Source organism: Prionailurus bengalensis, chromosome A3, assembly GCF_016509475.1.
Source record: "Prionailurus bengalensis isolate Pbe53 chromosome A3, Fcat_Pben_1.1_paternal_pri, whole genome shotgun sequence".
NCBI lineage: Eukaryota > Metazoa > Chordata > Mammalia > Carnivora > Felidae > Prionailurus > Prionailurus bengalensis.
The window spans coordinates 30,695,967-30,838,763 of record NC_057354.1 but is presented as its reverse complement, the minus strand read 5'-3'; the positions used below and the strand labels follow the sequence as shown (position 1 = coordinate 30,838,763).

At 49.7% G+C, this 142,797-nt stretch overlaps 2 protein-coding genes and 1 long non-coding RNA gene across 5 annotated transcripts; 1 reads left to right on the top strand and 2 right to left on the bottom strand.

The window, feature by feature from the left end:
* Positions 1–24,823: 24,823 nt before the first annotated feature.
* On the bottom strand, positions 24,824–55,166 carry LOC122496531. Its single transcript, XR_006300848.1, has 4 exons — positions 55,054–55,166; positions 44,930–44,989; positions 26,370–26,443; positions 24,824–25,741 (listed from the first exon to the last, which is right to left on the bottom strand). It is a non-coding gene; the product is annotated as an uncharacterized LOC122496531 (long non-coding RNA).
* Positions 55,167–64,885: 9,719 nt separating this feature from the next.
* ADRA1D (adrenoceptor alpha 1D) lies at positions 64,886–84,325 on the top strand. The gene is made up of 2 exons (XM_043602825.1): positions 64,886–66,194; positions 83,630–84,325. Exons 1-2 carry the CDS (start codon positions 65,069–65,071, stop codon positions 84,232–84,234), a joined length of 1,731 nt encoding a protein of 576 aa, XP_043458760.1. The 5' UTR covers positions 64,886–65,068; the 3' UTR covers positions 84,235–84,325.
* A 707-nt stretch (positions 84,326–85,032) lies between these two features.
* SMOX (spermine oxidase) lies at positions 85,033–142,361 on the bottom strand. Of its 3 annotated transcripts, XM_043602822.1 has the most exons (8): positions 142,154–142,346; positions 116,829–117,062; positions 113,064–113,290; positions 108,394–108,567; positions 107,471–108,230; positions 106,727–106,887; positions 104,774–104,863; positions 103,860–104,337 (listed from the first exon to the last, which is right to left on the bottom strand). In XM_043602822.1, exons 2-8 carry the CDS (start codon positions 117,034–117,036, stop codon positions 104,200–104,202), a joined length of 1,758 nt encoding a protein of 585 aa, XP_043458757.1. In that variant the 5' UTR covers positions 117,037–117,062; positions 142,154–142,346; the 3' UTR covers positions 103,860–104,199. The 3 variants fall into 3 exon arrangements, with proteins under 3 accessions (XP_043458759.1, XP_043458757.1, XP_043458758.1); XM_043602824.1 differs by lacking the exons at positions 103,860–104,337; positions 104,774–104,863 and adding an exon at positions 85,033–93,731 and having other exon boundaries at positions 142,154–142,361; XM_043602823.1 differs by lacking the exon at positions 104,774–104,863 and having other exon boundaries at positions 142,154–142,354.
* Positions 142,362–142,797: the final 436 nt, after the last annotated feature.

Below are 142,797 nucleotides of genomic sequence, written 5' to 3'. Positions count from 1 at the left end.
GGGCGTCTGACCCTGGGTAAGCCCTCAGGAACTGGAATTCTAGAGATTCTAAATATTTTGAAGTTTTCCATCAAAACTCCTTGGACTCCTGTACTCCACATTATAAATGCCAACACAAAAGATCCTAAACAAAAAGCATCAACTCACAGAACTGGAAGTGCAGAGGGAGGGTAAGCTCTGGCTCCGTTTCTTAGAGATTCTCTTAGCTCCGCCCTCCTCTGAGGGGAGCTTGTTCTCGGGCTCCCTTCTCACGGTGGCAAAATGGTGCCCAGCAGAAACAGGGGCAGTGCGTTGCTTTGTTCAAAATAGTGGAGAACACAATGAGCCTTTCATTTAACCTTAAAAGTCCTTCTCTTCAGCCTCATTTGACCCAGCTAGGTCATGTATCCGTGCCTGGACCAATAACAATGGTGAGGGAAATGCCAAGTGCTGATTGTTTCATTCATCAACGTTTATTGAGCATTTGTTGACTTCGGGGCATTATTCTAAGTTCTGTGATGACAGGAGCTTAAATATGGCCTCTGGAAATATATATTGAGAGAGGTGGGATGGGCTTTCCATAAGTGGCTTCGACCAGTCAGAACTGTCCCACCTCCTTCCGTCCTGGGCTGGGCTGAGATGTGCTTTCTTTACCTGCATGGATTGGGGGAGTGGGAGTAGGGGGCAGGCTCCCAGCACAATGTTGGGGTTCTGCCCGAGAATGGAAGAGGGAGTGGATATTGGGTAGACAACCAACTATGACTGCTCTAGTCCTTTTTCTGAAAAGATTTAGCTTGTGAAGCACATTAAGACCTAATTTTGCAGTAAAACAGGCTTCTGCATAAATTGCAAACAGAAATGTCAATAGTGCAAACTCTTTTGCAATATTTTCACAGTATGTAGGAAAAGCTATAAAAATTTTATATCTAAGGGATTTTATATTTAATGATTCCAAATCCCCAAATTTGTTAACCAGTTGCCATAGCTCTCCCCCCATCTCTCTCAGATCAAAGTCAAACTCCCCCCCGCCCTGTCACCCCTCCTCTCTTCCTTTCTGCCTTGTCCCTAAACAATCTCTTCAGATCTCCCAATTCCTTCAAGGTTTGGCCATGACACCAACCTCAAGATCCAGGGCTCTTGCCCTCATTTCCAAAGGGATCACTTAGTGACCCTAATTATTTCATTATGGAACTAATGCCCACTCATTATAGAAAATATGAAAAGATAGAACATTCTGGGCCCACGGGTAGCTCTGTTGGTTAAGCGTCCAACTCTTGATTTTGGCTCAGGTCATGATCTCCTGGTTTGTGGGACCAAGCCCTACATTGGGGTCCGCGCTGACAGTGTGGAGCCTGCTCGGGGTGCTCTCCCCCTCTCTCTCTCTGCCCCTCCCCAGCTCACCTGCATGTGTGCACACACGCTCCCTCTCTCTCCCTCATTATAAGTAAATAAACTTTAAAAAAAAAATACATAGAATAGTCAGATGGATAAAAATAATCGTCCACACCCAGAAAATATTTTGGCCTCTCTCCTTTCAGTCTTACTTTTATGCATTTTACGCAGTCGAGATCATGGTGCATCTATAACTTTATGTTTTGTCTTTTACTCCTATGCAACATTTATGCACTATAACATGCCCCATATTTACAAAATCTTTATAAAGATCTTAGAGTTTAATGATAATCTGTCCTCAGACAGCCTGTATGTAGTTCATTCAGTCTCCCTTTCCCTTGAGCATTTACTTTGTTTCCAGTTTGCTGCTACTATAAAGATTACGATCATTTCAAGCAAGAGCCTTTTACCAAATGGTCTCCTTGACATCGATTCCCAGACATGGAATGACTACATCATTAGATATAAAATTTTTACAGCTTTCCCCACGTGTTGCGAAAATGTCGCCAAAGAGGTCGCACTGTTGACATTCCTGTTTACAATGTATGCGAAAAGCTGTTTTACTGCAGGCATTAGCTTCCAGTAGCTTCCCGTTGCTGCTGTAACAAATTACCACACACTCAGGGGCTGAGAGAAACATAAATGTGTTCCTTTTTGGTTCTGGAGGCCAGAAGTCCAAAATCAGTTTCAATGGAATCAAGTCGAGGTGTCAGCGGGGCTGGAAGCTCTAAGGAAAAACCTGCTTCATTGCCTTTTCCAGCTTTACGAGGCCACTTACAGTCCATGGCTTGTGACCCCTTCCTTGAATTACAGTCCCTTGCCCCTATTATCACATCTCCCACTTCTCTTCTACAGACAACTCTTTCTGCTCCCATCTTATAAAGATACTTATGATTACCCTTAATTCCCACCTAGATAATCCAGGACAATTTCAAACTCCTTAGTTTAATGCAACATCCCTTTTGCTCTATAAAATAACGTTCAAGGCTTCCAGAGATTCGGGCATGGACATCTTTGGAGGTCACTCCTCAGCCTACACAGTACACTCTTGCCCACATCAGGTATTCCTGTTTTTCCTTTACTTTGGACTAATTTGATGTGTGGGACATTAAAATATCAATGATGAGTGAATTTACCTTTTATTATTTTAATAATTTAAATTTCCTCTCTTACGACTTGTCTGCTTCTTCATGTATCTGCTGAGATATTAAAACTATGCTTACCAAATTCAAAATTATTTTTACATATTAAGAACATCAACCTTTGGGGGCACCTGGGTGGCTCAGTCAGTTAAGCATCCGACTTTGGCTCAGGTCATGATCTTGCGGTTTGTGGGTTCGAGCCCCACATCGGGCTCTGTGCTGACAGCTCAGAGCCCAGAACCTGCTTCAGATTCTGTCTGTCTGTCTGTCTCTCTCTGCCCTTCTCTCGCTCATGCTCTGTCTCTCAAAAATAAATAATATGTTTAAAAAAGCTTCTTAATTAAAAAAAAGAGGGGCGCCTGGGTGGCTCAGTTGGTTGAGCGTCCGGCTTTGGCTCAGGTCATGATCTCACAGTTTGTGGGTTCGAGCCCCGCATCAGGCTCTGTGCTGACAGCTTAAAGCCTGGCGCCTGCTTCTGATTCTGTGTCTCCCTCTCTCTCTGCTCCTCCCCCACTCATGCTCTGTCTCTCTCTCTCTGTCCTTCAAAAATAGATAAAAACATTAAAAATTTTTTTTTAAAAAAAGAACATCAACCTTTGGTTTGGTGTGTGTATTGCCAGTACTTTAATGTTTGTATGTTTTCAGCAACTATTTTTTCTTTTATATCTCTTTTGCAATTTGTGTTTGATTTACAGAGAGGAAAGTTTTCTCGGGGGTGGGGGGGGGGTATAGTTCTATGAGTTTCAACAAACGCACAGAGTTAATTGAACTGCCCTCTCTCTTGATATTGGTAATATGTATACTTTTCTGTTACTATTTTGATTTCTGTTTAATTATGATGGGGTGGGAGCAGGAGGGACTACCGACAGAAATTTTTAATGTTATCTAATAAAATTTGTAACTTTTATGATTTCTTCCAACTTTTTAAACCTTATTAAGTATTCCGCATCTGGAGATTTCCTCATGCTTTTATAGTCTTTTTTATATTATAGTTGGTTCTTTAATCCATTGAAATTTATTTCGCTGTACAGTAAGATGAGACTCTAAATTGATTTTTTCCCCGAAGTTGTAAAGCTATTGTCCCAGTACCATTTATTGAATAATCCATTTCTTCCCTACTGTTCTATGAGTCTTCCCCAGGGAGTCATTTAAAGGCACAATTTGAGGAGGCTAAATAAACTCTTACAGTTTTTTTTAAGCCTGAATTTTCTTGCTCAGAAACACAAAAGAAATCTATGCTAAGTTTAAAAACTTTTATTATTAATTGTTAACACATCTTGGATTCCCAACCCAAAAATAAATTAAAAGTAGTTGTTGTTTTAAGTCATTAGTTTTGTCTTCAGCTCTATAGTGGAGCTAAAGTGAAAACTGACAGGTTTACCCAACCACCTAGTGGTTATCTGTGGGGTCTCAAAAAACTTCTACGTAAAATTTTGTACTTGGTACACACACTTGGTGTGTGTACGCACATGTGTGTGTGTCTGTGTGTGCCTGTGTATATAGTGTTTGTTTAAGCCCTTGCTCCCCAGACTTTGATTTCCCCAACCAGCAGCATCAACCTTACCTGACAGCTTTTAGCAAGTCAGGATCTCAGTTCCCGCCCCAACTTACTGAATGGGGATGTGCATTTAAAAAAAAAATTTTTTTAATGTTTATTATTTATTTTTGAGAGCGAGACAGAGACAGAGTGTGAGCGGGGGAGGGACAGAGACCGAGAAGGAGACACAGAACCTGAAGCAAGGCTCCAGGCTCTGAGCTGCCAGCACAGAGCCCAACACAGGGCTTGAACTCATGAACCACGAGATCATGACCTGAGCTGAAGTCAGACACTCAACCAACTGAGCCAGCCAGGTGCCCTGGGGATGTGCATTTTAACAAGATCCCCAGGTGACCCATGAGCAGGTTAAAGTCTGAGAAGCACGGGCTTCAGCATGTGCTCAATTACTGCTTGATTTGGCTAGGGCTTTCATTTTGATAAATTCTATCTGCAAAGCATGGTCTTTTAACCACAGCAAACGAACAGAGACCCACCCAGGTAACTCCGTTCAAGGGCACCAAGAAGCATCAAGGCAGCTCCACGGGCTGAGTTGTGTGGTTCTTCCCTCAACCTGAAGAGTTCCCTGGTCATCACTCCTGTTCTCTACCATGAATGTGACTCAGCCACTGGCCTATCTTCTTACTTCCCTCCCCCCCCCCCCCCGGATACATATTGGCTGGTTCTTTCTATAACTTCCAGATAAAATTCCATAAAGGGATTGTCTGATTGCCTAATGATTGGCTTTACTCCAGGAAGCAGAACGTTCATGCCAGGCTCTCTTATGGCCAGCCTGGGTATTATCTACCCTGGGGCCCCTTCCTGATCACCAAGGGTGATACGATTTCCCTTAGAAGGGCCCATGGGTGTGGAATGCCCAATATTGTCACACATGCTTCTCTTACACTTTAAAGAAGGAAGCACTGTGGTCCATCACAGTCTGAGATCTGAGCTCTGTGCCTGAAGATGAACGGAATTTGTTAAAACATTCGTAACTTCTCCGCAAGGCACTTCGTGTGTGATTGGGTAGAGACTTAACTGTCCCTAAAGTCAGGAGTTGCTATCCCACCCATATTTATTTTTGTATTTGAGTATAGTTGACACACAATGTTACATTAACTAACGTACAGGTGTACAACATAGTGATTCAACAAGTTTATACACTGTGCTATGTTCACCACAAACGTACCTACCGTCTATCCCAATACATTGCTATCATGATATCGTTGACTATATTCCTTGTGCTGTGTCTTTTATTCCCATAACTTATTCATTCCGTAACTGGAAGCCCCTATCTCCCATTGTTCTTCATCCATTTTGCCCAACCCTCACCCCCCTCCCCTCTGGTAACCATCGGTTGCCCGTAAATCAAGATCACAGTCTTGCCCACAACTTGCTCATCATTTGACCACTAAAACAAACCAGATATTAAGTTTTCATCCACTTCTTTTGCCCTGGTATTTCTCTCCTGGCCCGGTGTGTTTGGTTCTTAAGCCCAGTACCTGGGCTCTCCTATCTTCACCCCACATGTAGGTTAATGTCTCAACTACTCTGAGCTGCTTCCATATCAAGGACGCAAGAGCGAGCTTTCCAGGTGGCTGAGGAGGGCAGAAGCTGATACTTCCAAGGGCTCATCTCAGGCCTGGCCTCTCCATGCCAGCCTTCAGAAGTCATTTTGGCCAAATAGGACACAAGGGCTAGTGACCATTTACTGAGCACCTGCCAAGCTGAGGGAGAGACAGGAGGAGATCTAGTCCTTACCCTTGGAGAGCTCACCATCTGCTATGAAGGTAAACCAACTTACAGCAAAGAGAAAAGCAATTCGACAAAGAGGAGTTTTTACTCAAAAGTAGTAAGAGAGGAGAGGCCAGGTAGTCTGGCCAGAGTGTTCACCTTAACATCATAACACCCCCAAGTGTTCATTCATTCATTTTGTACACTAGCTCATTCATTCAGCAAACGTGTGGAGTGCTCGGTGTCATTTAAATCCTCATGCTCCTGAGAGGCAGACAGTATTATCAGCACTTTACCGATGAGGAAACTGAAGCCCAGAGAGGCAAAAGGGACTTGCCCAAGGCCACATGGCTCACAGGTGATAGGGCTGGGATTCACGCTGGGGGCTGCTGCCTGATTCCCGAGCTCCCACTCTCAGATGGTGTGCCGTTGGCTCCTTACCCGGGGCTGGGACTCAAAATAGCAGGGAAGGAGGGTGCTCCTGGAAGAGGGTGGTGTCAGGAAGCTTGCTGTTGGAAAAATGGGAGATGTATTCTCCAGATAGATTAAGAGGAGCATTTGCTGCCTCCTATACAAGAATCTGGAAGGTGATAGACATTGGGGCTACTCAGAGAGATCCAAAGGGTAAATGGCAACCAGAACAAGGACAGAGGAGCCAGAGGGCCTCAGAAAGACCTCAGAATCCTTGTCTTCCCCAGTATTACAAAGGCACATGAGCCTTTGCCCATACACCCCAATCCATGTAAGGAAGAAGAGGCAGGGTAGCTGAGGGTGGAAGCAATTTTATCCCGAAGATCCCAGGCATTAGTCAAAGGGAACTGGATAGGGGCGCCTGGGTGGCGCAGTCGGTTAAGCGTCCGACTTCAGCCAGGTCACGATCTCGCGGTCCGTGAGTTCGAGCCCTGCGTCAGGCTCTGGGCTGATGGCTCAGAGCCTGGAGCCTGTTTCCAATTCTGTGTCTCCCTCTCTCTCTGGCCCTCCCCTGTTCATGCTCTGTCTCTCTCTCTCCCAAAAAAATAAATGAATGTTGAAAAAAATAAAGGGAACTGGATAAGATATTGTATCATAGTAAGTTCTAAAACTGGGGGTGGGGAGGGGCACCTGAGTGGCTCAGTCAGTTAAGCGTCCAACTTCGGCTCAGGTCATATCTCATGGTTCCTGAGTACGAGCCCTGGCATCAGGCTTGCTGCTGTCAGCATGGAGCCTACTTGGGATCCTCTGTCTCCCTCTCTCTCTGCCCCTCCCTGCTCATGCTCTCTCTCTCTCTCAAAAATAAATAAACCCTTAAAAAGAAAAAGAGTAGGGGTGCCTGGGTGGCTCAGTTGGTTGACCGTCCAACTCCAACTCAGATCACGATCTCATGGTTTGTGGGTTCAAGCCCCGCGTCGGGCTCTGTGCTGACTGCTCAGAGCCTGGAGCCTGCTTTGGATTCTGTGCCTCCCTCTTCCTCTGCCGCCTCCCCACTCATGCTCTGTCTCTCTCTCTCTCTCTCAAAAATAAATAAACATTAAAAAATTTTTTTAATTAAAAATAAAACCGGGGGTGGGGAGACCAGCTCCCTTCGACCAATACTGAGTGGGTGGGGGTTCGGATAAGAAAACAGCCAAGAAACTAAAGACACCCCACATTTTCCCTGATAAGTGAGATGCTGGCAAGTATCTTATAAATCTGCCACACACACAGCGGGGTCACATCTGCGGAGGTTGGTCTCTAACATAAGGTAAAATCATATCCAGTGTTTTGAAATACCTTAAAAATCCCTTCAAAGGCCACCATCCTGGCAATCAGCCTGGTCAAACTCCGGAACATAAAGCTGATCGTACAATTGATCGCTGGGATGAAAATGCACATCTTGAAACCTCACGCTAACCGTCGAGCGGCTGGACCCTGGGAGGGGTCGTGAGGATCCGAAGGTCAGTGCAGCCCAGCAGAGCAAGGAGATAAGCCCAGAGGAACTGAGACAGCAGCCCACGGGCTGAGAAGCAAGTGTCCTTGCAAGGAAGCTTCTGCTCCTACGGACATTTATAAATAAGTTCAACAGCCATCTGCCTTAACTGCTTTGACCAACCTGCTGCCTGATCAAGAAGGCGGGAAACAAGAGGTCCAGCCTACGCTTCTCCAAGCCCACACGTCACAGCTAATTTCCACCTCCCACTGCAGCCATGCCAGTGTGCCTGCAGCACTGATTCCAGCAGTAGACATCGCCCGATGTCCTCCCCTGGAACTAAGGTGCTGGAGGCCCCCATCTGACACTTGAAAGGAAAGCGGAGCTGAAACATGATGACCGTCTTCCACAAATATGAGTCATGGCCTTCTCCCTTCATCCGTGTTTCTAATAAAGTCTTGCTGAAGGAAGAGCGAATTGTGGAAGGCATCAGGGAAAGGGAATCTGCCAGTGACTAATCAGACTCCTCAGTTCTACCTGTAGGGATTCTGGAAGCAGGATGGGCTCCACTGGACTGTGCAAATCCCTGGTGGCTCAGGTGTAATTCAGCCCAAAGAAAAATACTGGATTACCATTAATCTGAGTAGGTAAGGACTACGGATTAATTTAAATACTAACGATGCATGGTCTCACTTGTGCTCCCATACCAGGCAATAAATCTTGCCATCCTAATTCTCATTATACCATTGTGTTATTTCTGTAGATCAAGGCTCAGGAGCAGCCCTGGGAGCCCCACATTTTCTCAAGTTTGAAATTCATTCATCAACGTGGATGGAACTGGAGAGTGTTATGCTAAGTGAAGTAAGTCACACAGAGAAAGACAGATACCATATGTTTTCACTCTTAGGTGGATCCTGAGAAACTTAACAGAAGACCATGGGGAAGGGGAAGGGGAAAAAAAAAAAGAGAGGGAGGGAGACAAACCATAAGAGACTCTTAAAAACTGAGAACAATCTGAGGGTTGATGGGGGTGGGAAGGAGGGGAGGGTGGGTGATGGGCATTGAGGAGGGCACCTGTTGGGATGAGCACTGGGTGTTGTATGGAAACCAATTTGACAATAAATTTCATATTAAAAAAATAATAAAAAAAATAAAAAGTTCTTATTTGGAAAAAAAAAAAGAAATTCATTCACTTATTCAACAAATATTCTATGTATCTTATGTGCACCGGGGTTACAGTACCCAACAAAAACAACAAATCCCTCAATCTTAAGAAGTTGATATACTGTTAGGGGAAAATGATCAATAAACCAAATATTTTCAGTGTATATATATTTAATAGATCAAGTGGGTGAATAAGGCACTAGAGACTGCTAGTAGGGGATGCTACTTTATATGAATGGTCAAAGAAAGTCACTCCGAGTAAGGATCCCAAATAAATGAGGAATGAGTCAGGCTGAAATCTGAGGGAAAACATTCCAGGCAGAGGGAATAACAAGTCCAAAGGCCCTGAGGTGTGACCTTTCCTGGCAGGTTCAGAAAACAGCAAGAGGGGAGTGTGGCTGGATCAGAGTGAGCAAAGAGAAGAACAGTAGAAGCTCAGGTCCGAGTGGTGATGAATGCCTGCCTTGTTCATCATAGAAAGGCTCCATATTTTACTCTGAATGAGATAAGGAGCCTTCAGTAGCTTTTGAGCAAAGAAGAATTTACATACGGATGTGGAGTCACTGGAACTGGATAGGGGCGCCTGGGTGGCGCAGTCGGTTAAGCGTCCGACTTCAGCCAGGTCACGATCTCGCGGTCCGTGAGTTCGAGCCCTGCGTCAGGCTCTGGGCTGATGGCTCAGAGCCTGGAGCCTGTTTCCAATTCTGTGTCTCCCTCTCTCTCTGGCCCTCCCCTGTTCATGCTCTGTCTCTCTCTCTCCCAAAAAAATAAATGAATGTTGAAAAAAATAAAGGGAACTGGATAAGATATTGTATCATAGTAAGTTCTAAAACTGGGGGTGGGGAGGGGCACCTGAGTGGCTCAGTCAGTTAAGCGTCCAACTTCGGCTCAGGTCATATCTCATGGTTCCTGAGTACGAGCCCTGGCATCAGGCTTGCTGCTGTCAGCATGGAGCCTACTTGGGATCCTCTGTCTCCCTCTCTCTCTGCCCCTCCCTGCTCATGCTCTCTCTCTCTCTCAAAAATAAATAAACCCTTAAAAAGAAAAAGAGTAGGGGTGCCTGGGTGGCTCAGTTGGTTGACCGTCCAACTCCAACTCAGATCACGATCTCATGGTTTGTGGGTTCAAGCCCCGCGTCGGGCTCTGTGCTGACTGCTCAGAGCCTGGAGCCTGCTTTGGATTCTGTGCCTCCCTCTTCCTCTGCCGCCTCCCCACTCATGCTCTGTCTCTCTCTCTCTCTCTCAAAAATAAATAAACATTAAAAAATTTTTTTAATTAAAAATAAAACCGGGGGTGGGGAGACCAGCTCCCTTCGACCAATACTGAGTGGGTGGGGGTTCGGATAAGAAAACAGCCAAGAAACTAAAGACACCCCACATTTTCCCTGATAAGTGAGATGCTGGCAAGTATCTTATAAATCTGCCACACACACAGCGGGGTCACATCTGCGGAGGTTGGTCTCTAACATAAGGTAAAATCATATCCAGTGTTTTGAAATACCTTAAAAATCCCTTCAAAGGCCACCATCCTGGCAATCAGCCTGGTCAAACTCCGGAACATAAAGCTGATCGTACAATTGATCGCTGGGATGAAAATGCACATCTTGAAACCTCACGCTAACCGTCGAGCGGCTGGACCCTGGGAGGGGTCGTGAGGATCCGAAGGTCAGTGCAGCCCAGCAGAGCAAGGAGATAAGCCCAGAGGAACTGAGACAGCAGCCCACGGGCTGAGAAGCAAGTGTCCTTGCAAGGAAGCTTCTGCTCCTACGGACATTTATAAATAAGTTCAACAGCCATCTGCCTTAACTGCTTTGACCAACCTGCTGCCTGATCAAGAAGGCGGGAAACAAGAGGTCCAGCCTACGCTTCTCCAAGCCCACACGTCACAGCTAATTTCCACCTCCCACTGCAGCCATGCCAGTGTGCCTGCAGCACTGATTCCAGCAGTAGACATCGCCCGATGTCCTCCCCTGGAACTAAGGTGCTGGAGGCCCCCATCTGACACTTGAAAGGAAAGCGGAGCTGAAACATGATGACCGTCTTCCACAAATATGAGTCATGGCCTTCTCCCTTCATCCGTGTTTCTAATAAAGTCTTGCTGAAGGAAGAGCGAATTGTGGAAGGCATCAGGGAAAGGGAATCTGCCAGTGACTAATCAGACTCCTCAGTTCTACCTGTAGGGATTCTGGAAGCAGGATGGGCTCCACTGGACTGTGCAAATCCCTGGTGGCTCAGGTGTAATTCAGCCCAAAGAAAAATACTGGATTACCATTAATCTGAGTAGGTAAGGACTACGGATTAATTTAAATACTAACGATGCATGGTCTCACTTGTGCTCCCATACCAGGCAATAAATCTTGCCATCCTAATTCTCATTATACCATTGTGTTATTTCTGTAGATCAAGGCTCAGGAGCAGCCCTGGGAGCCCCACATTTTCTCAAGTTTGAAATTCATTCATCAACGTGGATGGAACTGGAGAGTGTTATGCTAAGTGAAGTAAGTCACACAGAGAAAGACAGATACCATATGTTTTCACTCTTAGGTGGATCCTGAGAAACTTAACAGAAGACCATGGGGAAGGGGAAGGGGAAAAAAAAAAAGAGAGGGAGGGAGACAAACCATAAGAGACTCTTAAAAACTGAGAACAATCTGAGGGTTGATGGGGGTGGGAAGGAGGGGAGGGTGGGTGATGGGCATTGAGGAGGGCACCTGTTGGGATGAGCACTGGGTGTTGTATGGAAACCAATTTGACAATAAATTTCATATTAAAAAAATAATAAAAAAAATAAAAAGTTCTTATTTGGAAAAAAAAAAGAAATTCATTCACTTATTCAACAAATATTCTATGTATCTTATGTGCACCGGGGTTACAGTACCCAACAAAAACAACAAATCCCTCAATCTTAAGAAGTTGATATACTGTTAGGGGAAAATGATCAATAAACCAAATATTTTCAGTGTATATATATTTAATAGATCAAGTGGGTGAATAAGGCACTAGAGACTGCTAGTAGGGGATGCTACTTTATATGAATGGTCAAAGAAAGTCACTCCGAGTAAGGATCCCAAATAAATGAGGAATGAGTCAGGCTGAAATCTGAGGGAAAACATTCCAGGCAGAGGGAATAACAAGTCCAAAGGCCCTGAGGTGTGACCTTTCCTGGCAGGTTCAGAAAACAGCAAGAGGGGAGTGTGGCTGGATCAGAGTGAGCAAAGAGAAGAACAGTAGAAGCTCAGGTCCGAGTGGTGATGAATGCCTGCCTTGTTCATCATAGAAAGGCTCCATATTTTACTCTGAATGAGATAAGGAGCCTTCAGTAGCTTTTGAGCAAAGAAGAATTTACATACGGATGTGACCTACACTTTTAGAAAGATAAATCTGCTTCTAGTATGGAAAATGAGGTTGGCAATAGTGAGACCTGTGGGAAAAGCAATTGCACTCATCAAGACCAGAGAAGACAGTAGTTCAAGCCAGGGTGGTGGCAGTGGAGAAAGTAAGAGCTGCTCAAATGTTGGAAATGTCATGAAAGTTGAGCCAATAAGTTTTGCCACCATGCTGGACTTGGAGGATCAGAGAAAGAGGGGGATCAAAGGTAACTTTAAGATCAATCTAGACTTCAGTTTTTAAGAATGGCCAATATTTATTTACTCCAATTTCCAAAGAGCTCTGGAGAAGGCTGGCCAGCCCAGCAAGCTTTCCAGCAGGAAAGAAACAATCAGAACCGAGCTTGGGCCAACGGCCTGGTGGTAGCACCCAATAAGAAGAGTCCTCTGGAGGGAGATAGAGCTCAAGAAGGTATGGCTTCAGCAGCATGGGACATGGTTGTGAGGTGAGAGACCTGGTCACTTTCATAGTTTTCCACACCTTCCCTAAAACTGCCAAACTATCAAAATGTGTGTGATAAGATTTCTGTGACTATGGGCTTTGTGCCCAGTCTGTTGTTGGGAATTTGAAGAAATTGGCAGGAAGTCTCTGGACTCTCAGGAGCCATAAAATTGGCGATTCCAGCCACTTATACCCAGATACCCCCATAGCAGGGCCCCTTCCCTGCCAACATCAGAATTCTAAAATATATTTATTCAAGTGTTTTACACGGGCAGCTTATCTCCTCACCAAAGTGGTCGGTCTCTTGAAGACAGAGATGACTTTAAACTATTTAGACCCTCAGAGACTTACTCAAGCTCCATACAGAGCCCTCAAACTGAACCTGATTGCATTAGATTAACTTGGATTCTATAATGCTCATAGAAACTTTGGCTTAAATTCTAGTTCCTTCATTATCTTAGTTTGGAGTCTCCCAAAAGCAGACCCTGAGACAAGAATTGCCATGGAAGTGGTTTATTTGGGAAGTGATGTCAGACAGCACCAAGAAAGGAGTGGGAAAGTAAGACAAAGCAGGGAAGGCTGCCCATGCAGGGGACATCATGAGCAGGTCACCACAGTGAAAAACTAGGAGCTCACTTCAGCTGGAGAATTCTTAGCGAGTGTATAGAGCACACATCAGAGTGTCCCACATAAGGGAAAGGAAGATAAAGTGTTTATCCACCAACTCTCATCTGCCATTAGTTCAGGACTACTCACAGGACTCCTAAGCTCCAGCATTCCAGCCTGCCTTATATAAGGCAATTCCAAAAACTGGGGAACATCCTCAAACAGTCTCAAGTGCTTATAGCAGGAAGCTTTAGGAGGGAAAGGGAATAGTGAGTGCCAAAGGGATAACATGGGGAGGGCATCAATAGCAATTGCAAAACTAATTTTCTTCCTCTTTTAAGTGATAAAGACAATGCTGGCTCACAGAAAAACTAAAAAGAATGGTTGCATCAATTTTCTCTCTCTCTCTCTCGCTCTCTCATATTTTCTCCCTGTTTCCATGTTGTTGGCTTTCTTTGGTATTGGCTTCACTCTGAGCATCTCTTCATGTCTTCGTGGGTCAATGGCAATAAGACCATAAGAACAACTCCAATCTAACATCATTTGATGTCATCCTCACATTCAGAAATCCCAGAAGAGATTTGCTTTCCCAAAGCCTTCAATAAACATCTCATTGGACCAGGCTGAGTCATTTGCCCATGCCTAAGAGGGGCCATAGGAATGAAATAAGGTCGTTTGAAAGTCCAGGACTGTGGACCCACCCAAGAGCCTTAGAGGTCCGATTTAACTCCACAATAACAACATAAACAATGTGAGGAATCAAAGGCCTATAAAGGGGTAGACATTTGTTCAAAATCACACAGCCACTATGGGCAATCAATAAGAGAATGACGGACCACCCAATAGAAAAATGGGCCAAAGTTTTGAACAGGCTTGTTTTGAACAAGCCCTTCAATAAAGAGGATAACCAAATGGTCAGTAAACATATGAGGTGCCCAAACCCATCAGTCATAAGGGAAATGAAAATTAAAACCATAATATCATATCATTACACAACCATTATAATGGCAAGGATGAAAAATACAAAAAGTACCAAGTATTAGCAAGAATACAGAGCAATTGGAAATCTCATACATTGCTAGTAAGAGTGAGGTTGCTGAAAACGTTTTGGAAAACTACTTTGTATTAGCTACGAATGCTAAATGCATGCCTATTCTATGGCCCAGCAATCCCATTTCTTGGAGCATGTGTAATAGAAATGCAAACATATATCCATCAAGACATGCACAAGAATGCCATAGCAGCTTTATTCATAGTAGCTAAAAACTGGAAATGAATCACACATCCTTCAAAGGCAGAATGAACAAATAAACCATGGTATACCATAAAATGAAATACAGTACAGCAATGGAAAAGAATGGCCTGTTGTTGCACACAATGTGGATAAATCTCACATACACAATGTTGAGGGGGAAATGACAGACGTAAAAGAATATGCACTGAATAATTCCATTCATATGAGTTTCAAGAACAAGCAAAATTAATCTACACTATTAAAAGTTAGGATAGGGGCACCTAGGTGGCTCAGCTGGCTTAGTGTCCAATTCTTGATTTTGGCTCAGATCATGATCTCATCCTTCATGGGATCGAGCCTTGCATTTGTCTCTGTGCTGACAGCATGGAGCCTGCTTGGTATTCTCTCTCTCCCTCTCTCTCCCTCTCTCTCTCTCTCTCTCTCTCTCTCTGCCCCTCCCCAACTCATGCATGCTCTTTCTCTCTCTCAAAGTAAATAAATAAACTTAAAAAAAAAAAGTCAGGGTAGTGGTTACCCTTGAAGAGGTAGTGACTGGGAAGAGAGCACAAGGTGGGGGGTTTGGAGGTGCTAATCATATTCTGTTTCTCTGAGTGCTGGTTACACGGGTGAGTTCAGTTTGTGAAAATTCATCAAGGAGCAGTACACTTTTGTCCACTCTTCAGAATGTATGATAGAATTCAATTTTCTTTAATTTCATGAAAGACAAAAAATTATCCATCTTGTTAATTAAAGAACTGCAATTAAAAAAACCAAGGCCTCTCTGTCCCAATCAGAAGGTTTTCTACCAAACAAATTCTTCAGCACACATTCAGGGTCCCCTTTAACCAGTTCCCAACAAAGCTGATTGTTTCTCTGTTTCACTTTATTGGAGAATGGAGTCCCGTTGCCTCTCTTATCCTTACCCATGTATGAAGGTAGCTTCCCAGCCTGGCCTGGATCTTTCCCTTGGCAGCTTGTACCACCCTCCCTGCTCTGGGTGGGAGGTAGCTGCCAGGATTCCAGCCTCCCTTTTCACCAGCTCTTTCTCTTCTGGAATTTCCTTGAGCCAAATGTTCTTTGAGTCTTTGGCTGGTCTTGCTGAGCTCTTTCCAACTCCTGTTTAATTCCTTCAATGGGTAAAAGTGTTCCAGATTCAGGATGAACAGATGGATGCATGAAAAATGAAATTCACATAGTCATGAAAGCCTTTGGTCCTCATTGCCAAGGTCAGATTATAGAATCCCCTAGAATTCAGGTCATAGTAGACCCTCTACCCCATAGGAAATTTGAGATCATGTGCCCTCAGGGCTCCAGCTGTGGGTGGGCTACACTCAGGGACCCACTCTGTCTTTGCTGGTCTCCTTGAGGTGATAGTATGTTTCTGGAACAATATGTGAAATTGGACTTACAAGTTAGTCTAATGGCCGGGGTGGGAAAAAGCAGTCTATGGCCAGTATAAGGTGTTCTCTGAGGCCAGGACTGGAGGTAAGTCTGAGATGGGTCAGAAGTCCATCCATAGCCCCAGGGGGTAGGTCATAACCACCAACTCAAGTTTCCCTCAGTGAGGAACAGATCAAGTTCTGTGTCAAGACAAAGGTATGCAGATGCCCTGGCAAAAGATACCCAAGCAGCCACCCTGACTCAGAAAGAAGATGTGGGTTTTGGCTGGCAATAATGGTACTTTCTCCCAATATCCAAACTACTTTGTAGTAAACTTTCAAGTCAAGGCACGTCTTTTGGCAATACTCAGGACTTAACAAGCTTCAGGGTCACCCCAAGTTCATTTCAATCTCTTTCCTCTTTAGCAAAGAGCTTACCCTGAGAAACCCTGCTTCCCAGGCCCACCTGACCCTTCCCTTGACCTCTGACCTACCTCCAAGTGCATCCCCTCAGGCCCTCAACACTCATTGTCTCCCAGCTCTCATCATGAGCACAGTGAACCCCAACAATCTCAGAAGGCTTCAGAGACCTTGTACCCACAGGTTCTCATGTCAAGGCCATCTACATAGTTTGGGTGACCCTGGACACACTCTCTGAAATAAGGATTCAAGTGCAAGTTTAATCTGGGAAGAAGTGACAGCAGGAAACACTCGCAGGAGAGTTCAGAACTGAAGAAAGAGAGAAAGAATCCCTCCAAATGGGTTATATTACCCAGCAAGTTACCACCATAGGCTTCTGGAGCTACTCCCATTGTGGAGGCATGGGAGGTCATGCAGAACACCCTTCAGAGTTACCTCAACTGAGGGTGAGGAAACTGTCGAGGTGTCTTTCCTGCTCTGTGGCTCTCAGACACTTCTTGATTGTCCTATACACAGGCCATATGCGTTCCCCAGCCAGAGAAGGAAGTCCTGGGGCAGAGTCACAATGTTCACCATAAGCAGCTTTTAGGGTGCAGAGTGAATGCTGCACGGATGTGGGCACCAGCAGCATCCGCTAAGGTCCTCATAATCATATTGCCAGCATCCCTCACGCCAGTGATCACAGAGGACTGATCAAGCACTTGGCCCTATGTATGGCTGTGCCATGGGGACAGAGAAGAAACTCGGGCCCCAGCCTTGGGCAGACAAAGTTCACACCTGCAGCAAGAGCCAACGTCTAACCAGATGGCCAACAGCCCCTGGCCTGACATATGACCTTTACGAACATGCGCTACGTAAGAACAAGTGTGGGAAGAAGAGGAAGAACAGGAGAAGGGATGCATCTACAAGTTGGCCTTGAGTAATGCACGGAACCGCACTGGCAGAAGGAGGAGAGTAGGCCTGCAGGGTCAGAAGGGGTGAGGGGGTGAGCAAGGCTGGGAGCGAGGGTACAGCTAGCTGTGCGTAGGGCTGGCAAGGTAGGTCCAAAGCAATTTAGTCCAGCAGCCAAATATCTGTTAGCTCCCTCTGTGCCCGTGGTGTGGAAAGCGGGAATGTTGGTTTGATTAATTATGCATTCTGCTGTGGTTATCATTATTTATGGATTAGAGGGTAAAGAATCATCAGGCAGTGCCAGAACAGCAAGAATTCAGGAAGTTAGCTCGGATGAAATAAGTGATAGGGATCCATGGAAGCTGGTTGGGCAGGGGAGTGGCCTGATGAAAGAGTTATTCACATTTGTGGCTGTGCCTTCACCAGGAGGAAAGCAGGTGTCTTCCGGGGCCTCTATATTCCTAGTAGAGCATCTCCTTCCGTCCTCCAGAGAGCACCCCCTTCAGCCCATCCTGCATGTCTACCTGAGGGCACTGTCTGATGGGGGAGGGGCTCCCCTGGGCACAGAGCATGCCAAAAGTGCCCCGGGGTTAGCTCCTCAGCGGCAGCCCTCACCCAGTGAGGGAAGGCATTGGGGAGCAGTGCTCCAGCCACCTCCCCCCTCAGGGGGATATTCGAACAGAAGCCCCCAGCAAGACAGGGTTTCCTGAGGGCCCCCACCAACCCGTTAATGCCCTCCACTGGTGTTTTCTCCCTTCCCTGTCTCACCGCCCCACTCCTCAGAGTGACTCCTGCCAGAGTCCCCCAAATAACCCCCAAACAACTATCTCAAATAACCCCCTTGGATCCAAATTGTTGTCTCAGGGTCAGGTCACAATACATAGCACGAGACAGAGAAAACATGTGTATGGCACTTACATATGAGAATTGCAAGTAGAAATGTTTAATAATCTTTCTCTGGATCTGAGGGGGCTGGCAGGGAACTTGAGAACAGGAGAAGGGGGTCTGAAGGCAGAGAACTCTGGGGGGTAAGTCAAATATTTTCTTTTCTCTTTTTGATGAAGCAACGGTGGTAAAATCAACTCAACAGTTATTCATAAACCACCATGTTAAGGGAAGAGCGTCTTAAACAGATCACTTAAATTGTCCAGGACACCCAACCAGCCTGCTCATTGAGGCAGAGCATAAGTGCCAGACGGAGATACAGCACCCGTCCGGGTTCCGTCTGTCCTCAGACTCCCATCCGGTCTCCTGGGCACCCATCCCCATTCATGCAGTCACTCAGCTCCCTAACCACGACGCCAGGGAAAGCGACACTAACAGTGTCCTATTGATAACCCCCACTTGCACTGCCACAGCCCACACCCAGCTGCTAGCACCCACCTTGTTCCCTGGCCACTGGAGTCCGCTGTGCTGCCTGTAGCACCGGCTAGACACGCCAAACGCCCCAGGATCGGCTCTCAGCCACGACTGGAGTTGGTGGCTGACGATGCAGCAATCCCCTCTGGCTGGGGTAACCTTGAGACATGCACTCTACCCTGCCTCCCAGGGCTTCCTATATTGCTGAGCCCCACTGCCCTCCACGGTAACAGACTGAAAACACCTCCTGCAGTGGGCTGCCTTCCCTTCTCTGTCTCACTTCCTGCTCCCTAGCCAGTGTTTCCTGGGATCACCTCCCAAGTAAGGTACTTGCACTCTCACGCTTGCCTGGCTCCTGCTTCTTGGGGAGCCCAGCTCAAGGTGAGAGCGGGCAGGTCCCCTCTTCCCTCTGAGTCTGTAGTCCAGGGAATAATATCTTCTGTCCTCTCAAATGAGGGTGCCTGGGACAAGATAGGTTCACTCAACACTTGAACACAGTAAGAGAACTGTCAACATTCACTTGATGATGACAAAAGTTCAAAGCTCACTAGGGGAACGTCATAGCTATCACTTTTCAAGTGCTTAATACAAGTCAGTTCGTCCCCTTTGAACTGGATGACCAGCCAGTGAGGTGGGATTTATTATCCCAATTCACAGATGAAGATATTGAGGTTCAGAGAGTTTTAGGAACTTGCTCAAGGTCACAGAGGAAGTGATGGTGCCAGGATTTAAATCCCATTTGACCCCAAACTCTGTTCTTATACCCCTATGCAAAACTCTTTCCAAATAAAAAAGCATCATCTTTATATCCGGTGTTGGTTGTATATTGAATTGGGGGGGGGGGAGGGGACTACCTCTTTTTACCTTGAAAACCCCTGTTTAACTTCAACATTCAGCTCAGGTTTCAATTCATCATGGAAGCGCTCTCTGCCCCCTTCCCCAGTAAGGCTGGGCTAAATGCTCAGGCCCCCACTGGACTCCATGCGCATGCCTCAAACCCTGCTGTGATTCTCCATTTACTTTGCTGCCTACACTCACCTCCCTGCCCAGCTTGAAATGGCTTCAGGAAAGTTCCCAACCGCATGTGCCCAAAGGCCTGGGGCCCCTCAGGATACCAAGAAGCAAGAGTAATAATAACAACAAAAACAACAACTCAATAAACAAAGAAGTGACTATCGTGAGGATACAATGTCTCCCTACACATCTCCGTCAAAAGAAAAAGAGAGTGTCATTTAGTCAACATGCCCCCTTAGCTTTTCTGGGGCTTGTTTTCCTCCTCTGGTCTCAGTGACCCCCACAGCCTTCCACTTCTGACAAGGGGTGCTTCTAGGGGTGTCCTAGGCCTGCTGGGCATCTCAGGCGAGACAAGGAGTCTAAGATCTCCTTCAGGAATTTATCCTAAAGCTCTTAGACATGGCCCAAATGACAGTATGGGCCCAGGTGCCAAATGGAACTGGGGGAAGTTAGAAAAAGTTAGAAAAAGAAGGAATCAGAGCCATGTCTCTGTCTTCCCCTGTGATGAGAATACCTGTGAATGGTCAGGGATGGGGTGGATACTGGCAGGGGGTGAGGAAGAGGGCCAGGCTAGGGTGTGAGATCAACCAAAGTGCCAGGGGGGTAACTTTGGATCAGTACTGCAGGAGGTCACATCAGGGACAGGGGAGCTGGGATATTGATACCTTTGTCAGTCATTAGTTAAAAGCTGCCCTCGGCGTGTAAATTTCCAACTTATTCGCAGTCACAAGGTAGGTTCCAGCATGAGGGAGCCTGGGAAATGTAGTTCTCTACAACCTAGAGCAGAGACCGGTGAAGGAAGAGAATTGAGTCTGTGAGCAAACCAATGAGAGGCGTGCCAGCTGACCTAGGGGACTCAGTCTGAGGCTCATAATGCTTGAAATGTTGTTCCCAATTTCTATTTCATGATTTCAAAAAGATAACTCAAAGCTGGCCAATGAATTCTCAGGATTTCCTGAATTTCAAGCCTGGTTATAAGATTCCAACACAAATGTCACCCTCCACAACAGGACAGCTAGCTCGGCCAGGTGGCATGCACCCGGGAACTTCCAGCCCTGGAATTTTCAGTTCTCTGAAGTCTCAAGGCCTGGCTTCTTGCCACTGGAAAGGAGACCAGGACGAGGTGTTTCGTGTGGAGACACAGCTAGAAGTTGTGGCTGATTATTGAAGAAAAACCAGGTTAGACTGCCTTTGTGGTGACAGAAAAGTGGGCCTTGCTAAAGCTTTTCTAAAAATGATTATAAGCAAAGACATGTCTGGGTTTCCCCTAAGATTTTTCGGAATATCAGTCTCCTAGGATGCAAAGCAACCCAGTGTCTACACACGAACAGCATGCTGGGATGAGAAGAGCTGAGGGGGAGAGGTCACACTGGAGAATGACAGCAGGACACCGGTGAAAGGCAGGGGCTCCCGGTACATCCACAGGATCTCTGATCATTCCCCCTGCAGGGATTCCCCCCCCCCCCCCACCACTGGTGTCTTCGAGCAAACAGAGACCCCCTTCATTCACCTCCAAACCTTGCTCAACCCGAAACGCCGGGCCAAATGTAGAGCATTTCCCCCACCTCCCATCAGGCCTCAGAGGTCCCAAAGCTGCCAAATTCTCTGCCACACATCCTCACCCAGTCCCATTCATTAAGAATTGACCCATTAAGAGTTGTGTCTCCCTCTCTCTCCGCCCCTCCCCCACTCATGTTCTCTCTCCCTCTCTTTCTCAAAAATAAACATTGAAAAAAACAACAACAAGAAGTGACCCAGACTCTAAGCACTCCTTCCATCCTCCTCACCATTAAAATATATTGGTCCAGGAGACAGTGACCTGTAAACTCTGTTACTAAGATGTTTCAGTTTCCTAGAGCTGCAGGACCAAAGCCAAAGCAACGATGCGGTAATGGCAAGACCTCAAGCATGTGATGAGCCAATGGGAGAGATCTGGGACGGGGAGCGGGGGAGAGGAAGCCTCTCTGGAATTATCAGTCACCAGGACCAGGGGTTCTAGGACTGGAAGAGCGTAGGAAGTACAGCTCCCTTTTTTTTTTTTTAATGTTTTTATTTATTTTTGAGACAGAGAGAGACAGAGCATGAGCAGGGGAGGGGCAGAGAGAGAGGGAGACACAGAATCCGAAGCAGACTCCAGGCTGTGAGCTGTCATCACAGAGCCTGACGGAGATCATGACCTGAGCCGAAGTCGGACGCCTAACCGACTGAGCCACCCAGGTGCCCCCAGCTCCCTTTTTAATCTCCCACAAGCTCTCTGGACCCAGCACAAATGTCCCCCGGGGCACCCAGACACATCAAGTTATAGATGCTGAATTAGAAGGCTCTGCAATAGGGAGAGATGGGATGGGGACCAGATGTCCAACATCAGTGCCAGCTGGTCAACCAGTAATTAGTGTGAAAATTCCCTTTCCTCAGTTCTTAGTGACTTTATTCAGATTAAAATCAAGTCAAGGCCCGATGCAAGAATATCTCTTTATAATCCCAGAGCAAGCAACTCCCTCTAAAGGAATAGCCAGAAAAAATGATTATCTTCATGTTCTGCTTGCAAGGCACATGAATGTCTGAGCTCTGAATGCTTCTTCACTGAACAAGCAAAGGGCACAGATAAACTGTACCTTGAACCACAAGCCATGGCTGTGAGAGTCCCTAGACTGGTTTGGGATGGCCCATATCAGTGCCCACACTATTACCAGCAGAGGCACCAACGTAGGGTATTTTCCTCAGCACCATCACCTCCACCCATCCTGATCGAGTCTTCTCGTCCATCGTCACCGCCTTGGTGAGCTTCACCATCTTCTTCCCCTTTATAATGACCAACATCAACACCAAGTCCAGTTCAGTGTCCTCTCCTCTGGGCAACTTTCCCAGCCATCTTTTCAGACACAATTGGTTGTTCCTTCCTCAGTGACCGCCCCCCCCAAGATGGCATACTCCTGTGAAGTACGACTTGTGGGTCAGTCTGTCCTATCAGCCTGTGAGCTTTTCAGACACTGAACTGATTTTCAGTCTTTGTTTCTCTAACATCCAGCAAGTGCCTAGAATACACAATAAAAGATTGAGAGGACATTTCAACAATAGGGTGCTTAGTTCTGCTTCCAACTTCCACTTGCCTGGTCTACACAGCTCTAAGTGAACTCATCCCTTCCTCCCTACAGCCCCCACTACAGCTGCGGGCCTCAGAAGAATCGTTGTGCTCATAGGTCCCCTCTTCTGCGTCTTCCCACGGCCCCCCTCCCCGGGCAAGTGGCCAGTTCAAGAGTTACTGGAGAAGAAAGAGCAGCCATCGGTGGTATTCGAGAATAAACACCAACAAGACTTGATAGGCATAGAAAATGGCAATGAGAGTGGAGCCAGATGATCTCAAACGAGGCTGCTGCCGCTGACCAAGAGGACAGTCCAAAAGAGACCTGAGGACAGGAGGGAGGGAGGGATGAATTCAGTGAAGGACAAGATGTCTATAGGAGGTCAGCAGTGTTTAGCATGAGATTCTGGAAGATCAATGGAAATACAGGACACAAACCTACGGGAAGTGGTGTACCTGAAGCTGGACATGGAAAATTTGGAGTTCCCCCACGCTGAGGTTGAAAACTAAGGGCGTACAAGATCATCCATCTGAGAGGTCCAAGGACAAGACAGGGTAAAGAGCAAAGAAGAACACTCAGCCCAAGGCTGGGCTTTGGACGCACTATCAGGTATTGAGGACAGGCCATGGGGTGAGGACTCCGGGAATAAGTTGGCCTAACAGGGCCATATTTGAGCCTGAAGCAAAAGGGAAAATCAGCCATGCTGATCCTGCCTTTATTTAACATTTTAATATTCTATTCATCGTGGATTTTTGTATTTCTGTTCTTTTAATATCTCACGAAAATGTTATCTTGAGAGATAGGATCGAATGGAGCCGTCCAGCAATGTCCTCCTCAAGGAAAAAAAAGAGACCTGTGGCAGCTGAGTCCCGTGGCCAGAGCCCAAGCACTGGATTCCACCGGCCAGGATCAAATCCTGGCTCTGACATCTCTTAGGTGCATGATCTCAGGCAAGGCACTTCTCTTCCCTATACTTGGCATCCTCACCTGAAAAAGAAAACCTTCCTCGTGAGGCTATCACAGTGCCTGCCTTACATAGTGATCCCTAAAGAGTTGTCTGCACCCCCGGTCCTTAAGGTGCTAAGGAGGGAAATGAATAGGCTGGACAATGGAGGAGATGCTAGGAGTGATGAGTCCAGGGAGGACAAAGAGGCAGTGCAGCCTGGAAACCAGGCGCCTTCTTCTCCACGTCTGACAGATGGACAGAGCCAGACAGAACTGGAACACTGCATCCACTGTCCACATTTTATATGTTGCATTACACTCTATTTTTTAATATCTGTGACTTCCTTCCATTTGTGTGGGGGATGGAGAATGAAAACCTTCCCACAAGGCAGGAAAGGCCCAGTGCTCAGAGCAAGCTGGCGCCTGGCCGCTATCTGACCCAGTCCGTTCTCCCTCCCCTGTCCTCCGGAAGCATTGTCACAGACCCTTTGATCAGTGCCCTCACGGTGACAATGCACAGCCGCTGTGTGGCTCCCGGAGGACTGGGGACAGTCTGGGGTGGGGAGGGGGCTCTGCCATAATTTCCTTCCCAAACCTTTTTTTTTTTTTTTTTTTTTTTTTTTCAGAAGCCTGTAACTCCCCAGCATGTTTTTCCCTGGTGGAAAATGTCCATGTTTGGTGTCTGCCCAAAGGAGAATCTCTATGGAAAGTTTGAGAAAGATTCCCTCTGGCTGGGAATGTGAAAAAAAGCCCGTGCCTTTCCCATTTGGAAAAAAAGGAAAGAACATACTTGAGACGTGGTTATTTTTGTCTCAGATTCAGAAGGAACTGACTTGGACAGTGCTCACTTGGCCTGCATTCCCATCGCTTTGTTGGTAAAGGCAGATAAACTAAGCCACACGGAGGTGATCCGACCCCCAAATGCTCATGTCTCTTCTCAAGAATCTTTTTTGTTTTGCCCTTTTATTAGATACAGCCCACAAATAACAAAGTGTGCAACTCTTAGGAATCGTACGTCTACAGCTTGATGAATTCTTACATGGGCGTATAACCGTATAACCACCGCCCAGATCAAGATATATAAAACATTTCATGGGGCGCCTGGGTGGTTCAGTGAGTTAAGCATCTGACTCTTGATTTCAGCTCAGGTCACGATCTCATAGCTGTGAGATTGAGCCCCGCGTTGGGCTCTGCACTGAGCCTGGAGCCTGCTTGGGGTTCTCTCTGTCCCTCTCTCTGCCTCTCTCTCGCGCGCGCGCGCTCTCAAAATAAATAAATAAACATTTTTTTGAAAGCTATAAAACATTTCCAGTACCCCAGAAGTCTCCTTCCAGCCACTTCCCAGTCAACATTCTCACCCTAAAGCTAAGCAGTTAGTTTCGCTTATTCTTAAATTCCATGGAAATGGAATCATCCAGTATGTATGCTTGACTTGTCATTTCATTCACTCAACATAACGTCTATGAGATTCATTCATGCAATCACATATCGTGTCAGTCTGCTAGGGCAGCCGTGACGAAATACCACAGACTCAAGGGCTTAAACAACAGAAATGTATTTTCTCACAGTTCTGGAGGCTGGAAGTCCAAGATCAAGGTGAGGCTTCTCTCCTTGGCTTGTAGACCGTGTCTTCTCCCTATGTCTTCACGCGGTCTTCCCTCTGTGCGTGTCTGTGTCCCAATTTCCTCTTCTTACAAGGACACCCGTCATACAGGTTTAGGGGCTATCCTGATGAGCGCATTTTACCTTAATTGCCTCTTTAAAGACCCAGTCTCCAAAGACAGTCACATGACATACCAGGGTATAGGACTTCAACATACAAATTTGGGGAGGGGAACACAGGTCAACCCATAACACATACTATACTGAATGCTTGGGGAGTTTCTTCTATTGCTGAATTAGATCCCACTGTGTGATTCTACCACAACTTATTTATTCATTCTTTTATATCAATAGATACTGGAATTATTTCCTGTTGGGGACTATTGCAAACACTGCTGCCATCGGCATCTCTAGTACATGTCTTTTAATGAACATAGGCACTCATGTCTGGTGCATATGTACCCGGGCGTTCAGTTGCTGCGTCATGAAGTATGGGTGTGAGTAGCTTCAGCAGACACTGCCAGACGGTTTTCCAGCGTGGTTATAAAAGGCTTCACAAATTTAAGAAACAAAACAGATGAACATAGGGGAAAGGAAGCAAAAATAGGATGAAAGCGAGGGAGGCAAACCTTAAAAGACTCTTAAGTGCAGAGACTAAACAGCGCTGCTAGATGGGGTGTTGGGTGGGTGAGGGGATGGGCTACATGGGTGACGGGCATTAAGGAGGGCACTTGCTGGGATGAGCACTGGGTGTTATATTTAAGTGTTGAATCACTAGATTCTACTCCTGAAATCATTATTGCACTGTATGTTAACCCATTTGGATTTAAATTTTAAAAAATAGAAATAAAGGGGCGCCTGAGTGGCTCAGCTGGTCGGGCATCTGACTTCAGCTCAGGTCATGATCCCTCGGTTTGTGAGTTCGAGCCCCGCATCAGGCTCTGTGCTGACAGCTCTGAGCCTGGAGCCGGCTTCGGATTCTGTGTCTCCCTCTCCCTCCACCCTTCCCCCACTGACACTCTGTCTCTCTCTTTCTTAAAAATAAACACACATTTAAAAAATTGGAATACAAATAAAATATAAATAAAATGAAAAAACTACATATTGTATGATTGCATGTATATGAAATGTCCAGAATAGACAAATACACAAAGCAAATTAATGGTTGTGGTAGCTTACCTAGGGCTGAGGGCAGGGGCTGGAGAGTGACTGATAATAGGTGCGGGGTTTCTTTTCGGAGTGATGAAAACATCCTAAAATTAGATGGCGATAGTTGCATAACTCTGTGAATGTACCAAATAAAAACTTCTCTTGTGTGCTTTAAGTTGTATAACATGTGAACTACATCTCAATAAAACTTGAGATGCAAAAAAAAAAAAAAAAAAAAAAAGCTCCACACCTTTGCCAACGCCGGTATTAACACACCCTTTTATTTTAGCCTCTCAGAGAATCTTAAAAATCAACTTTCAAAGCAAGTTCAGCTGCAAAATCTATGCTCCTGGGAATCAGGGAGCGCATTTGCCATACATATGTGTGGATAACCCCGATTTCTCTTGTGCCTAGAGCTCTGGTCTCCTGCCTCCACCCGACTCCTGCTCAGGAGCCTTGGGAGTTTTAGCGGGATGTGTCCCCAGTTGGGACTGGCACAGCATAAGATCTGGGGGAAGCCTAAGGCCAGTGAGTAACTGACTGAGGGAGAAGGAGAAGGAGACAAAAGCAACAAGCAAAATGCAGTTTAAAGAGTCGTTTCTGGCCACCTGGGGAACGAAGGCTGTGTTTGCACCGCAGAGAGAGCTTCAAAGAACCCCTGCAAGACCGTCTGTTTCCTCACTGACAGTTGCAGCCAGCCTTTCGTGAAAAGGAAATCCTCAGAATCCCTCACATCCGGGACGCACGAGGAGGCTTCTCCGAGAACACCCTTCAAAACAGTGGTCACCCTGAAGGTGCTGGATTCAGGATGGACCTTCCACCCACCTCCCCCCAACCCCCCGCCAATTCCCTCCCCTACCTTGCCTGCCCTAGTGCTGGAAACTGCCACAGAGCAGCAGTCCCCTACATTACAGCATTTGCTTTCCTGGTGTCTTCAAACCTCCCAAGACCGTCCAGTCAGAGAAAGACAAATAACCATATGATTTCACTCATATGTGGAACTTAAGAAAAAATAAATAAATGAGCAAAGGGGAAAGAGAGAGAGAGAGAGAGAGAGAGAGAGAGAAATCAAGAAAGAGACTCTTAACTGGAGAGAACCAACTGCTGGTTACCAGAAGAGAGGTGGCGGGGGGGGGGTGGCGGGGGGGGGGTAAAACAGGTGATGGGGATGAAGGAGGGCACTTGTCGTGATGCACTGGGTGACGTATGGAAGTGTCGAATCTCTATATTGTATGTTTGAAACTCATATAACACGGTATGTTAACTAACTGGAATTAAAGTAAAAACTTATTTAAAAAAACACACACTCTGAAGACCACCTAGACCTGAAGGGAACAGGAAGATAACCATGTCTTATACAGGTCCCAACATGCGAGCCTGGACCCTCAGCACGGGCAGGAAAAACATAAAGCGAATCCTTATCTTACTCCTTGGACCAAAATAAAATCCAGTCGAAGCAAAGAAACCATGAAAGTATTCAGAGGCAAGAAATTAGTAAATGTGCTTATAATCCTGGACTGCAAAGTCCTTTCTAAATAAGATAAAAACCCAGAAACCATTAAGGAAATGATTGCTACCTACAACCACATAAAAGTTAAAATTGTTTGAGGGATGAAAAATACCATCTAGAAAGGCAAATGATAAACAGCAGGTGGAGGGTGAAACTTACAACCCATCTGTCAAAGGCTAATTTTCTGAAATCGCACACGCAAAAAGCTTTTTTGTATTCATGAGAAAGGGCCTAACAATCCCATAGGGAAAAAAAAAAATGGAGGAATGGATGAAAACAGGAGGTCACAAAAGAAGAAATCCAGATGTCCAATATACATAAGAAAAAAACGCTCCACCTTAATCATAAATAAGTAAATGCAAGTTGAAACTAAGATACCTTTCAAAACTGATCGTACTGTCAGGATTACAAACAGGTAACAGCAGCCATTTAGTGAGAGTTTGGGGAAACAGGCATGTGTGTGCACTATTCGTGGGCACGTGCATTGACGGCGCCCTTCTGCAGGACGACCATTCTCTACCTATTTGATCTGTTATTGTCACGTTCTTTTGCAAGATGGCTGCCTCTGCTCTAGGTACCATCCACATTTGAGGCCAGAAGAACGTAGAAGATTTAATGCTAGGGAATGCTCCTCTCCTGCCTGTCTCTTACACTCATTGGCCAGAACTGTGTCACATGAGACCCCTCCACCATCCAGTTACAAGAGTTTCTGGGAAAGTGAGTATCTAGCTAAAAAGGAACATATTACCACGATTGCCTTAGCCGACCATGATTTGTCTTTAGAGGCTGAGCACCTTACCACCCTACATAAACTCCTCAACAGGGATTATCTGGGTGATAATATTTTATTATAATAACAATCAATTATCTTAATTCTAATTATAAAAGTGCTTTCAATGAATGGGTAAATAAATCATCAAACAAGCTAGAGATATGGCCATCTGGTTGACTTTATTGAGAGCCAAGGATAGATGGTAATACATATTTTGGTGACTTCAGGTGGGGGTAATTTAGAGGATCTGCCATGGCAGAAGATGGAACAGTAATTGTCTCACAGGCACTGGGTCTGCTTTAAGCTCCCAGACCACTCCCAAAAGGCCACTGATGGAACCCAGAATGTAGCCATGTCTTGATCGTTTTGGACTCTCTCATCATTCAGGAAACTGGGGACTCCCCCCGGGACTCAGGGAAGTTGCTTTGTCTAAGGTGCTGACAGACAGGTGGGTTCTACTTCGCCCAAGTATCACTAGCGTCCCTGCCAGAGAAAAGAGTAATTCCACAAAATGCCCTGAATCCTAGCAGGATCTGCGTTCCTGCAAGGCTCTCCCGTTTTCTGCCAGATGGCTCTTCACCTTAGTCATGTTCAGTCCCCCCACTAGTTAAATGGGTCAAGGGGATCCATCATCTCTAAGGCCCTTTCCAGGTCTGTAGGGTAGCAGTTCTAAACAAATACTCTCCCTGCACCAGAGCCTCTGTGGGGTTCACTATGGGAGATCCTGGAGGTCCAGCCCACTGGGACTCAAATCCTAGCTCCTCCCATACAAGCTCTAGCAGCCTTAAGCAAGTTATTGAACCCCTCTGAATTCATTTACTCATCTCAATAAAAAAGAAAGAAGAAAGAAAGAAAGAAAGAACGAAAGAAAGAAAGACTTTGCAGGAAAGGAGGCTCACCTGGTTTCTACTCCAGCTGAAACTTCTGGGTGCCTTCTGGGGTCCCAAGTGGCCCTATGTTTCCAAACCCAGTGGGCACACCTTCGTCCTTATTTTTCCTTTTTGCAATATCTGATGGTGTCCCTTCCATCCTCCTCCCATCCTTGAAGCTCCTCTCTCCCCTTCTTTGAACCCAACCTCTCCTGCTTTTCTTTTTCCCCAGTCCACACTTCTCATTCTCCTTTATGGGATTTTCTTCTCCTGCCACGCTTCATTTATTATTATTTTTTAAATTTTTTTTTTTTTTTTTTGAGAGAGAGAGAGAGCATGAGTGGGGGAGGAGCAGAGAGAGAGGGAGACACAGAATCGGAAGTCGCTTCCAGGCTCGGCGCTTGTCAGCACAGTGCCCGACTCAGGCTCCAACTCATGGACCACGAGATCATGACCTGAGCTGAAGTCGGACGTTCAACCGGCTGAGCCACCCAGGTACCCCTCTCCTGACACGCTTTAAATACCAATGTTTTTAAGCAGGTAAAATAATGCTCTACCTCACTCATGATAAGAGGAATGCAAATTAAAACAATAAGAGAACGTTTTTTACCCATCAGATTAGCAAAACATAGAGTTTGGCAACAGTTTGTGGGCAATGATGTAGGGAAACAGGCACTCTTGCACATTGTAGACTGCGATTGGTAAAAACCCCTTTGGAGTGCAATTTGGCATCATCAAAATTTTAAATGCATAGGAGGGTTTAATCTAGCAATTCCATTTATAAGAATTTGTAGTCGAGAGAAAATCTACCAGACATCTACCCAATGCCCATTCTCTCCTTCTTTACGACAGAACCTGATTTTGTTGGCAGAGCGATGGGCCAAACTAAAAGATATGTCCCAGCCTCCCTTGAGACAGAGATGGTTGCTTGACACAGGTCTGACCAATGAGATGTAAGAAAAAAGAAAAATGTTTGGAAGGCTTCTAGAAAAGTCCCTTAGGGGCACCTGGGTGGCTCAGTCGGTTGAGCATCCGACTTCAGCTCAGGTCATGATCTCATGGTTCATGAGTGCGAGCCCCACATCAGGCTCTGTGCTGACAGGTCAGAGTCTGGAGCCTGCTTCGGATGCTGTGCGTGTGTGCGTGTGTATGTGTGTGTGTGTGTGTGTGTGTGTGTGTCTGCCTCTCCCCCACTTGCTCTCTCTCTCTCTCTCTCTCTCAAAAACAAACATTAAAAAAGAAAGAAAATTCCTTTAAAAGGATAACAGACTTTGCTGACAATGTACCTTCTCCCCTTTGTTGTCTTCTCTCCTGCCTCCTGCCTGGAAAGAGGATGTGATGGCTGGATCTGGAGCAGCCACCTTGTAACCACAGGAAAAGAGTATGAGGACTTTGCTGTGATATCATTGTGCCACTAAACTAATGCCAGCATTTGCCTACCCCAGATTTCTCATGACATAAGAAAAAAATATGTCCTTACTTTGTTAAAATCTCTGTTGAGTTTTTTCTTACATGCAGCCAAAACTAATCCCTAAGTGATGTCTGTATGTACAAGGATATTTTTGCTGTATTGTTTATGTAGCAAAAGCCTCAAAACACACTGAGTTCCCACTTATAAGGAACTGGCTAATTAAATTATGGGACCTGCACGTGGTGGAGTATTATGCAGCTCTATAAAAGAATGAGATAAATTTTTATCGTTACTAATAAGGGATAATTGTCAAGATATTTATTTATTTTAAGTTTTAAAAGAAAGAAAGTAAATATAATGCACTAACATTTATATAAAACTGCTTTATAGGCTTAGAACATTTCCAGAATACATGAGAAATTCACGTATCTCTGGAGAAGGGGTCTGGGTTGTGAGGGATCAGGAGCGAGAGGAGAACTTGCCATTCACTGTATACCCTCTTGTGCCATTTGAATGTTCACTGTGTGCATATTTTATCTCCCCAAAAAGTTCATGAGAATTGTATTACTTTATCGGACAGAGAGAGGTTAAGAGGGAAAGCCAGTTATTTCCATGACTCATTCTTTTCATTGAATGACCCCCAGCCCATGGCCTCAACCACCACATATATAATAATAGACCCAAACCTGAATTATGCAGTTCTGAGCCTTCAGATGAATGCCACACTTACTTACTGGACCACCCTCTGGGCATCACCACCCAGAGGCCCTGTGGACACCCAAATGTAGCAGGTCCACACCTGCAATGCTGGTCTTCCACCTGTGTTCTCGGTAAAGTGGCCAACAATACCCATTCGGTGGCCCCGCCATCTGGGAAAGGAGGGAATCACTCCAAGTCCTGCTTGCCACCCTCTGTCTCGAACCTCCCCCCTCTCCCATCTGGTTCCGTTGGTCTCCCTAGAGATGCCGCACTAGTCGAAACCTTCCAAAAGCACAGGCAGAAGCCCCAACCCGCTGCTTTGCCCCTCTTTGCGTGCCCACCCTCTTCACTTCTTGCTCACTGTCTTCCCTCCTGGACTGGCATTCCCATGAAAAGAGGGACCACTTCTGTGTCTTCCACCGCTAAATTCCTCGTATTGATAGCGGGCTCTGAGGGCAGGGGGTGCACACCGATCGCCGGAGCTAAAAGCTGTGGCCAGCCTCTCACCCTGCTCTTCCAGTCCTGTCCCATCCATCCGTCTTTCCCACCAGCCCCCAAACCGTCCACTTCTCTCCATCCCCGAAGCAACTGCCCTAATCCGGAACTTTCCGCTTTTCCAAATGATGCCCACACCCCTTCACAGGACTCCCTACTTGGCCCCCTCTGACACGAATGGCGGAATGGGATATGTAAAATGGCAATCTTGTCATGTCACCCACCGATACATAATCATAATAAATAAATAAGTGTCGCAAAGCCCACCTCTACCTTACACCTTTGAGACTGTCTCAGAGCCTTGGCCTCAATCACATGGAACCATTAATACTTTTTCAAAAATGGCAGTGCTTCAGATCTCCATGCCCGCCCACATATGCCTTCCTCCACGTGGAACACCACCACCGTTTCCCATCACCACTCTTTAATTTTCCTTTTGCTTAAATCTCTCAAACTCAGCTCAAAGGTTACCTCTTCCAGGAAGCCATCCATGACTACCCAGCCTGACAGAAGGTTCCTCCCATCAGGACTGTGAGCTCTTGAGGGAGGGGCCGTGTCTCATTTGATTCATACCTTTGGTGCCCAAAAAAGTGTGTAATATAGGGAAGGCGCTCGATGAATGTTTGTTGAATGATCAAATAAATAAATCAGTGAATGAATAAATGGATTTTGCTAGAATAAAATGAGGCATGTATAAATTGCCTGATACCATGCCTCGTCCGTAGCTGCCCAGAAAATTTACTTTCATTCCTTCCTTGCACTCTCCTGTCACTCAGTTTTCCCTGGTCTTCCCAGCCCACGTGTACCAGTGGAGTCCCCTTGACAGGCAGGACATGCTTGGCCCCACCTCCCACCTTGCCTGTTCCAAAGATTCTTTTTTTTTTTTTTTAATGTTTATTTTTGAGAGGGGAGGGAGGGGGAAGGACAGAGCGAGAGAGGGAGACACAGAATCTGAAGTAGGCTCCAGGCTCCGAGCTGTCAGCACAGAGCCCGATGCAGGGCTCGAACCCACAAACCATGAGATCATGACCTGAGCCAAAGTCCGATGCTTCACCAACTGAGCCACCCAGGCACCCCACCTGTTCCGTGATCCTGAAAGACTCCAAAGGGTCTTGGAAACTTACCCATCAGCTACCTTTCCCGCATCACACCTGCCGTGTGTGTCCTCCTTTGCCCCAGCCCCACCTCCCGGATCCACGCAGCCAGTCCCCAGAGTTCACAGGACAGTGCTGCTGGTCCCGTGCAGGGTGCTGTGTCCACGCTCCTTCGTTTAAAAAAAAATTTTTTGTCAACGCTTATTTATTTTTGGGACAGAGAGAGACAGAGCATGAACGGGGGAGGGGCAGAGAGAGAGGGAGACACAGAATCGGAAACAGGCTCCAGGCTCCGAGCCATCAGCCCAGAGCCTGACGCGGGGCTCGAACTCACGGACCGCGAGATCGTGACCTGGCTGAAGTCAGACGCTTAACCGACTGCGCCACCCAGGCGCCCCCACGCTCCTTCGTTTATACTCACGGCCCCTCACTCCACCAGGTTCAGCTAGTAAGAGGTCCTCAGACCTCCCTGCTCTCTCCCCACTGACATTCCTGCTCCCCAGAGTAGGTTCCTGCCTCTCACACCCACTGCGGGGCTGGCTCCCTTACCGCCCCTCGCCCTCCCCTGTGGGGTGGTCCGCTCTGTCCTCTCCAGATGCCAGGGTCCAGGGGCCTCTCGGAGTCCGCGCTTGCTTCCCCGCCTGGCCTCACTGCCCACCCTGGCTTCACAGCTGGGAGCTGGATCTCTACAGCCGCCAGGAGGCCAGAACGGACATAGTTTATTCCCATCACTGCTTCCCTCTAAATCTGAACCGTGACCAAGAGTTTAAAAAAAAAAAAAAAAAAAAAAAAAACAACAACAACAAGAGAGAGATGAAAACCCATAGGAACAGGACGTCCTTTTCAGTTGCCTCCCCAATTCTGTCAGGGGCTTAGTCCAAAAGAGGCTTTAATTGGTCAAACTATGTGTTTTTCACCGAAAGAAAATGCCATAAATGAAATAAGATTCACATTTGGCACGGGGGTGGGGGGACAGGGAGAGAGGGACCTCCTCTTTGTCAGGCCCTTCAAAAGGAAATCGGGGCGGGGTGGGGAGGACCCAGAGCCCCCCACGATCCCCAGGGGCAAGGACTCGTCCCCAGGGACACCCTGGAGTCTGTGTCCTGCATCGGGCCACAGGGGCAGGCACGGTCTTCCCTCACTTCCCGGCTGGGCGCCCAGCACCGACCTCACACCAGCTGCCTGCTCCCTGAGCGTGTGGGAGCGGTGGGGGCTGCAGCCTGGGAGCATGTGGCCCTCAAGCGGAAGAGGCCATGAGGGAGCTGCCAGCCCCCAGGCAGATGAGGCACCAAAGGCCTGTGCAGAGCGGAGGGACAGGAACAGCAACCTCTCCTCCGTCCACATCTGCTCCCTCCTCCCATGTCCACTCGACAGCATCCCATTCAGAGAATCTCATGAGGTCCCCGCAAGACAGGGAAGAGGCTCCTGTCTACTGGGAGACAAGCGTTAGACACAAGATATGTCAAAATGATGGGGCGCCTGGGTGGCTCAGTCGCTTAGGCGGCCGACTTCGGCTCAGGTCATGATCTTGCGGTCCGTGAGTTCGAGCCCCGCGTCGGGCTCTGTGCTGACAGCTCGGAGCCTGGAGCCTGTTTCAGATTCTGTGTCTCCCTCTCTCTGACCCTCCCCTGTTCATGCTCTGTCTCTCCCTGTCTCAAAAATAAATAAAACATTAAAAAAAAAAATTAAAAAAAAAAAAGATATGTCAAAATGACGAAAAAGGCAGTCACCTCACGGCAAGTCACAAACTCGCGGCGCGCTCCTTCTGGTGAGTGTCAGGAGCTCCCAGATAAACTCACCATCTCACCCAAACCTGCCCCCAACAGAGTCTGGACTTCCATTAGAGCTCCATTTTTGCCACCTTGAGATCTGAAAAACCTGGGGGAAGGGCATATCAGTTCCCTAAGAGTAGGGATTGATCACAAAGACACAGGAAGTCCACTGTGCGTGTGTGTGTGTGTGTGTGTGTGTGAGAGAGAGAGATGACAGGGACAGGAAGAGGGGGAGAGGGAGGGCAGGAAGCGGGGAGGAGGAAGGAGAGCTCCAAAGAATTAGAAGAGAGGGGCTGGGGCCACAGCCAATCAACCCAGCTTCCCAGGTCTCAGCTGCCCAGGATCAAGGTGAAACTGAGCAGTCAAGAACACCTTCCCGGGGTGGACCAGGGTCACTCTTGACCCCCTCACTCACAGCAGGTCTTAGGCCAGTGGGTTGCCTTCTATTGTCAAGGTCACCTTCCCCAGCTGAAAACCGACTAGAAGGTCTCCACATGGGTTAGGGAGAAAGAAGGAGATACCTTCAGCAAAGGGACTGGCACCTCAAAGGGAACGTCAACAGGAAGCAAACGTCTCAGGTTGTCAGCGTGGGCCAAGGCAAGAGGGAACGGTGTCCCAAGAAGGCCCCGACAAAAACAAACGCCTTTTACCCGAGAAGAGAGAGGACCTCGGAGGTGTTCTCTGGTAGGCATTTTGTTACATCCATGAGCAAAGACAGTTGGATCTTGGAAAGGGGGAGGTGGGGCAGGGAGTTCCGCTGGGGTAGAGGAGGATGGAGATAACGGACCAGGGGAAAGGAGAAGCCAGCAAGATGAAGGCAGAAGGAGTGAGTGGGGGGGAGGGGGAGCAGAAATGCGCCAGAGGCCAATGGGAGCTGTTAGAAAGGTTTGCATGGTAGAACTGGTTGCCCAGCAGGAGCCCTGCAGGCCACGTATGCTCACCTCACAGCTATGCCTGGCACCAGGCCTAGGAGATAATCAGGCAAAGTGTCCTGCAGACTGGTCCTAGGACTAGCTCAGACCTCATCAGGGCCTGCCTCAGCCTGACGTCCAAAGCCCCGATGTTTGTTTTCCTCTGCAGAACCTGATTCCCCGAACCCTAACTGGCCCTACCACCCAAGCTAATATTCTGAACAGCCCTCGCCCAGCCTCTTGCTATAGAAGCCCCGCCAGGCAGCTTCTCTCCCTTATCTCTTATCCCCGCCAACATACAGAGAACTCCGGACAGGAATCCAGGTCTGGCCAGGACAGGGGATAAGCTGTCACCCACACCTGGGCCTCTGTGTCCTCCGTGAGGAAAATGGGAGCCACAACATCAGCCCTGCCTGTGTCACAGGGCGCTTCAGGATGGAACGAGGTAAATGCACGGGAAAGCTCTTTGGAAACTTTCAAATGTTGTGGAGGTTTATTATGATTATTATTCATGTCTGATTTTGCCGCCTCCGTGGAGCCCCAGCTCCAGTTTGTGCCTATGCGATGCCAAAACAACCAGTCAAATCCATCAAAAAGTCACTCAATTGAGTGGGAAAAAATGCAGGCGGCTCTGTTGCGTGCTATCAGAAAATAAAGCCACCAGCATATCACTGGTGTTTTTGGGAACGTGCAGTGGGTTGTTCTAGGCACTGGTTTTGAGTTTTTCTAAGGCTTTCACCTCCTGTGAACCAAAAAAAAAAATGACGATGGAAAAAATCAAGGCCCTCAATTGTTTCCCAGGAGTGAGGATGGCTGGATGGCTTCAAGACGCCAGGCTTAGGGGAGGTTGGGGGCGGGGGGAGACAAAAATTCCTGCAGGGGAGGGACCATTGTCACTGTTGAACCCCTCCCTCACGCACAGCAGGTCTTAGGCCAGTGGGTCATCTTTGGTTGGCAAAAAGTCCCCTTCTCCAGCTGAGAAGCGACTTGGGTAAGTCCCCACATGGGTCAGGGAGAAAGAAGGAGATACCTGGATGGTTAGCCAAACCAGCAAAGGCTGTAAAAGCCCTGGCCCTGACCACAGGGCCTGGCACCCGGGAGATAGAGACCAAGAGAAGGAGGGGTTGACATCTGGGGGTAGAGAAAATTGTGAGATAAAAAGATGCTTTTAAATCAGAAATGTCCCTAGAGGGCTGCTTCAGAGTGGCAAGTAACTCAAGCCAGTTAGTTTCTCTCCATGTGAGCAGTTCCATAAGCATTTTGCTGGGAGAAAAGATGGAATCCAGTTTTTAAGAAGCGACTTAGCTATCATCCATGAGTTTTATTTATGCAGGCCTTTCCAGCACACCATTCTCATCCGAAGGCATCTGCCTCTGACATGAAGTCTCTGGATGGAATGGGAACATATATGAGTGAAAAACCAAGTCGCATCCTGGATTTAATTCTGTCAGTTAACAAGTCTTTCCCAAGCAGCTGAGGACTCCCAATCCCTGGCTAGAGGCCAGTGGGGACGGGGGAGGGCAATGAGAGAAGGGCGTCAGGGAGAATGAGACCCACAGGATATGAGAAGGGCCATACCATGGGGTCGCAGGAGTTCAGAGGCATGTATAGGCTAGAGCTGTCCCCACCAACAAAGTAGGTCTTGAGATAATATCTGGGAAAGAGACTTTGTTCAACATTAAGTTGTTTGTCCAAATATGTATTTTGATAATTATTAGCATGTGTTTGAAATAGCACTTGAAAGGTGATTAATGTAGTAGACACCATCGGGGTTCCACCTGTATCCCCTGGGAACCACCCATTCCCATAACCCACCAGAACGGGCAACTCTCTCCCTGGGGGTTCCCTTGGGCTGCTGGAGCATGAGTAGGGCGCTGGCTACAACTGACAGCAAATTAGCCCCACCCCCAGAAGCTACACCAATGACTGACGGGAATGGGTGTATAGATACCTCACCTCCCTCACCCCACAGATGGGATAACTCTGAAGTTCTTGAACTTCACAGTCTCCTAGACCTCAGATTTCTCCCAGATTTAATCCCCAGAGGGATTAGGCCCCAGTTGCCTCCAATGGCAGCTAGCCTGATAACTCATGTTTACTGGCTGCCTTCCTTCCTCTGCCTCATTCCCCAACTCCTCAACAAGTGCTTCCTGGGATCACCTCCCCAATAAACTATTTGTACATGAATCCTTATCCCTGAGTCTACCTCTTGGGCAACCCTAATTGAAATTATACATGTATTTTCATCACCCTTTCAAGCTTAATTTTGTATCTTTTATCCTATTTAATCCTCCAGCAGCCTAAGAAAGTGGAATTATTTTTTACATGATGGATTGAGACCCTGAAAATTAAGATAACCAGCTGAAGACCACATAATCAGTAATTGACACACCTTGGTCTATGTTTAATATCTGATATGCTGACTCCTGCCCTGGTACTCCCTCCATCACACCCCACTGCCCCAGTCATTCCCATCTCTAAATAAACTCTGCATGGGGCTCCGGGATGGCTCGGTTGGTTGAGCATCTGACTCTTGATTTCAGCTCAGGTCATGATCCCAGGGTTGTGGGATTGAGCCTCACAGTGGGCTCCACACTGAGCGTGGCGTCTACTTAAGGTTCTCTCTCCCTCCCCCTCTGCCCCTCCCCCATTTGCACTCTATAGCTAGCTAGCCAGCTAGATGAGAAATAATAATGTAACCCCAGAGTTCATGTGGACAGTGTCCTTACAAGAGGGGGTATGTAGAATGATACATTTTCTCAGACTTTACATATCTAGGCTATAAATAATATATTCCTGCTACCTTTACCTATGAATGACAACTTAATGGAGCCAAGAATTCTTGGGTAACAATCCTAGAACTCTGCTGATAAATAATTCCCAAAGTACTGTAGTGGCAATTACCTATGGATATTAACAGAGGCATAACATTTGTTATCGGGAAACGTGCATAAACGAGGAGAAACCTTTTTTTTTTTTTTTTTTTTTTTTTTACTAAATTAATGGGCTTTCTAAATTTCAAAGGTATTGCTCCATCGCAGTCCCCAAGCGTGTGTCTGTCTTCCAGAGCACAGCCATCACAGTCTCCCAAGACAATGATGGACATAACATCTGCTTAAGATATGATTTTGTAGCATTTACCCCACTTTCTTTATCAGCGAGAATTCTGAGTCCAGACTGAATTACTTTTCTCGATATACCTGAAGTAGTAAATCTTCACCAGGATGCACTGAAATGTCAGATTCTTTGTTATTCTGTTATTGAAACACAGTTCAGCTCTTTTATTTTTACTGTAATTTTCTCACTTTATTTAAATTTTTATGGAAATTGTTTTCCAACACTACCTATCTATAAGAAAATTATTCAATAATTAGAATATTTGATTTTATATCCCAGAGCCTCCGTTTCCCCCAAGAATCTCCAGCTTTCCTTTCTTCTTTTTTATTCTTCTCAGAAAGCTACATATGATTTTCTTGTATGAAAATATTTACAGATACACTTTTGAAAGTGTCTCTGTTGGATAAATAAAGATGCATTCTGTATTTAGTGTAGTTATATTTTATTGGCCTGAGTGATACTGTCTAATCGTCATTCTTTTTTTTTTTAACATTTTTATTTATTTTTTGAGAGACAGAGACAGACAGAGCACGAGTGGGGGAGGGGCAGAGAGAGAGGGAGACACAGAATCCGAAGCAGGCTCCAGGCTCCGAGGTGTCAGCACAGAGCCTGACGTGGGGCTCGAACCCACAAACTGTGCGATCATGACCTGAGCTGAAGTCAGATGCTCAACCGACTGAGCCACCCAGGAGCCCCAGTCTAATCATAATTCGTAATAATAGTGAAAGAAATGAGGAGAGAGATGACCTCTGATAGAAAAATTCTCACACTTTTTTTTCTACCACCATGTGGAAAATATTTTCTCTTGCATATGTGTACCTTATTATTTAGGGTTGTGCAGTTCAGGTGTTTTGATGTTCATCAATCATTTCTGGTCTCAGGAAAGTATCTTTTCATGCCTTTAATTCTTCTGCTCCATTTTTGTGGTGGGCTCCATGCTTTCTCTTCAGGGTTGTCATCTTCTCTCTTATCAATGTCATCTCTTGACCTGTTGCATGGCGTTCTAGACTTTCTTAAGTTTGCCTGAACCATCACTAATTTTATTTTCTGCAATGTCATTTACATTTTATGCTATTGAGTTTTCATCTTGTTTGAACAAATAATGCCGGCTTGGGATGCAAAATAGGAAAGGCGAAAAAGTAAATCTCCCTTCCAGCCATGCCCCTCAGGCATTTCTCTCCACAAAGGTAAGCACTGTTACCAGTTTCACAGAATCCTTTTAGGAATAATCTATATACAAGTATACACAAACACACACACACACACACACACACACACACACACATCATCTGCATATCTATCTCTTAATATGTTTTTAGTGACAAATCCCTATACTGTTGGGAATGGTCGTATGTCTTGACAAATAAGTACATTTCCCAACCTCTTCAAGCCTCAGGTTGTCAGTTATGACATTTATGGGTGCAATAAAAGAAGATAAAAAGGCGGATCGCCAAACTCAAAGTAGCATATGAGGAAGCTACTTGTTTGCCATGACAAAATGGCAGCTTCCAGGCTGGTCAACGAGAATCCAGATTCCTTCCATCTTTTTGTTCTGCCAGGCTCCCACATATCAGCGTGTTAATCTGAGTCTTCATGGTCCCAGGATGGCTGCAGGAGTTCCAAACATTGTACCAGAAACAATGATTTCTAGAAGCAGAAGAGTGGTTATTTTTCCTTGTGTCTTTTATAAAGAATGAGAAGATAATTCCCAGAAGATTCCAGAAGTCATCCTCTTTGCTCCCATCTGACAGAATGTCATCATTCGGCCAATGCCTAAACCAAACATTGCTTATAAAAACAGGATTTCCAGGAGGCACCTGGGTGCCTCAGTTGGTTGAGAATGCGACCCTCAATTTTGGTTCAGATCATGATCCCAGGGTCGTGCCCCGCATTGGGCTCTGTGCTGAGCATGGAGCCTGCTTAAGATTCTCTCTCTCTCCCTTTGCCCCTCTCCCCTGCTCATGTATTCTCTCTCTCTCAAAATAAAAATTAAAAAATATATAAATAAAAGTAATTTAAAAATAAAGCAGGATCTGGGAATGCTAGCTCGTGCAGCCACTTTGGAAAAAAGTATGGAGGTTCCTCAACAAAACTAAAAATAAAACTACCCTATGACCCAGCAATTGCACTACTAGGCATTTATCCAAGGGATACAGGTGTGCTGTTTCGAAGGTCCACATGCACCCCCAAGTTTATAGCAGCACTATCAACAATAGCCAAAGTATGGAAAGAGACCAAATGTCCATTGATGGATAAATGGATAAAGAAGATGTGGTATATATATATATATATATATAAAGGAGTATTACTCAGCAATCAAAAAGAATGAAATCTTGCCATTTGCAGCTACGTGGATGGAACTGGAAGGTGTTATGCTAAGCGAAATTAGTCAGAGAAAGACAAAAATCATATGACTTCACTCATATTAGGACTTTAAAGCACAGAACAGATGAACAAAAGGGAAGGGAAGCAAAAATAATATAAAAACAGGGAGGGGGACAAAACAGAAGAGACTCATAAATCTGGAGAACAAACTGAAGGTTACGGGAGGGGTTGTGGGAGGGGGGGATGGGCTACATAGGGAAGGGGCACTAAGGAATCTACTCCTGAAATCATTGTGGCACTCTATGCTAACTAATTTGGATGTACATTTAAAAAAATAAAAAATAAAACAAGTTAAAAATAAATTAAAAAATAAAATAAAATAAAACAGGATCTCCAGGATTTAACCAGTTAGGACCTACTTCCTAAGACTAGGGAAGGGACGAGCACAAGGCTTGAAGATAGCTCAGCCACCACAAGGCTCTGTTAGGAAGGAGGGATAGAGGGGAAGTTCCGTGAGGGATGAATGTTGGGTACCCAACCAACTACATCTCTACAGCACACACTCTTACTCACATCGGTCACCACCAGTCTTCCACCGGCTCCCAAATCTCCAGCTCAACACCTTCCAGGGACCTCTTTTCGGTAAGGCAAACACCCGCCCTCCCCTGCCTCCCACACACATCCAGTGAGCCCTTCCCATTCCACGAGAAACACTCCTGCCCTATGAAACTCCTCTCAGGGCATTCTGTGCCCCTGCTGCTTCACAAAATCTAGCAGCCCCCCAGAACATGCTTTGCCTGAGGCCCTCTCTAGTGGTTACCTGCTTCATCTCTCACATCCCCAGCATCCCAGGCGTGGGTAATTGCTCTGGACTGAATGTGTGACCCGCCCCCCAAATTCCCATGTTAGAATCCTAGTTCCCAATGGAAAGGTATTAGGAGGTAGTAATTAGGTCACGAGGGGAGAGTCTTCATGAGTGGGATTAGTGCCCTTCTAAGGACAGACCAGAGAGAGCTTCCTTCCCCTGTCTCTCTGCTCTCTAAAGGGAAGATGCAACAAGAAACATCCACAAACCAGGAAGGGGTCTCTCAGCAGACACCAGATCTATTGGCACCTTGATCTTCGGCATTTCAGCCTCCAGCCCTGTGATAGATAAGTGTTCATTGTCTAAGCCACCCAGTGGATGGTAATCTGTTACTGTAGCCCAAGCCAAGAAGGCAGTTCCCCTTGCTTCCGAGTCCTGATGTCCCACTAACTAGTTGAAACTCCAGATCCCTTGAGGCTCCGGGTCCTATGGCATTGTCCCCCTTCCCTGCCTCACAGTTGCCGTCCATCCCACTCCTCGTCACTCCTCTCATTCGCTAGCAATCATGGCACCGAACGGCAGTGTTCCTCTCATTTCCAGTAATGGTGGTTTTACAATCCACCTGTAGACCCCCACTCAAAACCCTCCTCTTAACGGTGACACTTCCTCTCCCATACTCTTTCTTCACCCAACCATTTCTAAGGTCACAGTCTGGGCTTCGGCACCACTCAGATAATCTCTGATACCTACCTATTTTTTAATTTCGTTTTAATTTACATCCCAGTTAGTTAGCATATCGTGCAGTAATGATTTCAGGAGTAGAAACTATTTTTTAAAAAGCTCTCTGAGGGGCGCCTGGGTGGCGCAGTCGGTTAAGCGTCCGACTTCAGCCAGGTCACGATCTCGCGGTCCGCGAGTTCGAGCCCCGCGTCAGGCTCTGGGCTGATGGCTCAGAGCCTGGAGCCTATTTCCGATTCTGTGTCTGCCTCTCTCTCTGCCCCTCCCCCGTTCATGCTCTGTCTCTCTCTGTCCCCAAAATAAATAAACGTTGAAAAAAAAAAAATTAAAAAAAAAAAAAAAAAAAAAAAAAAAAAAAGCTCTCTGACTGACAATACCCAGGAAAATGCACACATGTATTCACTTTTTGATGTAGCTAGCTCACTTCTAAGAATCTATCCCAGTGCTGCACCAGCAAAAATATACCAAGATGTAGGACTAAAGTTAGTCATAGCAGCATTATTTGTAACCGTGAGAGACTGGAAACGATCTAAATTTCCAACGATAGGGACGTGGTTAAGCTAATTACAGTTCATCTGTACAATGGGCTACTATGTCACTGTAAAAAGCAACAGGGAAGATCTGCATAAACAGTTAAAAAGTGATCTCCAAAATATTTTATGTTAAAAAAAAGAAGAAGAAGAAGAAGAAGCAAGGTACAAGATAATGTGCATAGTTTGCTACATGTGCAAAGAAAGGAAAGAAAGTGCTATGGTGTGTGTGTGTGCGTGTGTGTGTGTGTGTGTGTGTGTGTGTGTTTATCCAAAAAGAAAGTGTCTCAGTTCAGGCTCTCGTAACAAAAACACCATCCACTGAGTGACTTAAGCAGCAATCATTTATTCCTCAGTTCTGGAGACTGGAAAGTCCAGAATCACCAGAGCCAGAGTCTGGTGAGAGTCCACTTCCTGGCTTGTAAACAGCTGCCTTCTGGCTATGTCCTCACATGGAAGGGAGAAGGAAGAAGCAAGATCCCTCACGCCTCTGGTTTTAAGGACACTAATCTCATCATCAGAGCTCTACCCCATGACCTAATTACCTCCCAAAGGCCCATCTCCAAATACCATCACATTACATTCATGTTAACATACGAATTCTAGAGTAATCAAACATCCCATCCATAACAGGAGGGAAGCAAAAACTAATTTTTTAAATGGTTAACAAGAAGGGGAAAGAGAGAACTTGGGAGATGGAATGGAATTTTGGAATCATATAAATGTTTCATATAATTTTTAAAAATAAGTTAATTCAGGGGGCACCTGGGTAACTCAGTTGGTTGAGCATCCGACTTCGGCTCAGGTCATGATCTCACGGTTCGTGAGTTCGAGCCCCGCGTCAGGCTCTGTGCTGACAGCTCGGAGCCTGGAGTCTGCTTCGGATTCTGTGTCTCTCTCTCTGCCCTTCCGCTGCTCATGCTCTGTCTCTCTCTGTCTCAAAAATAAATATAATCATTAAAAAAAAATAATAAGTTAATTCAGGGGCACCTGGGTGGCTCAGTCAGTTAAGCATCTGACTTTGGCTCAGGTCATGATCTCACGGTTGGTGAGTTCAAGCCCCGCATTGGGCTCTGTGCTAACAGCTCGGAGCCTGGAGTCTGCTTCAGATTCTGTGTCTCCCTCTCTCTGCCCTTCCCCCACTTGTACTCTGTCTCTCTCTCTCTCTCTCCCTCAAAAGTAAATTAACAAAATGAACATTAAAACATTTTTACATAATAAATTAATTCAGAAAGAAAAAAAAAGCATCTCTGAAGGTAAAAAAAAAAAGCTTAAGCAAATTAACTTACTGTATATAAGGTTGGTAGAATAATCATACAGAAAAGAAATATTTCAAGTAACTCAGAAACACAGTGTTTTGACCACGCATCCCTATAAGGCCATATAGGGAGCTATATTCTAAAAAGCAAAATGAGCAAGAAATCTTAAAGTGTACATAGCAGTTTCATTGTCGGCAATAAACTTGGACTGTTTCCTATTGTTGCTGTGACAAATGACCACAGATTTAGCGGTTGAACCCAATGCAAATTTCTCATTTCATACCTGTACATCTGGACACAATTCCTGAGAATCGTGAGACACAATTCCTCTCCATCTGTGAGCCTGTGAAAGTCAAGAAACAAGTTATCTGCTCCTAAAGTGTCACAGAGGGACGGGCATAAGATAACAATGATAGACATTTGATTCAAAAGAGAAGAAAATGGAAGGGAAGACACGTGTCCCAAACTATTTCAAAATCCAGCCGGAAAATTTGTTCCATGGTCTGGGATTAACCCTTTCTGGCTCATGGCCCCACCCTAGGAAGCAGCTTTTATTTCTTTTACGAAAAATAGCACATGTTTGCAGCCCAGTAGTTTTATCAGCTTGTTTCTTGCCTGTAGAATTGGGGGGGGGGGGGCAGCTGCCTTCTTTCACATTGTACTTTCTCTGTACCTTTCCATCTAAGCTGGCGGTGTTTCTGCTGGCATAAATTTGCAAGAGCTTTGTGGATCTGCTATGTCTGTCTCAGGGATTTGCTCCATTAGACGAGAGGCTTCCCCTACAGAAATCTCCTGGACAATCCCATCTCTGTTCCCGGCTTCTGCCGAGGCAGCTGAGGGGTCCAGGAGTCACACACCTTCAAGGCTCCTCCGTAGGACTGGATACTCTGAACACTGATCCCTCCAAGGCACTAACAGAAGGTTGTTCATCCACACCCTTCCATTTCTTTCCAGAGCGTGCTTCCTGACAGCGCATCTCCTCATTTTAGCTTCTTTGGTGTTCTGAATAAGCTGAGATTTCCCCAAATTACCAAGCTCTGGCTCCTTTTTGCTTAACCTATCTCTTTCCTCTTACATTTCACGATAAGAAGCAAGAAGAAACCAAGCCCCATGTTGACCACCCTGCTGAGAAATCTCAGCTGAATATCCAAACTCATCATTTGCAAGTTTTGCTTTCCACAGAACTGTGGGGCACAGTTCAGTACACTTTCAGCCGATTCCCTTTTCACCAGCTACCAAGAACATGTTTCTCATTTCCACCCGAGTCTTACCGACAGCTCTTTTAATAACTGTGTTTCTGTCGATGGTCTGCTCCCGATGACCCCGGTGCCCTCTGAGACAGTTTACCCTGCTTCTCACTCCCTTCCGAGTCAGCACTAACACAGCCATTCACATCCATATGTCTATTAACAATCTATTTGGTTCAATCTAGGTTTTTTTTTTTTTCTATCACGCTCCAAAAATTCTCCCAGCTTCCAGCCATTGCCCAATTGCAAAGCTACTTCCACACTTGCAGGCATTTATTTCAATAGTTCCTTGTGTCCAGGCACCAAAATCCGTGTTCACTTCCTACTGCTGCTATGATAAACTACCATGGCCTAAAACAATGCAATTATCTTACAGTTCCAGAGGTCAGGAGTCTGAAATGAGTCTCACCGGCTTAAAATAAATGTGTTAGCAGGGCTGTATTCCCTTCTGGAGGTCCTGGGAGAAACCTGTTCTCTTGCAGTTTCCAGCTTCTAGATGCTTCCCACATTCCTTGACTCATGGCTCATTTCCACCTTCCATGCTGACAATGGCCAGTCTAATCTTTCTCCTGAGCTCTCTCTCTAGGTTGGACGCTTCTGCCTCCCTCCTCACCATTTAAGGACTCTTATGATTACCTTGGGCCCACCTGGATAACCCAGGATACTCTCCTTGTTTTAAGGTCACTTGATTAATAAACTTAATTCTTTTTTTTTTTTTGTATAAATGTTTATTCATTTTTGAGAGAAAGTGTGGCCAGGGGAGGGGCAGAGAGAGAGGGGGACAAAGTAGCCTCGGCACCAACAGTAGCTAGTCCAACGCGGGGCTCGAACTCACAAACCATGAAAGCATGACCTGAGCTGAAGTCAGACACTCAGCCGACTGAGCCACCCAGGAGCACCTAGTACACTTAATTCTATCTGCAACCTAAACTTCCCTTTGCCATGAAACATAACAAATTCAGTTTCTAGGGACTGAGACACAGACACGTTTGGGGAGTGGGGGGTGTATTATCCTGCCTTCCATAGTCAGTATTTTTATTTTGAAAGATATGCACATATATATGTACACACACATACAAACACATATTAAGATAAAACAAATAAGTAATTATAGTAAAGTTATAAGGAATCAAGTTGATTTTTAGCATATGATAAAAGAGATACAGATATAAACTCAGAGTTAAGTCAAAACCCTGTATGGCCAATAAGCATATGAGAAAATGATCAACATCACTAACCATCAGAGAAATATAAATCAAAACCACAATGATATATCACATTACACCCATTAAGGTGGCTACTATTTAAAAGAAAGAAAGAAAATGACAAGTGTTGGAGAGGATGTGGAAAGATTGGAACCCTTGCACACCATTGGTTGAATTGCAAGATGGTGCGACCACTGTGGAAAATGGTATGGGGGGACTCTCAAAACATTAAAAATAGAACTCCCATATGATCCAGCAATCCTGCTTCTGGGAGTAAATCCAAAAGAACAGAAAGCAGAATCTTAGAGATATTTGTGCAAATACCAAATACCTATGTTTATAGCAGAACTATTCATTATAGCTAAGAGACAGAAGCAACCCAATGATCCATCAACAGATGAGTGGATAAACAAAACGTGGTGTATACATACAGCGGAATATTCTTCAGCCTTAAAAACGGAAATCCTGGGGAGCGTGGGCGGCTCAGTCAGTTAAGCATCTGACTTTGGCTCAGGTCATGATCTCACTGTTGGTGAGTTTGAGCCCCATGTCGGGCTCTGTGCTGACAGCTCCAAGCCTGGAGCCTGCTTCGGATTCCGTCACTCCCTCTCTCTCTGCCCTTCCTCTCCTCGCTCTCTGTCTCCGTCTCTCAAACATAAATAAACGTTAATAAAAAATTTTTTGTGAAAAGAAGGAAATCCTGTCACATGCTGTAACACGGGTGAACCTCGAAGCTATTGTATTAAGCGAAATGATCAAGGCCATTGTGTTAAGTGAAATGTGACAGTCATAAAAACACAAATAACAGACAGTTCCTCTCATATGAGGTGTGTTAACTAGTCAATTCATAGAGACAAAGTAGAATGGTGCTTACCAGGGCCTGGCAGGAAGTGGGGGATGAGTAGTTATTACTTAATGGGTATAGAATTTCAGATTCGCAAGATAAAAGAAAGTTCTGGATCTCTGTTTCACAACAGAGAACACACTTAACACTCCTGAACTATACACTTAAAATGGTTAAGATGGTAAGTTTTGTGTTATGTTCAAAAAAATTTTTTACGTTATCTATAAATATTATCACAATAAAGAAATGAAAGCACGAGAATCAAGTTTCTATCATTGTTTTCTTTTTTTCTTTTTTTTCTTTTTTTTATTATGAAATTTATTGTCAAATTGGTTTCCATACAACACCCAGTGCTCATCCCAACAGGTGCCCTCCTCAGTGCCCATCCCCCACCCCACCTCCCTCCCACCCCCCATCAACCCTCAGTTTGTTCTCAGTTTTTAGGAGTCTCTTATGTTTTGGTTCCCTCCCTCTCTAACCATTTTTTTTCTTCCCCTCCCCCATGGTCTTCTGTTAAGTTTCTCAGGATCAACACAGGAGTGAAAACATATGGAATCTGTCCTTCTCTGTATGACTTATTTCACTTAGCATAACACTCTCCAGTTCCATCCACGTTGCTACAAAGGGCCATATTTCATTCTTTCTCATTGCCACGTAGTACTCCATTGTGTATATGAACCACAATTTCTTTATCCATTCATCAGTTGATGGACATTTAGGCTCTTTCCACAATTTGGCTATTGTTGAGAGTGCTGCTATAAACATTGGGGTACAAGTGCCCCTATGCATCAGTACTCCTGTATCCCTTGGGTAAATTCCTAGCAGTGCTATTGCTGGGTCATAGGGTAGGTCTATTTTTATTTTTTTTTTAATTTTTTTTTCCAACGTTTATTTATTTTTGGGACAGAGAGAGACAGAGCATGAACGGGGGAGGGGCAGAGAGAGAGGGAGACACAGAATCGGAAACAGGCTCCAGGCTCCAAGCCATCAGCCCAGAGCCTGACGTGGGGCTCGAACTCACGGACCGCGAGATCGTGACCTGGCTGAAGTCGGACGCTTAACCGACTGCGCCACCCAGGCGCCCCTATTTTTAATTTTTTTGAGGAACCTCCACACTGTTTTCATAAAAACCCTCGAGAAAGTCGGGATAGAAGGAACATACTTAAACATTGTTTTCTTGTAAACTGTATTTCAGAATAACCAAATAATTGATGAAAGCTCTTCTTCATAGAGGAATCACAGCTAATAAATGCAGAAGGAATGACAGATTTAGAAAAGAACAGTTTCACATCCCCAGAAGAAATAACGAATCTAGGCAACATACCGGGACACAAATCTTGAAGCGAAGTTTGTGGGGAAACTTTGTAACAGAGAGACCAGGCTGACAGCTCCTGGGCCAACAGTTCATTCTTAACATTCGAAGAACGAGACAACTAGATGTTACAGAATCCCTAATGTGACGTGAGAGGAAATCTATATGTAAAGTACACTTGCTAGAGAAACACAGAAGAATAAAATCTAAAAATGCCTAGATGAACATGGTTCACAAGATCACAGGGCGGAGGATCTTGGAAAATTCTCTCCTCTATAAAATAAAAAATCATCAGAACCAACTTTCTCAGAACTCTGCCAATTAACCTGAGTTTATTACTAACAGAGCATTTGTTACATCTAGCTGAATCTCATTAACAACAGTGAGCCGGGGGTGCCAGGGTGGCTCGGTCAGTTAGGCATCGGACTTTGCTCAGGTCATGATCTCACGGTTCGTGAGTTGGAGCCCTGCGTCCGGCTCCCTGTTATCAGCGCCGGCTGCTTCAGATCCTCCGTCCCCGTTTCTGCCTCTCTCTCTCTCTCTTGCTCTCAAAAATAAATAAACATTAAAAAAAAAAAAAAAAAAACAAACAGTGAGCTTTGTGGCATTGCAACTTGCCCTCATCCCTTGGCCCACTCTCCAGCTCCAAAGTAGTCTTAAAAAATAAGAGACACACTCCCTTCCCCCCACCTGCAGTGAAAAGTCGCAGCCTGTCACTCTGCCAGAAGGAACAGAAGAGGGTTGAAGCCCTTTCAAAGCCACAGCCCTAAAGAACGATCATTTTTTGACCTGTCTGGTTAATTCTTGGAAGATCCCACTTACAAGGCTATCTGTAATTGACCTGACTCCGTGCTTTCCCAGTGAAAAAGAGTAAAAAGGTTTTTCCCCTGGGGGGACATTGAAAATTAAACGCAAATGGTAACTTCTCACTACCTAGGGTGGTAGATAAGAGTCGGAGCAAACATCAGGCTAACCAAAAGGCTTAAAAGGAAGAGCTGGGAATGAGATATCCGTAGGTGCTTTGAAATTTTCATACACATTCCTGGGGATCTGGAACATCACATGCATGTATAGGCTGTGCGCAGGCTCAGGAAAGGCCTGAGAAGGCCCTGAGCTCTCACCTCTGAGTGACTCTAGGATCTACCCACACAGGTGAAGGCTTAAGGAAGGGGCATAAGTGGTCTGGTTCAACACATACCCAGAGCCCCTTGGCAAAGACTCATTGTTGCCAGGCATTTAAAACACTCTGTCCAATCGTTAGCCGACCACTAACCTAACCATACAGGGACTTCAGTGGCCACTCTTGACAAAGAATACAGACTTTACCCAATTCGTTCAGAAAAGTCATTAAACAAACAACATCTGCAACAAATAGCAACCAAAACCAACACTGGGGAGGGGGGTAGAAATCAATTTCCAGGCCTGCTACATTGTGTTATTTTAAATGTAGCTTTCAACAACAACAAAAAACTATGACAGGTGCACAGAAGCAAGAAAGTTGGACCCACACACTTGAAAAAAAAGGCAATCAGTAGCAACTGCCCCTGAGGAAACCAAGATGATGAATTTATGGCAAAGACTTCAAAATCAGCGAGTTTAAGTGGAATGAAATTGTTCAGCCACAAAAGGAATAAAGTACTGAAACATACCAAAATACAGATGAGTCTTTAAAACACTATGCTAGGGGTGCCTGGGTGGCTCAGTCGGTTAAGCGTCCGACTTAAACGTCCGACTTCGGCTCAGGTCATAATCTCGCTGTCCGTGAGTTCAAGCCCCGCGTTGGGCTCTGTGCTGACAGCTCGGAGCCTAGAGCCTGCTTCGGATTCTGTGTCTCCCTCTCTCTCTGACCCTCCCCCGTTCATGCTCTGTCTCTCTCTGTCTCAAAAATAAATAAACATTAAAAAAAAATTTTTTTTTTAAATAAAATACTATGCTAAGTGAAAGAAGCCAATCACATGATTCCATTTTAACGAAATGCTCAGACTAGGCAAAGTCTATAGAGGTAAAAAGTAGATGAATCATTGCCTAGGACAGGGGGTGGTGGGTATGGGGGAATGGGGAGTGACTGTCTATGAGTAGGGGTTTTTTTTTGTGGAGAGAGTAAAGATATTGTTCTAAAAATGAATTTGGTGATGGTGCACGCATCTATGAACCTGGTAAAAACCATTGGATTGTATTCTTTTTTTTTTTTAATATTTATTTATTTTGAGACAGAGCACGCACATGCGAGCAGGGGAGGGGCAGAGAGAGAGAGACAATCCCAAACAGGCTTCCCACTCAGCATGGAGCCCAACACGGCACTTGAACTCACCACCCTGAGATCAAGACCTGAGTTAAGATCAAGAGTCAGATGCTTTACCGACTGAACCGTCCAGACGGACACGCCCCTCCCCCACTTGTCATTTTTACTGCTTTCCTCATAAAGTCCTGTTTTGTCTGCTTTTAGTGCCGAAACACCATCTTTTTTGTTGTTGTAAAGATTTGCCTGGATTTTGACCCTTTCGTTCCCACCATCTAGTGCTCCTTGATTTATGTGTGTTTCTCATAAACAGCATAGAGCTAGACTTCATTTATGTAATTGTTGCTTTTGCTTCAATCTGAAAATCTCTGTGTGTACAGCTTAGATGACTATTAAGTGACCATCATTTATACATTTTTCTGATGGTTGCCATTACACTGGACTTATTTCTACTATTTTATTTTGTGTTTTCTATTTACCTGCTTCCTCTTTGCTTATCTTTTTTTCTCCTTCCCTGACTTCTGCGAGATCACACATGCTTTCTTAATTCCGTTCTTCACCCCCACTTGTTTGGAGAACACATATTTTCATTCAATAAGTAGTTATCTTTATATATACTTCTCATTTTCACATGTTTCTCACAAACATCTAAGCAATATCTGTATCCCCTCCTTTTTTTTTCTTTTTTTAAGTTTATTTATTTTGAGAGAGAGAGAGAATGAGCGGGAGAGGGGCAGAGAGAGGGAGAGAGAGAATCCCAAGCAGACTCTGGGTTGTCAGCACACAGACAGACACTGGGCTTGAACTCACGAACCACGAGATCATGGCTTGAGCTAAAATCAAGAGTCAGACACTTAACCCACTAAGCCACCCAGGTGCCCCTGGATTGTATTCTTTAAATGGGTAAATCGTATGGTACCTGAACTGTATCAATAAGGCTTTAATTTTAGAAAATAATAAAACTATGCAAAGAAGAGCACCCAAGACGTGACCACACAAGGGAGAGTTGTTTCTTGGCCAGATGCTGCTCACCCAGCTTCTTCACACTTGAAAAAACATTCTTGAAACTGTAATTATAGGCCCCTGTCTACTTCAACTTCACTTTTCAAGAAATGGAAAATGGCCACAATAACCCCTTGCTCCCATTCAGTCTCAGCCTTAATACTCTAGCTGCAGGTGCACTGAGGGGGGCATCACCTGCTAGCTCATTTAAGTTGCTGCATGGAATTAATACGAAAACCAGCAGGCATTTACTCAGTCTTTCAGTATTTGCTGGACACTTGAAAACTCTCGCCACCAGGAAGCATGTGGATTAATGAGCCCAGAGTCAAAAGAGTGGCTTCCACTCTTTTGGGTCATTCCACAAATGACCCAAGCCGAGTGGGGACCCAAGGGTGGACAGAACAGATATGCTCCTGCCCTCATTCAGCCTCAAGTCTAGTAAAAGAGGCAATCATGAGCCACGTGCTCAGCCCAGGGGAGGACCCTAAGGGACAGTGACAATACTGCACGAGCTCCTGAATGAGAGGCCACACAAGGACTAGGCAGTTGAGAAGGTCCAGATGCCCACTGGCAGTCTCCCATGGGACTGGAGTGGGGTAACATACTGTTTCTTCATCTGGGTGATGGTTACACAGGTGTGTTTACTTGATAACAACTCGGCAAGCTATTTACCTGTGATTTGTGCATTGCTGTCTCCATACGTTATGCTTTCATAAAAAATGTACTTGAAAATATTCCGATTCAAATATTCCACTGGAATCAAACGTAGACACCTTTCTGCATCTCTCTATGGCGCCCACTTCCTCTCTAACTATGGCGCCCGCTTCCTCTCTAATGCAACTCACGCACTCCATCCTCATTCTCTATGCTCTAAGCTCACCAGCCTACATTTGGTGGCAGAAATGCCCAAATTGCCCTGGCCTGAGAATCTTCTACAGGCTTTTCTTCTGCCTGAGGTGCACTTGTCTGTTCTTCGCGAACTTCATATTTCTAAAAATCCAATCCCAGTTGAAATGGCGTCCCCTCAGAGATGCCTGGCCTCACCGCTCCACCTACATTGCCCGGCGCCCTGCGTGGTCCTGTCACAGTGCCCTGTGCATGTTCCTCATTGCACTAGACTCATTGCACTTTTGTGTCTTATCACCTGTCTCCCAGGATAGACTCTAGTATCCATGGAAGCCAATGCTGTAGCTCACTCAACATTTTACCACCATGCCCAGTAAAGTGTTCGATGTGTAACACTTGAAATAAGTGTTTGCAAATGAGTGAATAAAGAAACAGAAGGCAATGCTCAACCCAAGAGAGGAGCAAGGACATGGCCTTTCAGGCGCTGTGGCAAGACAATAAGCGAGGTGTGTTGGCAGAATCTTGCCCCCCTCTGGTCACCCTAGACTAGCAATACTGGGAGATGATGAATTACAGTTACTCCTAGAGCCAACCATTCAAGGGGAAGGTTGAATGGTATTAAATGCATTTAATAGCACAATGAAAGGAACAAAGCCCCTGTAATTCCCACCATCTCCTTACCCCTACCAACCTGGGGAATCGGTGGCATCACAGCATCTTGATTCTTAACACAATGGCACAGGGGCAGTTCTGGCTTGTCAGAGGATGTGACTGTCAAAGCATCTTTGTGTGCAGGTGTGACGATGCTTTTCCCACACAGCAGGGACAGACTGCAGGCTGTAATTTTGCCCTGGCCCCCTATTATCAAAACCATACCATTCCTCCCTAACCTTAGAGTATATCTAAAAGCACCCCCCTCAATGTACCAGGTGCAGCCGGGGAAGGTCTCTTAATGCCGAAGGAGATGTTTAGAAAGTAGGAAGAGCTTAAATCAGCGCTGGTCAGAGAAAAGGCCAGCACCCCTGGGTCAGCCCTACACCACCAGTAACCTCGGAAGGAAGCCATTGGCCAACCCCGGTGGCCTACTCTGACCAGCCACCTGCCCACAGCCCAACCCCTCACCTGAGTACAGCCTAACCCTCACTCTGTGCACAACCTGATCCTCACCCTGCCCACAACTTGACCCCTCAGCCTGGCCTCAGATGGACCCCTTGATTCCAGGTACACACAGTCTTGCCCTTCAGTGTACATCTTATTTCCTTACCCATACTGTGAACTTTCTGGGGCAAGACACCAATGCCTCCTGAGAAACTGAATATACAAGTGGACAATGACCAGACCATATATGACAATAGACCCCTTACCCACAATCTCTAGCAACCAGCCCAGGAAGTCAAATGCCCACAGCAACCGGCCTAGAATGGTCAGAAATTGCTCAGTGGCTTCCAGCTTCTTTATTTCATGTACCCACGTCCAACCAGGACCAACCAGGCAAAGGCAAATATGCTTCCCAAGCAGTCACATAAGATGCCCCTCTTCTAGCCAGGCTCCTTCCAGGGTCCTCCAGTCACTGCAGGCGTGCCTGAAGCCTTCCTTTCGATGTTTGCTGTAACACTTTCCCGCTCCCTGCCTGCCTTGAAGTCCCTGACAAATGCAAATAATGGTCCCTTGTTATGACAGACTCTGAATAAACAGTTTCTGTTTGTTCTCACCTAGGTGGTCTTCCTTTCTGTCCACAGTTTTCCTGGAGGTCCCAACATGACACTGCAGCCCCAGCCTTTGGCCGGGTGCGTTATATGCTGGCAACGTACTCGTGACTTCAAATCCACACCAGCGTGGTGAGTCAGCACTTTGGTCTGAACTCCCCTCTCTTTGCAGTGAGCCCTTAGCTACTTATTAGCAGCTCAGGGCCCAGGTTTTTTGGTGGTGTCTCCTTTGTTTGCATTCTTGGTAGAATTGGGCCATCCCTCTTCACCTCTTTGGCTCTCTTTTGTGCTTCCATTTTATGCTGTTCTGTTAAAATTCTTGGTCACAGGAAGGAGAATCACAGGCCAGAGCACAAGCAGAGGCCCCCTGTAGACCTGTAGATCAAGCGAGCCTCACAGAGCATTGAGTTTGTAGTTCTCACCGCACTAGAATCCGTTCAAAGTGCTGTGGGTCACCAATAAAGCTAGATAAGGTTCCTCTTCCATCTCAATACCTTGTCTAGACAGTCTTGTCTCCGGTTTTTCTGAAAGAGCACAAATTGTCAGGTCTGTGTTTAGAGACAGTCAACTGTCAGGACAGGAGGTCCTAAGACACAAGGGGCCAAAGCATGACGTCTCTACCACCCACTGCCAGCTCTCATGGGGTCATCCAAGTCCTTTCCTCCTCCAGGAAAACCCCTGCCTCTAATTTGGATGTTAGAATCCAAATTCTCGTACCTGTCTTTCTAAATGGCCTGACTTCACCACGGATCATTTGGACCCTCAGTGGCCATTCTGGGGAACACGTGACGTACACACAATTGTTCATGTGAGAGAACTTTAGAAAACAAAGGGAAGAGGATATTTCGATCAGCGTACAGAGGTCCCCAAAGGAAATTCTGACTTAAACATTGCTTCACTGGAAGATTCTTTGGCCAAAGCTAGTGAATAATTTGAAAACTTAAGTAACAGCAAACAAGCCTCTGCCTTTATCTTCCCCCTCCTTGCCCTCCAGTTACTTCCCTAGATGCAGCCCTGCCTCTGCCCCTCCTACCCTTCCACTGCTCCCCCTCCACACTGCCAGTGACTCCTCCCTCCTCCTCCCTGCCACCCCCTACCCTTTCCCCAACAACTCCAAAGATCCTTAAATGCCAGTCACTGTTAAAGGCTCATGCCTACCACAGGCCAGGTATCCAGACAACTGTAGAATTTAAACCTTGGACCAGAACTGAATGAATAACTACAATGAAGGATTTCCCTAAACCCAGAGAAGACCAGCAACTATTCATAGAGGAATGTAGAATTCTTCTGGGAATTGAAGAATGTGACCCAGGGTTACCTGAGCTATTAGCAATTTCACACACATTGCTCCGAACCTCACTGCTGAATCCCGGATGACAGAAGTTAATGAAACTGACTGGGATCTCTCTTACCACGGTAAACCCCACGGTCAAAAACAGGCCCCCAAAGTAGAGCAAGATCCCCCAAAATCCACACCTGAAACTTCTCTAATAAAAGTCTGTTGGGCCGGGTGCCTGGGTGGCTCAGGAAGTTGAGTGTCTGACTCTCGTTTTTGGCTCAGATCATAATCCCAGGGTCGTGGGATGGAGCCCCGCATCAGGCTCCACATTGAGTGTGGAGTCTGTTTGGGATTCTCTCTCCCTCTCCCTCTGCCCCTCTCCTCTGCATGTGCTTGCTCTCTCTCTAAAATTAAAAAAAAAAAAAAAAGAATGTGTTGGGCCACAATTCTAATCATGCAAAAGAAGAAAAGCTAGGCTATGGTGCCCTGTTGTTTGCGTTGCTGTTTGTGTTGCAAACACCAATCTAAACATGTTCGTGAAGGTATTTTGTAGATGTGATAAACGTCTACAGTCAGTTGACTTTAAATAAAGGAGATTACCCTCAATAACATGGGTGGGCTTCATCCAATCAGCTGAAGGCCTTAAGAGCACAAACTGAGGTTTCCCACAGAAGAAGAAATTCTGCCTCAAGACTGTAACATCAAAACCCTACCCGGGGCACCTGGGTGGCTCAGTCGGTTAGGCAACCACCTTCACTCTCAGGTCATGTTCTCACAGATCGTGAGATCGAGTCCCGCATCAGGCTCTGTGCTGACAGCTCAGAGCCTGGAGCCTGCTTCGGATTCTGTGTCTCCCTCTTTCTCTGCCCCTCCCCCATTCAGATTCTATCTCTCTCCTTCAAGAGTAAATAAACATTAAGAAAAAGAATTAAAACCCTACCTGAGTCTCCAGCCCACTGGCTTGCCCTACAGATTTCAGACTCAGGACTGCTATTTCATTCATCTCTCACCTGAATTTATAGCCTGCACTACAGATTTTGGTCTTCCTAATGCACAACTGAGGCAATCAATTCCTTTAAAAAAAAAAAAAAAATATATATATATATATATATATATATATATATATATATTCAAATACATTTATCACCTATTGGTTCTGCTTCTCTGGACAACCTGTTACAGCCCCTGCAGATCAAACAGTTAGAAGACCTACTTCCCAACTGACCACCTTTATTAGCAAGGATACGTGTAGTATTATAAGCAAAAGGCACCCTGGTAAAAGATCATTCCATTTTACAAAAGAAAAGTCCCTCCATTTAGGTCAATGAGGGTGCTCCAGAGAAGGAAAAAAACACTCAAAATCCTGCCTTATCCATAAACATCCAATGTAAATGACTACACATAACGATGGTCACCGTTAACAATTCTTGGTAGACATAAGTGCTACGGTTTATACAATAAACCTTCTTTGTTCAACTTCTTCCTCAGAGTAAACATACCACCCAGGTGGCAGATATTTCAAATAGCTCACGGAATTTCCCTGTCCTCCAGCCCGTAACGATAACCCTCGGGCCTTGACTGAAAAACTTTCCTTCCTGCTCTGTGTGAGGCCCCTGCCAATTTAATAGAAAAAGATATATTTGGCCAACAGAATTGTGACACGAAGTGTATACCAGACGGACTCTTTCTTCAGGTTCCAGAGGACTTTTCTGCTCATAATCAAGTCGGGTCTGTTCTGGGTATGCCTTTACCTTCTCCTTTAGATTTGATGCATACACCCAAAAAAGCCCTAGACACCATTTGTGACTCTTGAAAGGAAATGCTTTGGTAGCTAGGTGCCAGTCTCAACTAAGGTGTATTCGTTTCCTGTGGCTGCTGTTACAAAGGAAACAAACCAGTGGCTTGAGACAACAGGAATTTATTCTCTTACAGTTCTGACAGTGGAAGTCCAAAATTCAAGATGGTGGCAGGGCCACGCTCCCACCAAAGTCTCCCGCAGGGGATCCATTCCTCGCCTCTCCCTGCTTCTGCTGGCAGCTGGCAATCTCTGGCCTCCCTTGGCTCCTGGTCTCTGTTCTCTTGTCTCTGTCTTCACGTCGCTTCCTCCTCTGTGTATCTGTGTGTCATCTCCCTCTGGCTCACTCGTACCAAGATACTTATCATTGGGTATAGAGTCTACTTGGATAATCTAGGATGATCTCCTCATCTCAAGATCCTTAACTGAGTTGCATCTGCACAGACTCTTTTTCTAAAGAACGTAACATTCACAGGTTCCAGGGATTAGGAGGTGGACACATCTTTTGGGGAGCCACCAGTCAATCCACTACGCAAGGTTATGAAGCTAACTAAACCACCAAAGAATAGGTCTCTGGAGGGATTCAGACAGGCCCTTCTAAAACACCAACATTTAGCTTCTGATTTTCAAAAGGAAGAATGGAGACCAAAAAAACAATCTCTTCCTAACCTTTACTCACATAATCTCTGGCACTCTCAAGGTGGCCAGTTGGTAGAACCAGATGATTTCAAATGGATATTAGCTGAATGAGTCATCAGTGTTCCTCTGCTACGTATGTGCAGACCCAGAGCAGCCTTCTGCCCAGATCAGAGCACTCGCTGGGCCCTGCGGGGTCCAGTGACCACCTTCCTTCAAAGGCCCGAGGCCCTAGACGGCAGCCCAAGCCAAAAACTACAGGAACATGTCAGACGCGTTCCAACCCTGGGCCCTTTCCATTCCCTTTTGGGAGCAGGGACATGTACCACTGCAGTCCAGCTCCTACTGGTGCCTCCCAGAAGCACTCCTCCTAGAACGAAGGTGCCCGCTCCTGCCCTAGACAGACCAGGCTCCCTGGAATGTAGGAAGTCCTCCCTAGTTACCTCTTGCAAAAGGCTGGCAATCAGGGACAGAGACTTATGCTCTAACCCTCGACAACACTCAGAGGTGTGCAGTCCTTCATGCTTTGACTCACTCACCGGTTTCTTCATTTGTCGATTCACATGTTCATCCACCCACTGAACAAACTCCCTGAGCAACTTCAAGAGCCCAGGCCTGCACCAGCTGCTGGGCACAAAAAGACAATTATGTCAGTCACTGGAAATCCCAAGAAGGCCACTGTCTCCAGATACCACGGGTAAACAGTGAAATTACAAAGTACTAGAGAGGAATAAATCAAAGACAATGGAGACCCAAAGGAGGTGAGTGGGATTTTTGCAGATACTTAATCCCCACTTGGGACAGTTATTACCACCATTTTACATTCATGGGGGAAATGGGGGATCAAAGAATCAGTGACGGGGACGCCTGGGTGGCTCAGTCGGTTGGGCGTCCGACTTCAGCGCAGGTCATGATTTCACAGTCTGTGAGTTCGAGCCCCACATCGGGGTCTCTGCTGACAGCTCGGAGCCTGGAGCCTGCTTCGGATTCTGTGTCTCCCTCTCTCTCTGTCCCTCCCCTGCTCATGCTCTGTCTCTCTCCGCCTCAAAAATAAATAAAACCATTTTTTAAAAATTAAAAAAAAAAAAAAAAAAAGAATCAGTGACTAACCTACAGAAGAGAGAAGAAGGGGGAATTTGGTAGGCGCCCAAGGGATAAGGCATGGAGAACACTAAAGTGGGGAAGGCCAGTCTCACTTCCTAATTGTCTTCCTGGGATACTTGGGATTTTTTTTGCTTCCTCCATCCCTCTATCCTCCAGGGAATCATTATCAAGGGAAATCCTCCTTTTTTCACTGTCTTTTCTCCCGCAAATCTTGGCCCAGGAGAAAGGAAATGGAAAATGGCTGCGGGCCATCGTATTTGTGAGCTGGAAGGTTGACATCCCAGCAGGAGCTGTCTCAGCCTCCCTAATTGGGATTGGAGTCATGCAACCCTTCCTGGCCTCTCCAGTTGATTACAGGCCACTTCCTCTCAGTTGACCGGCCTATTTCAATTCTGTGTTAGGAAATCTCCCTCGTTAGCATTTGCTGCTCTGTTTGAGGGTCAGAGAATTGGTCAGGTTAGCAAAGTTTTATCCCTGGAACTTTCTCATCTTTCTTTTCGTTTACCACAGAAGATTCTTATGGACCGTCTTCTCCTCTCCTGGCATTACACACAATGGGTAATCTAATCTCAGGGGCTGGATGAGATAGTAACTTTGTATGTCACCTCTACTAGCAGGTACAAAGAAAATGTGATGTAGTGAGAAACACTGGTTGTTGGAGTTAGGAGATCCAGATTATAAGGCAGACTTTTCGGCACTGATAAAGGAAGGTGAGAGATTCCCCATTGGCAGTGGGTGGATTCTACTCTAAAGGGATCGCCAACTCTCCGTGAAGGTTAAAGCAATGCTAGCTGAGTCTCCACTGCTCACTTTGATTCCCCTTGTGCATTCCCAGAGCTGAGTGAGTTGGAATTCTCACCATCACCAGTTCATTCCCAAATGGTATCCCAACTCTCACCTTTTTGTAGCAGGCTGTGCTGGAAATGTGCATGGTAGGATTGGTCAGAAAGGAAGAGCCACATGAAAAGCATCCACTGGGTCTGGATGGAGTGTCAGCTGGAGTTCAGAGCAGCCAATCTACTTACCCTTTTCACAATCCATCCACGAGGCATTGCCTAACTAATGCCCAAATCAAGTCTTCCTGGGACTCTTGCTGTCCTGCAGCACAGACAGACTGGATGGTCATCAAATTCATTCCCTTTTCCCTGGGCAGTTGGCTGAACCACATTTCCCCCTTGCATCTAAGTGGGGGCATGGGCTTGGACAGAAGTGTTGTGTGTGGCTCCTAAAATGTTTGCATAAGCTGCCGCAGTCCCCTCTGTTCTTTGGGCAGCTGGTCGTTGACAATTTAGAAAAGGTCTCCAGGATCCTGGAGAATTTCCAGGCTCTGGGAAAAAGTGGAGCCACGCATTGGAAGGAGGCTGGATTCCTGAGTCGCCTCATAGAGATCTGTCCCTGAGAGCTGCCGACCAGGTACATTCACACTGGATGTTGAGTAAACGAGAATTAAAGTTTCGTTGCACTAAGCCACGCACACTCGGGGGTTGTTTATAACAGCTTTTAACCTACCACAACTAATCTCTGCCCCACTCGGAAAGTTTTCCACCCCAGTGGGTCTTCCAACTTTGTACGGTATCCTGCTTCTCAGCTTATTTCCTCTCCTAAGGAAAATTTAAAAATAAATAAATAAAAATTAAAAAGAAAGAAAGAAAGAATATCTCTTAGGAGCAGAAGCAAACACAGCTGCAAAGCAAACACCAACTCCAAGGGTCTGCAGAGCCGTGGGCTGCTTGCCAGGCTCTGAGTGGGGTATTGTTCTATTGGCTCCCATTCCCAGCCTCTACCATTTCCACTGTGATGGGAGATCCAGCCACTAACTTCCAACTCCCCTAATTTTAAGCAAAAATTAGCATAAATAATCAAATCATAACTGGCCTCTGGGCGCCTGGGTGTCTCAGTCAGTTGAGCGTCAGATTCCTGAGTTCTGCTCAGGTCATGATCTCATAGTTCAAGGGACTGAGCCCTGCATCGGGCTGTATGCAGAAAGCACGGAGCCTGCTTGGGATTCTCTCTCTCCCTCTCTCTCTGCCCCTCCCCCACAAATGCATTTTCTCTCTCTTTCTCTCAAAATAAATAATAAATAAACCTTTTTTAAAAAATCATAACTGGCCTCAAGTTCCCTGCAGGCTCAAGGGATGGGGCTAGAAGGACAAATTACAAAGTATCTCCTTCCGGCAGACAACATCCTTTCCCCGGATTCTCCCTGACCCACCACCACCAGGAGGTGCCAGTCCTGAGCTCTGAGCTCTGCTAGGTTGAGGGTGAGGGGAGGTAGCCTTGAAGCCTCCCCCCTTCACCCATTGCCCCTGCTGACCACAGTATGTATCTGGGGCGAATGGCACAATTAGGGAGATCAGGAAGGCTGAGGTCATGGGTCAGTCAGGATTATAGGTCCGGTGGTAGCCAGGGGTATAGTCAAGCGCTGGTAAGCTTAAAAGTTAGGCTAGGACTAGAGATCTGTTTGCAGCTGGAGAATAGACTGGATGTCCATGTTCTTCACAGGGACTGATACCGGGAAGTGGCAGCTTGAACCGGGTCTCCCAATGATATGTATGAGTTTGCACCCTTTCAGATTCCACTGCTATACGGGGAGGGTGGGGGGGAGTAGTGGAAAAGAGTTCCTCTGGATTTAGATCTTCTTTGAAGATTTAATTGGAGAGAGTCTCCCGGACTCAGATATCAAACCAGAGAAAACTTCTCCTCCTCCTAACTCTTAGGAACGCTTTCTGCTATTTGAATTCGTGAGCCCCAGAATGGCAGGGACTTTGCTTTATTCAACATCATAAGCATCAATAAAGCAACCGTCATTACCTTGTGTTGAATGAACGAATAAAGGCTGGTGGGGTGGGAGGGAACTGGGGGCTGCTGGTCCCCGAAAACAGGATACCTATCAGGAACACCTTCTCCGTCAGCGTTCTCTCCCATCCAGCATTCTGACTCTGAAAGTGACAACTGCCTGCAGCATCTTCTTGAGGGAGGAGGAGGTCCAGATCTCCTCAAATCCCTCATGATCTTTCGTAGGGGCTGAAGTCCAGGTTAATCAGCGCAGGAGTTAACTTCTCAGTTGTGGGACGAACTTCTGCTTTTTCTTTACGCTCGCTCTAAAGGGGTCTCATAAGGGAGGGGAGATAAACGCAGATGCTAAGTTGTGCATCTTAAATAGAAGCTTTTGCCACTGGATCGCAGAGAACCCAAGGGCCACCAGGGCTCGCCTTGCTTTCTTTCCAACTCCCTACAGTAACTTCTCAAAGACCCAAGAAAAAGGTGGACGATGCCATGGGAAAACTGAGGGCCTCGGAAAAGCTGTTTCTAAGCTCAGACTCTAACAGCTTCGGCTTCCTGGGCTGGGGAGGTCGGTATGAGAGGGTGTTACCCATATCTCAACATTTCTCCCATTTTCTGCTGTTTCTCCAAAGCACTTGCTCATCTAGGACTCTCAAACATCCTGCCCTGTGTCATCCACAACTAGCGGGCACCAAAGCGGTGAGTTCTCCACCTCTTCCCAGACAGCTCTCCAAATACACCCTCATCTCCCTGGAACAGCTCAAGCCTTCCTCATCCTGCACCTACACGCTTACCTCTGCCCTGCAATTCCCTTCTCCCTGCCACCCAGAGTGTGCAGCATGATCCCTACCTACCCTGCTTAGTATCTTAACGTCAATCAAAGGAATGATCCCTTTTTGTCCCTCCCTACCCAGTCCTGCTAGTTATCAAGAGGCTCCTCAAACCCAACCCTCCACCTGGGTCTCCGGTTCACACCAGCTCCACAACCCCTCTGCCCTCAGCCCTCCCTGTCCAAATCTTGCCCTGCCAAGCCTCACTCAGCCAACAAACCCAGGCACCGTTCTCAGGCTTCAATGCATATTAACTTATCCAGTGTTCACATCATTAAATAGACACTAACTTCTCTTATCCTCATTTTAGAGATGAAGAACTGAGACACAAAGAAGTCAAAGAGCTCATATGGGACACAGCCCAGATTTGGAGTCAGACAGTCTGCCCACCCACCCCTCCCACCCCCACTCTTTAACCATCGGGCCAAGTGCCCTTTCCCACCCTCCTGCACTTAAAACCCTCCCTCCCCAGAAGAAGTCCACTTATTTAGTGTAGCAAAGAAGTTTTATTACAACTTCTGATAGGAAGCAAAGTAACAATGCAGAAGTTGGTATATGCGAACCGATGTGTGGTGGGCAGGGTCCGAGGGCCTTAACCATATAGTCTTTTGTTCCTTTTCCCATCACAGGCCAGCACTGGCATCTGATCCCTCCCGGTCTCTCTCCACTCCACGGCACTGGATGGAGGTGTTTGAGACCCTCGCCCGGCCGGCGGCTTGAAAGGAGTAAGGAGGTGCGGCAGATCCATCCAGGCAATCCCAGGAGGCGACCCGCCGCGATACTGCGCGGTACAGTCCGCAGTCCGCAGATCCCGGGCGCTTGCTGCTCTCTGGCGGCCAGAGCCGGGAGCCCGAGAGCCCGGGGACCCGGGAACCGCGCCGTCTCCGCTCCGCGCGCCCAAGGGCACCAGCGAGTGACCGAGAGACAGGGGAAACGCGGGAGGAAAGGGGACGCAGCGGAGGGGCAAAGGGGAGGAGGTCCGCCAGAGGCGCGGAAAGGGGCGCGGGAAGGGGCGCGGGAAGGGGTGCGGAGCTGACCGCCAGAAGAGAGGGCGGGCGGGGGCACCCGTGGCGACCTGCTGCCTCGGGGCCGGAGCGGGCGTCAGCGCCGCGGCCCCTCCGGACCCCAGAACTGCCGCTAGCCCGGCGCGCACTGCCCCTTCTCCCGGCGAGTAGGGCGCCCCCTCCCTCGGCGCCGACCGCCCCCTCCTCCTTCCCGGCGCTGCCCCTCCTCCGTCCCGCCCCCCGCGCCCGGTGGAAAGCTAGCGCCGCAGTGGCTTTGCCTGCACTGCCCGGCCCCTGAGCCGCCGCTCTGCCCGCTCGCCTGGGCACGCTCAGAGAGCGGCGCGCGTCCCCGGCCCCCGGCTCTTCGCTCCGACTCCGCGACACCAGCCTCGGGAGCCCCGGCCGCCGCGCCGCCGGCCCCGCTCCGCTGGCGGACAGCCGCGCTCCGCGTTACAGCAACTCGGGCAGGACCCCGACGGGACCCGCGCGCCAGGCTGCCGCCCGAGCCCCGCGGCTATGCCCGGGGCCCCTCGCCTGTCCGGCCGCTCGTCCTGCGCCCGGGCCCGGCCCCCGACGGCCGCGCGTTGAGATGACTTTCCGCGACCTCCTGAGCGTCAGTTTCGAGGGACCCCGCCCTGACAGCAGCGCCGGGGGCTCCGGCGCGGGCGGCGGCGGGGGCGGCGCGGGCGGCGCGGCCGCCTCGGAGGGCCCGGCAGTGGGCGGCGTGCCGGGAGCCGCCGGCGGCGGCGGCGGCGGCGTGGTGGGCGCGGGCAGCGGCGAGGACAACCGGAGCTCCGCTGGGGAGCCAGGGGGCGCGGGCGCGGGCGGCGAGGTGAACGGCACGGCTGCCGTCGGGGGGCTGGTGGTGAGCGCGCAGGGCGTGGGCGTGGGCGTCTTCCTGGCCGCCTTCATCCTCACGGCCGTGGCGGGCAACCTGCTGGTCATCCTCTCCGTGGCCTGCAACCGCCACCTGCAGACGGTCACCAACTATTTTATTGTGAACCTGGCCGTGGCCGACCTGCTGCTGAGCGCCACGGTGCTGCCCTTTTCGGCCACCATGGAGGTTCTGGGCTTCTGGGCCTTCGGCCGGGCCTTCTGCGACGTGTGGGCCGCCGTGGACGTGCTGTGCTGCACGGCCTCTATCCTCAGCCTCTGCACCATCTCGGTGGACCGGTACGTGGGCGTGCGCCACTCGCTCAAGTACCCCGCGATCATGACTGAGCGCAAGGCGGCCGCCATCCTGGCACTGCTCTGGGCCGTGGCCCTCGTGGTGTCCGTGGGGCCGCTGCTGGGCTGGAAGGAGCCGGTGCCCCCTGACGAGCGCTTCTGCGGCATCACCGAGGAGGCAGGCTACGCCGTCTTCTCCTCGGTGTGCTCCTTCTACCTGCCCATGGCCGTCATCGTGGTCATGTACTGCCGCGTGTATGTGGTAGCTCGAAGCACCACGCGGAGCCTCGAGGCGGGCGTCAAGCGAGAGCGCGGCAAGGCCTCCGAGGTGGTGCTGCGCATCCACTGTCGCGGCGCCAGCACCGGCGCGGGCGCCGGCGCCGACGGGGCGCACGGGACGCGCAGCGCCAAGGGCCACACCTTCCGCAGCTCTCTGTCCGTGCGCCTGCTCAAGTTCTCCCGCGAGAAGAAGGCGGCCAAGACGCTGGCCATCGTCGTGGGCGTCTTCGTGCTCTGCTGGTTCCCCTTCTTCTTCGTCCTGCCGCTTGGTGAGTGACCCCTCTCCAGCCCCTTCCCTTCCGCCTTGAGCCTGTGGCCGTGCCTTCCCTGCACCCAGACTTGGATGGCCTTCCCGGGTGGAGGGTGCCTCTCCACCTGAGCATGGAAGGTTGACTCAGTAATCCTCCTGGACTCTTAGGCGGGTGCACTTGGTGGGCGACAAACGAGAGGCATTTCGTGCCTGCAGGATTCATTTTCCAGGCTTCTGACTTCTGTCCTCCCTCTGAATTGCCGTTCCCAGCCGAACCCCCTAAATATAAGAGGTCGGTGGAATCTGTGCGGGCACATGCCCTTAGCATGTGGTCAGCGGTGTACATGTTCCTCTACATACCCGCCCTCCCAGCACACAGCCAGATGTAAATGCCAGCCCCCCTGCCCCCCCCCCCCGAGGTGGGTGCACTGTGGGTGGGCCTACTTTCATTCAAGGCCAACATGCATGTACATTAGCAGGTACTGGAAGCCACCTGCTTTTTCCCACACTCACTCCGTGTCTGTGAAAGCCTTGGGCTCTCACTTCTGAAATCTCCTCTTGGCGGGGGGGGGGGCGCCTGTGTGCCATGAGAAGGAAAGGGAGAGGGGCAAATTATCAAATGGGAAGTTAATACCGTTCATGGTTGTTTCTGACATTTACGGAGTCTTTTTTCTGAGAACTTTCTTATCTCTTTCGGCAGGCCCCCTGCCGTCCTGGGAGGTGGGCGGCTGTTCTCAGGGGCTTAGTTCCACCCCTGAAAGCCCCTCCTAGAGGGCCTTGGGCTGGGTCAGCACAGGGAGCAGAAGGGGAGCAGCATCTCTGGGGACGCATTTGCCCTGAGTCATTTTGCCCATGTCTGCAAGCTCAGTTTGGGGCCTCCCGAGCTGCCTTTCCCAGGCCTCGCTCCCTCCACATTGTGCGGCTGAGTCAGGAAGGGGACAAGGGCTTCCCTCCTGCTCCCCTGCAGGCCCTCTCCACGCAGCAGCAGCCGGAGTGAACTTTATGCATTATAGATTAGCGTGTCGCTCTCTACTAAAACCCCTCAATGCTTTCCACACTGCCCTGGAAACAAAATCCAAACTCTCCACCATGGCCTGTGAGGGTGACCTTCAAATTTATTATTGTCCAAACCAAAATGAGACATTATGAATATTTATACTGGGATCACAGGCACAAACCAGGACAGCGGGGGCAGACCCGGACACAGGGTCCCCCTCCTGGAAGGAGGGCCTCGAGTGATGGCCTCATGGCTTTGCCGCCCTGCCGCTTCCTCACTGCGCGCTCTGGCTCCCCTGACCCTCTTCCAGTTCCTTGCCCACACCGAGCTCATGCCCTTGCATTTGCTCTTCCCTCTGTCTAGCCTGCCTCCCCCCACCCCCATCCCCGGCTAACCTGAGGTCTCCGTTTCAATGTCCCCTCTTCAGAGAGGCCTTCCCAGACATCTCAGTCTCAGCGTGTCCTTCTCTGTATTTTTCTCCCTGGGGGGACAAGTTTCTGTTCCCTCACATCTGCGTGTTGCTTGGCTGGTGCCTGACCTCCCCGCACTGGCCAGAAGCTCTTCAAGTCCAAGGCTGTGTGGTCACCAAATCCACAGTGCCTGGCATGTAAGGAGCAACGTAGCACAGCAGCAAGCCCCGCGGGCTCCGGCTCCAGATAGCCTGGGTTCAAGTCCCAGCTCTGCCCCTGACTCGCTGTGTAACTTCGGGCAAATCCCCGAACCTCTCTGTGCCTCTGTTTCCGCATCTGCAAATTCGGGACGGTGGTGATGGTAGCAGTGCCCACTTGCAGGGCCACGGCAGGAGTTCAGTGAGTTATTACGTGTGCATACAAACGTCACATGTCGTGAGTGCCATGTAAGCCATTGCTATCGTAGTAGCTGCTTGCTGAATATATCAGCTGCTCGCTGAATAAATCACTGACTTGGAAATCAGCCAGCCAGAGGCTGCGGTGGGGGTAGAGGGAGGCAGGGACACTGAGCCACACACTTGGAGGGTTGAGCAGGCAGGCAGGAGAAAGCCAGTGCGCCCCCCCCCTTTAGAAACCTGCCCAGGATTTAGAACGTTCTGCCCCCCCGACCAGACTCGCCACCCAGGCTCCTTTCTCCTCCCAAACAACCCCCGCCATGTCCCTGCCCAGCTGTGCCCCGTCCCGGGTGCCTTCATTCCCCTCTGCCGTTCGCTTCACACTGGCCCCCTGTAGGGAATGATCAAGCTATGTACAGAATTATGTTCTTTTATTATTTGGGGTTACAGAATGATGAACAGATAAGGAGAAGATAATATACCAAGTGCCCCTGTACCCATAATCACCCGTATTGAACAGATGTTAACATTTTGCCATATTTGCCTCAGATCCTTTTCTTTCTCTTTTCGAAGAAATAGAGCCCGGCCTCAAGTAAGTCCCCTCCCGCTGTCCCTTCTTCCTTTTCTCCCTCCCTCCCGAGAAGTGAATGTGGAGTCTGTCACCCCCATTCGTCTGTTTATACTCTTACCGCTGACATCCCCATCCCTAGTAACGCACAGTGTGACTTTAGGATGTATACAAATGGCATCAGGCCGTGCACATCATTCTTGAGTTTGCCTTTTCATTATGTTGGTGAGATTTATGCACGCTGGTTCATTTTAGCAGCAGTATCGTATTCCGTGCGAGGGTGTTCCGTGGGGTGTTGATGGAGGCTTCTGCCGGACGTTGGAGTTTTCACGTTTTTCACTGTTAACGGTCAACAAAGGGCTACTGGGTTTGTTTGTTTTTTGGTTTTTGTGGGTTTTGGTTTTTTTTTTTTTTTTGACATTTAGAGCACGTGTGCTGCTTTTCCATGGCCTTTGGCTCTTTTTCAATCCTTCCATCTCTGCTGCTCCTCACGCTTGGTGTGGGACCCCCAGCGTGTCCTTGTCTCCTCCCTCTTGCCAGTCTGTGCTGTGCCCAGCCTCCTGAGCCCCAGGGAAGAGCCCAGAGCCCTGGTGGAGCCAAATTGCGTGGAATCTGGCACTAAGGAGCACGCAGGACAGAGGCCAAGCAGGGAACCAGAATGTTCTGATCCGCCGTGGTGTGGCTTGGAGGGTGGGGCAGGGCCCCAGAGAGAAGGGGGAGCAGAGCCTGTAGTCGGGGCAGGAGTGGCCTGAGGGCTACGCAGAAAGGAGAAGGGGCCAGGAGGTCCTGACACCCCCAGCACTGGGCCCAGGCCTGGGAGGAAGGAGGTTTCTTTGAAGGAACAGGGAAAATTCTGAGCAACAACTTTTGGGGGGAATGTGGGATCCAAGGGGATGGTATATCTTGGTATGAAAGTACCAATATATGGCTGGGGCGGGGGATGCTGGGAACTTAGATAAAGGGGACCAAGAATGGAGGTGGTTGCCAAAGCACGAGCATGGGGTACAGTCTCGCAGAAAGACGATGGAGGGACAAAGAGAAGAGAGGGGCTGGGGACAGAGCTTCGGGGAGCACCCACTTTGAAGGAACCAGAAAGCGGCAGAGAAGGAGAGCACCAGGAGGACAGGCATCTCCCTCCTCCCAGGCCCCGGTCTCCATGCCGGGTGTGACCAGCACCAGAGTTGGAAGGATTGAGAAAGAACAGCGTGTGCCAGCTCGGGCTATAGACTGTGGCACCTAGTAGGGCCACAACCCAGGGGTTGTCAAACAGACCCAGGGTGCCCCTCACCCACTCCTCTGCACACAAAGCTGAGTGGAAGCAGGAGACACAGCCACAGCGGCGACACAGCCGGTGAGCAACCCCGACATCCCAGAGACCATTGAGACCCTTAGGAAGGGATCCCAGGGTCCCAGAGGGTCATTGGTCCTGGGGCCATGGGACTGCCATCTATAAACCTGAAATGCTGTGGGTCAGGTCAGCGTGACAGCTGAGAGAGACACAAACCCGTTGTCCTGAACCACGGAGCCTCTGGGGGCCCAAGACATTGGCTAGAAAAGACTGAGTGAGATGCAGACACCGCACCTGAAATCCTGAGGGGCCAGGAGAGGGATCGCCCACACCTCCACTGTCCCCTTTCCCCATAAGCAGCAGCAGCAGCAGGGCACGTGACAGGCAGGCAGAGGGTCAGCTCAAAGAACCTGATGTTCTTTCTATCACGTGTCTGACCCCAAGATGCCAGACACAAGGCCAGGAAGGGCGGCATTGGCTCCTTCTGGGGCACCCCGGGAGCTGTGTATGGACACAAGAAGCGTCGCTCACCCTCATGGGAGGGTGCCCACCTGCCTGGCATTCCCTGCTGATGCCCGGTTGAGCCATCCCGTGCACCAGAGTGCCCCTGCATCCTGGTTTGCCTAGGACCAGTCCTGGTTATTTATGCCTGTGGACGGGCATGATTCCTAGTGACGCTCCCCTTTCAGTCTCAAAGGTGTTCCAGTCTGAACAACAGAATATACGGTCACCAGTTCTTGGGGCCTGTGGAGGAGGGGATCTTGGAAGCCCTGTCCCTTTCAGATATGTCCCCCCTCCCCTCACCCCAGCGAGCTGGCGCGGAACTTAGAAAATCACAAGACATTGTGTAAAGGCCCCTCCTGACATCTAGAGGAACCCAAACTTACGGAATACGTTTGGAGAGGGGCAGCAAGTTTGTACCCGCCGCCTGAAGACTTCCACTGAGGACGCCCAGAGAAAGGGGGCATGGTGCAGGGTGGGGCCGGCCGGAAGTACACCTGATTAAAGCCTCTGGCCCAGGGCACTTAGTGCAGGAGTCCTCTCACCCCCCAGAGGTATGGGCCAGTGTTTGGGGGTAGAAATCCCTGTGGGCAAGAGGGGAGCAAAGGAACTGGGGGGACCTTGCCCTGGCAAGCCCCCATCTGCAGAAGAACTCCCCCCTGGGACCTACACACACACACACACACACACACACTCATGACAGCCCCACCCTAGCAACCACAGGCAGACCCCCATCCTGCACTTGGAGCTCCCTTTGGTTGGGCAGGTCACCAAGCCTCACTGGCCTCTGAATTGGCCTCAGAATGTGCTCAGTCACGCAAAGCAGCCTCAGAGGCTCAAAGCACACAGTCCCCTTTCAAATACAGGGCGTACAAGCTGTCTGGAGGCTCAGATACCAGAAGTCCCAGGACAGTCCAGCCACAGTCCCAGAACCCCACCTCCAGCCATCTGTGAGCCATACCTGGGCCTCCCTCCCACACTGTCAGTCTCAGCCCTGTGATATCACTGCCCACCCCCGACCACCCCTAGATTTAGTTAGGTACTCCTTCATGCTCCCCTAACACTCCGCACATGTTTTGATCACAGTGCATTGCAATGGCCAATATTCTTACACATATCGCAAAGCACGAGGGCAGAGGAAACTATACATGTGTAGATACAGAAGCGTGAAGGTATTTGTGGGGTGCCCCGTGGCTTGGGAGACGTGGAATGGAGAGCCCATAAGAAGAGGGGTCACAAGATGAGACAGGAGGCCATCAACAGGAGAAAAGGGAGATAAATTGTGGTGTTTTCATTGGCTGCACTACCATACAGCGAGGAAAAATAACAACCGTGTTGCCTGCAGTTAAGGTGGATGAATTTCACGGACGCTGTGTTGGGCAACATAAGCCAGATCTGAAGTTAAAAGCATGCATACTAGATGATTGTATGTGTATGAAGTTCAAAAGCGGGCAACACTCATTGATGAGAAAAATCAGAATAGTGGGTATGTGTAGTAGGTGGTATTGACTGGAAGAGAGAGCAAAGAAACTCACAATATGCTAACTAATTTGGATGTAAATTTTAAAAAATAAAAAAAAAAAAAAGAAGTCTTCTGAAGGACCGAGAATGTTCTAGATCTTGGTCTGGGCAGTGATTACATCGGGGTGTGCACATCACATAGTCATCAAGCTATATTCTTGCAACGCATGTGCTTTCTAACTTGACTGTCATCATCTTGTGGCTTAATTAGAAAGAGAGAAGACAGGACGAGGCAGAAGAAAGGCTTGAGCCATGCTGAGGAATTGGTGTCCAGACTGGAAAGCACACATTGGCAGCCAGCTATGGAGGGTAGCATGTGCATGTGCATCTGAGAGTGTGGAAGGACTCATCTCCCCAAGTTCCCCGAGGTCGTGCAGGGACCTACAATCACAGGGGGGAGCGGTGGGGGATGCTTTGCTGCAGGTCCTAAGTAGTGGCATCACTGTTCCCTGGCCCAAAAGCCTGAAGAAAGGGCTGGCAAGCCATCCCCTCTCCGTGCCTTTGCGGAACCTGGCACATAGTAGGTGCTCAGTTAATGTGCACAGAGGGAGGGAGGGGTAGAACCCACATCCTCCCTCTCTTCACATCCTCCCAGGACAAGAGTCTGAGTGGCAAAGCACAGCACTCTTTTTTGTTTGTTTTGTTTTATTAGGATAAGAACACTTAACACAAGACCTACCCTGTTAACGCATTTTGAAGTGTATGATACAATATTGCTAACTGTAGACATGGTGTTGCACAGTAGATGCCCAGAATTTATTCTTCTTAAGTGAACGTTATACCTGTTGATTGACAACTCCCTTCCACCTCCACCAGCCCCTGGCACCCACCATTCCACTCCTTGATTCCCATGACCCAGCTTCAACATCGTCAACCCAGGGCCAGTCTTGGTTCATCCCAAACCCCACCCACTGCCCCACCACTGAGGATTCTTTTTAAAGAACATCCAGACATCATATCAGTTCATCTGTAAATTCTTCAATATATATTTCTAGAATGCAAGAACTTTTTGAAAAATAGCCACAATCCATTGTAATGCAAAAAAATGATTGTTTAATATCAAATACTGTCTACTTAGTGTTCAGATGTAGCCAGTTGCCTCATAAATTTGTGGTTTGTTTGAATCAGGATCCAAATAGGGTACATGTTGCAGGTGGTTGATTTGCCTGCTAGGTCTCTTAAATTGTAAGATTCTCCTCTCCCCACCTTTTCCTTGCAATTTATTTGGTGAGGAAACCAGATCATTTGTCCTAAAGAGTTGCCCACAGTCTGGAGTTTGCATCCGCATGGTGCCATTTAATGTGTCCCTCTGTTCCCTGCATTTCCTATAAACTGGCTTGATCAGATTCCGGTTCAGGGCTTTGGCCAAGAATTCTATTTGGCGCCGTTAAGATTGGTCAGAGGCTCAGATGCCTGATAAGATGTTTCAGGCTCAGCTTGTACTTTCCCCCCCCCCCCCAGAACCTGGGAGCCACCATTTCTCTGAAGAACCTTAGTTTCTCTTAGTAGTAAATGATCGTTTAAAGACCGCAGTCTGAGCTCTCAGCTGTTCCGTGATATTGAGTTAGTCCCTGATTCAGCAGATAGAGCTAGGAAGTACTAAGAATGGATGCATGAATGAATTTATGAATGAGAGAGAGAGAGGAAGAGAGAGAGGGAGACAGAGGAAGAGAGAGGGAGGGAGGAAGAGGGAGGGAGGGAAGAAGGAAAGAAGGAGGGAGGGAGGGAGGGAGGGAAGGAAGGAAAGAAGCAAGAAAGGAAGAAAAGGAAGGAAGGAGGAGGGGAGAAGGAAGGAAGGAAGGAAGGAAGACCACTGACAGGGTATACCTAGGAACTGCTCCTCTGCCCACATCCCTGCTGCTACAGAAGGGTGTCCCAAGGCCAGACAAGTAGTTCCCTGCCAGCCCCACAGAGTTCATGGATCCTGAGGCAAGCATGGGGGGCATAGGACTTCTGATCTATTCCTGGTCCGTCTCAAGCCAGGGGACCTACCAGTTACCTCTCACCATGGAAAACTGGCAAGGCAAGTTATCCGAGAGAATTGGCTTGGCACAGCTGGCCCCACAGTGCCCTCAAATCACCCCTCTGTGTTCTCACAATTCATCTGAGAACGGGCCCCTATCCAGGTCTCCTCTTCCCAACAGCCTTGCATGATTGTGCCCACTTCAAAATGGCCTTATCTCATACCACTCTCCCCTTCCCCTTCTCTGTTCCAGTGATCCTAACTTCTGTGTTGGCCTCTAGCGTCTCAGGTTCCCTGCTGCCTCAGGGCCTTTGCACATTCCCTTTCCACTGTCTGGAATTCCTTCGTCAGATGGATGCATGGCTCACTGCCTCACAAGGTCTTCAGGTCTCAGCTCAAGTGTGCTTTATTAGGCTTGTCTGACCCTTTAGAGTATAGCAAAGAGGTCTGCTGGTGGCAGAGGTCCCAGCCTCTCTTGACAAAGGAGCTATTGAAAGCCACTGAGTGAGACGTTGAGAGAAGTGGCAGAGAGAAAGCAAGTCTAGGGCTGGGAATTCCTTCTCTCCTAGCCCTGCTGGCAAGAAGATGCCTGAATATCTAAATGAATGTGGTATTTTTTTTAATGTTTATTTATTTCACAGAGAGAGAACAGGGGAGGGGCAGAGAGAGAGGAAGACAGAGAATCCCAAGCAGGCTCCACACCATCAATGCAGAGCCCAATGCAGGGCTCAAACTCACGAACCCACGAGATGGCGACCTGAGCTGAAATCAAGAGTCAGAGGCTTTACTGACTGAGCCACCCAGGCACCCCTGAATGTGGTATTTTTAACCCCGCTCTATCTCTCTGGCCAGAGAGAATGGCTGCCTGGGGAAGGAAAAGTGACTCGTGATGGAGGGGGTGGGAGAGGGGGCAGGCTGGGGTGCAGCCTGATATTTCATGGTCGGCTGCAAGTTATGAGCAAGGCTGGCTGTGAATTCTGACATTCTGCCAAGAACAAGTTTCCTTCTGGTGATGCCAGAAGAGTGCTGTTAATCACACAGTCCGCCCCATGGCTTCAGAGCGGTCACTCCTCAGCGAGGCTTGGCCAGATCGGTCCAGCTGCAGGCCTAGCCGGCTCCTCAGTAGCATCTCCTACACCTGGACGTCACCGGTCCTTAGGAGAGGGGACTGGCTTGTGGTCATCAAGGCCCCAAACACAAACCTCACAGGCTGTGTCAGTGTCCCCAACCACGTGTGGGCCAGGCCGGCCCAGCCAACATACCATAGGATAAACTTACCTGCCGACAAAGGAGAGGCCCTGCCTTTTATGACTGGTGGACGTCCAGCCCTCCCTGGACGTTAGGTTAGGCTCCTGACAGAGGCGCCCCAGTATAGGGAATGGGGAAGGCCAGGTGGGAGCAAGCCTGATGGACGCTCACGTGAGAGCAAGGTCAAGGAGAAGAGAGAAGCAAGCAGGAGTTGTTTGTGGTCTGCGTCATCTCCCACCTGCGTTCTTCCTCTCCTCACAGGCGTTCTTCCTCTCCTCAGCCCCTGCTCTGGGTCAGGCACCTGTGTTCGCGGCCAGGCTGGAAACAGCCATCAATCTCATTCCTGCCTTCGAGAAACCGGGAGCCTAGAAGGGTAGACAGAGCAGTAACAAATTTTACTAAAATGCAGGCTTGCATGAAAGGGCACCCAGGCTTGGTGGGGAGAACATCTGACCTGAGGCCAGAGGACGGGGTGGGAGGAAACAGTTGGGGCCAAGCAGAAAGGCAGAAGGAGGCCAGCCCCTGTGGGAAGTCCTGCCTGCAACTTCAGCCTTCGGCTTGGGGGCAGATTTGGAGGGAAGCAAGCTGTAGACAGCACCGTGCCGTAAAAAGCCTCGAATGCAACACCAGAAAGCCTGGGCTTGGTCCTCAGAGCCACCGGAAGCCACTCATGCTTTTCAGAGGGATAAGGAGAGAAACCCGTTTTAGAAAAGGCCTCCAGCAGCTATGTGCCGAGTGGAGAGGCCAGAGGACCCCAGGGGCACTCCCAGCCATGCAAACAAAATGAGATGCCAGACTAAGCAAAGGCTTCAGGAACGAGGTGAAGGGAGGGTGACCCCCTCCAGAGAGAAACTCAAATGTCCCGGGCGTGATGGCCAGTTGGACACGTAAGGTAGAGAAGAGGGACTCCTTCGGCAAACTCAGCAAGTGTTCAGCACCTACTGTGTGTTCGGGGTGCTCAGGAGATCTCTGGGGCCACGGGAGTGCCGTGCCAAGCAAAACAGGCACGAGTCCTGCCCTGTGGACTTTGCTGCAGAGAGAGATGATGGACAAAATGAAAAATAAATAGCACGGGAGACGGCAGGAAGTGCCAGGGGGCAGCAACGGTGCCAGCTGAGGGGGGTGGGGGGTCGCGGGCGGGAAGACCATGCAATTTTCTGTGGGAAGACAGGGAGATGTCACCACGAAAGTTAGGGCATGAGCCCTGTGGGGATCTGGGGGAAGAAGATTCTAAGGAAAAGCAAGTGCAAAGGCCCAGGGTGGGAGCGTGTCTGGCATGTCCAAGAAGCAACATGGAGGGCAGTGTGGCTGGAACAGTTGGGGGGCAAGTAGGAAGAGGGGACAGCAGAGAGGTTGGGGGCCACATGTTGAGCTGTGTAGGTCATGGGGTCTTAACAGAGAGGGGGAAGGGCAGCTTTTAGAGAGTCTGGGAGGCCAAGGAGTGATATGATCCATTTATATGTTTAAAGAGTCGCTCTACGGTCGCCTGGGTGGCTCAGTCGGTAAGGCATCTGACTCTTGGTTTCGGCGCCGGTCATGATCTCGCCGTTTGTGAGTTCGAGCCCCACATCGGGCTCTGTGCTGACAGCACGGAGCCTGCTTGGGATTCTCTGTCTCTCTCTCTCTCTCTGCCCCTCCCCCTCACATACATGTGCTCTCTCTCTCTCAAAATAAACATTTAAAAAAACAAAAAAATAATCACTCTAGCTGCTGGGTTGAGGATAGATTGCAGGGTATAAGGGTGCAAGCAAGAGACAGTGCGGAGGCTACTGAGTTACTCAAGGCAGGAGGTGATAGTGTCTTGTACAGGGTAGGAGGGCCCCTGGAGTAGGGTACTATTGAGTTCTGACCTCAGGCCCTTCCTCTCTGCCCTCGGTCACTCCATTCTATAGCCACCACTCTCGTCATTGTTCTTCAAACATGCCAGGGCCACCTCAGGGCCTTTGCACTCGCTGTTCTCTCTCCCTGCAATACTTTTTCCCCAGGTGTCCACAGGCCTCATTCAGCTCTTTACTCAAATGTCACATTCTCAGCAGGCCTTTCCTGGCCACCTTACCCAAAATTTATACCACCACCCCCAGCTACCCACAGACTCATGAACACACACCTCCCATCTTCCTTCCTTGCAGTACGTTTTCTCCTTAGCATATTTTATTACCTGATATGGTTGCATTTTCCTTGTTTATCCTATGCATTGCCGGCCTTGCCCAATGAAATGTAAGCTTCATGAGGTCAGGATAAGTGTGAAATGCCAGTAGACACCCAAGTAGAGAAGTCTGGGAGGCAGGTGGATCTTAGTCTGGAATCTGGGAGAGCCATCTGAGCCGGAAATAGAGCTGCGGGTATGATCAACCTAAAGTCAGTGTTTAAAACCACAAGCTGGGGGGGTGCCTGGGTGGCTCAGTCAGTTAAGTGTCGGACTTCGGCCTCAGGTCATGATCTCACAGTTCGTGAGTTCGAACCCCGCGTCCGGCTCTGTGCCGACCGCTCGGAGCCTAAGGCCTGCCTCATATTCTGTGTCTCCCTCTCCCTCTCTGCCCCTCCCCTGCTTGCACTCTATCTCAAAATAAATGAATATTTAAATAAGTAAGCGGGGATGAAATTGCCAGGAGAACGCAAAGGGAAGAGATTACAAAGACTCTTCTGAGAAGGACACTGCCTACATTTTGCAGCGGAGACGTGCGGAAGAAGCAGCAAAGGAAATTGACACCGAGTAGAAAGTCCAAGAGCGTGGTGCCCTGGGAGCCACGGCTGTGATGAGAGGAGTCAGGGATGGATGAGAGCGGCGTCTGCAGGTTGGGATCTGGGAGGAGCGGGGCTGTTGCAGCAAAGCAGTGAGGAGCAGGTGCGGAAGAGGCGTCGGCAGGTGTGGACAGAACGAATAGAGAGAATGACGTCATAGCCTGAGAACCAGCAGAGAGGGGGCAGCTGTGACAGGGGCATGCTTGCAGGGGACTGATGGATGGAGAGCACCATCAGCAGGGATGCTGACCTCGGGCAGGAGGAGAGACCCCTTTATTACGAAGGAGGAGGAGAGGTGAGGAAGGCTTGAGCAAGTGCCTGGCTTCTTTAGTTTCTGTTTTCTCTGTGAAACAGGAAGCGAGATCAGCTGCTCCAGAGGAGGCAAAGGCGGGGAAGTAAAGGCTCAGGGGGCTGGCGCAGGACTTCGGGAGAGCGGGCTGAGCGTGAGCGGCGAGGTCACTGGACGCCCCGGACAGAGCTGAGGGCGGGGACCCTAATGTATTCAGGGAGCCGGTGATTCACTCCAGAGTTAGGGTGATTCGCTCCAGAGTTAGGGTCTGGATGGATAAGTACAACCCAAATCCAGAAGGATGCGGACACGAGAAGACTGAGAAGGGGCATCTGAGGTGTGAGTGGATAGAAGTCTTGGCTAAGCAGGGATGATAGGAGAAACCCAAGAGGCTGGCAGAAGGTCAAAGTACGGAGAAGAAAGAGAGGATGAGGAGCTGCAGTCAGCAGTGGAAACCGGGTTTTAAGTGAAGAAGTGCTCAGGCTTATTTTTTAAAAGGACCTCCCAGCTGCTGTGTGCAGGACAAGGTGCGGGGCTTCTGGGGCTGGAGCAAGGGGCTCACTTAGAGGGGCACTTTGAGGAGCGCCTGCGTGGTTCAGTCCATTGAGCCTCTGATTCTTGGTTTCAGCTCAGGTCATGATCTCATGGTTTCGTGAGTTTGAGCCCCACATCAGCCTCAGCGCCGATAGCGTGAAACCTGCTTGGGATTCTCTCCCTCCCTCCCTCTCTGCCCCTCCCCGGCTCACGCTATCTCTGTCTCTCTCAAAAGTAAATAAATAAAACTTTTGTCAAAAAAACTATGGAAAGGCACTTTGGGTAGATGAGGATAGTCATTTGAGGGTGGCACCAAGTAGGGGGATTCCAGGACCAATGGTTGTTGGTGACAGATGGGATGCAGGGTGTGACAGAGAGAGGGCTTGGAATGTGTGGAGCACCTACGATGTGCCAAGCACACATGGAGAGCTTTCCAGTTTAAAGATAAGATAGACAGGGCCGCCTGGGTGGCTCAGTCCATTAGGCGTCCGACTTCGGCTCAGGTCATGAGCTCACAGTTGGTGAGTTCGAGCCCCACGTCCAGCTCTGTGCTGACAGCTCGGAGCCTGGAGCCTGCTTTGGATCTGTGTCTCCCTCGCTCTCCGTCCCTCCCCCCTCCGTGCTCTGTCTCTGTCTCTCTTTCTGTCTCTCTCAAAAATAAATAAGCATTGGGGGAAAAAAATAATAAGGGTAAGATAGGAAACCGACAGTAGCCTGCAGCTTACTTGGCCCTTAGAAGTGAGAAGATGTGCTATGGGGAGAGTACACCTAACCGCCAGGTTGGGAGGGGCAGCGCAAGGAGGGCTTCCAGGTGGAGGCACCTCTGGAGCTGGCACTAACAGGTGGAGGAAAGAGGAAGGGCAATCCAGGATGAGCAGAGGCCAGAGGGCGGCAAGAAGCGAGCGTGGCCGTTTAGCCGATGCAGGAGAAGACGGAAGTGAAGACTGCTGAAGAGAAGCGGGAGCCACAGGGGAAAGGAGAGACAGGGTGTGACGCTGGGCGCCGGGAGAGAGGGGTGGGAACTGAGGGAGGGTGTCCCACGAGGGCCTCTGTTTCTAATGACAGCTGCCAAGTTGAGCTAGCACACCTGGGCTCTCTGCCTGCAGGGAAGGTTGGGGACAGTGTGGGGAGTGGGAGAGGGAGCTAGCTTGGGGACAGAGAAGGGGGCTGCCGGGTACTGAGACACAGCGGCCTGGTCTCAGAGCCCCCTGTGCTCATTGAGGCTTTCCTGTAGCTGGGCTATGGGGCTGGCAGAGGCGTGCGCCGGGCCCCTGGAGAGGGACGAGAAGGCAAGACAGGTGAGGTTGGCCTGAAGTAGCCACAAGCCCGAAAGTCCAAGTGGCTAGGGACCAGCAAGCTGGGGGTGGCCCAAAAAGGGCTTGTCTGCCGATGTCCCCACAGCAGGCCGGCATTGCAGGGACAGTGCCCGTCAGCCAAAGGCCCATCCTCAGGGATCTCGGGGAAATTCCCCATTTCATCCATGCACACAAAGGGCCGGGAAGTGCCCACAGGCCCCTCCGACCCCAGAGATCTTTGCGAGAGGTTGGAGCCGGTGGGGGACGGGCAGGACAGCAGGGAGAGTGAGACTGGGTGCGGGGAGGCATGGAGGGCAGACAGCAGCACTCTGGGAAGAGCTGGGTGTGAGGCTCAGAACTGCCACTTGTGAGGGGAACAGAGGTGCTGCTGCCTGTGGAAGCTGGAGCCCAGGCACGGGCGTCTGTATTTTCCGGGCAAGATGTCTGTGCACAGTGGGCAGAGAGCACATGAAACGATTGTGCCAGATGCTGTTAGTGACCCACCCACCCCACCCCCTGGACCTTGAGGGGCGCATGGGCTGACTTCCACCCCAGGCCTGCTGGCATCTTTGCCCAGGGGCTTTCTCCACCCACCAAAATCCTCACCATCCACTCACACAGCAGGCAGGAAGTGTGGGAAATTAACACCCTTGGGAGTAGCCCAACCAGTGACTGATGGGAATGGGTGTATAGATACCCCACCTCCCTCACCCCACTGGTGGGATGTCTCTGAGGTCCCTGAACTTCACGGTCTCCCAGAGCTCCCAGTGGGATTGTGCCCCCCAGTTGCCCGCAGTTCGCACCTTGCACTTGAATCCTTGTCTCAGGATCGGCTTCTGGGAGAGCCCAAAGTAAGACAGAACCTCAGCAGGACACGGTAGGAAAATCTTGGGGCAGAAAGGCTGAGTGGTTCCCGGTTCTTTGTGTGTAAGGAATTCTCAGCCTGTAGCAAGCTTCTGCACAGGTTGCTTGAGCATAAATTAGAATAGTGTTTATAACACAGTCCGGGGCATAGTACAATACTCCATATCACCACCGATCTGAGTAAACACCACGCTGATAACCATGCTGTTTGGCCGGCTTCAGGCTCGCAGCTGAAAGCATAGTCCACTGATTTGTCATCCTGCGCTAAATATAAAAGAATTGTGGCCTGAGTCAGAGTTATTTTCAGCACTGTGTCTTACTTTGCAGCCATTGAGGGATGCTATTCAGAGAGCCACCTTCCTGGAGCCTGAGGTCAACCCTGGTGGCCCCCACATTCCGAGGACAACTGTCCAACTCCTCTCCCGGGGGAAACTATCTTCTCAACAAATGCTGACTGATTGCCCAGCCTCCCCCGAACCCACCAGGTCTCGGCTTCTGTTCCTGGCTCCTCTCCAGAGCTGGGAGCTGCGTCCCTTCCCGGGGCTGAGTTGTCCTCTCTCAAAAGCCACAGAATAGAGAGAGGGGAAATAAAGACACACCAGTGTTTTCATTAAGAGCCTGCTAAGTCCTGCCTCTGAGATGTATTAATCTTCACAAATCCCTTCCTAGGAAATATTCTTTTGATTTACTTATTTTGATTTTTTTTTAATGTTTATTTCTTTTTGAGACAGTGACAGAGCACGAACGGGGGCGGGGTAGAGAGAGGGAGACACAGAATCCAAAGCAGGCTCCAGGCTCCGAGCTGTCGGCACAGAGCCGGACGCGGGGCCCGAACTCACGGATCTCGAGACCTGAGCTGAAGTCGGACGCTGAACCGACTGAACTCCCCAGGCGCCCCGAGAAATATTCTTGTATTTCACAGAAAACGTGAGACTTGGATGGCCAAATAACTTGCTCAGGGCTGCGTGACCACAGTATGGGAGGCCTGTCCCTCGTGTTGCTGTGTGACCTTCCTCTTCTGCCACCACCACCGTGTCTCTTGGTACCAGGAATTCTCCCTATGGCGGGAGGTGGGTGCTGTGCAAGGGCTCCCGGGTCAGAGAAGGGGGCACGGTGCCTCTGCCCCCTCTGGAGGGGACCCTGCTCATTTTTCTTCGGGGGCAAAGAGAAGAGAGAGCGGGTCCCCTGACTTGTCAAGGACCCCTGCCCCTGGCCTGCTCAGCCTCACGGGCACCCACCCACAGCTTTTGCCTGGGATGCCATGCTCTCGCCACCTTCCCCCTCCCCCTGCTGCTGCTGAGGATGTGAGCATGAGATGGTGGCTTTTGCCTTCTGGGCCGTGCCCTCGCATTTCGTCAGGTGCCTTTTGAAGACGTGACTCTTTCAGGTCCGTGGTGGGGATGCCAGGGGAGAAGTTTGTGAGGAGGGTCTTTCTGACACAGCTCAGATCCTAGTGCACCTACTCCCTCCTGCCTGGCGCTCTGCTCCCGCAAAGCCATGCCCAGAGGCTTGCCTGACCACTTCCGCTGAGACAGCCCCCCTGACCTGCATTCCAATAGCCATGGGCATTGTGTTTATTGAGCCTTAATTCTAGGCTCTGTCTCTTGCCTGCTTGAAAATATCCATGACTCCCAACTACTCACAAATAAATACAGAGATTCCCAGCATTTTTTTAAAAAATTTTTTTATGTTTATTATTTTTGAGAGAGACAGAACACTAGCGGGGGAGAGGCAGAGAAACAGAGGGAGACACAGAATCTGAAGCAGGCTCCAGGCTCCGAGCTGTCAGCACAGAGCCCAGCGTGGGGATGGAACTCGTGAACCTCAAGATCATGACCTGAGCCAAAGCCGGATGTTTAACCGACTGAGCCACCCAGGCGCCCCTGAAATTTCCAGCATTTAAGGCTCTTCACCATCTGTCCCAAATGACATTTCCTCGGCGTATCCCATAGGACACTCCCAGGCCCCAAAGTTTTAATCCTCTTACCCACCTGTCCCCTCCACTCCTAACACCTGCTCCTCGTCCTGCCAGACTCCAGTCCATCCTGTGAGAACCCTGGCAGCCCCACCCCCACCCCACATGCTGAACACTGCCATCACCCCATCTTCATTCCCTTGATATTTTATGCACATAGCTACTGAGAGAACCTGGCCATGTTTGCTGTGAGCCCAGCGCAGTGCCTGATGTGGGGCAAGCCTTGGTCAACATTTAATTCAAAAGTTCTTACCCTTTTTGTGCGAGAGACTACCTGGGCATCTGGCAAGCTTGTGGAGCCCTTCTTAAGAGTTCTGCTTTCAAATGCATAAGCTAAAACACAGAGGATTGCAAATAAAACCGATTTCACTGAAAACATCAAGATATTTGTGAATGAAATCTGTGATCTAGTAAGTGATGTGCTTCTGGGTTAAGGCATTAAATAGCAGGGCTATCTGGTGGTGGGTTCTGATGATTGTCGTTTCCAAATAGGAGCATACACAACATTGCAAAGCATCTGCAGCAACTGAATGTGATAGGAAAATATCTGCGGGAGCTGTAATCTTAGGTGGAATCATGTGAAACTGCCAAGCCAGCACCAGTTTTGAGCGACAAGAACCGTGATTTCCTATGGTTGGGTCTCATTCTATTCGGGTTTATTGGCTACACTCATCATGGAGGGAAATGCTCCATATCAGGTAGAAGTGAATAAAATGGAAGATGATTTTTCCTCCTCCAAGTGCGTGGACCCTTCGAATTCTCTCAGGGACCCCTTGGGGGAGATACGTTGAGAGCCCCTGGTGGATGACCTTGCGCCTGAGGGCATCTAACAGGCGTGGGTCTCTGCCCCCTCCCTCCCCGCAGGCTCCCTGTTCCCGCAGCTGAAGCCCTCGGAGGGCGTCTTCAAGGTGATCTTCTGGCTCGGCTACTTCAACAGCTGCGTGAACCCGCTCATCTACCCCTGCTCCAGCCGCGAGTTCAAGCGCGCCTTCCTCCGCCTGCTGCGCTGCCAGTGCCGGCGTCGCCGGCGCCGCCGTCCCCTCTGGCGCGTCTACGGCCACCACTGGCGGGCCTCGACCGGCGGCCCGCACCCCGACTGCGCTCCCGGCCCGGGCGCCGCGCCTCCTGGAGCCCCGCTGGCCCTCACCGCACCCTCCGCCCCCGGCTCCCCGGGCACGCCCGAGATGCAGGCTCCTCCTGTCGCCGGTCGTCGCAAGTCGCCCTGCGCCTTCCGCGAGTGGAGGCTGCTCGGGCCGTTCCGGAGACCCACCACCCAGCTGCGCGCCAAGGTCTCCAGCCTGTCGCACAAGATCCGCGCCGGGAGCGCGCAGCGCGCAGAGGCCGCCAGCACCCTGCGCGCGGAGGTGGAGGCGGTGTCCCTGGGAGTCCCCCACGAAGTGGCCGAAGGCGCCACCTGCCAGGCCTACGAATTGGCCGATTACAGCAACCTCCGGGAGACTGATATTTAAGCACCCCGAGCTAGGCCGGGGAGCGTGCTGGGGGAGGAGGAAAGGGGCTGGGGGTGCGGTGAGGGGAGGGCAGGGAGGGAGGCTGGCTTTGTTCAAGAGGCCGGTGCGGCATCAGGGACCCGGACACTGATCAGGGCGGCTGCTCTCTGGCCTCCCTGAGGAACTGGGGCCGGGGTAAGGCCTTTGAAAGTTGACAAGTTTGGGCCCCCTCCTGACACAGGTGCCCGGAGCTCCTTCTTGAAGAGGAAGGGGCTTCGGGCTCCGTGGGGTCACTGGCTCCCAATCCCTGTTTGAGAAACACTGTCCCATCCCTGCTCTGAACCCTGGGTAGACAGCCTCAAGTATGGCCAGGCAGGCCTGCCTCTCCTGGGGAGGAAGGGGCACAGAGGCCCTGCTTGGCTCTCTCCAACGCCTCCCCTGGGGAAAAAGTCCGTGGGGCCAAGGCTTCTCAATGGACACAATTTCTCCTTACTGCCGACTGGAGGAACCCAGTGGACCTGCCAACACCACCAACAAACTTTGGTGGCAGATTGGATGACCATCGTACAAGCCTGTTGTATTGACCCATGGACCCACTCCCCCCTACAGAGGCTCTATCATGCATACCCCATCACCCGGCCCTTCCCCTCATTATGTCCAAGGGCCTTACTGTTTACACTCTGTACATAGTGCCTGTGCCCGTCACTTCTTGCTGGGATCTGGAGCCATCAAACGGGAAGAGCTTTGTCATTTTGAGACATATTTATTGGTAAGAGTACTTCTATTTTGTCCAAACTGTGCAAACTGTCCCTCTTTAGCTTGTAACCCATAAAGAATTACTTTTTTTTTTTTTTTTTCTAAAATCCTTCAAGTTCTAAAGCCCCACAACAGGATAGATTGGGTCTGCATTCACTTTCTAATTGCAACTTAAGGCCTCTTCAACTGATGGCTGCTATCCTCTGGGAATTTTAGCATGACCAAAGGACTCAGGAGTTTGGTGGCTTTTAAAATTCACATGATTAGTCTTGGGAATCAAAAGTAATCATAAGCATAAATTTTCGCTTTGTCAGTCTCCCCAGATGTATCTGTGATGCTCTGAGGGCCTCAGTGAGGAAGGTGGCCATCAGTTAAATGGGTGAAACATTACATGAAAAAATATACAAGCCCATGTAGACAAGTGTACATTATAAGTGAAAGAACACCCACCTAGGAACCATACTTGTTAGCTTTGAGTGAAATGTCCAGCACTTGTCACATTCTCAAGAGACTGCAGGTAATCTAGTCTTCGGCTGGATAATATCAATCACATACATACAACCAGAGTGGGGGTGGTGACTGTGGTCCCATGGAAAGCTGGTTAGGTGATACCCCAGGGTGTCTGGAGTGGGGATTTTCTAAAACTGGAAGAGCCAGTTGCTGGGCCCCATGTGGACCAGTAGTTTGAGCCAGAAGTTTCCATCCTGTACTGAGGAAGTAGTCTGAAAGGTGCTTGAAAGGTCACCACAATTTTAGACTTCTCACCCCAATTTTATAAGGTAAAAAGACTGCCATTACTGGTGCCCAGGAGCAGACATTTCATACTGTGGGTCTACAGCAGGGTCTAGATCCTCAGGCCTGGCATCCCCCGAAGGCCCAGGAAGGGCAGTTTAAGGTGGGGATGCTGGGAACATGCTGCAGACCCCGAAGAGGGCCCACTTTACGGCACATTGGCCACCCTAAAGCTGGGGACACTGGGGGACAGTCCTTGCTCTTTTCTCACCGAGGTGGGGGCCATTCCTCAAATCAGGGGTCAACAAAGGGACAGACCCCATTGTCAAAGAACTGAACATTGGGCTCCCGGGCAGGGGTTCAGTGGCAGGGGAGGGTCTCTGAGCAGGTAAACATGGGCTCCCACATGCCAGGGCAGGTAAGCCCACAGGAGGCCAACAGCGGGGACAAGGGAGCACGCTGGGGAGGGAGCCTTCATAAGGGGAATTTTGGGGGGTCCTCCCTGTCCTGTCGTGGTTAACCCGTTAGGCATGCAGGCAGGCGGGGCTGGCAGCTTGCCAAGTACTTTCTCCAGGCACAACGACTAATCAGCAAGACATGTCTGATGTTCAAGTCTCAGCTCCCATCTCCTGGGCACCGAGGCCCTCTGCACACAACTGTTTCTTCCTATACCCCCATACCAAGCCTTCAGGAGATCAGGGAGAGCTGCAAAGCCCCCAGAGAGGCTGTGCCACAGCTAACGCACTGAGTTGCTGACCTTGGTGTCAGGACATGCCAAAGGGTCATAGAGTAGACACATCTGATTAGAGATACTGTCTCTTCGGTACATAGAGAAATGAGGCCGTCGTCTCCGGGAGGCCCCCAGGAAAGGTCAAGGTGGTTGGGAGAATGGGAAGACTCTCAGCACTGATTAGAATGGGAATAAGAGTTCCTTTACACAATCTTCAAGAAATGGGATGAGGCCTTCAGGGAGTTTGTGAGTGGGAAATGGATGGCCCTGTGAGATGGGACAGGGCAGAACGAGCCTCCAAAGACACTGGCATTTGCCTAAGCCCTTTGCCCCCACCATCCTTAGAAAGTCTCATTCCTGCTTCCCACTCCGGGCCCCAGTCCAGTCTGCCCGCCCTCCCCATTTGAGCTGGGCTCTTGCCACCCATCTTGCCTTGCTTCCCACACTCTTTCAGGGACCTCTGTCCCCAGCATCCCCCAGAGCCGCTTTTGCAAGTCACCTGGGACGTCTCATTTCCCCGACCTCCTCCCTCTGTCTGCCACAGTCCACGCTGGTGGCTGAAATGTTCTTCTCCGCACCCAAGCCACGCCCCTGGGATCTCTTCTGGTTCCCTGGCCACACTCTCTCTCTCTCCCTCTCTCTCTGCCTCCTGCGCAGGCGCCTCTCTCTGCCATTATATGTCCCCCTAGGTTTTCTTCTTCCTCTTCTCAATTCTCCACATGATCTCATCCATTCCAAATGATCTCAGTGACCACTTGTATATAAATGGCTCCCAAGAGTTTGTCTGTAGCTCCAGATGTGTGTTCACCCTCCACCCGCCTGGGTGGATCCCAAACACCCCAAATACCAGGCCACTCGCCTCCTGCAAGGTCATCTCCTCACCTCCATGTGGGCAAGACAAGGCCACTGGTGCTGAGGCCACAGGCTCCTGGAAGCCCTGAGCCTGCCCACCTTCTTCCCAAGATCTTTCCAGATCCCCTAACCCAAACGAACCCCCACGTATCCCTCAGCCTCCCTGGTAGCTTGCACCAAGGTCATCCTGGCTTCAGACCCACTGCTAGAATCCGTACTTGTGCATGGGGAGAAGGCCGTTCCCAGAACTGCTCAGGGCTGGGTGTAAGTGTTTGTTAAATCCTGGATTGATGGAGCTGGCCAACTGACCCTTCCCTGGGACACTGCCCCATTGCCCACCTAATACTCAACACCACTGTCTCACCCCTACTGGTTCCGCCCATCCTCACAAGGCTGGAGCCTGTGTCCTCCCCCAGCCAGACAGCCAGCTGTGCCTGGACTTCTGCAGGAACACCCGCTCTATGTGCCTTCCGACCCGCCACCCCTCCACCTGGAGCCCCACCCCAAGCCTTTAGTGCCTCCTGCTCCAGGCGCTGACAGGTCCTGGCAAAAGTTTGGGACCTTGGTCGCCCTCCCTTCGCGACCTGTCAAAGCCCCGACTCTTTAGTGCCCTCCTGACCCTGTTTCTATTTCCGTCCTGTTACACCCCCAGGGACTTACATGTTCACCGTCTACTTGGAAAGAATTTCCTTTTTTTCTTCTTCTTCTTGTGGCTCCAGCGAAGCACAAAACCAGATGCTGGTAAAGGCTAAACCGCTCCCGCAGCCTCTGCTCAGAAGAGCTCTCTGGGGAGCCCTGTGGACTCAGGTGGTGTTGGAAGCAGGGTCTTTGGGTAGAGGGGCTGCTCTGGACTCTCCTGCAGTTTGGGGCTGGCTCTCTTCCCTTCCCCACCCACCCCCTGGCAAGAGCAGGGAAACAAAAGGCATGCTGGACAGGACCCCAGCCTACATCCTCAAATTGCTCTGGTCTGGGGAGGAACTAAGCAGGAAATGCAGGATGCATTTGGAATCCAGAAGAACTCCAAGAACTGGGGCCATGACAGCCTGAGCTCTCAGAGCCGGGATCTGGAGGGAGGGATGCATGGGAGGCAATTCCAGGGACCTCCCCCATGACATTTATGGGCGTTCCCTCCAGGGGTTCATCATTCACATGACTCCACCATAGCGTTGTGTCAACCTCTTTCTGTCCTGCCAGAAACCACAGAAGGGGTCCTCAGAGGGGCCAGATTGGCCCCACTCACCTCTTGGGCCAAGCCCCAGAGGTCATAGGTCACTGGCCAGCCTATGGATTGGCTAATTTGGGGTCGAGTCTGATCAGCTGGGCAGGCAGGCAGAAGTGGGTCAGATCACGTGGTATAAAACACAGCTGTCCAGGTGCCAGTGTCCGCGGGTGGAGTGATATTCCCAGATGGGCCGGGAGCAGACAGCCATGGACATCTCTAGCACGCTGGAAAGGTGAAGAATGCAACTGCAGGTAACGAGGACGCTGAGGGACAGCTGCTTAAACGTGGGGCGTCGTCTTTCTCACTTGACAAGTTACAGGGTGGGTGGCTGCGGGCATTGTTCATCGCAGACACAAGCTCTGCCTCTGCCTTCTAATCTCTGCTGTGTCGACTCACATACTCTCTGTTGCCTGATCATGATCAATGTTTCCAAAATCCACATTCTTATTCAAGACAGAGAAAAAAGGAGAAAAGTCTGCTTTTATCAAGATAACAAAAAGCTTTCCCTGAGCCCTTCCCCCAGCACACCTCCACTCGGCTCTTATGGGCCAGAACTGAGTCCTATGACCACCCTCCCAGGGAGACTGATGAAGTCAAAATAGGTTGGATGCTTGGCAGCGAAGGTCCACACTCACGTGATTTTGTACAGCCCACAACCTAAGAATGAGTTTTACATGTTTCAGTGGAAGGGGTAGTAAGGTGGTTGAAAGAATATGTCATGATGAGAAAATTATGCAGAAGTTTCCTCTTGGCTCACAAAGCCCAAATTTTACTATCTTGCCCTTTACAGGGAAAGCCTGTCAACCCTTGCTTTAGGGCAACAAGGATCCCAGCCTCCCACTGGGCACACTGCTATTCTGAAGAAAATTGGAATTCTGGCATTAGGAAGAAGCAACGAATCACTATCCAGCAGTCAGGCTCAGTGCCCACTATCTATGCCAGTCAATACGTTTCAAGCCCGCATCCACTTCTCTAATCTGCAACAGCATAAGCAAAGAGCTCCCCCTCTCACTAGGAACCTGACAGAAAGGGGTTTTTCTGGAAGCCCCCAGCCTTGAGGACATCTTCCCAGACTGGCCAAATGTGTAGGATTTGGAAAGAGACCGGTGAAAAGGAAAGGGAGCTACTAGGCAGGATCAACACTGGCTGTGTCTCAAAAGGCTCAGTGGGACATTATTTGCTCAATGAACTTGCCCCCAGCCAAGGTGCCGGTTCTTAGTATTACAGGTCTAGAAAATGGATCCAGTTAGGGCTCCACAGTTACCAGCCTCCTATAAGCTGACACAGACAACCTAACTCACTAGGACATGAAGTTCCTAAGCCCAAGACCAATGTGCTCATTTTTAATGGAAAAATATAGCTGTATGTTTACAAGCCAGTGTCCTCGTGATGACAAATGAACTTGTTGGGAAGCCAAACTGTGGTCTGAAAGTCCCTCAGTGCATTCAGAGGCTGAGCAGGGAAGTTAATAGAAAGAGCTGTTGATTTAGTGCACCAGGCATAGGGCTCCATCCTAGTTCACACATTCACCTCCTTGGGCATCCTGCCTGTTTCCATGATACATCCCTCTTCAAGCACCCATCCAAACGACTCATGCCTCGATCCCAGCCTTTTGTCTTTCTCTGTGCCTTTAAGTTCGCTTTACCTATCTCCAATCTCATCCATCATGGACCCGTTTCAGTCTGGAACCCTCAGAAACCAGCTCTCAGGGAACATCCCATGGTCGTCCTAGTGGGTCTACAAGCACCAAATGCCTGGACCTCTTATAGATCAGGTGGTTGGTGTTCCTCTAGCTTCAGATGTGAATGGCACAGGTGGGGCCCACATGCCCTCTGATGCGTTTCAACCAGCTAGCACCCACCAGCCAATAACAAATGGCCAGGCAATGGTCATTGAACAATGCATGCATTTGATAATATTTACGGAGCACCTACTGATGTGCCCCGTAGATGGGGAGACATCAGTGTACAAAAGAAAAAAATTTCTGTCTCCACAGAGTCCTCATTTCAGGAGACACAGAAGTGATGGGTAATAAACAACATAAAATATACAATAGGTGGTGACAAGGAAATGTAACAGGGGAAGGGAACAGAAGTACTGAGGATGGGGGAGATCGCCCTTTTAGATCAAGGACCCAGGGAAGTCCTCAGATAGGAGGTGATGTCTGAGAAAGGGCCTGAAGATGATAAAGGAGTGAGCTATGCAGACCTCTGGGAAAGAGCATTCTAGGCAGAGGGAGCAGCAGGTGAACCAGTCCTGACTGAGGAGGGGACCTGGTGTGTTCAGAGGTTCGCGAGGAGGGCCGAGTAGGCAGAGCGTATCAGGCAAAGGAGGGGAGCAGGGGCTGAGGGTGCCAGACGCAGCAGGTGATGAGTGCCAAAGCGTGCAGGGCTGTGTAAGTCACAGCAGCACCCCGGCCTTCCAGGTGCGGAAAAGTGAGTCGGGTGGTGCCTTCGGAGGGCTTGAGGAAAGAGGAGACAGACAGCACTGGACTCTCGGTGAACAGGGTCACTCTGACTGCTGTGTTGGGATAAAAAAGCAAAAGGACCAGAGCCGAAGCAGGAGACCAACTGGAGAGAGGTGACGGCAATAATCCGGGCAGGAGATGATGGTGCTGTGGCCACTGGCCACAGGGATGGAGAAGAACGACAAAAAAAGGTAGATTCTAGAGATTCTGCAGATGGCATTTCCACGTGCCACACCCACACTCAACATTCCCAAGCTACCATCTAGACCTGCTGTCTTGTCAAGAGTCCCTAACAACTCAGGAAAGTTGTTTTTTCCTGCCCCTCTTCTATCTGTCTCCCTCTATATTTAAGCACATTCTCAAGTCCTATTCTTGGGTTCCTTTTCTTTCCCTGTTGCCATCCACAGGAACATCCATGTGCCAAATTTGCATTTCCAACCCCAACACTATCTCTATAAGGTTGACTGTGGTTGTCCGTACACAAATTTTCTCCTGACTTTACTGCTGAAAGTCATACACACTGTTGGTGTGGGAAAGACTTTTTAAATAAGTACAGTATTTCCAACTTAAGATGGCATCCTGTCAAGCCCTTAAGAGCCCTCCCCTTAAAACACCAACAAAGACCTAAAAAGAGGATAGAAATTCAAAACAGATCTGTAGAGTAAGGATATCAGTCAACCATTTGCAAATTCAGCAAAGACTTCATGCTCACTGGACTGTCCAGGCTTGTGGCTCTGGGGTCAAAAGAGACCTGAGAGCAGAGTAGGACAGCAGAGCTTCTCAGATGTTCCATTTGATGGAAGAGGAGTAGCCATCAGCTCTGAATTTCTAGAACAAAGTTCTTCCTCGTTAGCTGAGAACTGGGTAGTTTGGGATAGAAGATCTCTCCTCAGTCTGATAGAACAGAACTAAAAGAATGCCCACTGACTTCTGTCTCCGCCAACTCTTTGAGCCAGAGTCAAGCCATGAAATGCATCCTCCAGGGAACTGAATCCCTTGGCCCGTTTCTGCCAGGCCCCTTTGTGGGACTGAGCCACCCTTGTACCCTGGGTGGCTCCCCCACCTATGGGCCCGCTGCTTGTTCTATCATCAGTGCCTAGAAATATCCCCTTTGGGCTGAGTGACTCCCCAGAGAGAGGTGTATCAGTCAGCTATTGCCACAATAATGCTGCAAAACAAACCACCCGTAAATTCACGGGTTACAAGAGCAAGCATTTGTATTTCTTGTTCATGTGTCTGTCTGCAGGTCCTAGGTTTGGTTCCAGGCTTCTATGGACACAGATCTATTCCATTTTTCTCCATACTCTCCAGGAAACATCAGCTATCAGGGGCACATTCTTCCCGTGACAAATGGCAAGTGCATGAGAAGTGAAACCCAACTGTGCAAACGTTTAAAACTTCTGCTCATATCACATCATGTCATGTCTGTTCACGTTCCACTGGGCAAAACAAGTCAGATGGCCAAGCCTAAAGTGATTATGCAGGAAAAGAAACTCTGCTCCCAGAGGGAAAGGAAAGTGATTGAACATTTGCTGAATAATCTTCCACTCTATCACAAGTGGCTGGGTTAGGACATCAACATATGAATGTTTGTGGGGGACACAATTCAACCCATAGTAACCTCTTTAGTGGGAGGAGATACAAAGTCACATGGCAAAGCATGGGGTCACAGGGAGGAGGGAAGAACTTTTGTCATCATCTACCACAGTGGCAATACCAATCTAGTTCTTGCTCTGAGCCTGAACAAACAATGGCCCAGACTGGAACACCCACTCGTGTGGCCTAGAACAAGGACCCCACCACCCCAAGCCCCAGGTTCCTCCGTCTGTTACCGGGGACTCACATTTTCCGTGAGAAGCAAATGAGATCCTATTGTACATGTGTATTGAAGAAAAGAGTTATAAAGAGAGACTGTGGTTTTCTGACCCAAATAGGGTATCATACAGGCATAAAGGCAAGAGGCAAATATTCCCAGACATGAATGAATTCTTCTTTTAAAACAGTACCCTTCGAAAAAGCCCAGTCAACATAAACACAATAAAAAAGAATAAATCTGAAACAAAAAGGGGCTATAACTTAAGTCCCAGAGAATACTGTGAACAATTTGAAAGCAGTAAATGTTTAAACCATCATGAAAAGGCTGATTTTCTAAGAAAATATAAATCACCAAAATTGCATCCCCCCCCCCCAAAAGTAGAAAACGTTAACAGAATGTGATCATAAAAGAAATTAAAACATCAAAGTTCTACTTCCAAAAAACCCAAATGCAACCAGTTTTGCAAGTAAGTTCTTTAAACCTCCAGGAACCATATATTTAACATTCTATACACACTTTTCTAATGCATATAGTAAAAAGATGCAAAGCTACCCAAATTATTTTAAAAGCCCAAGAGGGGAAGAAAGAAAAGCCCTGGAAAGCCTAAGATAAAAAATCTTAGGTCACTTGTGAACATAGATGCAAAAGCCTAAATAAATATTTGCACGTGAAATCCATCAGCATATTAAAATAATAATATGTCATGACCAGTATGATAGATTGTATTATAATTATGAAAACATTTGCTGCCCCAACCTGCTGGGTACTTTTCTGCAGGAAGATTATATGCCTATTCACTGACATCAAGCAAGTTCAGCCACTGATTTGCTTTGACCAATAAAATGTAAATAGAAATAACATATGCCACTTCTGAGTAGAAATGTTAAGATGTTCCAGTATCTCTCTTTTCCATCTACCATGAGATGCTCCATCAACGTGGGCCCTAGAATTAAGAAGACATGAAATCAATCCTTAGTGCTCATATGTCATGAGCAAGAAATAAACATCTGTTGTAATTCACTAAGATTTAGGGATTGTTTGTTACCAGAGCAGAATTTAGCTTAAGCTGACTTCACACCAAGGTGAAGACGGTCTCCAAAATACAAGGAAAACATTAGAAATATTAATGTAATTAACACATTAACAGATAAATGGAGAAAACCCCTATGATAATCTCAATTGATACCAAAAAAGCATTTGATAAAATTCAATATTCACTCACAATAAAACAGTTACAAACTAGATCTTGAAGGGGATTTCTTCAACCTGATAAGAGGTACCCACCAGAAACCAAAAGCAAACAGCACACTTAGAAACTGCAGAAGCATTCCCATTAAAGTTTGGAACAAGGCTATGATCCCCTTATCGCTCCTTTACTCAACATTGTACCAGTAGCCACACTTAATACAGTAAGGAAAGAGAAAAAGACACAACAGGTACGTTAACAGTAAAAAAAAAAAAAAAAAAAAAAAAAAAAAAAAAAAAAAAAAAGGACTATCAAATTTGGCAAGTAATATGACCTTCTACCCAGAAAACCCGAGAAAAGTCCTGGATAAATAATTGAAACTAATAAAAGAGTTTGCATTTAGCCAAGTATAAACCCAATATTCAGGAATAGCCTTCCTATTCCCCAGCAAGACAAAAAATCAAATAATCATTTGATGGCATTTCATATCAGTGGGGAAAAGGTGGACCACCCAACAAGAAATAATCGGGATAAGCAGCCAATCCCTGCCTCATACCACAAGTCCACTAAAGATCTAAACACATAAAATAAACGCTTAAGAACTCTTTTTAAAAAACACAGAATCCTATCTTCACGACTTGGGATAGAAGTGCATATTCTTAAATAGGTTACAGAAAGCACAAACCATAAAAGAAAAGATTCATGAACGTTTGTTCTTTCTGAATTTAAAGCTTCTATATGTCAAGAGACCCCATAAACAATGCAGCTGACTGGAAGAAAATATATGCAATTCATATCATGGACAAAAAGACTAACCCATGGCGGAGGGGGGGGGAGAATTTCTAATAATCACAAGAAAAAGTATCACTAGTTGGGAAATGCAATTAAAACAAAAATGAGACACCTGGTTTTACCTACCTGGCGACAAAAAATAAATAAACACGAATTTTTCATTACACTGAGTGATGGCAAAACGGCGTAGATACAAGTGCTCACATACCCCATCTGTGGGAGTGTAATTTGGCAAACCGCTTTTCAGGGTAATTTGGCGGTGTCTTCCAAAACTGAAAATACTTACACCCTATGATCCAGGGACCTTTACATGGTGCACACAGAGGCATTGTCTATGGTTATTACAGCATTGTTTATAATAACAAATAACTAGAAACAAGAAAACGTCCATCCTTGGCAAAGGGGATACTTAAGTGAAGCATGGTCATACAATGAAATGTTATATATCAGTTACAAGGAATATATAAGATACATAATTTCAACAGAGTTCTCTTTTTGTTGTGTGAACAAAAAGCTAATTGAAAGAGAATATGGGGGCACCGGGTGGCTCAGTGGGTTAAGCATCCAACTTTCTTTCGCTCAGATCATGATCTCACCATTCATGAGTTCAAGCCCCGCGTCAGGCTCTGTGCTGACAGCTCGGAGGCTGGAGCCTGCTTCGGATTCTGTGTCCCCCTCTTTCTCTGCCCCTCCCCCACTCGTGCTCTGTCTCTCCCTCTCAAAAATAAATAAACATTAAGATAAACTTTAAAAAGAAAGGGGCACCTGGGTGGCGCAGTCGGTTAAGCATCCGACTTCAGCCAGGTCACGATCTCACGGTCCGTGGGTTCGAGCCCCGCGTCAGGCTCTGGGCTGATGGCTCGGAGCCTGGAGCCTGTTTCCGATTCTGTGTCTCCCTCTCTCTCTGCCCCTCCCCCGTTCATGCTCTGTCTCTCTCTGTCCCAAAAATAAATAAACGTTGAAAAAAAAAATTAAAAAAAAAAAAAAAAGAAAGAGAATACATACAGGGTAATTCCATTTATCTAAAAATACATACACATACAAAATACTATATAATTTGCATTCACATATTACGTATGTAGAAATGTATTTTTATATTTTGGTAGGACAAACACCAAATTCTTAAGATGGGGGATCAGAATTAAGGAAATGATCACAGAAAACTCCAGCTTTATCTGTAAAGTTCCTTTATTTTTAGGAGAATATTTTCACAAGTACTTGGGTCACTAAAAACTAATTTTTAAAAATCTGAGAATTTTGGGGGGTGCCTGGGTGGCTCAGTTGGTTAAAGATCTGACTTCAGCTCAGGTCATGAGCTCACGGTTCATGAGTTCAAGCCCCACATTGCGTTCCACGCTGACGGTGCAGAGCCTGCTTGGGATTTTCTCTCTCTCACTCTCCCTCTCCGCTCTGCTCCTCCCCCACTTGCGCTTTCTCTCTCAAAATAAATAATAAATTGTAAGAAATCTGAGAATTTTATATCAATTATATTATTACCTTCATCCATGTAATAAACTTTTTTGTAGCCTTGTTAAATACTTGGATGCTATGGGGATATGAAGAGGCAGTCACTGTGAACCACCTAAGACACATGATCGCGTTATTGGCAAACAAGGCAGGTACAATGATGACAGTAAAAAATCAAACTGAAGCGCCTTGGGAATTCAGAAGACAGAAATCTACTTCTAGAAGGGGCAGGGAGTTATGGATAAGACAGTAAAATCACCAGAAAGCTCATTAAAGGGGATTACCTGGATGCTGAGTCTTAAAGCTTTGGCAACCTGGGAGAAAATCTTGAGACAAGCAAGGGAGAAATGACACCTTCTTGTAGGGAGACACAATCGTAAAGACAGCGGATTTCTCATCAGAATCATGGAGGCCAGAAGAAAGGCACAGCATTTAAGTACTGAAGAAGCTGCCCATCAGAATCGTACATCCAGTGGAAATGTCCTTCAGAATGAAAGGGATGGGAGGAGGCTAGAATGATCCACGTGGTGATGAAGACAACAGTAAGAACTCACACCTAACACAGATACGGATAGGTACATTAAAAAATACTCACAGATGTGTAGATACATAGGTTAGTATACACACAGCTCTGTCAGCCGAGAGGGCCTAGAAGCCATGATACCTCCGTGGCACAAGCACACCTAATGCCCAAACCTTGGTTTCTTTTTTTTTTTTTTTTTAATTTATTTATCTTGAGGGTGGGGGGAGGGCAGAGAGGGAGGGAAAGAGAGAATTCCAGGCAGGTTCTGCACTGTCAACACAGAGCCCCACGCGGGGCTCTAACTCACAAACTGTGAAGATCATGACCTGAGCCGAAGTTGGATGCTTAACCAACTGAGCTACCCAGGCGCCCTATCAAAAGGGCTAGGATTCCGTACAGAAATGTCTACTTCTATGACTAGGGCAGGATGTCACAGGATGAGCCTAGAATATCTTGTAGTGCCAGAAAGTAAAGAAGCACTCCAAAAAAGAAAAACAAAAACAAAAACAAGCCACACACACATTGACGGGGGTATGTCCAAGGGACATAGGAGTCCACTGAAAGATTTCCCAATGATCAAAGCTGGAACAATATAATAACAAGATTAAGTAGTATTGGACAATCCAAAGTATAAAATAAATACCCATGAATCCATTCGGATACATAAAAATAACTGAATTAATTAATAAAGGATTGGGATGGGGGGAGACACAATGCTCCTGGGCAGAAGAATCCCAAATAAATTAAGGTAGATACTCTAAAGAAGGGGAGCATCACTCCTTACTTGCGTCTGCACAAAGTGACTTCTTTCCAAAGAGCAGAGCACGGAAAGGAGGAAAAGACTAACTTCCCGGTGCGGAAACCTGACAAACACAACCTCAACCAGTGAGCAAAGCTCATACCAACAGTCCTAAGTCATGTTGATGGTACCTACACTTGACACGATGACATAGAATGGCACTTGACTTCTGTGGCTTTCCTCCCCAAAACCTGCAACCCCAGTCCAATCATGAGAAAAACATCATAAAAATTCCAGTAGAGAGGTAATCGTACAATATACCTGGCTGCATTCCTCAAAATTGGTAAGATCATCAAAAACAAGGAGAGTCTGAGAAAATGTCATGACCAAGAGGAACCTAAGGAAACGTGACAACTAAATATAACCTAGTATCCTGGGTGGAATCCGAAAAAGGGCATTAGGTAAAAACTAAGGAAATCTGAATCAACTAGAGACTTTTGTTAATAATAATGTACCATCATTGGTTCTTTGGTTGTAACAAGCATACAATATTCATGAAAAAATGTTAATAATAGGGGAGATGGTTGGGGGAGGGGACTCTATATATTTACTTCTTCCTACATCTGAAACCGTTCTAAAATAGTCTACTGATACCACAAAAGAAAAAAAACCTGATAGAACGAAAAGGATACATAAATACAAAATTCTAATTAGACCCTTTAACACTATTCTCTCAACAATTGCTAGAACTATATAGAAAATCAGCAAGGATATAGAAGAAACCAAGAATACCATCAACCAACAGGATATCATCAACATCCACAGAACACTCCATTCAACTATAGCAGAAAACACATCCTTCGCAAGCCCATAAATCATGTACCAAGAGAGCCCATATGCTGGACCATAAAACAAACTCCATAAATTTAAAAGAGTTTAAATCATACCGTCCAACTTTGTTTGGGAAACCAAATAAGTCACATTTCTTATTCACTCGTTCACTCATCTACTTAGTGAATGTATTTCTCAAAGCATAATTAAATCTTCTTTGAGGCTGGCATACAAAAGGAAAGCACTAAAAGTCTGGTAGAGAAACGGAAGAGAACGGGAGGGTATGGAAGCCGGGAGGGAGGGAAGGAGGGAGGGAGGGAGGAGAGAAAAAAAATCTCATCTCAGGGCCAACAAGGTCCCTTTTTACTGTTAAGAATGAAAAATAAACGATACTCCAGAATAAGTTACAATGTTATCTTACCCACTTACTCAACATAAATTAAAGGTATTTTCTGTGATTTGTTGGGAGGTCTCTTTGTTGTTGAATTCAGAAAAGACCACAGAGAATCCAGGGCACACACGTTCTCCCTGCAGCCAAGAGGGCTGTAGTCCTATATGGCCAGCAGATGGCGCCAAAGGACAGGTTTCAAACAATGAGGTGGTCCTCACTTCAAGAGACCCTGGAGTCAGCAGGGATCCTCCCTGCCTCTGCTAGCCTTAGTGAGAAGGGGAGCCAACCCAGCCCTTCCTGTGTGTGTATGTGTATGTGTGTGTGTGTGTGCAACCTAAGGATCCCCACCACCAACTGCTAGGGTAAGGATAGTGAGAATGCAGAGAGCAAGTGTAGAAACACTAGCATGAAAGGAAGGCAAGGGAAGGTGGTAGAAAGAGGAGAGGGTGATGGAAAGACAAGAGCATCTTGAAATGTGGATGGGAAGGATGGAGAAGAGAGAAGGGGGAGAGGAAAAGGTGAGGCAAGGTCCCTGAGTTTGGAACATGAGATGCACAAGTGGAGGGTCACATACTTCCTTTGGGGTCAGGGATGGGGGAGTGAGGGGGAGGGATAGGGGTGGTCCCTATAAGGATGGGTGTTTAGATTAGCTATTTGTAGACCTGCAGAGGAAGTTGCCTCCAATGGCTTCTAGTGAGCCTATGAAGAAGGACACTTTGGGAGACATTGTTGTCTGTTGACAGTGAGGAGACAGGGGGGTGCGGGGGTTGAAGGGGAGAACAAACAAGGGAAATCTAAGAGGGTTGCCTCAAAATTGCTCAAATACTGAGCTCATTGAAATAAAACATGCCTGACATTTTGCATCCCCTAACAGAAAGCCAGGTTTTGAACACACCTGCAAAATCAGCGTCCAACAACCACTGCCAAAATCATGAAAGGCGAGAGCAGATTTTGTATCCGCATCTCCAATTAAACAGTGTGAAGCAACCCCTTCCTTTCTTACATTAAATGCCTACCATCAGCTCAGATGTCCTGGATGCCACCTTAGGGCCACAAGTCTTCCGTTCTGTTGAGATTAGATTACCCTGCCCAAATCAAGAGCAGCCTCAACAAACGGCACAGCCAGTCATTATGAGAAAACACGGCCTCGTGTAACTCTACCATTATGTTTGGCAGACCATTAATTAGGCAGGCGGTTCTCTAGAACTGAACCAGCAGCCCACCTCACTCTGCACCTTGGGCTTACCCTTGGGCTCGTCTCAACAGGCCCAAGTAAGTCAATGCAGAGAAACTCAAATCAGAGATGCTTCTCTCCTACCTTTGTACACAGTGCAGACATTCCAAGTGGCTCCCATGAAGTAGGAGCTGTTAACCTGTCCCATAGCAGCAAAGGTGGAGAGGCACGATACTTGCCAAGTACCCCAGGCCCCTTGAAGAAACAATTCTGAGGCTTCCACATGGCCACAACTGAAAGCCTTGCTCATGAAGTCACTGATGCCCACAGCACAAGACATCATGCAACTCTCCTACTAGAATCCTATGGCCAGAAAAGAAATTTCCTCTCACGTGACCTTCTCTAGGTGACAGGAAATGTACAGCAGGCGTTGACGTGGGTGTTGGCCCGAGCATGCCACATTTGCCACCACTGATAGAGTCCTTTGAGTTTCAATCAAGGCCAAGGCTGCTTCAGAGACTTAGTCACAGCAAGGCATTCATCCCGTGTTCCCGGTGCATCTAATCTGTCTTGCTTCTGAATGGCCCTTGCATTTATCTGCCTCAAATATGTGTATTTAATGTTTTATTTATTTTTGAGAGAGACAGATTATGAGCTGGGGAGGGGCAGAGACATGGAGAGACACAAAATTCAAAGCAGGCTCCAGGCTGTCAGCGCAGAACCCGACACGGCACTCGAACTCGTGAACCATGAGATCATGACCTGAGCTGAAGCCGGACGCTTAACCGACTGAACCACCCAGGCACCCCTGCCTCAAATCTGTTTTTGAAGCTGCCAATCATAAATGCTACCCACATTAAATGATTGTTTGATAGGGAGGCAGTACCCTGGAAGGCTCTGGCAAACTCTCCAGGGCCACCGCTCCCATACCTGTTCCCACCTTTCCCCCAGAGCTGTTCCCTTCCCCCTCAGATGGCATCCCCTGCAAGCTGCATGGCCTTGCACAATCCCACACTGTCCTGGGAACCTCAATTTCCCCTGCTGTGAAACAGTCCCCACCTCCCTCACATGGCTGCAGGTGCCTAGATGAGGGGACACAGGCAAGGAGTCTGATAAATGGTGACATACTAGTAAACACAAGGCCAGTCCTTATCACCAGGCAGCCAGAGGGACATAAGTAGGTCCTTCCTCCCTTTATCTGCTCTCAGGATGTCATCCCTGTTGCAAGGAGGAAATTTGTTGGGTCAACACAACCGTATATTTTTGGATGGAAGGGTGGAGGGAAGGATGTCCTCAGACTCTTTTTTAAACTTCATAAATTGAGTTATATCACACACACAGAAAAGTGCATAAACCTTCAGTGTGTAACCCAGTGCATTTTTACGAACGTATACACCCATGCAATCACCACCCAGATCAAAATATGGAATAGTTCCGTAACCAGAAAGCACCCCTGTACTCCCTCCCAGGCACTGCTCTGTCCCCTCATATCTAACACGATAGTTTCATAGGTTCTTCAACTTCACAGAAAAAAAAACATACAGTATATAGCCTTGTGACTGGCTACTTTCACTCAACATAATGTCTTTGAAATTAATCAATGTTGCAAATATCAACTTGTGTTTTTCTATTGCTACGTAGTATTCCATTGTATGGAGGTAATACGGTTCGCCTGCTTTACTATGGATGGACATCTAGCCGCTTCCAGTTTTTAGCTATTACAAACTATGTCGCTATGAACATTCTGGTACATAAGTTTGGTGGGCATATGCATTCTTATCCCTTGGGTGGGCACACGCCAGTTTCAGTAGAATCTGCCACAGAGTTTCCCAGTGTGGCTTGCCCATTTCCACTCTCTCCAGCAATGGCCTCAGATTTCTTTCCTTTTTTTTTTTTTTTTTTTTTTTTTGGTGGCACCAGCCTCTTCTTTTCATGGTTCAATAAATAGAATGAGCCTGCAATGTGGAGTCAGACCTCCATGACCTTGGGTGCCATTACTTAACTCTTGTAAGACTTGTCTCCTCATGGGGATAAACTGCCCTCCCCAGCCTGAGTTGGCATCCATATCAAATTAAGAGACCCGTGCACCCAGCATTAACAACTAGCACCTTGCCTGGCAGGTGGCCAGCTCTAAGTGACTATTCCCTCCCTCCCCGCTACCCACACCTGAAGCTCCCCAGCGTGCAATCATAGAATAAACATTTATAGCCCTCTGACCCTCATAGAGTCCTTTAAAATTCCCCTGCCAGTGAGCCTCAGAATCTACCTATTACTTTCTTCCCCCATACTTATGTGACAGGCCACTTCTACCCATCCCACCACAGTTAGTGGGGAAAATCCAGGACACGGGGAGGGTGCACACTGGATCACTGCCTCCCAAGGCCAAGTTAACAGAGGATGCTTCTTGCAAAGCAACTCTGGGCCAGGAGGGAGATACACCCCTGGACCAAAGCAAGGTCCAAATTTATGTGGTCTGTTTAAGTGTTGTTACGGAATGATCTCCAAGATACATTATGTTGACTAAAACAAGCAAAATGCAGGACAGGATGAATACTTGGTCACTTTTGTGCGAAAAGGAGAGAGCAGGGCCCATCTTTATATTGACATATCTAGAAATGGACACACAAGGCACTAATCACGTGGGGTATGGGGAGCAACAGTGGTACTGGGGGCAGGTGTGGAGGGAGGGGTCTCCACGGATCCTTTCATGACTTTGAGCTTGAACCACATCTTCAGCTGCTCCTATAATTTTTATACAGTTACAATCTTTTAAGCTATGTGGCAGGCGATTATGAACCCCTGACCTAAACTCCAGGGGGGACCAACCTTGGTGAAGCAAGGACACCTGTTAGCTGTGTGGGCATGGGAGGTGTGCATGCAGGGAGGGTGTGTCGGGAAGTGCAGGTAGGCATGTGTGTAGGCGTGTCTATGTGTTAGACATCTCCACCATAACCCAAGGAAACAGGGGACAGGATGTAGAGTCCTGTTAGGGGCAGTGCCTTCAACTTGTGAGAAGGGAGCCCAACCTAAGTGCACACAGAGTTAGGCCGGGGGGGGGGGGGGGGGGCGGGGTGCCGAACCTGGATTTCCACAATTTCCTCCACCACCCAAACCCCCCAAGTCTATACAATTCAAACTCTATCATTAGCAATCTGGAGTCAAATCTGTAGTAATACAATGACTAACTGTTCTTTAAGGTTCTGTGCATGTGTATGTCAATGTAGTTGTGTGTAGCTGTAAAGGTGTGGGGTGCTGTATCTGTGTGGGAGTGAGTGTATGTAGGTGTGTGGATGTACTGTGTGTGCACACAGGTGAGTGTATGCGTGTGTGCACACGTGTGCAAGTGACTGTATGTATATGCGATGTGTGTGCTTTCACTCAGTAAAGAAATAGCAGAAAAGACTACTCGCCCCCCCTCTGCCCCCCGTAAGTGATAGGCCCTTGGAATACAGCAGGTGAGAAATACTTAGGTATATCACAAAAAAAAAAAAAAATGGCCACCCTATCCACCTTCCCAGAAGTCAACAGCAGCCACCCCAAAGGTCAGACCTAGGGCCCCACAGCCAGGTGACACTGACTGATAATTAATGCATCTATGGTTGGCATGGAGCCACAACAGATGTCCCCTCCCATGGAACTCACCTTCGCTCCATGTGGCCATGCCACCCAGTAGGGCTCTGAGTAGTCCAGCAAAGGGCCGGTGGGCAGACACAGGCCCATCCTGAAGGAGCTGAGCTGAGTAGTGAGGAGCCCTTATCCCTGAGGGGTCTCGCCGGCAGGAAGGCAAACAACCACAAACAGATTGAGGTGAGGGGAGACCCCTTCCAGTAAGGCAGGCACCCTACCTTCTGGGGGCACAGCCAGGCCACAGCCCTCCCACCATCCCCTCATTCAAACAGGATATGCTAACACAAAGTACAGACACACACATAAGAGGCTGAGGTAAATGGAAGAGACGAGCTGAGGGGTACGGGAAGGGCAAGCCTCTTTTATTATCCCAAAATGCAAAGTATTGAAGGCACTTACAATGACAAGGCAGGAGGGGAGGGGAGGCACAGGGAGGTCAGAGGTCAGAGGTCAGAGCACAGAGGTAAATCAACGGGCCCCACCCTGGTCACCACCCGGCACAGAGAAAAGGAAAAGCTACAGGACCAGACCTGAAGCCAGTCGGGGTGTCTAGCTCTACGAAAGGTACAAATCCATTCTACAGTGGATTAGGAAATTAGGAGCACACGGCAGCAAAGGGCAGGGCTGGCAGTCACGAGTTAGTGGCTCTTTAAGGAACACGCTCAGGAGTGAAGAGGGCCCTCAGGTCCCCTGCTGGAAGAGGTCCTGGTACATCTCGATGAGACGGGCAGCCTCGCGCTGGCCAGAGAGCAGAGCACCATGGGTGGTGGAGTAGTACTTGCGGTGAGTGGCCTCACCCGAGAACAGCACCTGCATGGGCTGGGCCAGGGGATGGGGAAGTGAGGGGGGAAGAGCAAGAAAGGCTAGGAGGCTACCTGTCTGCCCCAGGAACCCCCCCATCCGTACTACAAGTCAGAGAGCAGGCACCTGAGATGCAGGTATCGCTGCTTCCACGGGATGAGGAGTTGCCCATCCCACCTGGCCACCTTCCCCTGCTTCTTCCCCAGACATCCAGGTCTCAGTTCTTTCTGCTCTGAGGCTGCTAGGAGTCCCAGAGGCTCATGGTGCCTCTTACTAGTGAACTCAGGGCAAATGGTTTAACCTTCCTAAGGCTTGATTTTCTCATCTACAAAATGGGTTTATACCACCTACTTCTGATGGTGGTTGTAGGGATTAATTGAAATAATGTATCTAAAGCACTTAGAACCTGGAAGAACATAAGCACTCAATAAAGTTAGGCGGTAATTTAACAAACCTTTATGGAGCCCCTATTAGGGTCCAGGGACTGTTCTGAGCACTTGGAAGATAAAAGGTGACCGGGCTGCTGCTTTGAGGAGCTTCCTTGCTGGTGGGGAAGCCAGACACGAAACCCAATTACTAAACGGCGTCATGTGTGACTTGATGGGTGTTTGGGCAAGGTGCTGAGAGCCCAGAAAAGAGGCCCCCTGTAAGGGGGATTGCACAAAGCTTCCCAGAGGACAGGACCTTTGGGCTGCTTCTCAGAAGATGCTAGGTAAACAAACAGGCAAAAGACATTTCAAGAAGAAGGAAAAATGAGGGCAAAAATGCACCAAAGCAAGGGACAGTGAGAATTTTGGTACAGCCGGGGCTCCACCTCGAGAAAGCAAGCTGTGTAGGTAGGGGTCCAGGCAAACTACAAGTGCTTGCATTCCAAACTTGAGTTTGGACTCTTATCCCACTGCGTCTCAAACTGAATGTGCAAAGGCACCAACTGGGGATCCCGGTAAAATGTAGGTTTTAATTCAACAGGTCTGGGGCGCACTGAGAGTCTGCATTTCTAACACACTCCCACATGATGCTGATGCTGCTGGTCCGCAGACCACTCACTTTGAGAAGTGCAAGCTTTAACCCACCAACAAGGAGCCCACAGAGGTCGTTAAGCCGCAGAGGGGTGGGGGGAGGTTTATCGTGGCAGAAGTAGGCGAGCTGCCTACTCCCACATCCATTCTGCTCTTTCTCCTCGGTAACAAAGCCCTGATTTTTAACTGGATTCATTGCCATCCAGAATAAAAATGACGCATCCCAACCTCTTTAGCAGCTGCTACAGGCATGTGACCAAGTTCTGGCCAATCAGCTTCAAGTGCACTGTGGTTTAGAAGCACTGACTCAGCCCCAGGGGTTCCTCTCTTTTGCCTTGTCTGCCCTGAGAGTGGCAGCCTCACAGCCCTCTAGAACCACAAAGTGGCCTTGAAGACGGAGCCAGGTGCCAATGGTACTGGGTCCTGATACCTACCTCTGGATCTCCCTTTGTGTCTCCGTGTGATAGAAGCAAACTCTGTCTGCTTCAGGCCCCAGTTACTTTCATGTTGTTTTGCTTTTTGCTGGATGCACTAGTCCTAACTTGATGAAGGTGACAAGAGAAGGTTTGCTTTTCAAGAGGATGGCTGTAGCATCTAAGGGCCTTTTCCTCTCTCCCGCTGAGCACAACCAGGCATGCCCAACACGCGCTGGAAATCTTCTTCACCAATTACACCAAAGAACTGTTTTAAATATAATCCTGCTGGGTTTTAACATTTTTTTGTGTGTGTGTCTGCTTGATGGGGGAAACTTGAAGTCCGCTTTGTAAAAACAGAAATATATACAATTTTTTTCTCAGATTTATTATGTTTCTCTATTGTTTATTATATAGTTGATATAATTTAGGGGAGGGTCAGTACTCTCAATTTTATTTTCTGAAACATATTAGGGGGGAAAAGTAAATAAAACATATTGGGGAAACTTACTCCTACCGAATGAACGCTGTCCAACAGAACTTTCCATGGTGCTAGAAATGCTCTATAGCTACACAATCCAACAGCCACTAGCCGCACGTGGCTATCAAACTTGAAATGTGGCCAGTGCGACCAAGGAGCTACATCTTTAAATCTATTAATTTAAATCATAATTAATTTCAACTAAATGTAACTAGTGGCTAGAGCATAACATGAAATGGCTCAGCTTTTACAACCTCAAGAAAGCTTTTAATATCTGTTTGATTCCATTTTTTCTTCCAGATGTGAAGTGCACGTGACCTTGCTTTCTCCTTCATCATCTCCTTCATCACAGGAGCTACACCGTCTGCCTCAGCTTGTCGTCACCCCTCGGCGGAACACCACCCTCCCCCTCCCCCCCCAACCAAACCCCCATACAAAACCCCTGCCCCCCCCCCACCGCCCCCCAGGACCTCCTCACCCTGCACCCCGCTCACCGCCAACTTGGAGCTCTCGGTGTATGGCAGGGGCTTGGCCAGCTTCTCCACATCTGCCCCACTAGATCCCACCTGCGTGTACGAATAGGAGCCTCGGAAGTAGGGGTTGCTGCCCCAGGCCGAGCGCAGGATTCGCCGAGGTTTTGGAATGTTGGGGTTCCCTGTTTGGAAGTCGCAAGAGCCGAGGGGAAGGAAGATGATAAATAGCTGCACACAGAGGACACCCCTGAGCGGACAACTGGCACTCCACCTCCCTGGCTGCAAGGCCAGCCCCCGCCAGCAGGCAGGGGGACGCAGGAAGAGGGGTGGAGAGGCTGGGGGCTCTAGCTGTTGGCCCTTCAGTGCCTCCCTGCAGACCGCCCAGCAAAACAGCTCATCTCTCTGGGTCCCTCGATTTCCTATATGAAAAATGTTCAACTCAGAGGATCTGACAGTGACACACAAATGCATCTCACAGCAGGGCAGTATGGGTAGGAAATGGGCGATCGGAGGTTTGGGGGTGATACCTGAGTTTTTACCGTCAGCCCTTAGAAGAAACACAGCACCCACGGTTTTCAGGGTTTCAAGTTCCAAAGCGCGTGCGGAGGCGGGGGGGGGTGGGGGGTGGGGGGGGGGGCTCTCCCAGTGGGCACGCCCCTCAGCTGCACCATCTGGGGATTCGGAAGAGCCACCGCAGGCGCAGAAGATGCAGAGGGTGGCAGAGGACCGGGAGGGGGCAGCGGGCGCCGCGGCGCGGGGACACACCTGTGAACTGCCGCAGCATCTCCGTGCAGATCTCGGCCACCGCCTCGTCGTCGCACTTCTCCATGACGAGGGCCTCCTCGCCGCAGATCCAGCCGCTCAGCACGTGGCCGTAGCGCTCGGGCGGGTAGAGGACATCGAAGCCGCAGATCTTGCGGTACCAGAGCTCCGGCGGGTAGGTGAGGGTGCCGCTCTCCGCCTCATCCTCCCACACAAACTGTATGCTGTTGCACTCGGGGCCCCAGAAGGGCTCCTCGAATTCCAGAAAGATCTTGTCGGTGGTGCCGATGCCCAGGCGGTGGATGGCGGCCACCTTCTCGGTGGGCAGGCCCGGCCGGAAGAAGCTGGTGTACTGCCTCTTGAGCACGCCCAGCGACACGGTCACGATCACGTGGTCCGCCGGGATCACCTCGCAGTCCTCACACTCCACCAGCACCGGCCACTGCTCGTCCTCATCCCGCCCATCCCCCCGGGGCTCCTCTCCCCCCTGGCCGCCCTCCCCGGCGTCAAGGTTGTGGTCACCCTCACCCCGGGGCTCAATCTCAGGACCCCGGGGGCGGGCCGAGGCCTGGTCCCAGTGCACACAACGGACGGGTTTCCCCAGCTGGATGACGTGGGCGGGGATGCCCTCGGCCAGCAGCTCCACAACCCGAATGAAGCCCGAAGGGATGATATGGTGGGCCCCGGGGATCTCGGTCCACTCCCCAAAGGCACTCAGGGACACATCGTCCATGCTGTGCGAGCTACTCTCACAGCTCTCCACCTGCGGGAAGAGCCAGAGAGGAGCCGGGTGACCACCAGGTCTCAGGCAGGGGTCAGAACGGGACCTCAGAGCAGCCCCGCCCTCCTCGGACCCAGATGCCCCAGGATCCGTCTTCTTCCCTCTGGCATCTGTATTCAACAAAGTTCTGAGAGGACAAGGATACCTTCAGGTACTGCTGGATCATGGCGAGTTTCAGGCACTTGGTGGCCTCAGGGTCGTCAGGGTCATCCCTGATGCGGTTGCGCACCTCCTCCCGGGTGAACACCCCCACGCTGTTCTGACTCTCAGCATTGACTGGTTTACCATGCCGGAAGAACTCCTGGGTCAAGTTATAGACCTGCCAGGGAAACCCCAGGAGACTGAAAACACACCTCTCTTCGCACCTCCCTCCATCTCAGACCAAAGGACCCCAGCTCAGAAGTCCCCATGTTCCCGATGCTCCCGGATATGCTGAGCCCGTGGCTCCTCATCCTTGGTGAATCAGTGTGGCACTCCGTGCTGCGCTCAGGCTACACCAACAGGGCCAAGGTTCAGGGCTGGCAAGCCGTCCTGGACAGCCAGCCAGCTTACTTGCTTCCAGATCACCATCTAAGGCCCCGTGGGTCTACGAAGGAGGGACAGAGCCCTGGAGGCTCTCCTGCAGGGCCCTTGCTGAAAACCAAGTAAAACGTTTGGTGCCTGGTGGGAAAGGAACCGCCCCCTCAAGGGCGCTATGTCCCCTAGCAGACCACCCACTGCAGAACCTGGGTCTGCACACCTTTCACTTTTCCAAGAACCAAATGCCCAAACCCTCTCCCTGCCACTCCTGCCCAAGCGTACCCTCTCCCAGGAGGGCAGTCTGGAACTGCTGCCTGGACAGTGTTTGGAGGAGAGGGAGCAGGAGGAGCCCTGAAACCTGACCTCCCAGGAGCCCCTCCCTGGCCCTGCTCAGGTCCACACAAAGTGCCCCTTTACTGCAGAACTCAGACATATTTAAGCAAGATGACCATGTTGGGGCAGGGCATGTGGTGGGGAGGGAGGCTCCAGTGTCCCAAGGAATGAAAATACATTTCACAGGCGTATTTTGGCAAGAACTCCAAACCATACCTTATCAACAGAAAGCAACAAACAGTCCCTTAGAGCGGGGTCCTATTATGTCCCATGCCTGCCAGGCATGTAACTCCCACCAAACACTAGGCAGATCTCCCTGAAGAAACTAAGCCAGTCCTGGGCCAGTCATGGCATCCCCAGAGGGCAAGGTCTGAGTCCCAACATTCACTCAACAAACTTTTACGGGGCCATGCCAAACACAGATTGTAACGGTGAGGAAGACGGACACAGCCCTGAGCCCCTGCCTTCACTCAAACTGGGGAGATCTCATAACTGGGCTGTTTCCACAGGATGCGCTGGGACAGGAAATAACCCTCAGGTTTTGAGATCAACACAGATGACCTTGGACAGTTGGCAGTGAGAGACAGAGGAAAAGTATTTCAGGAAGAAGGAAGAGCATACTCAAAAATGAGGGCGGGGAGAGAGAATGTAAGCGACTCAGTCTTGCTGAAGAGGGCAGCGAGGAAAGAGAAAGTTACAAGAGATGATTTTGGAAAGGCAGTCAGGGGTGGGACATGAATGACTAAGAGTCACGTCAAGGACTCTGGGCCCTGGCATCACTGAAGGGCTGTGAGCATGAGCACACGCCCTCTCCCTCCCAGGACACTGGCAACAGGTGGGCTCCTTAGCCAAACATCTATGGCTGGTGCCAATTAGCGGTGTGGTTCCCTTCCCAAAGCGAGTCTGAATTCGGTCAGCACACGTTCACGGGAATCACGTCTGCCCTGTAATCCAGCCCTGGTAGAGGCCCTGAGGCTGCAGGGTAGAGAAAGGAAGGTGACATTACCCATCCCCTACCATTCCACTCTGGGAAAAGCCTCCACATGAGATAGAAACATGAATTAAACATGTCTCTGTAGCATACAGTCTAAAGAAGAAGATGAGTTAACTTGTTCACTTTTCCTCCCTACAGTCACACGATGCTGGGCGTTTGGCCTTAACTGGAGTCCTCAGCAAATTCCTCACCCAGTACCACGGCCAAGGAGTCAGGCTTTCAGTGTGCCTCCTCCTCCCTGGGTTTTCTTCCTTGAGTGATAAGCAACATGGTAGCCAGTCTTTAGCTTATGTTGACCAAAGGCCGGAATGTACAGCTGAGGACAGATAAATTTAGTCCATCTAAACAGGATTCTTTGTGTCCACCACCAACTGGGGCAGCCTGACCTGCACACGGGGTTGTCCTATGGGTACAGTCTTCTGTCCTGGATTAAATTACATCTTCCCAATGTGACCAAGGGAAATGGCACAGGCCTGTAATAGTTAATAATATTCACCCCCAATTCTCATTAAGCACTTTTCATCAGGATCTCATTTAATCCTCGTGACATTCTGAAGTGGGTTTAACTATGTCTGTTTTACAGGTGAGGAAAGTTAAGACTCAGAGAGCCCCCAACAACTTGCTCAAGGCTACACAGCTAATAAGTAGTAGAACTAATATTTGAATCAAGGTAGTCTTGCTCTAGGGACTAAGCTCTATATGACACGAGTGCACGAATTCACTTATTTGTTAACAAATGTAACAGATTGAAATGAGTAGCCCTTCGAAGTCACCTCTGGAGGGAGGCTGAAGATTTATTGTGAAGTCACCCTCCGGCAGGGCTTCATATGCTTAGAGCATATCTCTTCAGAATAGCCTCCAGCTTTGGTTAGGAACCACACACAAATAAATCGATCACTTTCCTCAGGGTTAACACCTTCTCCTGCCAACCCAAAGCATCACCCCTCGGACTGATAACCCATTTTATCCATGCTCCTCTCCACAAGTCACACTCTTCGTTTCAAAAGTCAAACCCACAAGCGGAAACTGATGATGATCTACTTTTAAGTTTATATAAGAGAATAAGTAAGTCATGGACCCTGAAAAGTCATTCTCAAGAGGCATCCATGCTGAAAGCACTCACAATAACCTGGATTTCAGGACGTGACTAATTCCCAGTAGACCAGGAAGGTCTACTTTGAAGAATACTAGCTCTTATCTGCTCGTTAACAATTCAGTCTCCTAGCACATGAGTAAGAACATGCAGTACCATGGGACTGCATATAACACACCTTGTGGGTGTACACATATAAGTCACAGCATGCCTGCCCTCCACTGAACAAGGACCATCCCCAAAGCAAGAGTCATTTCTCCTTTTCCATACCCAAGAGCCAGAAGATGTACAATAGGTGCTTTTTGGCCAACTTACTGACCCGGAGTGAAGGGTCGTTATACTACAAATGACAAGCAATCAGAAGGCAAGACCTACATGCTACCTTGCTTGTTAAGTGCAGTTCGCAGCACCACTGAAAGATACTAAAAATATGAACATTTTTTTTTTTTTGAGAGAGATAGAGAGCACACAAGTGAGCGAGGGGCAGAGAGAGAGAGAGAATCCTGAGGCAAGGCTCAAGCTCACCTGTGGCAGGGCTCAAGCTTACCCAATATGGGGCTTGAACTCATAAACCGTGAGACTATGACCTGAGGGAAAGTCGGATGCTTAACCGACTGAGCCACCCAGGCACCTCTATGAACAGTTTTATAAAAACCTGAACAAGACAAGGATGCGTGTCATTGCCACTTCTATCCAACACTGTACTGGAGATGCTATCCAGTGCAATACGGCAAGAAAAGAAATAAGTGGTCTTAGGCTGTGCTGTCCAATACAGTAGCCACTAGACATTTGTGGCAATTTAAAATTAAGTTAATTAGCTCCTCAGTTTTGCTAGCTACATTTCAAGAGCTCAAAAGTCACATGTAGCTAGCAATTACCCTACTGGACAGTGCAGGTCTAAAACATCTCCATTATTGCAGAAAGTTCTACTGCACAATGCTGGTGTGAGGATTAGAAAGAAAGAAAAAATTCTCATTTTTTGGTATAGTATTATAGACATAAAATTCTAAAATATTATTAGAATATAAATTAAAATAATATCTTAATAGAAGGAAAAAATTCTCGTGTTTTGGTATAGTATTATAGACATAAAATTCTAAAATACTATTAGAATATAAATTAAAATAATATGTTAATAGAAAGAAAAAATTCTCATGATTTGGTATAGTATTATAGACATAAAATTCTAAAATATTATTAGAATATAAATTAAAATAATATGTTAATAGATATAATATTAGCATTAAAATAATACTTCATCAAGATAGCTAAAATCAACATGTAATATAATCAGTTATAGTTCTATATATTGGGGAAAAAATTGAAAATAAAGGGTTTTTTGGTTTTTGTTTTTTGGTTTTTTAAGTTTATTTATTTATTTTAAAAGAGAGAAAGAGTGCGAGTGGGGCAAGGGCAGAGAGAGTCCCAAGCAGGCTCCATACTGTGGGGCTCAAACTGATGAACCATGAGAGCATGACCTGAGCGGAAGCTGGACACTTAACCGACTGAGCCACCCAGGTGCCCCAGAAAATAAAGTTTTAAAAAATTACAACTTAAATGAGTATCCAAAAGCAACAACAACAACAATCACTACCCAAGTACCCAGTAATAAATCTAATAAAAGGTGCTTAAGGCTTTTCTGAAGACATATGTAATCATCTGTATCAGTGACCTCTTACCTCGTACTTCTCCACCCCTCATCTTCATCCTGTCCTCAAACTGTCCTGCTTTTCCAAATACGGGGCCCAGAGAGTGTGCAAAGACATAAATAACCAGGATCATAGAAGACCCCAGCAGGCACTCAACTCCCCCCACACTGCCGGCGTGCTCCCCGCCTCCCACACCCATGGGTCCAGCTGCCCTGCTAACACCTCACCTCGTTGTATAAATCACTGAATTCCTCAACCACGTCCTTGGGGATCCTGTGGCCACGGTTGGTGAGGTAGCAGGCCACGCCATTCTTGGAGTAGAGGCTGATACGGCCCACGCTGCGCTCCCCATCAGTTGTCTCTTCCAGAAGGCCATTGGCTTCTGCTAGATGATAGATGGGATTCCCATGGGAGCCATGGATCCAGGTGGCTCCCAACTCAAAGGTGGCGTGTCCTGACGGTGACAACAACAGGCCCTTAGAGGGGCAGGGATTTCTTCACAGAGGGCCAGAACACTGCCTCAGCCTTCTTCCTCCAAGAGGATCCTTCCATCCCCTCAACAGAGCAGGAAGGGGAATTAGGGCCCTATCAGGCAACCAACCAAAGTCTTCAGTGAAAAGCTCCCAGGGGAAACTACATGTGACACAAAATGGATTCCACTTTACAGCTGAGATAACTGCCACCCTGAATGCCTTTGTGATTTGCCCCAGAGTCGCTTCACTGGACTAGTTACAAGGCTCTGCTTTTCCATCCCACCTTTGTCTAACACAACACCAGACCCTGAGCCCTCCTTTTTCATTGATGGCTCTCCCTCAGGAGATACTGTGTGGGCACCTGAGGGTACAGTGGTCCCAGTGAGGGGAGAGAGGTTACCTGAGGTCCTCTGGCCCGAGGTCCTCATCTGACTTTACTCCAATTCCTCAACATTCTCCAATGGCCCCGGAGTCTAAGCCCCGATCCCAGACAAAAAGTGGCCCCCCTCCCAGCTCAGTCTGAGGCAGAGGAGGGAGGGCAAACATTCCAGGTTGGAAGACTGCTCCTGAAGGCAGTCTCAAATAGACTTCCAGAGAAAACTAAACTCTGTCTTCCTAAGGCAGAAAAACCTTAGGTGGCAGAACCCCAGGAGTCTGTCTAGGGCAGGGGGCAACTCCTGGACCCAAGTTGGGACAGGGCTAGAGCTGGTGCTTGGTCCTACCATCCCATCCAGAGCCAAGGTACCAGATGCTCTGAGGCAAGCTGCCTCTGTGCCTGGGCCTCAGTTTCCTCTTCCGATGCTATAGGGATGGTGGCACATTGTCTCCTTCCCTGCCTAGTTCCCAAGGAAGTTGAAACAAAGCAAGGGGAAGAGAGAGGAACATTTTTTTGTGTTTTGTTTTGTTTTGTTTTGTTTTGGAGGGCTGAGTCAAGATATCAGGTGCAGTTAAGTTTTTTGCTAAGACGGTCACAATAATTCCTCCTCTGTCCTTGTACACATAGCCCTTTGCAACGTGACCTTGCCAGTCCTCCCATCATGAGGTAGAGTCCATTTCCCTACCCCTTGCATCAGGGCTGGCCCTGTGACTTGCTTTGATTAACAGAATGCAGTGAAAGTGATGTCTGCGGCTTCTGAGCCCAGGCCTCAAGAGATCTTGTGGCTTCCACTTTCACACTCTTAGAATGTGACCACCATGGAGAGGTTTACCCTGTTGGAGACATGTGGCCCAGCCAAAAAGCCAGTGCCAACCACCAGACAAATGGGTAAGGCTGTCATAAACAAACCAGCCCCGGTCAAGCCACCGGATAACTGCAGGCGAGTGGGAGATTCCAGGCAAGACCAGTGAAAGAACCACCTGCTTGAGTCCTGCCCAAATTCCCGACCCACTGAATTTAAGCAAATAAAATGGTACTGTTGTAAACCGCTACATTTTGGGGTGATCTGTTACGCAGCAATAGTTATCTGATATGCCATAACAGACAACAATCACCCCTCACCCCAGGAACTGGCCATTCTTTTTTTTGTGCATCCCCTCTCCTGGCTGTTTCTAATTAAACCACTAGTTACTAAAAATAGCCCTGTATATATGTATGTGCCAAACAGCAGGCAAGGGAACAAAATGGTCAACCTCGTGCTACCGCCAGTGAGACAGAATTTCCTGAGGTCTCTGGGAGAAGATGCAGGAACGTGTATGTCCCTTTGTCCAGAAAGGTGGGCAGATGGGATGGCACCAAAAAACTAAAAACCCAGTGCCCTGCTTCCAATGGGTTCCTAGTGGGCATTGAGAGTATTTATTACTAATCCTCCTTTAATTCCTCAGGCTTGGGGTTCCCCAAAGTGTCTTGCCTGGTTTGAGCTCCCAAGAGAGGAAGAGACCTCGGGGAGGGGCCTGGACCCTCCCCAGGGCACGCAGGGAGCTCCAAACCACACAGTCACTGGGCAGTGACATCCAGGCGTGGGACAGCACCCTTCCTGGATGGACATTTGGCAAAAGTAGGAATGAGGTGAGGAGCTTGAGGTCGGCAGCAAAGTCAGCACCCCACCCCTATTCCCCAGGCTCTGCAACAGGGGGGGTGGGCAGGCCCTGGTCAAGAGATATTTCCTGCCCTTGCCTGCCTGCCCCTCTATGACTGCGATCCTTGTGACACCCCTGCACCAGCACCATCCAGTGTCCCTGGGGCTTCTGGCCCTCGACGCCTGCCCCGACCACTGAGATTCAGAGCCACCGCCTCACACCATAGCAGGTCCGCCCCTGGTTTCAGCCCCGTATGTCTGCACACATAACACACGCAAATTCGCCCTCCCGAGGACGTGCTCTCCCCGCTCCCGGCGGAGTCTGCCTTGACCACATACATCACTCCACGCGTATGGCCCCTTCTGCTACCTGCCCAACTCTCCCCATCACCTGAAGTCTGCCCAAGGTCCCCCAAGTCAGGAAGGCCCCCACCGCCAACAGGTCACCAGATCACGCTTCTTCGCAGCTTCCCGCACCCCATCTCTTCACCCCGCCGCCTGTTCCATGCGTGGCATGTCCCAGCTGTCAGCTACCCCTGAGACCGGGCCATTTGTCCTCATCTTCTGTTTCTGCGTCATACACTGAATGTCTTATCAAGACTCAGGAACCACAATGGGAGCTGTCCCTTCCCTAAGGCTCCCAGCCAGCCAATCACATGTCAAGCGAAGCGTCCCAGGGCTTCCTGCTGGCTTTCCCCAGGTTTATGAGTGCTTTGGATGGCACTTCCATCCCCCCCTGCCACACAGTCCTGTGTGTCTCAGCAGAAGATGGACACAACCTCACATTGCCCTCCAGGAAACTCTCTAGAAGACTCTCAATACGATCGAATGCATGGCCTTGCTACCCCATGTGGGAACAGAGACACAAAATCCTCTGGAGGGTAGCCATCGAGCGTGGTCCCTACCCACTCGGTCTCTCATTGGTCAGACCCCCTGGCTGGGAAGTGCTGACCTCCAGCTGCATTTCAGGCAATTCCCCCACCCCTGGTAAAATCTGCCCAGTCCTGGGGAAAGTCTCTTACCTGGAGGCTTTCTCCAGAGGCCTCATTACTCTGTAACCTGGACAGATCATCTTCCCAGGCAATGCTAAGATCTGCCCATCACCCACAAGGAGGCCCCAAGTCCCAACCACTCTGCTGCCCTGAGCTCCTACTGTCCCAAGACTAGCTCTCAGTCATGATATGTTAATTCACACTCAAGAGGTAATGACTAATAAGAACTTACAGAATTACTCTTCTTGTGAAGCAGAAACTGGTCCACCCACTGCCGAGACACTGGCCTGGGTGTCCTTTCCTTCCTAAACACTTGAACTCTAGGTCATGTTCCAAACACGAAGGCCAGAGCCCCATCTTGCCCACCTCAGAGGGCTGCTCAGAGGGCAAAGGAAGCTTCTGGCAAAGGCCCACTTATGCCAGGGAAAAACCAAAATAATGAGATTTGAGGCAGGGCCAGAGCACTGAAGGACAAAAGGTGACCTTGGCGCGGGTGGAGGGGGGACACTTACCGAGTTTCACGCTCTGCACGCGGCCTCCGATGCAGGTGGAAGCCTCGAGCACAGTGACATCCGTGAAGCCCTGCTCCAGAAGTGCTTTGGCCGCAGCCAGGCCAGCCAAGCCAGCGCCGATCACCACCACGCGAGGCTGTCCCCTTCTCCGTAGGCCACGACTGAGAGGGTCATTCGCACTGTCGCCACTGGATTCACAACTTTGCATACCGTCCGCACTGGCCTCCTAGGAACCTGCAGGGGGCGGGGGTGTCACAGCTTACCTGCTCTGCCTTCACTTCCCACCTGTCCCATGGGACACTCATGAGCTCTGCCCTCAAGGGGGTGGGGGAGGGGGGGACCTTCTTGAGCCCTCCTGCTCTTCCAGAGACCTGGACAAGAGGAGCCATCTCCAAAGGATGTGGCAAGGAGGAGGACAGACAGAGGGAAGGAGAGAGGTAGAAAATATGCACTGTGGGCCCCCACCGGCAAGCAGGACTGCTGGGAACCTACCCTAAGCCCCTGGGATCCGTCAATCCCACCCCCAACCTGCTAGGCACACTGCCTATTCCCCAAGGCTGAGACTAGAGCCAGCCAGGAAGGGGATGACCCAAAAAGACCAAATTCAAGAGAAACTATTGACACTGCTGACCCTGAACAAGCTCGCTCTAACACGGCTGCTGTGATCCAGCTCACACCAATCCCAGATGCCCACACAGATGACAGGATGCTCACACGGACCCCAGGATACTCACACAGACCGCAGGATGCTCACACAGACCCCAAGATGCTCACACAGACCGCAGGACACTTGCACACACAGCGCTGGACCCTCTACTTTCCCTTCCGTGCGTGGCTCTTCCCTGGCATTCTTTCTCCTTTGCCCCTTCTCTCCTCCTCTAGCTTTGTTAGTCTTTCACAGTGTGAATGAAGTGGCAATTTGGTGGGCAGGACATAGTCCCGCCCTCCCCCCAGAAAGTGCCACGAGGCCGGTATCGGACGAGCCTCTGCTATTCCGGGTAGTTCTCTGGTTGTTTTCCCCCAGCCACCCAGCCCCTCAGTCACCGCAAAGCAGCAAGGAGCCCAGGAAACGGTGGACTGTGAGGACCCATGGCACCAGAGGCCAGACATCAAATTGACAGTTACACTAAGCCAGCTTGTTCAGAGACGCCAGGCTAGGGAGCTGATGGCTAGGCAGCCAAGGGGGGTCCCTGAATCGCCCCAGTGCTGGGAGAGGCTACCGCCTATTCCCAGAGTGACCACGAGGGCTCCAAGGTGCCTGTGGGTCATCCCAAGGGGCCGCTCGGCTCTCATCCTGTCTCTGTTCCCTCCCTGACCCAAGCAACTTCGATTCCAGTTGTCTTTGCTGAGGGTTCAGTGGTAGAACCTACTAACAACAGGGGAGGAAGGGTGTCTGGAAGGTGGCTGCTGGGCAGTGCAGCAGACAGGGGACATAAAACAACTGTCTCCCCTACCTAACAAAGCTCAGTATAACCCTTCCAATGACATAGCAGCCCCACCCCCCAGAGTACGCCCAAGAGAAGCAGGACATAGTCCACCAAACACACATGCTAAGGAATGTTCATAGCAGCTTTATTTATAAGAGCCAAAACAACAGAAGCAACCACGGGAGAATGGATAAACCTACTGCACTACATGCAGCATTTTCATGCATATTCTTCAACAATAAACAGAACCAAACTACTGGTACCCTCCAACAACATTGCATTGAAGGAAAGAGGCCAGAGATAAAAAGTACATATTGTATGACTCCACTTACATGAAGCTCATGAGGAGGTAAATGAATCTGTGGTGACAGAAAAGAGACCAGGGGGAGGAATAACTGAAAACAGGCAGGAGGGAACTTTTTGGGGTGGAAGGAATATATATCTTGATCTGAACAGTGGCCAACAGTATACATACAAAGATCCACCAACCTGGACAGGTAGGATTTGTGTCATTTTTTTATGTATGCGTGTGTACCTCAGTAACCATTCAGATATTCATTCCTGGCAAGGAAGGCAGTCAGGAAGGAAGGAAGGAAGGAAGGAAGGAAGGAAGGAAGAGAGGAAGGAAGGAAGGAAGGAAGGAAAGAGAGAGAGAGAGAGAAGAAGAAAAAAAGGAAGAAAGGGAGGGAGGGAGGGAGGAAAGAGAGAGAGAGAAAGAAAGAGTGGGAGGGAGGAAGGGAGGGTAGAAGGAAGGAGAGAGTAAGAGACAAGACAGAAAAAGAGACAGAGAAATTAAAAGAAAGAAAAAGAGAAAGAGGGAGGAACAGAGAGAAGGAGGAAAGAAAGGAAGGGAAAAAGGGAGGGAGAGAGGGAGGAAGGAGAGAGAAAGAGATGAGAGAGAAAGAAACAGAGAGAAAGAAAGAGGAAGGAAAGAGACAGAGAGAGAGAAAGAGAAAAAAAGAAAGGGTGGGAAGAAAGAGAGAAAGAAGGAGGGAGGAAAGAGAAAGAGACAAGAGAGAGAAAGAAAGATAAAGAAAGAGGGAGGGAGGAAGGAAAGAGAGAATGAGAGATAAAGAGAGGGAGAGAAGAAGAGAAAAAGGGAGGGAGGGAGGCAGGGAGGGAGAGGAAGGAAGGAAGAAGGAAGGAAGGAGCGAGGGAGCTACATACTGACTTCTTACATCTGGTCTGATCATTAAAGCTTCCCCCACCTTGAATGGCGCCCCCCAACATCTCTTTATCATAGGCTTAGCAAAAGGGTCTTTTTCTAAATACGCTGGGGCTGTTCCTCATGCCTCCCGCCACCCACTCCGCCGGCAGACGCCATACCTGGGCACCTGGGCTTGGACGGGCCTGTCCCCCCACTCCCGCCCCCAAATTCCAGGCAAACCCCCAGACCCAGGCCGACCGCCTGGGTGCCCGGGCAGTTCCCTAGACGGCCGGAAGGTGGCGCCCGCGGCCCAGAGCCCTCCGAGGCCGAGTCTCCGCTGGAGGCCGGGGCTCCCCGCCCCCTTCCAGGAGAACGCGGTGCGGCTCCGCCTTTCCTCCTCCCTGCAGCTCCGTTCCCTCTCCTATCCTTTCCCGGTCCCTCCAGCGAGGTTCCTTTGGGCGTCTGGGAGCACGGGGTCGGGCGGCCTGGGTCCTTTCCTCCCTGCGCCCTGCCACCCTCCCCGCCCCCAGGTTCTCCTTCCGGTGGACTAAATTTAGAGGGGAGGGTGTGGCTGCCGGCACCCGGCGGCCAGGGCTGCCAGCGGGAGGAAGGGTCGCCGAGACGACGCGGGGTGGCGTCACGTTGGTAAACACACTGGGTGCTCGGAGCTGCCGCTGCCGCTGACGCCACCTGCCAGGCACCCCCCGATGCGACGTGGCGCTGCCGCCCGCCCCGCCCGCGTGCCTCACCCCCAGGACTGGGGGGCCGCTGCCGGCGTGCTGGTGTCCTGGCTCCATCAGCACCGCCCCCCCCCCCCTCCGGCCGGGGCCACCCTCCAAAACCGCCTTGCTTATACAGTAAAGGAGGGGGGGGGGAACCGCCGCAGTTCTCAAACCTGACTGGTGCAACCCCTTCTTGAAAATTTCCTGCGGGCTCCAGGTGTGACTGGGATAAAACTGGGAGGGACCCACTCCCCTCTGAAGTCTCCTCACAAAACCCCTAGTTCCCGTGGGGCACCCCATCTGGAAACCGGGGTCTAGTGAAGCTGCAAGCTATGGGGAAAGGATACTTGGGGCGCAGCGCCTCCCCAGCCGCCTACCTGAACTTCTGGCTACCCTCAGAAGTGGCCAGCTGGTCCTCACTACATTGTTGTGACAGTCGAATAAGGCCTTATGCGGATGTGGCAAGACGGACAATATTTTCAAGAGCCTCAAGTGTGAAAATCATTTGTAAAGTTCTATAACTAAATTCTGAGCAGAGAGCCTTGGGACGGGGGTTCAGAAATGCCCCGTGGGGAACGCAGGTGGGCAGTTGCCTTTAAGATGAACACAGAAAGGACCCTGAGTTCCCAATGTATCAGAGACCTTGCACTCAGCACAGGGGTGAAAGTAGGTAATGAGCAAGGGCCATGTGGGTCACCTGCACCCATGACCTCCTCCCCCCCCCCCCCCTCAAAGGAATCCCACAGGCCAGTTCCTTCCACGGGTCAGAGAAGCCTTACACAGGGCCCACAGAAGGCAGAGAGCTGAGAAAGCTGCCCCACGGCCCCCCATATGGACACACGGAGCCAACACACCCTGGAGTCCAAACTGAAAGGGACAGAAAAATCATGTGTAGGAACGCCTACTCCGTGCCAGGCCCTCAGCGAAACGCTGAACTGGGCCTTCCAGTGCTGTTATCTCCAGCCAGGGTGGAGAGGAGAGGGTGAGAAGGAACTTGTTTTCTGTTGATTTGTGGCATCTTTTCCTTTCAGCTTTTTTTTTTTTTTTTTAATTTTATGAGACACCGGCTTATTGAGGAAGAAGAATCAGTTCATGCTCCTCGGTGCCTGCCTGTCCTTCTCTCGCCTTTGGGAAATAAATAAATAAATAACATCCGCTCCTTGATCTGTATGCACAGGAGAAACAGAACACCCTGTACTTTTTGAGCAGATAAAGGAGAGAAGAAAAAAGTGCTGGCTCAGCCAGGCAGGGAGGAGGAGGGGGGGGGGGATAGGGAGGGGGAGGGGGAGGAGGGAGGCACAGGGCAACGGACACTTGTCTTCTTGCTCCTGCTTCCATGGAAAAATGAGGGTGGGAGCCTGGGGCTCCCATGTGCCCAAAGAGGCCAAGCCTGGTAGCTTCAAGAAATCAGGCCAGCCATGGCATGAGTATCCCACCCCCACTCTAGATACCCCACTGCCTCCCCCCGAACCTCTGCTCTGGCCCGCCAGCCAACACCTCCCTCTGCTGCCCACTGCCCTGACTGAACCTGCCCAAGAAGCCAGTCTGGAAAGAAGGCAGCAGCAGAAGAGAGGAAAAGAGGGAAGAAAGGCCCCATCCCTTTGGCAGGGTCACCCAAGAAAGAAGGATGAAGACGAGAAAGTGAGGGGACAGAAATGGGCGTTGGCGTTGCCACTTTCCCACCCCACCTTCTCTCAACATCCCCACCAGTTGCATCATCACCCTCAAATTTACCCTCCAAGAAGCACCTCCAATTGCCAATTACCAGAGACGTACTTTAGTCCTGGCCTCCGACTGCTGACCCCCTCTTGGAAATGCCCAGTACTGAGCAGGGGGCACCAGGCATCTTCTTGTGCTTCCCCATCATGATTAAAACCACAGGACTGCCAAGCGGTCCCAAGGCTCAAAGCTGAATGCATCCTCAGAGGAAGACCTGCCCTTATCCATCAGATCAAGCCATGTCAACCCCCCAGAATCACTATCGCCTCTCCCCTCAATTTCCCCCCACACGTCCCTGCCTCCTCCATCTGAACTGTACCCCTAGAGAATTGTTGGGCCTGCCCCAAGTCACGCCCAGGCCTCTCATAGACCAGGAACGTAACCCAGCAATTCACTGAGCTAACCGTGTACCAGGCATAGGGAAGGCCTCGGCATATCGGCCCTTTGCTCTCTGGACTCAGCTGACCTTTCTGGCTTCAATTCTCACTCAGATGCCCTCAAACATACACACACACACACAAACACACACACACACACACACACACCAACTTCACTAAAGTCTTGGGATCCCCGGCACTGCCCACATGAAGTCCTCATAGGAAACATCCCTCCCTCACACATGTCACAGAAGCCAGCTCTGGATTCTCTTGACACGCACACCCTTGTACGGAGTATTGGTTATGCAGCTGTGTGACTGCACGGCTGTATGTTATTGGACCCACCAGCAAGGTCTGCTCCCACTGACCTTTCTTGAAGCACCCTGGAAAGGGGAGTTCCTTCCACTGGCTGGGCTCTGCAGTGATCCCCCACGTCCCCACCCCCATCCTTCTTCCGTTCCCCAAGCATGGACATCTCACCCCAAGAAATCCTATTGTCTGTTATTCCGTAATGAGGCTGCAACCCCACAGTCACGGAGCAGGGCGTGGTCCCAGGCTACACTGGGTGACTCCCCGCCCCCCCCCCCCAAGCCCTGGGAGTGAACTGCGAGGAAGGGTCAGTAGCCCAGTTCACTGCAGGGCGCCCCTTCCGCCTCAGGCTGGAGTACACTTCAGCTCTCTTCAATCGGCAGGTCACTTCCCTCCCCAACAGCAGCCACTATAACAAAAAACCGGCTGCCACAAAGGGCCAACTTCCCAGGTGCCCCACCCCCTTCCCAAGTCAGCCTTCACAAGAAACAAAAAAACTCTACCCATCCTTGGCTCCCCTCTAAACACAGCCTACTCTTGGGGCGCCTGGGTGGCTCAGTCGATTAAGTGTCTGACTTCAGCTCAGGTCATGATCTCACGGTTTCTCGGTTTGAGCCCCGCATCGGGCTCTGAGCTGACAGCTCAGAGCCTGGAGCCTGCTTCGGATTCTGTGTCTTCAGATCTCTGTCCCTCCCCCGCTAGCACTCTGTCTCTCTCTGTGTCTCAAAAATGGAAAAAAAAAAATGTTACAAAAAAAAAAATTAAACACAGGCGACTACTCTCAAATGTGTCTGCCTGTCTTTTTCTCAAGGTCACCTCATTCTGAGCGACCCATTTCCTAGAGGACAAGAAGACGGCCAAGGCAGCTAGCCCACCCAGCTCACCTCACCTCACCCCTCCTCCAGCTGAAGCGCTCCACTTCCCACCTCCAAGCCCCATGCTTCCTCACAGGAGCCCTACCCAGGGCTCTGGGGGCCGTATGCACCCTCCCCTAACCAACTTTGGGGACTTACAATCCTTTCCTCTGAACAGATACTACTAGTGCCCAAGGGCAGCAGCCCTACCTCAGTTTCCCTGGAGGGACCCCTCTCTGCTTCAGGCTTCTAACAGATGGGAGGGAGGGGCAGGGAAGCTGGGGGGCTGGCCCAGGGGAATCTCTTTGGACTGCCTGGCAGGTCTGGGGAGGGATTTGGATTCTCCTGGGCCCCCCAGACAATGCAATTATTCTTCAAATGTAAAAAATGCCCAGAAATCCCAGACCAGCTGCTTTGCACAGCCACGGAGACAAAGGGGCTCTGTGTCTGCATGTGAGGCCCCTCCCACTCCTCAACCCCAGGGAGGGGCTGGGCCCCGAACTCCTCCCCACCAGACCCTCCCCAGCCCTCCTCGCCCTGGCCAGCCAGCCAGGAAGTGAAAGAGGCTGGGCTGCTGGGCCAAGCCTAGCCAGCCACAGGGGCATGAGGGTGGGCAGTGAGAGGGCATAAGCATGGGGACAGGGCAAGGGCAGCCTGGGAGCCCAGACCCCGGCTCAGTCTTTTCCTTACCAGGTGACCTGGACTAGTGGGTTCCCTTCTCTGGGTCCCACCCGGCCAACACCTCTGAACTTAGCCCAAAGACACAGCATCTGTACCCCACCTCCTGGACACACTGGTTTAAGCCCCATCTGATGCTTAATGGCCTCCTTTAGTCTTCCAGCTTTCCCATCTGTAAAATGGGCATAGGGACCTCTACCTGGTAGGACAGCTGGGAGGAGTAAATGAGACAGCACCTAGCAGGGCCACCTCTGAGACAGCAGGAGAGGGAAGAAGACCCCTGAAGAAACCAGTACAGGGGCTTCACCTGGGACCCAGGACTCCATCTCACTTATAGAAGAACCCCAGTCAGCATCTGAGCTCAGACCCAGGCCTCAGCCTATGGCTGCAACCCTAGTATCAGACCAGACCTTAACCCTGACATCAATCAGAGTGCATGGACAGCCTGTGTTTGACTGGCCCCAACTCTGAGTCAGCCTACATCCTACCCAGTTCTGGAGGGTCGGGTATCAGAGACAATGGTCATTAGGCAACCCCAAGCTCATAAAAGGGAAGGCGTGGGAGCCTCATTCCACAGAGCCCACCCACCAGCAATGTTCTCTGGCTGCCACAGGCCCACGTGGGCAAGGGGCTCTGGGGGCCCCATCTTCCGTCCTGGCACTCAGACTTCTCTCCCAGCACAATGTCTTTGTTACCCACATCTCCTCCTCACAACTAGATGCATAAAGTCAAGTCCCTAAAAGCGCAACTTTAAAAGTCTTTGTAAGCCTTTTCAGAAGAGAAGCGGGAAGCCTATACTGCATCCTGCATGGAGAGAGGCAGCCCTTGACTTGGTGTATGGGGGGACAGAGCCAATGGTACGGCCCACACAGGCACTGGCGGGCAGGAGGGAGAGGCATTCCTGGAAAGGTGAGCTCTGTGTCCCCACCCCTACCTCCCTTGATGCTCCCTGGACCCAGGAGGATGGTTCCAGGACCCCAGTTTATAGCCGCCTACAGAGACAGGCCTTGGAGATAACCCAGCCCAGGCTAGAAGCCTCGCTGGGGGTGGAAGAGGGGAAGCAAGCATGGAAGGAAGCCAGAGAAAGGGTAGAGTGTTTCTGATGGGCCTAACGCTCAGCCGGCAGCCTCCACCTCCACGACTGTGTAGCCAGAGGGAAACAGGTAGAGATGGGCCAGGGCGGAGCCCCAGACCACATTCCTGCCCCCACAGTCACACTGAAACAGCTTTGTCCCACACTCCACCCTAGAGATCTCACCCTGAGCACAAGTAAGTGAGTGGCTCACACTCTGATCGTAGATCAGGTCAGGGGCCAGTCATGACCACTTCTAAACACTCGGCCATGAACCTCTCCAAATCTGGGCCAGCCCGACCAGCTCAGCTTCCACCTCCGACCCCCGCTCCTCATCCCCCATGCCCTGGGTTCCCATTTTTGTGCGTGACCGCAGGCAAACATCCTCTCTGGCCAGGGGGGCAGCCAGCTCTGTGCCAGCAGGGCCCATCTTCTTCCCCTCAGATCCCAGAACTTTCAAGTGCAAGCAAACCCCGTGCCTCCTCGGCCCAAGGAGAGGTCAGGGGTCTGAGATGTGGACTGTGGACTCCTAGATGCTCCTGGAGAAGATGAAATTACCCAGACAGCCGCCTCTGCCCCCAACCAGTGAGGCCTTGGGAGAGTCCATTAGCACTTGAGCCTCACTTTTCCCATCTGTAAAATGGGAATAATAAAATGGGACTAATCACCCTTGCCCGGAGTGAGGCTAGCCCGGACCCCAGACCCTATTGGCCAGCTTCCAGGGTCCCCCAGCAAAGTCCTAAAGGCACAGGTCTCATTCTGGCTCGCTTCAGCAGCCCTCAGGATAAGACCCCAAGGCCTAGATTTCCTCCCTCCAAGCAGGACCTGACACCCAAACTCTGAGTGCCCCCCCAGGAAGTCATCAAGCACACATGTGTAAGAGACCACAGAACTGATCGCTGTCCTAGGGACCACGCTGGTGCGGGGCTGCCCTTGGTGAGCAGAGCAGGCTGTGGGCAGAGTGGGCCTGAAGGGAGATGGTGCTCACAGAGACACTCCTCTGGGAGGAAGTTCTCCTACAAGGGCTGAACTTGAGAGAAAATTAGCCTCAAGAACAAGGCACCAGCCCTGTTCTGAGGCACCCAAATCACTATGGCCCTTGGGGAACCCCAGGAAGAAACACTTACCCCCCCTCCCTTCCTCCCTCCCTCCCTCCCTCCCCCCTTCCCTTCCCCTACTTCCTCTCTCTCCCCTACTTTCCTTCCTCCCCTCTCTCTCTCTCTCTCTCTCACACACACACACAATCACAATCACAAAAACACACTTTCCTATGGTTCACTTGATGACCTAGCTTAGTAAATAGTCCCCTCTTTTGAGAACATGTTCTAGCATCATGGTTTGCATATAGGTTCTCCCTGGGATCAGATCACTTGTTTTTTAGTACCAATGGTTTGAATCTTTGTGACTTATTAGATGAGTGACCTAACCCAATGAGGATAGAGAGTGCCTGCTTCAGGACACCTGGGTAGCTCAGTCAGTGGAGCATCCGACTTCACCTTAGGTCATGATCTCGCGGTTTGTGAGTTCCAGCCCTGCATCGGGCTTGCTGCTGTCAGCCTGTTAGCACAGAGACCACTTTGGATCTTCTGTCCCCCTCTCTCTGCCCCTCCCCTGCTTGTGTTGTATCAACAATAAATAAACATTTAAAAAAAAAAAAGAGTGCCTGCCTCACAGGGTTGAGTGCGAGAATGCAAAATACTTAGCCCAGAACCAGGCATGTAGCAGCAATCGTTTTTATATTTGTTTTCCTACAGGCCCAAGTGCATACTAATCAGGGTCACCAAGGGAGGCCTGGGCCAGGAGACCAAATGTGGCGGGGATGTTGAGCCAGTAGAAAAGTCTCAGACCTTCCTGAAGGATGACTCCAGAGCAAGACCTCTAGGCCTCAGAGAGAACCACCCTAGCCCACGGTGATAACTGCCATGGTCTGATGACAGGGGAGGAACGAAGATTAGGAGAGAAGGCCATCCCACTTCCTGGCGGTGCTTGGACCTCCCAGGCAAGACCTATGAGGCTGTAGGTACAACGAAATGACCACCCATGTGGTCACCAGCCTCCATGATGGCCCTCGATGACCTTTGTCTCCTAGTACTTGTGCCCTAATGTAGTCCCCTTCCAAGCTGACCTGTGTAACCAATAGGATATCATAGAAGAGACAGAGCATGATTTCTGAAACTGGGTCAGAAAACATGCTGTTGTGTCCACGTGCTCTCTTGGACTGCTTAATCAAAGGAAAGCCAGTCACCACCTTGTGATGACACTCCAGAAATCCTATCAAGAGGCCCAGGAGGCAAGAGTCCTACCACCAGCCAAACCATCTTGCCAAGCTGTGAGTGAACCACCAGGAAGCAGATCCTCCAGCCCAGGCAAGCCTTCGGATGAGTGTGGCCCCAACCGACATCTTGATTGCACCTCCTGAGAGACCTCGAGCCAGAAACACCCACCTAAACTGCTCCCAAATTCCTGACCCACAGAAACTCTGAGGATGATGAATGTTTATTACTGTTTTAAGCTACTACATTTGGGGGTTGTTTGTTACAGCAATAGGTAACTAACTACAGTCAGCAATTCTGTCTCCCCAGAACCCCCGAGGGAGAGACCCCCCAGGCAAACTCCCCATTCTACTCTGGAGCCCAGCTCCCTTGTTTCTGAAATTCAGGGCTGTGGCGGAGTAAAAAGACAAGGTGGCCCAGGCCCCACAATTTACAAGCCCACGAGACAGGCACTCCTACCTAACCAGGGATTCACACTCACCTGGAGATTTTCACAAATGACAAATCCCCAGCCCCCATGCTGGGTCATCTAAATCAGACTCTTGGGGCGGGGGCGTACAGGACAGAGTCTAGCTCTCGGTGATCCTGGGGAAGACTCGATTTCCATCTGTGGAACAGTAGTTGCCCTCATATCTGTTCTGCTTTCTCATGAGTCCTAAGCTCTCCAATCAGAAGTCTTCAGAGAGATTTAGATGTTTTCTCTCCCCCAAGATACAGCCCTGCCTGGCACTGCATTAGTCCCTGGGGAGAACACAGCAATGGATTAAAGAGAGAACGTACGTGATGTGATAACAGCCGTGATGCTGAAGATGTGATAACAGCTGGGATGGTGAATGCAGGAGAACATGGGCCAGGCACCTAATGGGGGCAGGGAAAGGAGTCAGAGAGGATTTCCAGGGGAGACCTGAGAAAGGAGCTCCAGCAGCACAACGGCAAAGGCTCGGAGAGACTGCTTACAAGATCAACTCTCAACACCGCTTTTCCCTCCCTCCAGGGCTCCTCCTCCAAGCTGCTGGCCCCACGTGGCCGCATTCACCTGACCTTCCTCTGAGCTGCAGCCGCCACCACCTAAGCCACTCTGCAGGCATGATGGGCGCCCCTGAGCTTCCCCAGGTGAGTTGGCCACACACGAAAGCTTGCCCCCGTGGGGGCACCAAGGAGAAGGGGCAGGGTGGCCCCAACACCCCAGAGGGCACAAGACTCCACAGGCAGCATCCCAACCCTCCAGAGAAAGAGGCAGGATGGTCACGCTCGCGCTCAGCAAACAATACAGGCATTGCAGACCCAGCACAGTGCAGGGTGCAGAGCAGTGAGATGTCCAGGTGAGATGCCCAGGACATGGAGCAGGGGTGAGGATGGGGAGGAAGCCTTAGCTGCATCTTAAAGCAGGGGGGCATGTTCCAGGCCTAGGGTGTAGCCAGTGGGGAAGACACTGGAGATGCATGAACAAGGTACGAGAGAAAATGAGGCCCAGGGAGGGGAGGGGTGAAAACAGGGGCGGGAGGAAGCAAGGGACAGACTTTTCATTCATTCATTCATTCATTCATCCGTTCAAAAATGTTTTGTTTTCACACCCATTAGGACGGCTACTATAAAAATAAATAAATAAAATGGTGAGGATGTGGAAAGATTGGAACCCTTGTGTGCTGTAGGTAGAAATGTAAAACAGTGTAGCTGCCATGGAAAACTGTGTGCTGGTTCCTTTAAAAATTAAATATAAAGTTACCATGTGATCCATCAATTCCACTGCTGGGTATATATGTGAAAGAATTGAAAGCAGGGTCTTGAAGACATATTTGGACACTCATGTCCACTGAAGTATTATTGACAATAGCCAAAAGGGGGAAGCCACCCAACATCCAGGGACAGATGGGTAAACAAAATGGAGTATATGCATACAATGGAGTATTATTCAGTGCTAAAAAAAGCGGGGGGTGGTGGGGGGGGGTGGGGGGGGCGGGGGACATTCTAACACCTGCTACAGCATAGATGAACCTTGAGGACATTATGTTAAGTGAAATAAGCCAGTCACAAAAGGACAATTACCTTGGGCACCTGGGTGACTCAGTCGGTTAAGCTTCCAACTCCCACCCAAGTCACCATCTCACAGTTTATGGGTTCGAGCCCCTCTTCAGGCTCCAGGCCGATAGTGCGGAGCCTGCTTGGGATTCTCTCTCTCACTCTCTCCCTCTCTCTCTGCGCCTCCTCCACTCACACTGTCTCTCTCTCAAAAATAAATAAACCTTAAAAAAAAAAAAAAAGGACAATTACTACATGATTCCATTTATACAAGGGACTAAGGGTGGTCAAATCCATTGACACAAGTAGGACGCCAGGGGCCAGGAAAGGGGGGAGATGGGGAGTTAGGGTTTAATGGGACTAGTTTCAGTTTTGAAACATTAAAAAAAAAACCTGGAGACAGTGGTGGGGATAGTAGCACAACACTGTGAATGCACTTAATGTCACTAAACTGTGCCCTTACAAACTGGTTAAGATGGTAAATTTTAGGCGATGTCTATTTTACCCCCAAAGAAACCGTAGGAAACAACTACGGTGACAAAAGCGTTTGGTGAGTGCCAAACGTTACAGCCGGCACTCGGGGTACAGCAACGACCAGAGGCCTCCGCCACCCGACCCCCCAGAGGATCTAACAGGTCAGGGTGACAAGTTCCACCAAACAAAAGAAGAGCAGGGTGAGGGGAGACGCAGCTGCTCTGCGTGGGGAGGTCAGGGAAGTCTGGCCGATAAGGTGACATTGGAGCAGAGGAAGTGACAGGCAGGAGGGGGGATCAGAGGATGAGAGTGCTCCGGTGACCTCCTGGGGATTGCTGGATGACAGGATGTGGGGGTGAGGGCGAGGGCAGGAGCAGGATGACTTGGGTGACCAGTCATGACACGGCCAATCCTGACAAGTTCCGTGTCAACTAGCTGTCGCCTCTCCCCTTCACGACAAGCCTGTGGGGAGGAAGGGTGAGAAACTGAGGCTGAAGAACTTGGTGCGGGATTCTCAGGCAGGGGGAGGGCCCAGGGGCTATCGCAGCCCGGAGCAGCAGCCCCCTGACCGGGGCTCGTGTCCCCTTGCAGAGATCCACCCATTCCTCGGAGGGACCCTTGAACTTGAAGCCTGGGAGGCGTGAGCGGGCGGCTGACGAGGTGGCTTCCCTGCGGGGCTTCTCCTCTCTCCCTGCCAGGAGCCGCAGCCTCGGGTCTGGGGTGAAGGAGGACAGCCCAGTCAGCACTTTCCACGGACTCTTTCAAAACCACTGACAAGAACCGAGGCTGTGAGACAAACTCAGCCCGGGCACAGTGCCCCCTGGCCGGCCCCTCGTGACTGCACAAAGCCCGTCTGTGCTGCGGCTCCAAGCCCAGGGAGGAGGGAGGTCTCCTGCGAGCCCATCCTCTCTCCTGAGCCACCACGGGGTCCCCACTCTGCCTAGCCCAGGACACCCCGCCCACAAAGAGGCAGCCCGGTGGCAGGGCTGAGCTGCCCAAGGCTTGCCGAGCCCAGGCAGGGTTTGTGGGGCCGTGAAATGCTTAGCACTGATTCCGTACCCCTCCGCTGTAAACTCTTTTCCGGCAAGGCCCCCTCTCTTAGGGCCTCCCCGTTCACCACAGCTTATCACAGGCGAAGGTGGCACACATACCATCACAAAAGGGAAAAAGGAAAACATCCTTGAGAAACCCAGCCACCAGACACACTCCGTAGCAAACTTCTCTTTACTGAGCCCTTGGTGTGCCAGGCCCCGTGCTGGGGACTTTCCATTCACTGAATCACTTAATCCTACACGCTGCTGCCCATTTTACAGATGAGGAAACAGGCTCTCAAAGGTTCCCAGATGGGACGAAGGCCACCCAGAGAGAGAGAGGGGCAGAGCACGGCTTGACGACACTGAGCTCATCTCTTTCTGCCCACTGCCTGCTGGGTTCTCAGGCTCCCACTCAGCCTCCCAGGACAGCGGGCCCGAGGGCTGCCCTCAGCTTGGCACTCCCGTCTCACCCTCCCCACAGGCTGACACTGAACACATTGTGCCAGGCACTCGGGGCTGGCAGGAGGCATCCCCAAGCCTGGCGGCTCGGCCCAGCTGCCCTGCCAAAACCTAGGCTGCCACTGGGAGGCCACCTGCCTCCAGGCCAAGGTGTTGGTGGGGTATGCTGCGGCCACCCTAGCCTCTCTACCCAGTGAGGCTTGGCCTAAGGCTTGCCAGGCACTACGCTAAGCCGGCCACAGCCCTTTGCCCTTGGTTTTGTCTTCCATAAACACCTGGCCCTGTCCAGGAATGGTGTTCTAGTTGCTTTTGCCTACACGATAGAAAAGTCTAAGAGCAACTAACTCGTACTTCCTTCTAGACATTCCCCTCCCGGTAACTTCAGAATGGTTTCACTGTGCTCTTCTAACGAGTCCTAACACAGGATCGCCCAATAAAGGGCTCTCCATAAAGTTCAAGCCTGAAGCAGGACCCCCACCCTCACCCCCGCCCCCGCCCCAGCAAGAGCTGGAACCGGGTCTGAAAAGCCAGTGGTGTTCATTTCAAAATGCACACGTGGGCCCTGAGCCCATGATTTAATCCATAAAACACCTACAGAGTTAAGACGCTGGGCTTGGACAATAAACATATTCTTCAAGTCCTTTTGTTGAGTTCAAAGACAGACTTAATAACTCACCAGCTTTTGAAATCGAGAAATGTCTGTTCTTAAAATTCTGTCATCATTATCACTATTTTTTGCTGAGCACATGTGAAATACAGAACGCAGTGCTGAGCACTTCACGTAGAATATATCAGTTAATCCTCACACCAACGTGTCCATCCCACAGAGGAGGAAACTGAGGTTCCGAGAGGTTCCATAACCTGCCATCCAACATAATGCGCTCCAAAAATCACTTAGTAAGATATTAATGCTCAGGCTTTACGTTTTAAAACCAAGAGATGAGTCGATTTCATTGTCTTTTCCTGAGATAAATTTTCAGATTAACTCAAAAGTTTTGCATTAATTGTGTATGATTTTTTTGATTTTCTAAAATAAAGAAGATCAAAAGTCATCCGTGTATTTAACATTTAAAAGCCTCGTTTAAAGGGGCGCCTGGGTGGCTCAGTTGGTTGAGCAGACTTCGGCTCAGGCCTCGATCATGCAGTTTGTGAGTTCAAGCCCCGCATCGGGCTCTGTGCCGACAGCTCAGAGCCTGGAGCCCGCTTCCCGCTTCGGATCCTGTGTCTCCCTCGCTCTCTGCCCCTCCCCCACTCGTGCTTTGTCTCTCTCTCTCTCTCTCTCTCTCTTTCAAAAATAAAAATAAAATATTTAAAAGCTTTGTTTAAAAATCTTTCCCAAGGATGTTTGCCCATTGGTGATCCTAAGTGTCTCCTGTCCGAATCATCTTTTTTTTTTTTAAGTTTATTTACTTTGGGTGGGGGAAAGGGGAGGGGTGGAGAGAGGGAGAGAGAGAATCCCAAGCAGGCTCCACACTATCAGCACAGAGCCAGACTGAGGGCTCGATCTCACAAACCATGGGATCATGACCTGAGTTGAAATCAAGAGACAGCCACTTAACCAGCTGAGCCACCCAGGTGCCCCACAAGTCACCCTAAAATCTAGCTGACCTGAAGTCTCATCATTTTTGGCCAGTCCAAAAGAAGGACCCACCAGCCTCTCCTCCCTGGGGTCTAGAGTTTGGAGGGCTGGGCTGGCTTGGAGGAGAACTGGCAGTGGGTAGAGAGGCATGGTTGAAGGTCTGGGGACAGGCCCTGTGGGGGCTGTGAGGTAAAGAAAGAACATCACACCAGATGTCCTAGAACCTTGGCTTTGAGACCCAGTCATGCCATTCAGCACTGCCAGTATCTCCATGCTCCAAATGGGGCAACAGCTCATGCCTGGTGCAGCCATGTGGAGAGGACAGGAATTATGGGTCTGCCAGGGCCTGGCACAAAGTTGGCGGAGGGTGGCTACGTTCTTTCTTCTGTTTCCTAATAACTTATAAATCATTTCCAAGTGCTTCTTCTCCTGGTCTTAAATCACACCTTCCTTAACATTCTCCCCCAAGAAGCAACTAGAAGATAAAGGAATGTGGACCGAGGAGGGTGGGGGAGATGGGGGGGGCGGGGGTCTTCCCCTCCCCCGCAGCCAGGCCACCCTGCTCTGGCTGAACCTGAATGCTTTTCTTCAGCTTCTGTCCCTCTCAGCCTCTGATGTAGAGAGAGCAGGAAAAACCCTTGTGCCTGCCTGTTTGAGGAAGAAAGAGACGGGGCACCGAAGGACAAGGGCCTGGAGCTGGGCTCAGCAAGAAGGCGCAGGAAGCATCGTCTGCCGGGGCCTCCCTGAGCGCTTCATCACTGCATCAGCCTGTCCGCCCCAGCGCGCCATTACAGCAACTTCTCCTGGGTCACCTTGTGAGCGGCCACACCCCATCTCCTCCGCCTGAGCTACTGAACAAAGAATCCTCACACCAGGGAGGAAATGAGGTTTGGCAAGGGGCAGGGCAGGGTAGCCTCAGTGACGGTCCCCACCGGCCACCAGGGAGGGGAGAGGGAGCGGAAGGGCACAGGGGACCCTCCCCTTCCCCCTTCGGCATGTGCAACACCCCTTCCAGGAAGGTGACATGGTGAGATTCTTAACCTTTTGGAAAAGTGACTCAGAGCTCTGAGAATCTGAGGATAAGGGTCAAAGGGTCAAAGGTCTATAAGGGTCACATAAGCAACCCAGCCCTCCCTGTGCTTTGGGCCAAGAAGGGGCACAGCTATTCTGTGAGGAAACTCAATGTGTGCGTTTGAAGGGGGTCCCGCACCACCACCCCACCATCACTGCACACCCATGCCATATTTCGCACTGAATCATTGTTTTGTTTTTTTTTAATTTATGTTTTATATTTGAGAGAGAGAGACAGAGAGCGAGTCGGGGAGGGGCAGAGAGACAGAGACAGAATCCAAAGCAGGCTCCAGGCTCCGAGCTGTCAGCACAGAGCCCAACGCGGGGCTCGAACTCACAAACAGCGAGATCATGACCTGAGCCTAAGTTGGACGCTCAACCGACTGAGCCACCCAGACGCCCCTGAATCACTGCTCTGATCCAACCACTGCCCTGCTCAAAGACTCTGATGGCCCAGGAGGCAGGTCCCTGACACTTTCCCCCTGCCCTCAGGGCCCCTGTCTCCCACATGCACCCTCTGGGTCTTCTGACTCCCACACCCAGAGGAGGGCCTGTGAAATCTCATTAGGTCAAAATCTCCCCACCCTGCCAGCCACTCCTCCAGCAAGCAGGTCCTTGCTACCCTCTACAGATTACTCCTCCAGTCTAATCAGGACCCCACCCTAAGCCCCACCAGGCTCTCTAGTGGCCTTTGTGCCTGTTCATGTCCCCAGCAACTGTCCCCTTCCCTGGGTCCCTCCTGGAGACACTGCCTACAGCCATGTCAATCACACAAAGAGCAGCCAACCAGTATTTGCATGTCACAATGGCCCTACAAGGGAGGTAAGGTCATCCCCATGGTCCAAATGAAGACACTGAGGCACAGAGCAGTTTGACTTCTTGCCCAGAGATCACAAACCCCCTCTCCAAGGTGAAAGGCTGGGAGACCTTAGGCAAGGAGATGGCAGGGGAAGGGGAGGGGAATGGTCCTCCCAGAATCAAACAGACCCCAGCCTGGCGACCGCTGTGTCCTAGGCACCACACACGTCCGCCCAGGTCCCTTCCTCAACCACCCAGTGAAGTGAAGCAGAGCTGTTGCTGCAAGAACCCAGGGCTGACTCTGGGCCCATGTTGCCTTCAGACCAATCCTCCCTCTGCAGTGCCCTTGTCTTCCACTGACTGTCCAAATAGTATCCATCCCCCAAGCCCACTTCCCCCAGGGAGCTACCCATCCATCCTTCTGGGCCCACCCATCTTTCCACATCTTTCCACATCAGCCCTTGCCCACCAGGTGTTTTCCTGGTGAGTGGAACATATTATTAGGACACCTTCTCCCCCCAAAATTTTCATGGTCAAATCAGTTTAGAAAACACTAAAAGGTTTCTTTTTCTGCAGGACTTGTCAGAACCTTTAATTCTCCTAAATGCATTCTGAATCTCCCATAGGCTGATGGAATGAATTTGACAGTTTCTACCCTTATCTGTCCCCAAACCCTTGAGGTTTCTCAGAATAGTCTTTGTGAAATGCTGCCCCTTCCCACCTTTCAGAACAGCCTGGCACAGTAGAGGGCACACGGGCAGGGATCATGGCGGGGGGAGGGGGAAGTGTATCCTTTTAGGACATCGACGGGACATTTGGGGAACTCAGACTGAGAGCCCCTCAGTCTCTCCTTTCCACCCTCCCCCGGATGAGGTGACTGTCTACTCCTGCCAGCATCTGGAGGGACCTCACCTGACTGGGGCCCTCAGATACCACCCCCCGCCCCAACCCCACCAGGCTATGTAGGGCCCAGAGAGCAAGGGGCCTCGGAAAATCCCTAAAGCAGGCTGGACAGTTCTTCTGGGCAAATTACTTAATCTACTCCATCATCACTATTGAGTTTTAATATTAAACCAAAATTAAAATGCATTAAGCTGCCATTCTGAGAAGATGCGGTTCCCCACTCAGCAAACCCTGTCACCCTCCCCCCTGCTCCCCAGAGAGGGGACCAAGTCCTTCAGTTAACAGAAAACTAGGGCCTCAGAGGGTAGCAGACACTTGCCTGTAGTGGCCCGTCAGGGGCAGCGCAGAGAGAAGCATCCAGGCCTCCTCACGTCCAGGTATGCGGGGAGGTGGCCCAAGTGGGATAAGACCCCAACAGTGGCTCACGTAACCATCGGTGGCCTCTACAAAGACTCACACAGGCCAGGGAAAGGGATGCTGTACACACAGGGGGTGACAGCTTAGTAGCTGGGGTGACTTTGGGCACTTTTAGGAGAAGATGGCATGTCTGGGGCTGGAGTCAGCTGTCTCCCCAGTCTCCTCGGCCCCACCCTGGCTGCAGGAAGAGTGCTCACCCCAGATTGGCTACCCACAGGGCCGGGCTCAGCTGTGGGCAAAGATAAGATGCCCTGTATCCCGGCTGTGTGTCACCCTGACTTGGGGCAGTCGCCTAAGACACTTTTCACGGTCTTGAGAGTTCCTCACAGTCAGGCGCTCTGAAAATCAAAGGTCTCAGACCTTTGTCACTGGTCTGAGACCCAGACTCCCAGAGCCCCTTCACCCAGCCCCACCTCCCAGCAGAGTGGCCCCTGCATCCCACACCCTCTACATACTCCCCTCACCTCCCACAACACAGTCCACAGGAGCCAGCATGGTCCCCTTTACCTCTTCTAGATCCCACCTGACCTGCACCTGTCCCTGTACCTACCTGCTTCGGCCCCCGAGTCCCCAGTCTCAACCCTCACTACACAGAGATGGCCCATGGACCAGGTCTGCACCACCCAGGAGCGTGTGGGAGATGCAGAGTCCCAGGCCCTGGCCCAGACCTAATGAATTAGAGCCTACATTTTAACGAGATGCCCATGTGATCCATGTCTATGTTAGAGTTTGAGAAGCACTTTTATAGACCACTGGTCTAATCAAGTCATTGCACCCGAGGCCTATAACCTTCAATGGCTCCCCAGGGCCTAGTGAATCAGGTCTAGACTCAGCAGCTTGGCAGTTAAGACCTTCCCTGACCTGGCTTCAACCCAGTACTCCAAGCTCCCCCTGCCCCTTGGGAATGTCATCCCCTCGTCTGTTGGCTAACGCTGCCCAGGACTTGGGGACCCTCTACAAGCACTGCCTCCTCCAGGAAGCTGGTCTGAACAGTACCTCATTATATCACATCTGGAGTGGCTCACTCATTTCCTGCAGAGGAGAGCTCTTGTCCTGTGTAGCCAGTGGCTCCGTGCACCAGGCTGGGGCACAGGGTGCTGACCACAGGTAAGAGGGTCCAGCACCCAGCTGGAATGTCCACCCTCAGCTCCAGCCTGACAGCGTCAGGCTGAGCCCCAGCTTTCATATCAACTCAGTGGATGAGTCTCCCTGCCAAAGAAGGGGCACTCCCGAGACCCATGGGCCTGCTGAACTTCTAGCAGCCATGTGCTTACCCTGCGCCACAGTTTCCCAAAATGAAAAGAATGCCACCAACTCTGCCTCCTTCTCTCCCTGGGGGACTGGAAGGATCTGCTGAGATAGATGAGCAGATTCCTTAAACTGTGGGGCTCAGAATTTGGAGCCAAGAAACTCCATCCCTGTATGGTCAGCAACCCTTGTTTGGCCGGCCAGCCAGACCCTGGGGAAGCCAAGTGACCTGCCCAGAGGCGTTCTCATGACCAAACAGGAAAGCCTCGAAGGACAGGGCTGCCACACCCACCGCCCGCCTCCCTCCTTCCTGGCCCAGTTCCTCGGGGCTGGCACCTCATGGGAAGTCCTCACTCCTTTATGCTGGGTGTGCAAGAAGCCACTCAAGCATGCAACCTCAGGAGTTGCCAACTTCTGCAACCTCTAGGGAGCAAAGAAAAAGTCTCGCCAATCCCATTTTACAGACAGACAAAAAGAGGTAAGGACAAGACCAACAGTGATGTGGATTAAGCTGAATTCGAGTCCCATTTCTCCGGTCCCCCAGCTCTGCTCCCACATTCAACCCAGCCCTACTCAAACCTCCACGCACACTCCCCAAGGCCAAGTCCAAAGCTCCACCTCACAACATTGTAAAGTAATCCAAAACAGGCGGTTTATCTGCAGAGCCCCTCCTGACCTCGTGAGCTCTCCAGAGGCACATGAAGAGGGGAAAGGGCCATGCTAAACCCAGAGGGGTGACCTTCTAATGGCATCCCGAGCAGAGAGCTGCTTTTGCACCAGAAGTACTTGACCTCCCCAGCACCCCAAAACCACAACACGCATGACGCCTAACTACTTGGCCTGGGCCTGGAGCCCTTTCTAGAAGAAAAAAAATGGGGCATGAAGCAGAGGACCTCAGCTGCCCACTCTGAGTGAGGACCCCTTCTACCTTCAGAGTATGGCTTCTTTCCTACCTCCCCAGCCTCCAAGGCCAGGCACCTCTGGGAGTCAGGCAAAAGCACTTGTTAGTTAAGAAGCCTTCAGCTGGTGTGGATGTGAGTGGCAGGGGAGAACTGTCACAGTGGAGTGGTTTACAGCACAGATTCTGGAGCCAGGCTGCCTGGGTTCAAATCCTCACTCTGTCACTACTGAGTTATGGGACTGTGCCTCAGTCTTCCCATCTGTAAAATGGGCATGAGACCTACATTCTAGAGCTGTTAAGAAGAGTAAAGGAGTTAATATTTGCAAGGTCTTTAGGCCATTGTGTGGCACCCAGTGAGTATACCAGGTCCCTGGCCCAGCCTCTTGGCCTCTGCTTGATTTTTCCCACCCAGGATATTCTCCTTGCTCCCACCTATTCCAGCTCAAGACGTTTCGTAGGCATGTCAGCCTGACCTTAGATCTGAACCCTTAGCCCCTATTCCATTGTTCCCCTCACAGTGTCCCTTGGCCCTCTATTCAGGGCTCTCCCAGATCTGAGGTCCTCTAGCTCTTAGCTCTCCATTCTGAGATCACCAGCCACACAATTTAATTCTCGGCTGGCTCCTTTGTGCAAAGAAGAGAGCTGTGGGTGGAGAGACAAGGGTCTATAGAAAGATGCTCAGCTCCAGCTTCTTCTTCCAACTCCTGTCCTCCAGGGCTGGGCACCCAGCAGGCACCCAAGGGATAGGCCTGAAATAAATCTCTGTCCGCCCAGATCACCCCCATCTCCTGACTTAGAGAAAACACACACACACACACACACACACACACACACACACACACACAGCCCTCTGTGGACCCAGCCTGGATTTCAACCAAAGAGAGCAAAGGAAATCATTTATGCCCAACCCACCACAACCCACACCAACTCTACACCCCCCAGACCTGCCCAATCTTCCCTAAGCAGACAGGCCTGCTTTTAAGCCTCCTGTACCCTCCCCATGTCCCTTCTTCACATCCCACTGTCCCTCTCCAATTTTTACAGCAGTTTATACAACTGCTTTTGTGGAAAGAACACAAAAATCCTTGGGGTCACTGCTTCTGCACTGACTGCAATATGCACGTCTTTCTCCCTAACCCAGCCCTGACCTTCCCACCTGGCTCAAGATTTCCTGAGAGTCAGCCAGGGACTGTGTTGGATGCTCTAGAGACAGCAATGGGCCATTCAGTCAAGGTCCGGCACTTGAGAAGCCGGACAAAGTAAACAGATAACTGCAACAAATAGTATGGACTGTGATAAATATAATTAAGAAAGGAAAGAAACCAGGTGCTATGACAAATTACAGGGGAGTGGGGAGGGGGCCTCTACCAAGACTGGGAAGGCACATTTAAGTTGAGACCTGACAATGAGAAGGAGCAGAGCCAGCCCAATAGAAAACCCTGGACGAACATTCCAGGCAGAGGAAACTACACAAGCAAAGGCCCAGAGAAGGAAAAAGTTTAGGGTGTTCAAGGAGCAGAAGTGATTCAGATGCGGCGATCAGGAAGAACGCAAAGGGGACAATGGTCAGGATAAGGGTGGAGGAGGTCAGCAGTGGCCAGATCATGGAGGGTCTGATCTTTGAAATTTTATTCCAATGGCAGTAGGGAGCTATCAAGGGTTTTAAAGGAATGTGATTATGTAATCACTATTTTTCTAAATCATTCTTGCTCTTCTGTTAAAATAGATTTGAGGTGGGCAAGTGGGAATTTGGGGGAAAGCAGGTAGCAGCTACTACAGCACCTGGGCAAGACCCAAAAGGTGGCTTGGCCTGGGGCAATGGCCTGGGGCCATAGCAGTGAAGTCAGAGCATGAAGAACAAGCCTGAGATAGATTTTGCAGCAAGAGTCAAAAGGACTTGCTGTTGCACTGGATGTGGGGAGGGGGGCAAAGGGAGGAGCTGGTACCATCTGGCCCTGCCTTTAAAGGTAGGTGGGTTATGGGCTACTTAGAGAAGGCCCAGGAAGGTCACATTTGGGGAGTGCAGCCAGGGTTCTGTGTCATCCATATGAAGTTTGCATACCTATGAGACATCCAGGATACCCTAAACCATCAGATGGGTGGCTAGCTAGAGAAGCTGCGGCTGGTGACAAAATCCGCTACTTAAAATCATGAGAAGAGAAGTGATGTACATTTAAGATCAGTGTGTTTGTAAAGTAATGCTTGATTTGAAAAATCAGAAGAAAGAATGAGGGCTTGGAGGATAGGTAAACAGTGGGGAGTCAGGAGAGCGGAGGGGCTGAGGACAGAGCCCTGGGATCCCCCAACCTTTAGAGCTGAATGAAGGAGTTGTCCCCAAAGACAACTAAGGAAGGGCTAGCCAGGGAGAGAGGAAGAAAACCAGAAGTCAAGAGAGGATACTAACTCTAGAAAGAGAGATCAACAAGACCAAGGTGTGTGGGGGGGGGGGGGGGGTCGTCAAGGAAGACCTGCTTGCAGGGGCGTGGGAATCACTGGAGACCTTGACTGGGGCAGTTTGCGGTGAAGTGGTAGGACCAAGCCGGGTCAGGTGAGCTGAAGGACCCGAGGGATGTGCTCCAGAGGAGCAAGTGCAGACAGCTCTTTGCAGAAGTTCTGCTGTGAAAAGAAGTAAAGAAGTAGATCTGTAGCTGAGGGGGAATGAAGGATGAAGGAAAAAATAAAACAAACAAAAAAGGAGCGATAAGTGAGGGGTGGAGGGTATTAAGGCATGTTCTTATCCTGTTGGGAATCGGGGGATAGGAAGCCACTTCTAACCCTGGAAAGAGGGGAAGTAATCGGAGTGTGGGACAGGGAGCAGACCACCTTGGAGCCAAGTGGAGGCATGGGCGTGTGGCGGGAACTGGAATGCTTTCTCCCTGCCCCCCCCCCCCACACACACACACAAGAGGGAAGGGGGGCAAACGTGAGGCCTTCACTGCACACACTTTCCGATGCACGCCTACTCAACCCTGCATTCGTGCCCACTCCAACGACCCCTGGGGCTTGTTCCAAACACCAAGTTGCCCCCCACGGACTGGCACGGATGTGTCACCACCAGCAGGTTCTGCAAACAACCTGTGGGCACATCTTACCATTCGTGCCAGCCACTGCACTTATCGCGTCGAGGCTCTGGCCCCTTCCTAGCACTAGCTCAGAGGGGGTCCACCGGCCCTTCACCTGCCCAACCCCCAAGGCAGTGGCCTCCCTCAGTCCCTCCCCCAAAGTGAGCACTCAACACACCCTACCCCTTTCCCAGCCTGGCTCCCTATTTGGCCCTCTGGAGAGAGCGGCTCCCCGCCCCCGAGACCACCCGGACAGCCGGAGGGAGGGCGGCCCAGCCTCTCCCCGAGTCCCGGTCGTCGCCCCGGCGCCTTCTCTTCTGTCCCCAGCGCCCACCCCCCGGACCGCCCGAGTCGCCGCGGGGCGCCCGCGCCAGGCTTTGTCTGCGCCCACCGAGCGCGCCCGCCGGGCGCCCGGGGCTCTCCCCTGCTGCACGGAGCTCGGGGAGGGTCCGGCCTGCCCTCCACCCCCGCGCGCTGGCCTGGCCAGCGCAGCCCCCGCTCCGGGATCACCGCCCCGGGCCGGACCACCGCTTCCCCCGGCGCGAGCGAGGGGGCGCGGCGCCCACCGCTGTCCGCGAGCCTCCGGCACCGCCGCGCACCCCAGCCCTCCTGCGCGAGCGCCGCTCTGGCCGCCGGAGCCCCGGACCGCCGGAGCCTTCGGGGCCGTTCGGAGCCCCTCACCTTCCCGCGGCGGCCGCAGCCCCTGCGGGCGTGAACGAGGGCCGGGGGCTCCGGACGGGGGGGAGGGGGAGCAGGGGGACTGGGGGGCGGACGCGCGGTACCTTTCCCTGCTGAGCCGGGGAAGTGAGTCTGTGGCGAGCGGCGCTCCAGCCTCGGCCTCCTCCTCCTCCTCCCCTCTTCTTCCAGCCGTCTGGCTTCCTCCTCCAGCCGCCGCCGGGACCGTAGGGGCCCGAGCCAGCCGCCGCGGCCTGCGTGGGGCCCCGCTCCGCCTCGCGTCCCCGGCCCACCCCGCCAGGTCCGCCTGGGCCCGGCCCCCTGCTCCGCCTCGGGGCGGGGACGCGCGAAGCTCCTCCCCGAGCCCGGCCCCCAGGGAGCCGGGAGGCGGGGGCCGCGGGGGCCGCGGGGGCCGCGGGAGCCGCGGGCCCCCGGGAGGAGGGGCGGGGGCCCGCCCCCGAAGCCCCCGGGGCCCGCCCCCGAAGCCCCCGGCGCCCCCGGCCCAACGCTTCGTCTCTAGCTGGGCGCCAAACGTACTCACTTATCCCCAAAAGGAGAGTAACCAGCCCAGCCCTGCCGGCCCGATGCTGGGCGTAACTCGGGTCCAGGCTGCCTGCCAGGCGACCAGCAGAGCCAGGACGCGGGCCTCAGTTTACCCGCAGAGTTGGAGGGAAGGGGCGCCCCTCTCCTCCCGGAGCTGCCTTCACTCCCACAGACCCTTCGCTGGATCTTAGTTGGGGTCAGTGGGTTC

What these genes read in the sequence shown, in the direction of transcription:
- SMOX (XM_043602822.1), bottom strand. Translation starts at nt 117,036, where the DNA reads ATGCAAAGTTGTGAATCCAGTGGCGACAGTGCGAATGACCCTCTCAGT. An exon ending in TCAGTGATTTATACAACGAG is followed by an intron (nt 108,568 to 113,063) that starts GTGAGGTGTTAG and finishes TTTCCCTGGCAG; the next exon opens with GTCTATAACTTGACCCAGGA. An exon ending in GATGCTGCGGCAGTTCACAG is followed by an intron (nt 106,888 to 107,470) that starts GTGTGTCCCCGC and finishes ACTTCCAAACAG; the next exon opens with GGAACCCCAACATTCCAAAA.
- ADRA1D (XM_043602825.1), top strand. Translation starts at nt 65,069, where the DNA reads ATGACTTTCCGCGACCTCCTGAGCGTCAGTTTCGAGGGACCCCGCCCT. An exon ending in CTTCTTCGTCCTGCCGCTTG is followed by an intron (nt 66,195 to 83,629) that starts GTGAGTGACCCC and finishes CCCTCCCCGCAG; the next exon opens with GCTCCCTGTTCCCGCAGCTG.